General features: G+C 42.7%; 1 protein-coding gene across 1 annotated transcript; it reads right to left on the bottom strand.

The window, feature by feature from the left end:
• Positions 1 to 489: 489 nt before the first annotated feature.
• CCDC7 (coiled-coil domain containing 7) lies at positions 490 to 74,945 on the bottom strand. Its single transcript, XM_075828266.1, has 32 exons — positions 74,804 to 74,945; positions 72,199 to 72,475; positions 70,323 to 70,391; positions 68,730 to 68,810; positions 68,439 to 68,459; positions 68,278 to 68,310; positions 64,430 to 64,608; positions 63,736 to 63,794; positions 61,401 to 61,466; positions 60,619 to 60,694; positions 59,864 to 59,894; positions 59,276 to 59,365; positions 58,766 to 58,872; positions 56,152 to 56,242; positions 50,181 to 50,299; positions 48,760 to 48,793; positions 46,556 to 47,122; positions 39,039 to 39,106; positions 37,687 to 38,380; positions 36,164 to 36,223; positions 34,373 to 34,435; positions 30,214 to 30,288; positions 27,773 to 27,844; positions 25,787 to 25,870; positions 22,873 to 22,923; positions 21,074 to 21,154; positions 19,414 to 19,492; positions 16,167 to 16,253; positions 12,341 to 12,430; positions 2,003 to 2,101; positions 1,114 to 1,148; positions 490 to 540 (listed from the first exon to the last, which is right to left on the bottom strand). The coding sequence occupies exons 2-32, from the start codon at positions 72,460 to 72,462 to the stop codon at positions 490 to 492; spliced, it is 3,576 nt and encodes a 1,191-aa protein (XP_075684381.1). The 5' UTR covers positions 72,463 to 72,475; positions 74,804 to 74,945.
• Between the last annotated feature and the right edge of the window lie 44,999 nt (positions 74,946 to 119,944).

Below are 119,944 nucleotides of genomic sequence, written 5' to 3' on the forward strand. Positions count from 1 at the left end.
TAATGTAGATCTAGCTTCACAGCTGCTCATGTGCGAATATAGATATTCCTTGTGTGGTCACTTCCCCTGCCCCTGTTGCTTTCCCTTATATACATGCACATTCGTCAATAAAACATGTATATATATATATTTTATAAATCTGTATTACATGTGAATACCTAAAACTTTTGAGATTAAGAAATCTGTGAAATTGCATTGCCCCACTCTTTGTTTGGGAGACTGAGGAGTTCCTGAACATTTACTATTGATCTAGTTTAATGCAGTAAATTGGGGATAGAGGGGGGTGCAGCTGCAAATTTACTCTGTGAGATTACGTGCTGTGAGAGGGGAGGGGGAGCACATGTAGGCAGAGATCTGATTGACTCAGAGTGCTAAGCAAAAATGTAGAATCATGTTAGGATTAAGCATCCCACTCAGAAGAGACAGAGAAAAAAATCAAGTATTTTCAAAAGTCATGCAGCAGGATGAATAAATACCCGTAAACACGGGTTAGACACAGAATTTCTGGTCACACTGGATCTCATGTACTTCTACAGATGCCTAAGGAGCAAATGTGAGTTTAATTTTTTGGTACTTTTTAAAGTTATTTCTTTACTTGCGATCTCCTGCTCAAACTTACATCAAGCGTGGAAAGTTGGCGCTAGGACATTGGGAGGCTTGTGCATGCAGGAACCGGATATCGCAAGTAAAGTGATACCCTAAAGTCTTCCATTTTAGTCCGTCTCCTCAAATGGGGCAAAATAGAGCTTCAGGCAATTGCCCTTTTCAATGATACTTTCATGAAGCCAAGATAACCCTACTGCAGCATAGACACAAATTGAAAAAATGAACATCGAAAAAAACAATGCAGAGAAAAAGTCCTTGGCAACCAATGAAATGACGAGTTCAGGAAAGATTTATCAAAATTAGTGCAAGGGATAGTGAGCAGCTGCACATAACAATTAATCAGATGCCATCTCTCATTTTTCAGAGGCTCTATGAAAATATAAGCTGCAACCGCTCCGCTGTCCCGCTAGTTTTGATAAATCTCTATTTCCTCTTGCAGAATTACATCACTTCTATTATATCCAATAGTACAAATCCAATAATATAAATAAAGAGCCATACACTTACCCATTTTCCTGATAGATTGCTTGTAGGCGTCACACCTAGATCATATAAGTGAAACACACGATGATGAGCACCACTCAAAAAGAGCAAAGACCGCAAAATTATTTGCATCCCTACTATGCCAGTGGTCAAAGCTGTTTGCACCGTTGCCCTGTCAAGGCATGAGAAGAATGCCATCAATTGCAACTTTTTCTGTCTGTTATTGTATCACATGCCATCTTGGGCATAACTACCAGGGTAGCTGGCCTGGCATATTAGCTGCTTTGGTGGTCAGCACCTGAGAAGGCCTATTTCCACTAAGAAGCCTCAGAATTGAGAGGAAGGAGATGTGGAAGCATTGTATAATGAGTGAGGATCTTTTATTGTTACTCCCCTCGTATAATGTTCAGTATGGTCATTTAGACACCAATATACATAAAGCTTTTACTTTAAAAAAAACAAACCCACATGAGGACAATACTGGGTGCCTCACACAATACGAGCCAGTGTTAGACTAAAGCATTGTTTAATAGGATCGTGGTTATCCCGAGTCCTCTAGAGAGAGCGCTCACTATCAAAAGGGGACTTTGGTAACTACCAAAAATTGAACAAAAAGTTGCTGCTATCTTTTTTTCTTATAAACAGGTCTTTTATTAATCTGCTAAAACAGTGAATGGGTAGGTAGACTTTGATTTACTTGTCCAGAAGAATAACGGGAAGTTAAGGGTTTCAGTGCAAAAACTATAAAAGGGTCCCCAAATATCACCATCAATGGGGCAGAGTGACCTTTTGAGCCCTCTCAATCCCCAGGGACCAGGTGCGACTGCAACCTGTGCATTTCCTGTCTTGGTCTATTTGTGGTGTCGTGAACCTGGCTCAGATGTCGGGACGTCTTCCTATAAAAATAGTTTACCTCTTCCAATGCTGTTCGCAGTCAAAGTCGGAAGAATGGAATATTCTCTTGGTATAGTTCTGGAAACTCTTTTTCCGTAGATTTGTTGTGTTCTTCTTTCTGCATTGGATAAAAGAAATGTGTCCTACACCAGGTTATTGGCACAAAACTATTTATCTAATCAAGGCTTATTTATTCCAAAGCTATTCTTATTTTAAAATAGTTAAAACTGAAACTGAAAATGCACCTACATGTGAAGTTTCTGGTCATCTCAAATACAAAATAGTAACATTCAGGCCAGAATAAAAGAGATTTAGAGCATTAAAGAGGAACTGTACTACTAGTTATCTCTATATACAACCCTTTTCCTATATACCATATTAGGGCATATGAATGTTATTGAGGGGGTCCCACGCACACGCCCTCTATGAGCCAGAGTACGGAACCACTGAAAAGTTCAGCTCCCACTCCGGTGAACTTAACGTGACCCGGCATTGTATGGTCAACCACTGATTTGTAATACCCCTGACAGTGACATGTTCTAGGGACTGGTGTTTAAGAAGGCAGAATCAGAGGTAAATCATTCTGTTGAGTTTCTGTTATAATTTAAAGGGGATGACTACTTTAAGAAAACTATCAGGAGTGCATTCTATTTTTGTAGTATTTTTGGTAAACGTATTATCTTACTTTATTTGCAGTTCAGCGCCGTATTCCTGGGGTTAAAAGCCTTGCCACCTCGTTATTACAGCTGTATATTCCTTATGCCCGCAGCTCCCATCCATAATATGCCAAGGATGGAGGAGCATGTGAGTAGACACACACTGTGGTACACTAGAGGATGCAGAGTGATGTGTTTACTCACATGTTCCTCCATCCTCGGCCATATTATAGACGAGAGCCATGGGCATAGGAACGATAACTAGGGGCCGTGGCTTATGACCCCGGGAAAACGGCAATGAACTGCATATAAAGTCAAATAATAAAATGCACTCCTGATAGTTTTCCTAAAGGTGCCAACCCTTTTAATCTCCATTTTCAATATAAGGACTTACCAGGTTGGGTAAAGAGTTAGGCGCCACAAGCAAATATCCAGAGCGCCCCAAAATGTAAGTAACACAGCAAAACTTCATATAATCATAATAAACTGAGAGAAAAAGAAGTCATATCGCCACAAAAATGGAATATAAAAATAGCAAGATTTTATTAGGACATACAATACAAAAATATTATTACAGATAAAATTCAAAGATGGATCCGAATAAAAGAAGGGAAAAGCAGTGCGGTAATTTCAAAAATATTGAAGAATTGGGATATAGAGCCCACTATGAATACGCAGAATCTGGTACAAAAACACTTCCTAGTGTGAATCACACGTGACAGCGTCTAGTTGATATATTATCTACACATATAATAGACTAGTAATGACAAGCAGCGGAATTTAGGAATTAAATCATAACACCAAGTCAATACAAATGGCTCTAATGCTTGTTACATTACTCGAGAATAGTGTTTAAGTGTCTATATTTGTTTTGCACTTGGCAGAGGTAGGTAAAAACGATCTAAACCAAAGTGCCAAAGTAAGAATAGAACTGTCAGAGACGCAGTCCAGTGTATTTGGTCCGTGTGAAATCACATTATGTCAAGTGTGAGAAGTATAGTAGTGGGCTTACCCATTAAGATGAGTGTAGTGAAGTCCCGCACTGCAGCCTGAAAGGTGTTGCGCCCCGACGCGCGTTTCGCCGATATGGCTTCCTCAGGGGGTAGTGTATTGTGAGGTACGATGTCGAGCCTTATATGTGGTTCCATTAATCAAAAAGTGTGTAGTTCCGGTGTCGGTCCTCACGTTCTGGTCTATGGCGCATGCGCGGGAACCTAACCAGAGCCGCGAGATCCACGTCCCCTGTTCGTCACGCTCCCACTGCGCCTGCGTGCCCCCGGGGACGCGTGTCCATGGGAACAGAGCAGGCGCAGTGCGAACGTATAGACGACAGAGGAGCGTGGCGAGGCTCCAAGGTTCAACTACGGCATTCGCAAACCCCAGGACGTATGGGAATGTTCAAGTGCGTGTGTGAACATGTGTAATTCTAAGAGAATGTGAGTATGATCGGCAATAAGAAGAAAAGTGAGATGAAAATGTGTTGATGTTTATACCATAGGTATCAGATGAGAAGGTGAATAAGGAAGATACAAAGAATAAAGCATGTGAAACATAAGATAACAATGGTGATGTGATGTGACCAATATAATCGGAATCGATCATTGGGACTGGTGATAGATAAAAGTGCAATTATATATGAGATAGTAGGGTATAATAATACAAAAAATTAGATATTAATAAGATAGTAGATTAATAAGAAAAACAAAAAACGGGGGGGGGGGAGGGGGGGAGGGGGGGGAAGGGGGGGGGAGAGGGGGGGGAAAGAAAAATGAAGGGGACAACTGATACTAGGGAAAACAAAAATAATACACGTGAAAAAAGAAGATCATGAATAACATGAAAATACGACGCATATAATATATATATATTATTGCGAGCAGTGAACAAAGACAACAAGCAACAAACAGTATAATGAATTATTATGACATGATGGATTGTTAAGTGTCAGAAGGTGACAATCAAATGAAATTGCAAAATAAATCTAAATCACATATATAATAAAAAGGTATATGATGTAGTATAAATCAGTGAACAAAAATTGAATAGATGAACAATTCCAATGGATAGGTTCATTGTCCGGAGGGGTTGATTGGTGTATCATAGATATAATTCCATGATGTTTCAGAGGAACAGCGCTCAAAAAATCGCTCGATCTAAACACAATACTGCAGAAAAAGAACAGGCATTAATAACTATTAAAAACACATAAAAACTAAAAAGGAAAGGTTAATGTAAGAGGGATTTGTAGGCAAAGTCATATTGCGTACCAACCAGGTAGCATGAATCTTACAAAAAAGCCGAGAAACTTAAATTTTCATTGAGCCCATATGGGGTCATGGTGCCCAGTGTAATGATCCACCTGCACTCTTTTTGTGCTAGTACTTTTTTGATGTCCCCCCCTCTCACACCACAATGAATACGGTCGATGCCCCTAACTCGAAAGGTTCTAGGGTCACATCCATGTTTAAGTTTAAAATGTTTTGGGATGGTTTTTAAAGTCGTCAGGTCCACTACATCTCTTGCTGCGGATATGTCCCGTACATGTTCCCTTACCCTTAACTTTAGTTGTCTGGAGGTTAGGCCCACATAGACCATAGGGCAGTCGCATGTAGCATAGTATATCACGTGAGTGGTACTACACGAGATATACTGCAAGATTTTAAAACGTCTGTCCGTCTTTACGGAATCAAAGTGTGTGGTCCGCAGGATATTTGGGCATGCTATGCAATCACCACAGGGAAAGCAGCCCTGGGCGGGGCCCCTAGCCGAAAAAGGATTCTGTCGTTTAGGGACATAATGGCTCTGTATAAGGATGTCCCTCAGGTTCCTGCTTCTTCTTGCAGTCATTTGGGGATATGGGGGTAGAGCTGTAGTCAGTGTTGTTTCCAGCTGTAGGATGGGCCAGTGTTTTTCCAGGATTTCTCTCATTAGTTGCCACTGATTATTGTGAGTCGAGATGAATCTGATCACATCAGGTATTTTTTCTTTCTGTTCTGGGGGTGGTGGATAGAGTAATTCTCTCCGTGCCACCCTCCTAGCCCGATTATAGCCCTGTTTAATACAGCGATGGCTATACCCTCTTTCTTTAAACCGTTCCCTTAGATCTTGAGCCTGATTTTCGAAACTGGAGTCCGAGGAGCAGATCCGCCTCATCCTCAGAAACTGACCAACCGGGACAGCTTTGACTGTAGAATAGGTGTGTGCTGATGTAGCATGTAAAAGGGAATTGACCGACGTCTCTTTTCTGTAGACGTCGGTCTGTAATCTTCCCTCTGGATCTGATGTGATGGTTATGTCCAGAAAGTTCACCTTTTGTTTGTCATGGTCAAATGTCAATTTAATATTCCAATTATTAATATTCAAAATCTGCATGAAATTCACAAGTTGTAGTTCAGTTCCCTGCCAGATAATGAACACGTCATCAATGTAACGTAACCAGCACAGCACATGGTTGTCGGCGTAGGCGCCGTCACCATGCACAACCCGCCTCTCCCAGAGGCCCAGAAACAGGTTGGCATATGACGGCGCGCACGCCGCCCCCATGGCCGTGCCTTGTTTTTGAACATAAAAGGAATCTTTGAAGACAAATAGATTATGCGTGAGAATGAATTCCAATAGAACCACTATCAAATCACATAAATGGCTGTCCCGGTTGCTCATGCCAAGGAAGAAGCGGACCGCCTCAATGCCATCATGGTGTCTAATACACGTGTACAGGGATTCCACGTCTGCTGTGACCAGTAGCATATCCTCCTCCAAATATATTCCATCAATTCTTTTAAGTACCTCCGTGGTATCTTTTACGTGTGATGGTAGACACTCCACTAGGGGGGCAAAAAAGCGAGAAACTTAGAGGTAATTAACCTGTCAACACATACTCTTTCTGACACACAATGTGAGATTTTAAATATGGGACTCACATTCTCTCCAAATAATAAGTTTGACTTTTTCACAGCGGTAAAGGACTTGTTCCTTTTCTCACGGAAATTGGTACTGCGGAAATTGCATGGGAGGGGTGCCAGCAATATGGGTCTTGACAGCCCTCTGGAAAAAGAAACGTTATTAGCTTTGGAAGAACTTTTACAGGAACAAATCCCTTTAGAGCAAGGTGGGTTCCCCAATTCTATTGTACCTCGTTCAAAAAGGTTTCCCCCCTTGTCCCTATGCCCACAAGTGGAGATCTTCACAAAACTTGTGATGGAAGACTTTAAAAAGATCCCCACTAACAATAGATACGATAATCTAACAGCGGCACAGCGCGCTGCACTGAAATCCCTTCAATCGCTTGAAGACGTGGTCTTCAAGGCGGCGGATAAGGGGGGTAACATAGTAGTTTGGCCAACCAAACAATATGAGAAAGAAGCATTCCGCCAACTACGGAACAAAGATACTTACTGTAAATTGAGCCACAACCCGATAAACACCTTCTCTTCGGATTTGATGAAAATCCTGAATAGTGCCTTTGAGAAGGGGATCATCCCTAAAAAAACATTAGAGGGTCTAACTGTGGATTTCCCTAAGATCCCAACTTTTTACCTCCTTCCCAAAATCCATAAGGACATTAGGGACCCTCCAGGTCGCCCCATAGTGTCAGGGATTGGCAGTCTATGTGAACCAGTATGCAAATTCATCGACTTCTACTTGAAACCCCTAGTGGAGTGTCTACCATCACACGTAAAAGATACCACGGAGGTACTTAAAAGAATTGATGGAATATATTTGGAGGAGGATATGCTACTGGTCACAGCAGACGTGGAATCCCTGTACACGTGTATTAGACACCATGATGGCATTGAGGCGGTCCGCTTCTTCCTTGGCATGAGCAACCGGGACAGCCATTTATGTGATTTGATAGTGGTTCTATTGGAATTCATTCTCACGCATAATCTATTTGTCTTCAAAGATTCCTTTTATGTTCAAAAACAAGGCACGGCCATGGGGGCGGCGTGCGCGCCGTCATATGCCAACCTGTTTCTGGGCCTCTGGGAGAGGCGGGTTGTGCATGGTGACGGCGCCTACGCCGACAACCATGTGCTGTGCTGGTTACGTTACATTGATGACGTGTTCATTATCTGGCAGGGAACTGAACTACAACTTGTGAATTTCATGCAGATTTTGAATATTAATAATTGGAATATTAAATTGACATTTGACCATGACAAACAAAAGGTGAACTTTCTGGACATAACCATCACATCAGATCCAGAGGGAAGATTACAGACCGACGTCTACAGAAAAGAGACGTCGGTCAATTCCCTTTTACATGCTACATCAGCACACACCTATTCTACAGTCAAAGCTGTCCCGGTTGGTCAGTTTCTGAGGATGAGGCGGATCTGCTCCTCGGACTCCAGTTTCGAAAATCAGGCTCAAGATCTAAGGGAACGGTTTAAAGAAAGAGGGTATAGCCATCGCTGTATTAAACAGGGCTATAATCGGGCTAGGAGGGTGGCACGGAGAGAATTACTCTATCCACCACCCCCAGAACAGAAAGAAAAAATACCTGATGTGATCAGATTCATCTCGACTCACAATAATCAGTGGCAACTAATGAGAGAAATCCTGGAAAAACACTGGCCCATCCTACAGCTGGAAACAACACTGACTACAGCTCTACCCCCATATCCCCAAATGACTGCAAGAAGAAGCAGGAACCTGAGGGACATCCTTATACAGAGCCATTATGTCCCTAAACGACAGAATCCTTTTTCGGCTAGGGGCCCCGCCCAGGGCTGCTTTCCCTGTGGTGATTGCATAGCATGCCCAAATATCCTGCGGACCACACACTTTGATTCCGTAAAGACGGACAGACGTTTTAAAATCTTGCAGTATATCTCGTGTAGTACCACTCACGTGATATACTATGCTACATGCGACTGCCCTATGGTCTATGTGGGCCTAACCTCCAGACAACTAAAGTTAAGGGTAAGGGAACATGTACGGGACATATCCGCAGCAAGAGATGTAGTGGACCTGACGACTTTAAAAACCATCCCAAAACATTTTAAACTTAAACATGGATGTGACCCTAGAACCTTTCGAGTTAGGGGCATCGACCGTATTCATTGTGGTGTGAGAGGGGGGGACATCAAAAAAGTACTAGCACAAAAAGAGTGCAGGTGGATCATTACACTGGGCACCATGACCCCATATGGGCTCAATGAAAATTTAAGTTTCTCGGCTTTTTTGTAAGATTCATGCTACCTGGTTGGTACGCAATATGACTTTGCCTACAAATCCCTCTTACATTAACCTTTCCTTTTTAGTTTTTATGTGTTTTTAATAGTTATTAATGCCTGTTCTTTTTCTGCAGTATTGTGTTTAGATCGAGCGATTTTTTGAGCGCTGTTCCTCTGAAACATCATGGAATTATATCTATGATACACCAATCAACCCCTCCGGACAATGAACCTATCCATTGGAATTGTTCATCTATTCAATTTTTGTTCACTGATTTATACTACATCATATACCTTTTTATTATATATGTGATTTAGATTTATTTTGCAATTTCATTTGATTGTCACCTTCTGACACTTAACAATCCATCATGTCATAATAATTCATTATACTGTTTGTTGCTTGTTGTCTTTGTTCACTGCTCGCAATAATATATATATATTATATGCGTCGTATTTTCATGTTATTCATGATCTTCTTTTTTCACGTGTATTATTTTTGTTTTCCCTAGTATCAGTTGTCCCCTTCATTTTTCTTTCCCCCCCCTCTCCCCCCCCCTTCCCCCCCCCCCCCGTTTTTTGTTTTTCTTATTAATCTACTATCTTATTAATATCTAATTTTTTGTATTATTATACCCTACTATCTCATATATAATTGCACTTTTATCTATCACCAGTCCCAATGATCGATTCCGATTATATTGGTCACATCACATCACCATTGTTATCTTATGTTTCACATGCTTTATTCTTTGTATCTTCCTTATTCACCTTCTCATCTGATACCTATGGTATAAACATCAACACATTTTCATCTCACTTTTCTTCTTATTGCCGATCATACTCACATTCTCTTAGAATTACACATGTTCACACACGCACTTGAACATTCCCATACGTCCTGGGGTTTGCGAATGCCGTAGTTGAACCTTGGAGCCTCGCCACGCTCCTCTGTCGTCTATACGTTCGCACTGCGCCTGCTCTGTTCCCATGGACACGCGTCCCCGGGGGCACGCAGGCGCAGTGGGAGCGTGACGAACAGGGGACGTGGATCTCGCGGCTCTGGTTAGGTTCCCGCGCATGCGCCATAGACCAGAACGTGAGGACCGACACCGGAACTACACACTTTTTGATTAATGGAACCACATATAAGGCTCGACATCGTACCTCACAATACACTACCCCCTGAGGAAGCCATATCGGCGAAACGCGCGTCGGGGCGCAACACCTTTCAGGCTGCAGTGCGGGACTTCACTACACTCATCTTAATGGGTAAGCCCACTACTATACTTCTCACACTTGACATAATGTGATTTCACACGGACCAAATACACTGGACTGCGTCTCTGACAGTTCTATTCTTACTTTGGCACTTTGGTTTAGATCGTTTTTACCTACCTCTGCCAAGTGCAAAACAAATATAGACACTTAAACACTATTCTCGAGTAATGTAACAAGCATTAGAGCCATTTGTATTGACTTGGTGTTATGATTTAATTCCTAAATTCCGCTGCTTGTCATTACTAGTCTATTATATGTGTAGATAATATATCAACTAGACGCTGTCACGTGTGATTCACACTAGGAAGTGTTTTTGTACCAGATTCTGCGTATTCATAGTGGGCTCTATATCCCAATTCTTCAATATTTTTGAAATTACCGCACTGCTTTTCCCTTCTTTTATTCGGATCCATCTTTGAATTTTATCTGTAATAATATTTTTGTATTGTATGTCCTAATAAAATCTTGCTATTTTTATATTCCATTTTTGTGGCGATATGACTTCTTTTTCTCTCAGTTTATTATCCTTTTAATCTCCATATCTAGTGGCACTTTTGTGCCAAACTATTCTTTAATTTGCACAGTACATGTAACAGATTATTCTATAATCTTTTAGAGAAGATTTGTCAATCCTAATAACAGAAAAAGAGGTGATAATAGACGAGGCATCAGGAAATTGCCATGGAGGCCCTGAACTCTGATCCTCTTACGTAGGGTTCTTTGTTGGCATCTTCTCCAGTACCAGCTGAAGTACTGGTACATATGTAGTTTCCATGATACATATGGTTGGCAGTATAATAGGTCTACCGTTTTAAGAATTCACGCTGGTCCAAATGGTATTGTGCGCTCTTCTCTGAATAACGGTATCCAGAAGAACTTAGCCCATATCTGGAATAGGCTTCACAAGTTATAGTATATACAAATACAATACCACCGAAGAAGGGGCACAGACACAGAGTAATGTTCAAAATAAAGCAACGTTGCTGAACAATATGAGATCTGCTGTGTTTGCGTCCCAGGTAATGACCAAGATAACCTTGGTGCATCGATCAACAATAGATGAATCCAACAAAGAAAATGATCGACTGAAGCACAACAAATTGATAGCAAAAAATACAAAATTTTTATTAACATGAAACCATGACAAAGGTTAAAACTGGAACAGGGAATGAGTCACTCAATAAAAAGACATCGAAAACAATCATGCACTAGATGTAGATGTGACATAAATCTATACAAGCTTGTTTATTAGTTGATACAGCAAAAAAGGATAGTGTACGTGCCTATGCAGACCTGTAGCTAGTAAAACCTGGTAAGTGATGGCAAAAAGAAGGTCAACAAGAGATGAAATACATGTATGTGCTGCCTGGATTGCCTCTATGAGAGTATATGTGTGGCAATAATTATGTGCAGATACCTGAATACAGTGATTATCTGCATATGCATGATAGCCTAATATACGCCATAGTGTGTATTACAGGATCAGTGCTACAGGTAACATACAGCAATATGCATAGACGCACACAGAGGTACCAGGCCAATACCAGGCAAGAAAGTCAGTGATAGCTGTACAACATACCAGTGGACATGATGAGGATGTCTGGACCCGACGCGCGTTTCGGCAACTGCCTTCGTCCGGACGAAGGCAGTTGCCGAAACGCGCGTCGGGTCCAGACATCCTCATCATGTCCACTGGTATGTTGTACAGCTATCACTGACTTTCTTGCCTGGTATTGGCCTGGTACCTCTGTGTGCGTCTATGCATATTGCTGTATGTTACCTGTAGCACTGATCCTGTAATACACACTATGGCGTATATTAGGCTATCATGCATATGCAGATAATCACTGTATTCAGGTATCTGCACATAATTATTGCCACACATATACTCTCATAGAGGCAATCCAGGCAGCACATACATGTATTTCATCTCTTGTTGACCTTCTTTTTGCCATCACTTACCAGGTTTTACTAGCTACAGGTCTGCATAGGCACGTACACTATCCTTTTTTGCTGTATCAACTAATAAACAAGCTTGTATAGATTTATGTCACATCTACATCTAGTGCATGATTGTTTTCGATGTCTTTTTATTGAGTGACTCATTCCCTGTTCCAGTTTTAACCTTTGTCATGGTTTCATGTTAATAAAAATTTTGTATTTTTTGCTATCAATTTGTTGTGCTTCAGTCGATCATTTTCTTTGTTGGATTCTTCACAAGTTATAGAACAATGAACTCACTTGCTTCATCCAATGGTAAAAAACTGAAGAGTTGAGTTTTTGTGTCAAACAGTCTCTTGAATGGTTGGGTGGGGTTTCTGTGTCGGATTCCTTTGAAAAGATATAGAAATACATATTTTTAATAATAGCTTTAGAGCTTGGGAAGAAATTCTACTACTAATTTTCCTACTGTAAAAAAACACCATCCTAATTTCAATTGGTCTAAAAATCTTACAAGGTTAATTAAAGTATATGTCAATCCAAAATGTAAAAATAACCACATACTAGTAAACCACAAGTTAAGGCAGTAGCTAAAGTTTGGCGATCAAGTTTCTTTTCTTTACAGATATTGACATTTCTCTCCTCAGTTGTGGTGGCCATTTTGTAAAAGTGACAGCAGGAAGTGCCGCCATATTAATTGCCACTTTTCAATTAGCTTCTCAGAAACTGATGGTAAATCTGTAACATTCTAAAATAAGCGTCACATTCATCAGTTTCAGAAGCTTCAAAGAGACAACTAATATAGCTGCACTTCCTGTTGTCACTTTTGCAAAAATGGCCGCTACAATTGTAGAGAAAAATGTCACTATATCTGTAAGTTAAACAAATCTATAAAACAAACTTTTGGCTACTGATCTCCCTTCTGATTTACTGATATAAGTTCAAGTTTTGTATGGAAATACTCCTCAGGGTATGTGCACACGCTAGCTGCCTTTTACGTCTGAAAAGACAGACTGTTTTCAGGAGAAAACAGCTCCGTCGTTTCAGACGTAAAAGCTCCTCCTCGCATTATGCGAGGCGTCTGTGACGCTCGTAATCTTGAGCTGCTCTTCATTGACTTCAATGAAAAACGGCTCCAATAACGTTTCAAAGAAGTGTCCTGCACTTCTTTGCCGAGGCAGTCAATTTACGCATCGTCGTTTGACAGCTGTCAAACGATGACGCGTAAATGACAGGTCGTCGGCACAGTACGTCGGCAAACCCATTCAAATGAATGGGCAGATGTTTGCCAACGTATTGGAGCCGTATTTTCAGATGTAAAACGAGGCATAAGAAGCCTCGTTTACGTCTGAAAATAGGTCATGTGGACCCAGCCTTACAGGCCACCAGACCACAGAGCAGAATCACATATAAGCTGCACTCAATTGACTTCCATCTTTGGACCAAGAAGACATCTTGCTACTGATCCTCAAGTCGCAATTGTTCCTCAACCATTGCTAAGTATTTTGAGCCATTGATAAATTACCATAGTGAGATCAAAAATTACCTTCAATCCATCTACATAGTTCCTCACCAATGTCCTATTGACATTGAAGGTAACCGTACATATATATATATATATATATATATATATATATATATATATATATATATATATATATATTTATACAGTGAACATTGTGTATTTATATGTGAACTATGTGTATTATGTTTATTTGACACACAGTTTTGTGTGAGTGAGAGGAGGATATCCAGGGAGATATTCTGCTGTATTTTATAGGCACAAACAAACATTTTTAAGCCATACATGATCTAAGGTGTGGCCTACTTAATGGGCGGAGTCTATGGCGCCAGATAATCCGTGCCTACAGATGTAAATCCCATACTGTGTATATATGATGTGTTAGATTTCCTCTTTAAATAACAGTGTTAGGGTATGTTCACACGATTATCAAAAAACTTCTGAAAATACGTAGCTGTTTTCAAGGGAAAACAGCTCCTGATTTTCAGGCGGTTTTTAAGCAACTCGCATCTTTCACTGCGTTTTTTACGGTCGATTTTGGAGCTGTTTTTCTATAGAGTCAATGAAAAACTGCTCCAAAAACATCTCAAGAAGTGACATGCACTTTTCTTTACGGGGCGTCTTTTTATGCGCGGAAGAGAACGCCATTTTTTCCATTGAAATCAATTGGCAGATGTTTGGAGGCGTTCTGCTTCCGAATTTTTCGGCCGTTTTTAAGCCGTGTGAACATACCCTAAGGGAACTATTACACGAAGTGCGCCATATAAACGAGTACCGATCAACGAGACAGTTACTATGATCGCTCGTCCCCATACGTTTTTATCATGACAGCAATGCATCTCCCTGATTACACATAAAAGGGCAGATAAGCCAATGATCGGCTGATCGTTGCCCTTATTACACAGGGAAATGATCGGGAACGAGCGTTCATATAATTGCTCGTTTGCCCGATCATTGACTCGTGTAATAGGGCCATATTTTACTATCTTCAATAATGTACAGTATGTGGACTATAGAATAATGACTTTCCAGATAGTAATAGTACCTATGGGATTACAATGCCTCAATGTGACTATTTTCTAAGCCTTTCACTGGTTTACCTAATGTGTAAAACCTATGACTTATACGGAAAACCCATAATAATGTTCTAAATATTTTATAGGGTTATACAAATGTAAACCTTTCAAATAGTCACAACTACTAACTTGGTTTAGAAATCATTTATAATGTATGAACTCTGAGCACAGTGAAATTGATTCGTCCTTTAATCTCGTATCTGTAGATGAAAGGTTCAAAGTCAGGTGAACTGAGTTTTACTATAAAAGCCTCCCGAGAGTACACCCGCCAGCAGACTCTCAACAGTTGTTTTCCACTGGCGTTTCCATGTCCTTTCTCCAGAGAAATAGAAAAGTTACCATTCAATTTGTAAGGGTATGTACACACACAAAATCAAAAACGTCTAAAAATACGGAGCTATTTTCAAGGGAAAACAGCTCCTGATTTTCAGCCGTTTTTTAATCATACTTGCGTTTTTCACGACCGTTTTTGGAGCTGTTTTACTATAGAGTCAATGAAAAATGACTCCAAAAACGGCTCAAGAAGTGACATGCACTTCTTTTTCCAGGGTGTTTATCTTACACGGTTGTTTTGAAAAACGGCTGCGTAAAAAAACGCTCCGTCGGAACAGAACGCAGTATTTCCCATTGAAATCAATGGGCAGATGAAGTAGGTGTTCTGCTTCCGATTTTTCAGCCGTTTTTCGGGACGCTTATGGCCCGCAAAACGGCAGAAAACACTCCGTGTGAACATACCCTAAGCATTTTACAGCAAAAGATGACCTTCTGCCCTCAAACTGGTCATATCAATTCATAGATTTGACATGCAGGGAATTAGGAATATTGATCTCTTACATGTAAACCTTATAAGCCACACTGTGATTGCTCTGTAGTATTATGAGTTCTTTATTTGATCTTTTATGAACAAAGCGCATGTTAAATTGTAATATTTGTATTTTATATGGATAAAATGGATTCTAAACAGAAGAGGGGTTTAGATCCATAGAGACATCACTAAGTAAACCCCATACATTACATCAGTGCTTCTCATGCTGCGTGGCGGGCTTCACTGGTTTATGCCTCCCCCAGTTGTTGGTATGCCGCTGCCAGGGTAGCGATCATATCTTGCTCAGGCCTTTCTATGGTTGTACCAATCTGAGGTTTAGCAACATAACCAACTTCTTTGCCCACCCCGACAAAGGCGACCCGCACAGAAACCTAATCCCTATACATCCCCTGTCACTTGCTCAAGTATAAATCACTCAAGACAACTAAACCCAATCAATGCCCGGTAGATATGAACAGATCAGAACAAAATGGCAGATCAAAAACCAATTTTATTACTCAAATCCCAGGTTTAACTCTGCATTTGTGATCTTTGGTGTAAGTGACTTCAAAAATAAGAAAGGATCATGCCCTCTCCCAATGGTGACCCCAGATACATCTTTACAGTTACTACAATCATCATGTAGGGATATTGAGAACCCTCTGCATAAAAAAAATTCTGCTTTTATCATAAGTGGAAAAATGATGTGTGTAATGCGCTCACCTGCGATATGTCTGGGGTGAGTTGGGGAAGGTATTCTGGATGAATTCTTCTCAGTAGATAAAGAACGAGTGATCGACATATGACGTCCTAAAATAATAATAGTTATAGTTTATAGGAATTATAAAAAGAAAATGCCCCCCAGGACCCACACACAGTTTTGTGGGCTTTTTACCAGTATTTTCAGCAGTTTTTTGCTGGGTAAATGAGCGGCCGCACTGAACATCTCCCCAAAATAACAGCTGATCCCCGAAGGTTAGAGAAGCTGCGATCAGTCACTTCACTGTAAAGTTGGCCATGCACATCCAATAGCTGTCGGCTGACTTCTAGTTCACCAAAAACATGCATGGTCGGCCGAGTGTGAATGTTTATTTCAATGCTGAGAGGGGAATTAACCGCTGCCAGACATCTCTGGCCACGGCTTGTCTCCAGTGGGAGAAAAGGACTGGGCATGTTGAAATTCAACATGCCCGATCTCCCTTTCCCCCAGGGGACAGTCAGCAGACCCCATACACATGAAATCGTCAGCCCATACCACCACATTGACGGCTTTGAAGAACTTTTCTCTCATGTGTATTGCCAGCTTTAGGCCTCATGCTCGCTGGCATATTTATGATCGGTGTCACAAAAATCCTGAATACAGTGTCATGGCATTGGGACGATGAATACCACCATGTGAAGTCCGCTAAAAAATGGTGTTGCACAGAACAGACAAGCCCCTTAACGTGCACTTGTGGTTAGAGATTCTGTTCAGAAAATATTACCGAGCTGCTACAGTCCAATTCTATAATCCGTTAACTCAATTTCTCCTGGGATTTACATGACCAATGTCTTCACTCTCAGCACTTCTGCACGCTATAGACTATTTTATATTTCTATAGTCTGTAATCTGCAGCCTATTTGCAGTCTGTGAATTGCCTATGTGATCCCGGGGCAAGCGCAGAAATTTACTTTTTCTCCCCTACCCCATATATATTTTTGGATCCGTTCTTCTAGCAGTGGGAACTCTTCCATTAATAACAATACATTAAGGAATTGCTTACAATTGTTTATTCAGTTCCATAATACTCGATGTAAAATCCCCTAAAACTGACGGTACACAGTCATGGAGTGGAAGATCTGGAATATTATATATGCTGTATATTATTCATCATCAGTTTACTGTTATTCAGGGACACAGATCTTCCAGTCATGCTGTTTATGTCTCTATAGTACATTTTGTAACAAGGGAACAATGACTTTTGCAGCCGTCTAAACATTTCAGTGAGTAACCGGCTGTCCTTGCCAAACTGGGTATTCATCATATATCACATTGCCTTCATATGTTGCTGCTTATGCTGGAAAGTGCAGACCAACACTTAACTCTTTCATCTTCTACTATCAGGCAGCAGCTAGCAATCACGCACTGGACACAGCTATTGTGTAAGGCTATGTTCACACGCTTCACAAAAAACGGCTGTAAATAATGGAGCTGTTTTCAAGGGAAAACAGACTCTGATTTTCAGCCGTTTTTTAAGCCTCAAGCGTTTTTTTATGCGTTTTTTACGGTAGTTTTTGGAGCTGTTTCTCTATTGTCCCAAAGAAAAACCGCTCCAAAAACGGCTCAAGAAGTGACATGCACTTATTTTTTAAGGGGCGGTTTTTTACGCGCCATTTTTAAAAACTGCCTCATAAAAAACGCCCCGTGGGAATGGAACGCCGTTTTTTCCATTGAAATCAATGGGCAGATGTTTGGAGGCGTTCAGCCTCTGTATTTTTAGCCGTTTTTTGGGGCGTTTGCGGCCTGAAAAACGGCTGAAAATAGGCCGAGTGAACATACCCTAAGGCTGGATTCACACATCACATATTTTTATACCTATGTTAGTCTATGGGGCCGTGCAGACTGTCAGTGATCTTCACGCAGCGTATGGCCGCTGCGTAAAACTCATGACATGTCCCATCTTTGGCCGTTTTTCCCGTATCACGCACCCATTGAAGTCAATGGGTGCGTGAAAATCACGCGCACCACACGGAAGCACTTCCATGTGACGCTCGTGATTCGCGCAACAGCAGTAAAAACTATGAATGAAAACAGAAAAGCACCACGTGCTTTTCTGCTTACAAACATACAAACACAGTATCATAATGATGGAGGCTGCGCAAAAATCACGCAGCCGCGCACCATATGATGCTGACACACGGAGCTGTTATGTAACTTTTGTGCGTGCAAAACGCAGCGTTTTTTGTGCGCGCAAAACGCACAGGCTCGTGTGAATCCGGCCTTACCAGATTGAAGATTGACCCCATTTAGGGGTCTTTAAGAACCCACCAGCAGCAAGTGCAGTGCATATAAAAGTGTGGGTGCAACAAGGTTCCTGAAACAGAAGGCATTTGAAGAGTTTAAGGTGATCCCCTACTTGTATATTAAAGCAATAACCTCAGATACTCCTACTATAGGAATCTCTCCCTTTATAGAGCAGGCCCCCCCGTGACTACGCTATTTTATTTTAAGTTCAATCCTGCCTATAAGGTTGAACCTGCAGTAACCCCTAACCTTTTTAATATGGAGGAAACCCTGAAAATTTTCCCACACCCTTAAAGGGAGTTATTTAAACAAATAGCCAAATTTGGAGGGATGCAAAGAAAAAAAAAAGCTCCATTACTTACCTCACTAATCTGCATCGTTCCAGCACTGCTGCTCCGTTCCTCCCCGTTTATTGACATAGTAGCGGCGCTGGAACGACGTGGATCCTTGAGGCTTTTTCTTTTTTCATCCCTCCTACCGTGGCCAATTTTTTAAAAAACTCGGAAAACCCCTTTAAGGTTACCCCATTCCTTCTGTAGAAGTCACTTCTATAGTAGAAATGGGGTAACCTGTAGGGTGTGGGAACATTTTCAGGGTTTCCTCCATGGTAAACTATTGTTGTTGCTGTCCTCTAGGGAAAACCTCTTACCAGTTTCCAAGAAGCACAAGGGTTCAACAGAACCCCGGTTGGGAAACACTGATTTATTTTTTCAATAATATGCATATAAAAAGAAACATAAAAACAGGGGTCTCCAGGACTTTAACATTGATGATCTTATTCTCTAGGATCGATCGCTGATCAGCACATCAGGCATAGTAGGTCGTTCATTGTAGTGGCTGTGCCTGGTTCTACAGCTCATCCCATTCAAGTCCGATCAGCTATAAAGTCTCGAAGAACCTCTTTATCTTTTATCATTATATGGTTGTTGTTGTTGTTGTTGTTGTTGTTGTTGTTGTTGTTGTTACCTTGGATGTACAGTTCCGTTCCAAAGCTCCTTGAGAAGGTGTCGTCATATAAAGGAAACTCATTAGCCTGAACCTCCCTCTGAAAAGCACAAAGAGACCAATTATTCTCCTAGAAGATGTGGTTTCCAGGATTTAATCTGAGATTTGTTTTGTAGTCCAACCAAGAAATCTTCTTCTCACCTCCAGGGACATTTATTATGTAGTAGAAACTCTCGGAAAAGCCTAAGTTTCAACTTGTCATTAGTTAATAAGGAACCTTTCAGACTCCAATAATTTTTAGCCAGCGCTGCTTGCTAAGCAGTGACCCATAAAATGTCCTGGCCTTTCCTTAGCAACAGATGTCAGAACAAGCGACACCATGAGTGCAGATCTGGCTTCAAGGTTGAAAATGACTATATACAACCCCCGAAAACATTAGAAATGCTATGAAATATGCAGACTCCTAGGTTTTCATAATCTCAAAAGAAAATATTTTTTAAAGCCTACATAAACCTTCTCACAAAAAAAGTAAAGATGCTTTTACATGACCCGAAACCGGCCGGAAAAACGAGCCCCAATCAACGATACAGCACGTCAATCGGCACTTATTAGCTCCATTCACAAGGAGCAATAATTCTTAATGTGTGGAGATGAACGATCGCTAATATGACCGTTCATCTCTATACATTTGCATCATGTCGGCAGCTGATCTCCCTGTGACGTGCTGCCGATTAGTAACCATTTTTTTGGTAGATGCAATCAGCCGATGAACGAGGATTTGCGCATTAATCAACTGATCGTTGCCCTGTTTACACAGGGGGAATGTTTGGAAAGGAGCATTCGGAGCACTGCTCATTTGCCTGATCATTGGCCCATGTAAAAGGGTCTGAAGGTCAATCATTGAAAATCAAGGGAAAGGCTTATCTCTAGTCCCTCAGTATCTTCCTTTTCTGAGGTCCGTCAATGAAAAAAATCTCAAGGCTTCTCCATTGCTTTTTCCTCTCTCATCATCTGCGCACTTGCGTTATCTGTGTAAATTTAATTAACTATTTCTGCAATTGCTGTAACTATTTCTATTGCTTATACAGCGACGACATATTTTGCAGCGCTGTGCAGATATTGTCATCACTCACACCAGTCCCTGACCCAATGCGGCTTACACTCTAAATGCCCTTTCTCATACACATACACGGACACGTTCCTATAAAGCTAATTAACCTATCAGTATATATTTGGAGTGTGAGAGGACGCTAAGGACTCGGAGCAAACCCACACAGATGTTGCCGTTGGTCGGATTCAAGCCCAGGACCCCAGCTCTGCAAGGCAATGGTGCTGACCACTGAGCCACCGTGCACTAACATAGGGTGTAGTTGGGATCATGACATTATTTGTAGGTACTGAAGGTGTCATATTCTGGTGAAACATGTCAGAAGAGCAACCAAGATCTTCACATTGTGTAGTAAGAAATTTCGATATCATTTTTGGGGGATGTGAGGTTCACATGGATAAATGTCTATAGAGTTAATTCCAGGCTCCTATAGCATGTATTGCCCAACATAAAGTTTATACTTATCTAGCCCTCGACTTACTTAGCGTGTAACATAATGATACAGTATATGTAGTCGATTATAACTACTACTACTACTATTATGCATTCTCCTCCTGTTGCAATAACACTTACTGCTTTGTGTCCTTGTGATGGTATCATAGGCGGATGGAACATCAAGATCTCTTGTGGTCTTACACTTTGCCCCAGTAGCGGCTGCAGAACAATAGGAATTCATACTGATTGTTTATTTCCTCTTTACTCAACTGTGCCAACCGGGTTAGAGCGACAACATCAGGAATGGGAGATTATCCATGTGGGACAATCGGAGTATAACAGCATCAGACAAACTTCTATCAACAATTATTCATGAATGAATCTATTGTTTTCTTCACCATATAAATAGATCATTAAAAAGTCATTAGGGAGTTCTTTCATTATCTTGCCCTGCTGTTTGCTAAGAAGTCCAAATATGTTTGGGTTGTGGCATAACATTGCCAGTCATAAACTGTGGTTGAAAAAGACAGATCACCGCACACTTGAATTCACTTTTTTCTTCCTTTTTTTTCCCTAACATCATAGGCATGTGCACAGGGTATTCATGGTATGCTCACGCACATCCTAATACATGTCTATTTGTTTTTTACTGATGCCGTCGAGCTATGGTGCAGTCTGAACAGATAAAAACAAGGGGACATATATACAAAAACACAGAAAAAGGCCATACTTACAAATGGACACAGCCAGGTCAGAAACGCTGATGAAGGAGAGTGCGCAGGTGGTGCTTTAAATAAATTTAATATGGTGCAGTCTGGCAGCAATCGCTAGTTGCTACACTGATGTATTAGGCTTGTATCTGGTACTTTATCTATGTACTAAGCTGATCAATTCTCTACACTTCTTCTGTTACCACATTTACACGCTTAGCCTATGTATTTAAGAGCTGTGCGGCAGAAATGTTGCGCACCATGCTACACACATCGCACTATCCCACCCACTCACTCACATGTGGCACACCCTCACCAAATGGCCTGCTCACACCTAAGTCTGTTGGGGCTGGAAAAACCAGCAAGGGGTGTCATGCCCCCGTGCCAGAGTTACTATAATCATATATGCTTTAGGCTAGGGCTACATGGTGAGCGGCAGCTGCCTGCATCGCAATAAAGAAAGTTAATGTGGCTGTGTTGCAACCCATAAGTTGCCGTGACACGACAGTAGCAAGTAACCCAGCAGATTTGTATTTTCTATTACTGTCATGTTGGGGTATCGCCAACCTGTGGGTATCAAAGTGGCCACATTCACTTTCTTTACTGCGATGACGGCAGCGCGACACCGTGATCTATGGCAATATGACCTATGTCAAGGCCAAAGTCACCGTGTAGCTCTAACCTAATGGAAACTTAATGAACATGAGCTTACATGTTATCTACACATTCAGTGGATATGTTCTGTGTACACCACATAGACCACTAACATTGCGGCCCGGTATGCACGTTATCAGCATCGGCAATGATCTTTCAGCTACATTGGAGGAGGCTGGACAAAGCATGTGGAAAACTGCAAACACACTATTATTAAAGACCCTCATTAGTCCAGAGAATGAACGTGTCTGGTCTTACACTTACTATTCAGTAATGCTACTAGCTTAAAGGGTGAGGGTTGTGACAACATCTAATTCATACAAGGAACGCTCTGGGCAAAAATAATACACGTTATTATACCTAGATCACGTGTTGAGGGGTGGAGCATGACACATATTTAAGGATCACTAAAGAGAGAATCCCTGTGTCATGCTGCGCCCCCTCCGGCTCTGCACTAGGCATACATATTGTATCAGTTTTCCCCAGAATGTTCCTTTAAGAGCTTGAGTACCTATTTTTCTACACTTAATATTTCAGTTACAAATATATGCAAGACTTCAAAGTTTTCCTTACCGTTAATATTTTCTCTTTTGTTGTAGAACTTATATACTGGCGAGCTCCGAACTACAATTAAAAGATAAAAGAAAAGTAAATGTTCATTTCCTACCAAAACATGGCATTACCTGTCAACATATGGGTCTCGTAATTGAATATATATGACGCAGATTTACAGTTTGAAAATATATTTGTGAGTTTTACAGCCATTACTACAGATGGATGAATTAATTTGCGTCATTAGAGCTTGATAATCGTAAAGCTGGCAAGTTGATTCGCTCGTCTCTAGTTCTGTTGTATTAAAAAGTGAAGTACATAATCAGGTTCTTATATTATTAAAAGTGTTTTTTTGAGGTAATAACTCCCATCGCAAAACCCCAAAACAAGCATTTTATTTTAGGACAGTTGGTAGAGCCATGCAAAAACTTTGTTACCCCTCTGGCCAAGTAGCACAGATACAAACTAGAATGATAGAGCCGTTCAATGGAGTAACTATAGGGGGTTGTGGTCACACATGGGCCCTGGAGTTTGAAGGTTCCTCTGTCCTATATAAGAAGACCAGAACTATAAATTACATGTGATAATGTACGGCCCTGTCTCAGATTTTAGATTGCCCCTCTGGTCAATATTCATTCTACTACAACATAACCATAAGGGTATGTGCACACGACCTCTTTTCAGACGTAATGGAGGCGTTTTACACCTCAAATTATGCCTGAAAAGACGGCTCCAATACGTCGGCAAACATCTGCCCATTGCTTGCAATGGGTCTTACGATGTTCTATGCAGACGAGCTGTCATTTTACGCGTCGCTGTCAAAAGACGGCGCATAAAATGACGTCTCGTCAAAAGAAATGCAGGACACTTCTTGGGACATTTTTGGAGCTGTTTTCTCATAGACTCTATTGAAAACAGGTCCAAAAACAGCCGTGAAAAACGCGAGTTGCTCAAAAAACGTCTGAAAATCAGGGGCTGTTTACCCTTGAAAACAGCTCCATATTTTCAGATGTTTTTGGTTAAGCGTGTGAACATACCCTAAAGTGAATCTCCACTATTATCATGCTGTTTTTAGGTCCAAAATTCTGTGCTGCTTAAAGGCTATGTTCACCTTTGAACGTGGTTTGTTTGTTTGTTTGTTTGTTTATTTTTTTAATAAAAATGTGTATCAGTGTGATTGGTGCAACTTTGTAATTACATTTTATTTTAAAAAAAATTTCTTTTTCAGATACATCTGTTTTGTGTCCTGTATACAGAGCAGCTGTATTTAGCACTGAATCCTGTATCTGTCTGGTCAGCGGCACTGACGGGTCTCTAGCACGCAAAATCTACCTGTTATCCATCACATTTAAGTTATGAACAGAATACAGGTTTCAGCACAAGACACAGCTGCTCTGTATACAGGATACAAAGCAGCTGTATCTCAAAAAGTAAAAACTATTTTTAATAAAAATCACCAATCACACTGATACACATTTTTATATTAAAAAAAATATATATAAAAAAACTTTTTCAGAGGTGTCCATAGCCCTACTTTGTCTGACTAGTTTCTGTATAGGAGACTGTGTTTCTGTAATAATGATAGCAGAGGCGTTGGGCCCCAGCTTCACTTTATAGTAAGGCTGGGTTCACACGACCTTTTTTCAGGCGTAAACTAGACGTTTTACTCCTCGAATTACGCCTGAAAAGACGGCTCCAATACATCGACAAACATCTGCCCATTGCTTTCAATGGGTTTGCCGATGTACTGTGCCGACGACCTTTAATTTTACGCGTCGCTGTCAAAAGACGGCACGTTAAATTACAGCCTCGGCAAAGAAGTGCAGGACACTTCTTGGGACGTAATTTGAGCCGTTTTTCATTGAATCCAATGAAGAACATCTCCAAATTACGCCCATAATTGACGCCTCGCAAAACGCGAGTACGAGCAATTACGTCTGAAATGCAGGAGCTGTTTTCTCCTGAAAACAGCTTCGTAATTTCAGCCGTAATTGTCGATATCGTGTTCACATACCCTTACTGTACCATATACACAGCCAGGAGATTGCTTCAGTCTCTACATTGTCAAGCGCCCACACTGAGCACGAACCAGCCAAGCAGCCATGTGGGCAAATGAGCGATTGGCACAGTATTACGGTTGGCCATCCCCTTCGGGCTGTAATAGGTCATCGACTAAGTTGAGATTCCCTGGGTGCATTTTAAACATTATTTGAGAAGGTTCACAATGTGGGTCTTACATGCTATCACAACGTAGAGAAAGCCTGTGGGTCCTTCTTCCTTTTCCCACACAGGCTGTTTGACAGCTCTTACTATATGAGTTTGAATACAGGAACAACTGTCAATCACTGTGTGTGGGTGGAGGAAGAAGGACTCACAGGCTTTGGCAGTAGTTACACAACTTTTTATATAAACATAATAGTTAAACTTATAGAAAACTGAATATCCCTGAGCTCAGTGTCGCCTACTCTATCCTATGCTGCTCTTAGGGGAGCAGGGAAGACAATAAAAATAGTATGTATCAAATGTGGAAAACAATAACTTCTAATAGTTTGTGGGAAAAGAGTGCAACACGTAAAAGAGTGGCTTGTAGCCTAGAGGCATTGGAATAAATGTCAGACAGTTTGTTCATCCTGTGATTTACATCTGACATATTCATCTAGCACCTCACTGGAAGTGAACTTCACCTTCCCCCTATTGTGAGAAGGAAATGGACAAAACACACACAAGAATGGAGATGAAAACAGTCTGCTACCATTTTTCTAAGAACATTCCAACAATAGGTCCGAATTTTGTCAAGCATTAAATTGGCAACGGAGCTGACATTTCATTAAAAAAAAACTCTGTGTATGCGATCACTAAAACAACTAATGGACTTGTATAGTAACATTATGAGACCAGATTGCACAATCTGATCTTCTGATAATATAACACTCACTTGTACGGCTAGGGTAGCAAGTCGACTTTTAGTTGTGCACCGGTCTCGGTAAATCCACAGTTTACCACAAAAGCCAAACAAACTCTGATAAGGGGAAAAACGCAAAACAATGGCAAGAATTCAGACATGGTAACCTGCGATTGTCATGCGACCAAAATTCATGGTGGAGCTTTAGCCCAAAGGTAGAAAACCCAGAAGAAGAAAGCAGAAAATTAAATGTTAACCCAAAATCTAATAGTATTGGGAAGGAAGTTCCAAACTTCTTTTTCTTAAAGGGGTTTGCCCACAATTCAATATAACATTTCTCTGTTAGATCAGGCAATTATTTTTATAAAATCCTCCAAATATTGCTGTTACATACTTGTAATAGCGCCCCCTGGTGTTCCTGTTATTCTCTCTCAGAACGTGCAGCTAATGTGTCCAGTGGTAGAGGTCACACATGCTCAGTAGCTCAGTCCCACGCCAGGAATTTCTTGTACAGAGGCGGTGGACTGATTCCTGCTATTGTGCCAGCTAATAATAATCGGCGCACTGGTAGCGGCTTCTTCTCATCGGCACTGGACACATTAGGTGAATGTTCCGAGAGGAGATCAAACAAACATTAGGGTTGCGCCATAGCAAATACGTAACAACAACATCTAAACATGGGAATATTTTATTTAAATTATTCCAATAGAGAAATTGTTGTGATTCAAATGATCTAACAGAGAAATATAATATTTAATCATGGGACAACTCCTTTAATCTTGTGATTAAAATTATTTCACAGTTTTAGATTATTTTTAAACAGAGGGCACTATGTTTATGAGTGCGATGTGACTGGCACTCATAAAGGGGCTTTCCAGGATTTGAAAAACATGCCTGCTTTCTTCCAAAAACAGCGCCATACCTGTCCACAGGTTGTGTGTGGTATTGCAGCTCAGCCTCATTCACTTCAATGGAGCTAAGCTGCAATACCAGACACAACCCATGGTAGTTGTGATGCTGTTTCTGGAAGAAAGTAGCCATCTTTTTCTATGGCTCACTTATCATGAACTGCATAAGCACTGTGTGAACCTGGCCTTATGAGTACACAACACTTGCCAGCAACTAAAATATATCATTGTTCATTAGATGGCATAAGGGTTAATGTCTAAGTAGTGTTATATGTAAAAATCTATTATTATCATGAAAGTGCACTGCCTGTAATACATTTATGAAGATGATGCATGACACTTTATAATACTGGCACAACTTGAACTTCCATCTGATGGAGGGGTCACCAGTTGTCCCTTCTAAAGGGGACGCCACCAATGACCTGGTCCGGGGCTTGTGACCACTACAAATCTTAACATTAATTCTATAGCAGTATCATTTAGACATTGTATAGCGCTAATATTGAATGCCCTTATGTATGGAGCCGTTATATGGTCAATGTAAGCTGGCATATTTGAGCAGTGTATGATGGTGTTTACTTTGGCATGGTGTGGCACTGCTCCTTCAAGATTGTATAGTACATTATTTTTGCAGTATAGGGTGGTATTGTATGGGATTGTTATTTAGACAACCGAATAGGAGTGTTATTTGGCCAACATATGACTCTGTTATTTGGGCACCATCCTGTATGTCAGTATATGGCATTGTTATTGGTACACTGTATGTCAGTACATCATATGGGGGACAGGGGACCAACAGAAGGTTCTGGACTTGGCAGCATCCAACATAAGGCCGGCCCTGTAAGTTATGCCAGACTCATGAATGGCATATCCATTGAGCAGTGATTAATCCCCCGCTCCAGTAAAACTTGGCTGGTGGCATTATTGGTTATCCAAAAATGGCTCCATAGAATTTTCACAATTTGACCCTTGAGGACTTGTATTTACTATTGTTGTTTGCATTTCTGGGGCAAATCCTGCTGTAGCTAATGAATTTAGTGACTCAGTCCCCTTCACCCTGCTAAAAGGTAAAACATTGTCTAAGTATATGTATTTTTGTAATTATATGTACCTGTCTTGCTGGCCGTCCATACTGTAGAGCATTTATGTCCTGCAGGTCATCGCCTTCATCTGCCTCAGGTTTCTGATAATAAATCAGATCCAATAATTTCAAAAGAAAACCGAAAAAGTGGGACTTTAAGTCTTTGGTTTGACTATAACTAACCCCAATATTCCAGACTTTCATGTCACACTAACAGAGGTCCAGAAAGCTGAGATATGAGGAGTTGTTTGGTATGGTCCTTACACTGTAGGTTACTTTAGCTGTCCAGGTGCCCGCCATTGACATGGAGATTACTGTCAATCTTCCTTCATTTACTAAGAAAATATTAGCCCTGCGTTATCAAAAATGATCTGCTAGACCCCGGACAGCCACTATTTTGTTACTGAAAGTTCATCACCACCAGTGACCACAGTGTTTCCATTGTATCACAGGGTCCATTGTATCCATTGTATCATAAGGACAGTTCTTCAATGTAAAGACCCATCAAACAGCTGTCTGCATCCCAGCTTCCTGAAACCAGGTTCACATTTTAAGGCCCCATGCACACGACTGTAAAAATTTGGCATAATTGCGGACCATAATACGGTCCGCAATTACAGACCCATTTAGTTCTATTGGCCGCGGATACATTTCCGTATCGCTACGGATGGATGACTGTGCCGTAGACATGTTTCCGAAAATTATGGAACATGTCCTTTCTTTTGCATTTTACGGGCCGTGCTCCCATACTTTGTATAAGAGCACGGCCTGAAAATTACGGACCCATTCAGTTCTATTGGCCGCGGACATCTTTCCGTATCGCTATGGATGGGTGTCTGTGCCGTAGAACTGTGGCGGGAATTATGGAGCATGTCCTATTTTTCGTGTTTTACGGGCCGTGCTCCTATACTTTGTACTGGAGCATGGCCCGAAAATGAGGGTGGCCGTCAGCAGCTGGCTGTGATTATGGGCACGGCCGTGTGCATGGGGCTATGTAAGCCTTTGAAGACTTTTTTTTACTACAACAATGTATTTTATTGTAATTTTGAAAATAGTTTTTTTTTTAAAAAAGTTAACTTTTTCAGATACGGCTTCTATGTATCCAAGATAACATTTTTTAATATAAACAAATTACAAAGTTGCATTAAACACATTAATACACTGTTTTGTTAAAAAAAAAAAAAAAGTGTACAAAGGTTTCCATAGCCTTTAAGATTCTTTCCACTATTGGATAAAGAAAACTCTTTGAAGTGTTTTTTTCTGTAGAACATTTATTACTTAAAAATCAGTTCTAGAAAATGGTCCTAGAACTGGTTTTACAGAAAACTGCAACTGCAATATTGTATGGATTTTTTCTCAAATGCATACATCACCATACCCGGTCCGGGTTTGGAGGTCAACCTGGTAAGTGGAGAACCCTATTATTGGATCTGGAATCCTAAGCACAGTGCCGCCCCATTAAATGTGTTGAATATATATATATATATATATATATATATATATATATATATATATATATATATATAGTTCAAATTAACAACAGCCCTAATATTGTTCCAGCCATGATACCCTCATATAATCTTTTTCCTATACTAGACACCATCATAGCAGGAGGAGGCAGAGATAACTGTGTACAGATTACTTCTACCATGAGATAGCTGTATGGTGCATACGTAGCGCCGTGTATCTCGGTGTAGTTGGCATGCTGTGATGTCAGAATGGACCGATTACACATATATTATTTTTATCCTTGTCAAATGAAAACATTTTTATTACTGCGTATTATATATGTATAATACAAGTCAATAATTTTGTTTCCCCCATCTAACACATGCCACTTATAATAGTGGTGTCTGCTTATGTCGGCCACCTCAGGCACAAAGCCTGGGTGCGAGTGCTGCCACTGCACCCCTGACGGCTACACCCCCGCTTCCTGCAGAAGTTTCTCACCGATCACTTTTGTAGTCAATTCCTTTTCCTGTGCTGACCACTGATTGTCTGACATGTAGAGCTCTGTCAATCTGCGCAAAATAAGTTCTTCAGCAGCGGCAGTGTAAATTATACAGTTTTATGTCCCAGCTGCTGCAGAACATCATAATACAAAACCCACATGGTGCAGAACTTATTTTTGAAAAGGATAAAGGAGAATCTTATCAATCAATGGCGGACAGGGGGTTCTTCGTTATTCTACAAAAAGGGGTTCTGCATTTACTACAATCAATTATAAAGAATATTAGGAGTCACCTCGGAGTTCTGTGACCTGTTTAATTCTCTCAGTGGCCTCCATCTTTTGTATGGTCACATAACTCTGGGGTCATTTTTTATATTCTTATAATAAACAGTAGAGGGACATTATCGCATATATTACGCACAGTTACTGATCAATGTGCGTATATAAAAGTAATTTATTGACAAATTATTGGCTAAAGTCTATAGAAAGGTTGAGAAAGCCTTGACTTGGATGAATGTACCATTTTTACTGTTTGAAGTCCTGGCTCCATGAAATCCACGTTTTCTGTGAAATTTTGTTCATGTGGGTCTTGGGTCTAATGAAACAAACACATAAAACACATAAGTGATGAAAATGTTCTCATCATAAATTATTATTATACTGATATTAAAAACAAGCACTTACATTGTTTCCAGTATAATAGGAAAGTCCATATTTAAAGGGGTTTTCCAGGGAGACACAATTTTTGCGGCGGGCAGCGCTCGAGCACTGAGTTATATGAAGGAACACAAAGAAAATGGGGCGGGCATTGAAGCATAATCAAAGAATAAATGGGGCGGGCATTGAGGAGGCTGTGGACCAATAGGATGCCTCAAACCCCGGGTATACGTCAGAAGTCCCTGATTTGAGGCATCCTATTGGTCCGCAGCCTCCTCAATGTCCACCCCGTTCATTCTCTGCTTTTGCTTCAATGACAGACCTGTGTCGATACTCAGTGATGTATCGACACCGGTCTGTCTGCATAATAACGCTCGTGCACGAACCTGTGTCGAAGCAAAAAAACACATGAATGAAAAGCAGAACTTCCGTCCGGCCAGAGGTAGGGGGAGTAGGAACAAATGCTTTCCGATTTTTGACACAATGCATATTAGGTAGTTTATTTAATTTTGACATAGAGTATTAGTACAAAAATGTTGTATCCCTGGAAAACCCCTTTTCATATCTATATTGTAATTCCCCACACTGGACTAGTTGATGATAAATTAGATATATGTAAAGCTGTGGCCTACAATCATAACTTTATAGACATTTGCATTGTTCATGGTCTTCCAGTTCTCATTGGTTTTTATTGAATTTTCAGACTGCATTGTAATAAATGATACACACACAGTAATCCCCTCCTCCGTGAATAGATGACAAACCTGCTTCAATACTTGTGTGCGGATTTAGTAGGCTATACTACAGGACCTATAAGAAGTATTCACCCCCCTTCGTCTTGGACTTTTGATTAACCTTCTGCATTTTAATGTTTTGGATGGTCCAAGTCCACATCTCAATCCAAATGAGCATCTGTGGTTGAAGACTGGGAATAAAAATCAGCCCTTAGTTACAAATGACAGCAGCCCATGTGTATTTAGTAAGTACATACACACATTCACTATATACATATGTATATGCACACACTACATGTTAAATATATTCAGAAGAATAGCAGAAGGTCTCCCGGCTCATGGTCTCCGGACCCCTAGTACTATGCTGCTCTTGACACTAGAATTGGTGTTGCCCACTTATGCCCCTCTAGCCAAATACTACTTGACAGCATGGTATGAACTACACTGATTCTCCCGAGGTGGACCCATCTTCGCAGCCTCTGACGCTGTCCAATCAGTGCGAGGCCGCTTCAGATTGGGTCTGAAATCTTCGTGGTTTCGTGAGATAAGTTTGTTCTCACGAGATCACGCTGGGCCTAGTCGGTCTGAAGCTACATCGCACTGATTGGAAGCTGGCGGTGAATTTGCATATCGGGCACCAAAACAATGAGGGGCTATATTTCAGGACTGGGGGGCAAGAACAAAAAAAAAAAAATGGCCCCTGGAATCGAGGACAGTGGGATTCAGCCAGGTCAGATATGCAGTTTAGATTTGATGACCTTGAAAAAGTCCTCTTTAAATTCTAGCTCTCAATTTATATAATTTATGACATATCATAAAGACATTGCAGATGTTGTGATTGTAGAAGTCTATGCTCTAGCACAGAGGGGAACTAACTTTATTTTATTCTAGCTTATTGAAGTTCTTAATGCCTGGACTGCACAGATGACATCTTCTTTATGACATATCAGAAGCTGTATCTCCGCTGTGCGTGGTGACAACTTGTCATTATCCATGTGTGATAGGACCTCTGGAATACGTAGCTAGATTTACAGGCTCATTACATTACACATATCTGGCTTTGAAGAATTATTACATTATCCTGATCTACTGTTAAGGGGGTTTTCCACAGGACGACTATCAGGCAGACGAGTGTTAATATAACGCTCGTTGCCGATAATTGCTCTGTGTAAATAGGGGAACAATCAGCAGATGAACGAGCAAAAGCTCAATCATCTGCTGGTCGTATAGCTTTAAAAAAGTTAAATATTATCCTTGTCGGCAGCACACCTCCCTGTATAAACAGGGAGACGCAGTGCCTACATGATAATAATGTATGGGGACGATCAGAGTAACGACCGCTCGTCCCAATTCACTGCTCCCTGTGACAGGAGCAAGCGAGCGCCAATCAACCATGCCTCGTTGATCGGCGCTCGCTGCACCGGTCGCTTATCGGCCGGTGTAAAAGACCCTTTACTCTTGTCCTATATTTTCCTTTTAGGAGTCAGGAAAAACCCTAAGCAAGGGTTAGGCTGCCCATACATATGAGATAAAAGTCAGCCAGCGGCAGACTGCTGTCTGCAAAAATGTGACCTGTCAAGTTGGATTTTTTTCGGCCGTTGTCGGCTGAAAATACAAGTGCCAGGAATGATCAGCCGAATGTGGCCAGTCACTTGCAACTTTGCACAATCCCACTCTGTTGTTTTATATATTTTTTTAATTTAAATTACTTCCATGATCTGCCAGTTTTGTCTAGCATGTTGATATTTGGTTCATTCGTACATACGAACGTTCCGATGTACGATTGATCGGTCAGATTTCGGCTGATACTTATCTTTTTTGTGTGACCAACTTTACTTTTCAGATGAAGGGAGAAGTTTCTAACCTTATCAGTTGTTTATAGGTGTGAAAATACCCCCTGTCCCTGAACTGAAGGCAACATTGGCTGCAGCAGCTTCAGATTCCTGGCAGATTTATGTAACTTTTTGTCTACTTCTATGGATTTGGTTTTGTACAAGAGAAATAAGGATCTATAGAATAGAAAAAAAGATTAAACATCTAGTAAGGGCTGTGGAGAGGAGAAGGAGAATTGGGAACTTGCTTAGTATACTTAAAGTCTATATACACCAGTGTGTTTGGTGCAACTTTATAATTAGTTTTTATTTAAAATAATTTTTACTTTTTGAGATACAGCTGCTTTGTATCCTGTATTGATGGCCCATCCTGAGTATAGGTCATCAATTTTTAGTGGCTGGAAATGCCCTTTAAAGAGTCTCTGTCACCACATTATAAGTGCCCTATATCCTACATAATGTGATTGGGGCTGTAATGTAGATTACAGCAGTGGTTTTTATTTTAGAAAAAGATAAATTTTGACCAAGTTATGACTTATTTTAGATTTATGCTAATTACTTTCTTAATGCTCAACTGGGCGTTTTTTAGCTTTTGACCAAGTGGGCGTTGTAAAGAGAAGTGTAGGACAATGACCAATCAGCCTCATACACTTCTCTCCATTCATTTACTCAGCACTAAGTGATCTTGCAAGATCACGCTATGCTGTAACTTACTCACACATTAACTTTACTGAAGTGTCTTTGGAGTGAATAGACATCGCCGCCAGCCAGGACGCAATGTCTATTCACAATCCCGACACTTCGGTAACGTTTGTGTGGGACTTAATGACAGCAAGCGTGATCTCGCGAGATCACGCTGCAAATGACAGCACAGCGTGATCTCGATGTGCTGTGTGAGTAAGTGACACACAAACATTACTGAAGTGTCGGAATTGTGAATAGACATCGCGTCCTGGCTGGAGGTGATGTCTATTCACTGTCAAGACACTTCAGTAAAGTTAATGTGTGAGTAAGTGACAGCATAGCACGATCTCGCAAGATCGCTATGTGCTGAGTACATGAATGGAGAGAAGTGTATGACGCTGATTGGTCACGGATTGGTCAGCGTCATACACTTCTCTTTACAACGCCCACTTGGTCAAAAGCTAAAAAATGCCCAGTTGGGCATTAAGAAAGTCATTAGCATAAATCTAAAATAGGTCATAACTTGGTCAAAATTTATTGTTTTTCTAAATAAAAAACACTGCTGTAATCTACATTATAGCGCCGATCACATTATGTAGGAGATAGGGCACTTATAATGTGGTGACAGAGCCTCTTTAAGAAATCATACAGCTTAGACTTTCTGGTTTTAAAATATAGGATGGAAGTGAACTGTTCTCCTGTTACTTGTACAACAACCCCCGAGAAAGGAAGCCTTTTACACAAATATGCATTGTTCATGATTGTACAGTACCATCATTGCTGGCTCTAGCTGATTTCCACTTTGTGCCATTTCCTTGTCTGCTTCATCTGGTATCTGATATTTACACAGGAAATATGTGGTTAGCATAAAGTATCTCTTTGGAAAGTTGCCAGAAAAGCTTAAAAACAAACAATAAAATCTTCCAGTCAGTTAAAGGGGTATAGGACTTAAAAAATGTAGCTGATTAGATTTTACATTGCAAAAAGCGACCCTTTTCTGCTGCAATTATATTATGTTTGCTCTGGGGTTGCCATGGTAGCATAAACAAACTCCTGTGCATGCCCTGTGACATCCACTTACAAGAACACATTCATTAGCATGGAGGTCACATGACATGATGCTCATACATATAATACTTAGGCCTCATGCACGCGGCATGTGCACAGACACTGTACAGCGGCACACACTGTTCCTAAGGGTCTATATTACGAACCTGTAAGCATTATGTGTGCCGCTTTATGGTGCCTCCGTGAGAATGCATGAGAAAAAACCCTCTCGGTGCCTCTGTATAAAATCAGAGTTACAGTATGGGCCCTTAGCCGTCTCTGCAATATGGCAGTGTGCAATTTGTTGATACTAACATGAAAACCCTCGCAAATAGGGACCTCCGTCGCAGATCCAGCTGAAAATACCGGTAACATTAGTGCAGCACGCTGCGCTATTGTTTCCATTAAAACCACGGCCGACGGAAACCCAATGGAACCTTTTAAAGTCAATGGGTTCTGTCGGCTGCCGACAACGGAACTGGCGCTTCCAATATTTCTAGTGTTTTGCTCCTCTGATGGAGCAGTACAACGGAAACACCGACGCAAGTGTGAACCCGACCTTAGAGAATATAAGAACAATACATTTCAGACAGTTCTGTTAGTGATAATTTGCCATTCTGGAAATTGTGGTTTTGAGAGATGGTGACATATGACCACTTTATCACGCGGTGCTGGACGTTAACCAACTTTATTACAAGTGCATTATACCAAATGTGATAAGCCAGTTATCTTGTCACTGTCTACACCATGAGTAATTTTTTGGAAACACTACAAGGTAACATTTTTTAAGTATCATATACCCAGAGAACCAGAAAGTGACCATCAGCACTACTCCAAATGATCCAGTGTAGACTTGGCTGAATACACCATCTAATCACATGAACCTAAATAAGAATTCTAGATAATTGGTATAATTGAGGCACTTCCTCACTGTACATCCACATTTGCTATATAGAATATTTTTGCCATTTTGTAAATTCTTTAACTTGCTTCTCATTAAAGGGTAAGGCCCCATGGAGCGGAATTGACGCAACCGCGATGTGGCCAACAGCTGCACCGACACCCTGTTCACCGCGGCTGTCAAATTGCTTGTTAATGGCTGCGCGTTGTTGCAGGTAAAAAGTTGTTTTACCCACAACAACGCACGGTTATTAACGAACGATTTGTTTTAACCGCGCCAAACCGGGTGCCAGCACGGCTTTGGGCCACATTGCGGCCATGTCAATGCTGCTCCGTGGGGCTTTTCCCTGACAGAGATGAGCAAATAAATATGTCCAGTTGGTGATTTGCAATTTGCCTGGTATTGAAGTTCTTTGAGCAAATCCATTTCACATGCTTGAGATTTTCTTTTGGTAAACTAAGGAGATTAATAAATGAATCTGTTCATTCATTGTATTATATGGGAATTTGGGAAGTTGGATCAAACAGAAATGGGAAATTGGTGAATTGGCAATTCAGGGTCAATAACTGATTGAAGTTCCTTGGTACCAGTGAGAAGAGTAAATCATCATTGTACCTCCAGATATTCCAGATGCTGTGAAGTTCCATCTGTTTCAGTCATTTTACTGGCTAAGTTCTGGAAAAAAGATGAAATTAATATCCATATTATGAAATAGTACGAGCAAATCTTATCCAATACTGATATCTGTAGTGCAGCGGTTTCCCCTGGCTTTCTGCATAATATATCTGCTGAAGTTTCCTGGGCCGTACCTGAGCAACAGTCCATGCATTTATAGGGTAACAACAGTAGATCTCCTTGATCCTATGTGATCTGCTGTTGTCTCCCAGAGATCATATGGGCTACGGTACTTTGTGGATAAAGTATGGTGTCTGGGGGTGGAGGAAACAGCATTTGGATGGTGGTTAAAGACTATGTACACCTTTGAAAATGTTTTATTTTTTCTTTTATAAAAATTGTATCAGTGTGTTTGGTGCAATTTTCCAATAATTTTTTATTAAAGATTATTTTTACTTTTTGAGATACAGCTGCTTTGTATCTTGTAGGCAGAGCAGCTGTATCTTGCTCTGAATCCTGTATCCGTCAGGTCCGTGGGACTGACCGGTTCAGTCTCTGACACGCAGGATCGAGCTGTTATCGATCACATCTAGGTTCATAACTTCGGTCTCGTGCACACGACCGTTCAGTATTTACTGACCGTAAATACTGCACGGACAAGCCGCGGCCAGGCAGCGAACTATCACTGTGCTCACATTAAAAAGTATAGAAGCCTAGTCCAAAAATACAAAAAATAGGACATGTCCTATTTTTTGCAGGTAACTTCTACGGCCCGGACACACAACCGTAAATATACGGGAAGGTGTCCGTGGCCGATAAAAATGAATGGATCAGTATTTTATCCGCAATTACGGATCCGTAATTGTGGATAAAAATTACGGTCGTGTGCATGAGGCCTCAGATGTGATCGATTACAGGTGGATCCTGGTGGATACAGGTTTCAGCGCACAATACAGCTGCTCTGTAAACAGGATACAAAGCAGCTGTATCTCAAAAAGTTTAAATAATTTTTAATAAAAAATAATTACAAATTTGCACCAAACACACTGATACACATTTTTATAACTAAAAAAAGTTTTCAAAAGGTGCACATAGCCTTTAATCTGTATTCAGTGCTATATCTTGTATATAGCTAATATGTGCTACAAAATTTCAGATTTATGTACCACTATTGTCTATTGAGAAGAGCTTTCTAAATATAGATTATATAAATTTTCATTTTGCGATCACAAACCTCCACATGCAAGTATTTCAGTTTATTCATCTCACATCTGTTACATCAATGACTATTTCATTCTGAATATCCTTTTTCATTTTAGGGAATTGTTTTCCAGCTTGTTCTACAATATTCTGAATCTATAAAATATGCTTGATTTCACTTTTCTTTACACCCATTTTTTTGCTTTCCAGCCTAATTATTCCCCCTGATTGGATTTTTCTGCTCAGTAATCTTGGCCATAGTTGTGTATAACTGGATAGAGAAATCTAAGCTATAATGGAAAGTATTAAATATGTTACTTAACCTTTTCCAATGAGAGAAATCTTGAACATGTGTCATTGGTGCCCTCCGGATATGGTATCTGGATGTTGTGATGACTTGGTGGGTATGCAATGACGACTGCAGTAGATGGCAGAGACCATTGAGGATCTTTCAGTTGGGCATGGTGACTTTCATCATCTATAGAAAGTTGTTGTACAAGACTTTGTTCTTTAAAGTCTGGAAAATCCATCTTTCCTTTTGTATTAAAGGTTTCTTCAAAGGTATTTGAGGGATCAGTTTGGGTAAATTGAGACATAAAGGAGAGAAGAATCTTCTTTGTATCATCATAAGGTGGGGATATGTCCTTCTCAGCTTGTTGTATTTTACATGAGTCCATATCGCAAGCGTCCTGCGTATCTAAAGCCTCATCAGAGATACTTGAGGGATCGCCCTGGATTAATGCAGAACTTGTAGAGAGAAATGACTTCTGTGAGATGTGATAAGGAGGTAACGTGTCCTCCTGGACTTGTCCAATTTCAGTTGAGTGCATGACTCCAGAATACTGTGTAGGGACAGCGGTCTCTTCAGTACCTGACCTCACATGCTTATCTTGTCTGTCATGCTCTAAAACGTCTTTAGGAAAACTCTCTTGGTCATGACCTGGTGTACTGGAAAGACTGTGTTCAGTAAAACAATCTCTTTTTTCCTCTATGTTGACAACAGACGGTTCCAGGACACTACATTGAATAAATAAGAGCATTTATAAATTATTTTCCATTATTGTGTAATGTAGATTAAGCACTATTTCCATATAAACTAACAGGGACTTTAAAAGTACGTGTTTTGGCCTGAAAATCACCCAATTTTTTCGCTAAGGCACCGTCCAATTTACCTTCATAGTACGTGCACTTAACATGCCACTATTTTGTATTGGAAGCAGCCATTTCTAGCTATCAGCGTGAAAATATAGTTTAGATCAGTGATAGGTAACTAATGGCTTGGGGTCTGCATGTGGCCCTCAGTTGCTCACCATGCGGCCTCTTTCTCCACTCTTTTATCTGTACATAGAGACGTGTTTGTCTGTTTAGTAAAATATATCGGCTTTTCTCTCTATAAAATTTATGTAATGTCAATAGAATCTTCCATAAATCTTTTATTCATGAGAGACCCTCACTGATATCGAGGACATACAGTGCTATTTGCAGCAGAGAGGTGGTCAAACAGACACAATTGAGGCCCCTATAAAGTGGCAGACTAGAACATTGCCAGGATAGTATGCAGGACATGTACTATATGAGCAGCAAACTGAACAAAACCTTAGGAAGGCTAAATTAATTACATGAATAGGGTAGTATCACCAGTGTGAACTAGGTTCGATTTTTTTTAGCTTTTTACCTAACAGCAAGAAGTTTCTTGTCAGCTTTCTGTTCCTCATGCTGATTTTCTGGAAAAACTTTCATTATCTGTTCAAATTAAAAAGAAAAAAACTTACAATGTCTCCATGGTTACAGACTACAAGCAGACCCTGTCTGTAGTCTGATCCACAGCCATGTGTTACTCCACTCCCTCTGCCACCTCTAAACTAAGGACAGTAGGAGAGAGGGCAGATGGACGGGAGTATCACATAGGAGCATGAATCAGTCTGTAAGCATAGAAACATACAAGTCTGTATCGAACTGTATACCCAAAACGGTTGGATATGCTTAATTAAAACTATGATTGTAAAAGTGCACATTGCCTTAAAAAGTTTTCCTATTTCATCCTCGGCAGCACCGAAGGGTTAAACCTCACTTTATCTCCACCCTAGGACCAGCCCACCTAGATACAATAAAACAACAATTAGCATGATTAACTCACCAGGCCACCACAAGAGGACCTCCCTCCTTTACAATCACTGTGGGTGGTTTTTTGTCCTCATTACTTCTCCAAGGAGGCTCACCCTGAAGGGGGTATTTTTGTTTCTTCAATTTATCATGTGTTTTTTAAAACCCTGGTTTCTGCCTGTGGATTCAGGCATAGCAAATGTATGCTCATGCCTTGGGGGTACCTTGGCCTTATGCGCTTTGCCCCAGATTCATATATGTATATATTATATATATATATTCTCAAGCCAGGAGAAGGATCCCAGTAAGTCGGATCGAAACATCGCTGGTGGGGTGAATAAACGCACCTTCCTTTTTTCACTATCTTGGCGTGCTGCCTCAAATCTTTTTTTGTTGTATGCTTAAGGGCTTCTAGCCTGAGCTTTTGAGGAATTGCACCAACTACTGAAGCGGTGCTTCTTTCTTTTTTTCATTTTTAAAATGATACATTCAGCAGATGAATGAGCGTTTGCTCGTTCATCTGCTGATAGCTGAACTGTTTACACAGAGAAATTATCGGCGGCAATGAGCGTTCTATGTTTGCCCAATAATTGGCCCATGTAAAAGGGTCTTCAGACTCTGATGGAGCAATCTCTGAAGATAATTATCTATTTAAGAAAGGGAATGCAGAGAAGCGGATAAAGGATCTAAGAGAATTATGGAAACCAAGAAAACTAGTTCTGTTGAACAAGAAAAAGATAGTCTCTTTTACTTTCCTAAGAAAAAAGCTTGTGTTCTTCCGGGACATTCTGTACTCTCCAGTATTGTACAAAAAGAGTGGAAGCATCCTGTAAAGGGCTTTGATGTAGGCTCCAGATTCAGGACAATTTCTAAACTAGATCCTTCTGTTGCTGAGACCTAGGAAAATCCTGCGAGAGTTGATCCGGTCATTGCAAGACTGTCCAAAAAGGCTTTTTTCCCGGCTGATGATTCCTCATTATTAAAAGATCCTATAGATAGAAAGGCAGATACTATCCGTAAGAAATCACATTGTGGACTTGCTACCCTGAGTAAAGCTGCCGGGGCGACTGTACCTGTATCTCGTGCACTTCGCATCTGGCTCAGCCATCTTGGTAGAGATATAGAATCAGGTATTTTAAGAGATGAATTGTTAGACCAACTCTATTTTCTGAAGCGAGCTGTTAATTTTGTCTGTGACTTTCCTGTGGAAGTCTTAAGAGGAGCAGCCAAGAACATTGCCCTTGCTAATTTTACCAGCAGAGCAATTTGGCTAAGGCCATGGACTGGTGATTTGGGATCAAAACATAATTTTGGTGCCATACCCATGGAACCTGGCAGACTTTTTGGCGAAAAGCTGGATAAGGTGTTGAGGCTCATAAAGAAGGCAAAGAGCACATTTTTCCTCAAGAGAAGAAGCAGTTTTGACCCAGATTTTTTCAAGGCCATAGAAGATTTGACACGTTCTCCAGATCTTGCTTCAGGAGGAGAAATGACTGAGGCAAAACACCCCGAAGATTCAGAGGAATTTTTTCAGATAAGTCCCAGAAGAAGTTGGACGAGCCAGGTCCATCAAAGTAAGAGTTCTGACGCCAGAAGATCAGTAGGCGGTCGGTTGATAACATTCTATCATGTCTGGCCAACTATTGCCTCAGACAAGTGTGTACTACAGATAATAGAACAAGGATACGCTCTCAAGTTCCACCATCAACTGCGAGAAAGATTCCTGATCAACGATCAAGAAGACCCTTGCCTTCTTTCCCTAGTTCAAGAATTTCTGGAGAAAGGGGCTTGGAAGCAGTTCTAGTCCGATAATATGGCTATGGGGTTTATTCAAGAATTTTTCCCGTTCCCAAGCCAGGAGGCAGATGGCAGTTGATTATCGATCTTCGGTTCCTGAACCGTTGTCTGAACAAGATCCACTTCAAAATGGTCAATATAGGATCAGTAATGGCAGTACTTCAACAAGGTGAAGTCATGGCTTCCTTGGACCTGAAGGACGCATATCTGCATGTTCCTATAGCTCCTTCTTCCAGAAGATTCCTGAGATTAGCCATTCGTCATCAAGGGACTGTCAGACTTTTTCAGTTTTGTGCCATGCCCTTTGGTCTCTCCCCGGCACCAAGAATCTTCACAAAGATTATGGTAGTGATTGTTGCCTATCTTCGTCTTCAATCAATTTACATTTTTCCTTATCTAGACTGGCTGATTGTTGCACCCACATCCAGACTTCTGCGGGAACATCTATTTACAACTGTCCAGTTGGTTCAGAATCTGGGATTCATCATAAATTGGGAGAAATCTCATCTGGTGCCTTCACAAACAAGATTGTGTCTAGGCTTTCATATAGATTCAAGCAACCTAATGTTATTTTTACCTCAAGAGAAGGGGACTGCAATTCAAGAAGAGGTCCGTCACCTGATAAAATCTCCATGTCTGACGGTACACAGGATCATGAAATCCCTGGGTCACCTTCCTGCAACCATAGATGCCATTTTTTGGGCCAAGGCTCATATAAGAGTGCTTCAACAGGATATGTTAGCAGCTTGGGATCGAAACCCATACAAACTACACATGAAGGTTTATCTCAGACCACAGACAAAGAAGGATCTGGAATGTGGCTAAAGGGCTCAAACTTGTGCAGAGGATTCAACATCCAATACAAGAATCCAGTAGTCATCACTACAGATGCCTCAGCACAGGGCTGGGAAGCCCATCTCTTGAATACCGGGGTCCAAGGAAGTTGGAACACCAAAGATAGATCCCTTTCTTAAAACTTTCAGGAATTAAGAGCCATCCGTCTTGCTCTATCTACATTTCAAAGATTAGATTACAGGGAGAGCAGTGCTCATACAGTCAGACAATCTTCCATCAGTTTATTATGTGAACAAGCAAGGGGACATGAGAAGCAGGACTCTTCTAGCAGAGTGCAGAAGAATATTTCTTTGGGCACAAGAATTCCAGTTAGAATTGAGAGTGATTCATATAAAAGGATCCTTGAATCTTCAAGCAGAGTCGAACATATCGATTCTTCCTACAGAATGGAAGCAAAATCAGAGGTACTTCCAGTGGATCATCAACAAGTGGGGAGTTCCAAAAATGTATCTAATGGCAACCCGGGCCAATCAGAAGCTGCAGAACTTTGCTTCCCTGAATCGACTGGATCATTCTTCAATAACTGATGCCTTCTCGATCACCTGGAAGGAGAAATTGCTTTACATATTTCCCCCAGTACCAATGATTCAGAAAGTGTTACAGAATATTTTAGTAGATCGCCCCAGAATAATTCTAATAGCCCCGTTCTAGTCTCGTAAGGGCTTGGTTCCCTCTGTTGCTACAGCTCTCAAAGGGAGAGTTCTGGGAGCTACCGCCTCACCGAGACATCCTACTCCAGAAAGGCCTCCATCATCCAGCCTTAGTGAAACTCCATCTTACGGCTTGGCTGCTGAAAGAACCCGATTAATAGAAAGAGGGTTTTCAAGGTCTGTCATATCTACTCTCTTGTCTGCTAGAAAACAATCTACAAACAAGACTTATGAAAGAATATGGAAGAAGTTTTTAGAATGACTGACTGAATCCAGTTTTTCTACTATTGACATCCCTTGCATTCTGCAATTTCTACAGGATGGATTTCAAAAGGGCCTAAAAATTAATATTTTAAAAGTTTATGTCACTGCAATCATCTGTATGACTGAAGGCAAGTTCTCTCATCACCCCTTGATAAAGATTTTTAAGGGCCTTTAAAAATCTTAGACCAGAGATTAGGGCTCCTATTCATATCTTGGACTTGGCTCTTGTCTTAAAGAGTCTTAAAAAATCTCCATTTGAACCTTTGAAGGACACAGACCTTAAATGGCATGCAAAGTTCTCTTTCTTACCGCTATAACTTTAGACAAGAGATTGGGCAAGTTCCAAGCTTTGTCCTCAAGACCTCCTTACCTCAGGTTTCTTCCAGATGGAGTACTACTTAGAACCTTACCATCATACATACCTAATGTGTCTTGAGCATCAATAGAGAAGCCTTTCTTCCAGTCTTTTTTCCTGAGCTATCTGATGAGGAACAACAGCTTCTACATACCTTGGATGTTAAAAGGGCATTTCCGATCTACCTGCAGAAAATTGAGCCCTTTAGAGTTACAGAAAACCTGTTTGTGCTCTTTTCAGGCCCTAGAAAGGGCCAGAAGGCCTCAAAAGATACCTTGGTGAGATGGCTAAAATCAGCTATCTTAGAAGCCTACAAACTTGAAGGTTCCTCTTCTCCATTTCCTATTAAAGCTCATTCCACACGTTCTACAGCTACTTCATGGGTGGAGAATGCTCAAGTGTCTTTGAATGACACCTGCAATGCTGTTTCGTGGTCATCTTCTTCCACCTTCGTAAGGCATTACAGGCTTGACATCAATGCATGGAGTTCAGCCTTTGGCACTGGCGTTCTAAATGCAGCTATGAATTCTTAATACCCCCCTATTCTTGGCAACTTAGATCCCTTCGGTGCTGCCAAGGACGAAATAGAAAAGTGAAATTTGGGGTTACCTGGAATTTTGCTTTCCTTGATTCCGAAGGCAACACATAATACCCTACCCCAAAAATTATTTTGTCGCAGTAATTAGTGTCTATTTATTTCATAGCGATAGTAAAGGAGGGAGGTCCTGTTATAGCCTGGTGAGTTAATCATGATAATTGTTGTTTTATTGTATCGAGGTGGGTTGGTCCTAGAATGGAGTTAAAGTGAGGTATTAACCCTTCAGTGCTGCCTTCGGACTCAAGGAAAGCAAAATTCCAGGTAACCCCAATTTTCACTATATATATATACAGTATATCTATCTATCTATCTATCTATGTATCTATCTATCTATCTATCTATCTATCTATCTATCTATCTATCTATCTATCTATCTATCTATCTATATACAGTGAAGGAAATAAGTATTTGATCCCTTGCTGATTTTGTAAGTTTGCCCACTGTCAAAGACATGAACAGTCTAGAATTTTTAGGCTAGGTTAATTTTACCAGTGAGAGATAGATTATCTAAAAAAAACAAAAAAAAACAGAAAATCACATTGTCAAAATTATATATATTTATTAGCATTGTGCACAGAGAAATAAGTATTTGATCCCATTGGCAAACAAGACAATACTTGGTGGCAAAACCCTTGTTGGCAAGCACAGCAGTCAGACGTTTTAAGTAGTTGATGATGAGGTTTGCACACATGTTAGATGGAATTTTGGCCCACTCCTCTTTGCAGATCATCTGTAAATCATTAAGATTTCGAGGCTGTCGCTTGGCAACTCGGATCTTTAGCTCCCTCCATAAGTTTTCGATGGTATTAAGGTCTGGAGACTGGCTAGGCCACTCCATGACCTTAATGTGCTTCTTTTTGAGCCACTCCTTTGTTGCCTTGGCTGTATGTTTAGGGTCATTGTCGTGCTGGAAGATCCAGCCACGAGCCATTTTTAATGTCCTGGTGGAGGGAAGGAGGTTGTCACTCAGGATTTGATGGTACATGGCTCCATCCATTCTCCCATTGATGCGGTGAAGTAGTCCTGTGCCCTTAGCAGAGAAACACCCCCAAAACATAATGTTTCCACCTCCATGCTTGACAGTGGGGACGGTGTTCTTTGGGTCATAGGCAGAATTTCTCTTCCTCCAAACACGGCGAGTTGAGTTAATGCCAAAGAGCTCAATTTTAGTCTCATCTGACCCCAGCACCTTTTCCCAATCACTCTCAGAATCATCCAGATGTTCATTTGCAAACTTCAGACGGGCCTGTACATGTGCCTTCTTGAGCAGGGGGACCTTGCGGGCACTGCAGGATTTTAATCCATTATGGCGTAATGTGTTACCAATGGTTTTCTTGGTGACTGTGGTCCCAGCTGCCTTGAGATCATTAACAAGTTCCCCCGTGTAGTTTTCGGCTGAGCTCTCACCTTCCTCAGGATCAAGGATACCCCACGAGGTGAGATTTTGCATGGAGCCCCAGATCGATGTCGATTGACAGTCATTTTGTATGTCTTCCGTTTTCTTACTATTGCACCAACAGTTGTCTCCTTCTCACCCAGCGTCTTACTTATGGTTTTGTAGCCCATTCCAGCCTTGTGCAGGTCTATGATCTTGTCCCTGACATCCTTAGAAAGCTCTTTGGTCTTGCCCATGTTGTAGAGGTTAGAGTCAGACTGATTAATGGAGTCTGTGGACAGGAGTCTTTTATACAGGTGACCATGTAAGACAGCTGTCTTTAGTGCAGGCACCAAGTTGATTTGGAGTGTATAACTGGTCTGGAGGAGGCTGAACTCTTAATGGTTGGTAGGGGATCAAATACTTATTTCTCTGTGCACAATGCAAATAAATATATATAATTTTGACTATGTTATTTTCAGGTTTTTTTTTAATATAATCTATCTCTCACTGGTAAAATTAACCTAGCCTAAAAATTCTAGACTGTTCATGACTTTGACAGTGGGCAAACTTACAAAATCAGCAAGGGATCAAATACTTATTTCCTCCACTGTATATATATATACACATATATACTGGCTTACATAGAACAAAGTTACTATATGCCTTGATTAGAGAATGATCACACAGGGATAGATGTCTCATCAACAGGCGAAGAGACGTTTGCATATTATGAAATACCCTATGGCCTCATGCACATGGACGTATTACAGATCTGCGCTGTATGGATCCATAATACTGTACCCATATCTGTTACCTCTGTGTCCGCCTGCTTTTATATTGAGGTTCATGTAATGCTCAGTCTCATATTGTATAATGGGGATATTCTTACCTAGAAGCATAGCTTTGCTGAAGGAGGCACCATACAGCGATACAGTGCCTATGGGTCTAATACGAACCCATAGGTACTCCATGCTTTGCCATACAGGATCTATTCATACAGCAGAGCTCTATGGGTCAATAGCAAGATCTCATAAATCTCACCAGTGGAGCCTAGAGCAGTTAATGACGTCCTTTCTTTTGGAATGAAAAGTTCAGAAATTAGTTATTCCAATTAATTCACGCTGAATAATAAATGTAACACTATGAAACAAAAAGTTGAAAAATGATTGCCACTCAACAATTGTAAACTAACCTGTCGCTTTCCATTAGGATCCATATGTTTCTGTTTATCATAATCTAACTTTTCTTCTTTAGCTAAAGATAGGCGTCTTGATTTGTAACTAATGCTTTGTCGTCTACCTTGCTGTTTTCCTGCAGACTTCAAGGAGTCTGATCCAACCCTCATCTGCTGATCTTGAGGAGCTGCCTCCTTATCCCTATGAGACTGAACGCTAGGCTTAGTGGTCGCTATAATAACTTCTTCATTAAATTTAGCTTTGTCTTTCCCTGAAGATGACAGGGTTCTAGATATCTTGGCTACTGCTTTTCTTTGGTTGGAAGCATTACTGAACATTTCTGGATTTGGTTGACTTGTGTTTTCTGCGAACAATTTACTTTCTGATTTTTGACTTGAAATGAATGTTGTTTTGCTGGATTTTTTACCAGCTTCTTTGGCCAACTTTGTTTTACTAGAAACTGTGCTGGGCCTTCTTCCTCTACTCTTCAGAGACTTCATTTTTGCTTTTTTGTCATTTTCCTCTGTTACATCCTCTTGATTTAGTAAAAACAAAACAGTTTTACTTTCTGGCCTTCCATTTTCCTGTATAACAAAAAAAAATAACTTACTGAGCTGAGAACAGTGACAGAATCATGCTATCAATGCTATTTATTATAATATACGTGGTACAGTATAAACAAGATATAACAATCCTAATCTATACCACCACCCACTTACCTAAACATACATATAAACGTTGCAATACAAACACGCTCAATATTTCTGTCCCACTCCCTCCTAAATATAACTGTCCCTGAACACTACGGGTTAACAAGAGAGGTGGAGGATAAAGGATTACCAGGGGATTATCAGGTAAAGGGTTAACAATGGGAATGTGCAGGCAGGTGGGAAAGGGTTAACCAGGGATGTGTACCGGGGATGTGCAGGTAGGTAAAGGGTTATCTAGGGGATGTGCAGGTACTTAAAGGGTTAACTAGGGCAGGTGATGTGAGGGTTAACTAAGGAACAGGGATTGTGCAGGCAGTTGGGAAAGGGTTAGGGTATGTTCACATGGCTTACTTTCAAACGTTTTTCGGGCCGTAAATGGCCAAAAAACGGGCGAAAAATCGGAAGCAGAATGTCTCCAAACATGATTTCAATGGAAAAAACTGTGTTCTGTTCCAACGGGCCGTTTTTAAAAAAAACAAAAACCTGCGAAAAAGAAGTGCATGTCACTTCTTGAGATGTTTTTGGAGACGTTTTTCATTGACTCTATAGAAAAACCGACACAGGGTTATTTAAACCCTGTCGGTACGCTCGTAAATGGGGGCGAGTGGCGCCCTTAGGCTATGTTCATACACGTAACAAAATACAGCTGAAAATACTGAGCTGTTTTCAAGGGAAAACAGCTCCTGATTTTCCGCTGTTTTTTAATTAACTAGCGTTTTTTTACGGCCGTTTTTGGAGCTGTTTTCTATTAAGTCAATGAAAAACGACTCCCAAAACGGCTCAAGAAGTGGCATGCACTTCTGCTTTTTACTGGGTGTCTTTTTACGTTATTTGAAAATGAGGCAGAAAATAACGCCCCGTCGGAACAGAACGCCATATTTCCCATTGAAATCAATGGGCAGATGTTTGTAGGCGTTCTGCTTTAGTTTTTCAGCCATTTTTCGGGTCGTTTACGGCCCGAAAAATGGCTTAAAATAGCCCGTGTGAACATACCCTTAGGGTTAATGCACATGGCTGTATTACATCTCCAGGCATGAGCCGTATTATTAGTGCCAAGGTGGGGATTGAGTTATATCCTATGTGATCAGGAATGCCTTTGACAAAGCAGGATTTGGAAAAGTCTCTCCTGGACTACCAGAACAGGACTTAATCCCTCCTGATCCAATCCCACCCATGGCTCTAAATATATGACCCATGCACAGACTTGTGAACCCAGACTAAAGGGTTATTGGTTATTGGTCGCGACTTCAGGCAGGGTACAGTTGCCTAAGCAAAAAAACTGCCTGCTAACCCAACCCTGTCTGCCAGTCCCGATCTGGGAAAGACTGGTTGCTAGGGAAGCGTGTATGCCTGTAGCAGTCCATAGCAACAGATTTGTCGCAAATGGCTTTGCAGCTCAAAGCTGGATCGGCACTGGGCTGTCAGCAAAGAAAGAGAAAAAGATTGGCAGAAGACAAGCCATGTCAAGAGTTTTCCACAGATCATTTGTACTTTCTATAGTAACATCTTACCTCGAGTTCTACCACATCAGGATCTTTTGACGTCCTGCAAGTAAAAGATATCCCATACAGATTAAAGTGTCATCATAAGACATTACACCCTTCAAAATCTTAATGCCTATAAAGTGTAAAACTGTGAATTGTATACAGCATTGTAAACATTTTCTGTCATCTAAAATAAAGTGCAGAATAGCAAAATAATAAAGGAGGACTTCTTTTTTGGAAAAAAAATTAGGTTGAATATTAAAGGGGTTTTCCCATGAGGGACATTTATGTTATATCCACAGGATATGTCATACATTTTATATAGATGCGGGACCTCTGGGACCTGCCCCTATCCCTAGAACGGAGACCCCTAAACCTCTAAATGCCGTTCTACCTTTTTCTGCTGCAGCTGCCTCCCGGCTACTTCCTGACTATATGGTTGGGAGTACGAAAACAGGGTAGTTCACTGAGCTATGCAGTTTACGTACTCCCGACCATATAGGCAGGAAGTGGCCGGGAGGCAGCTGCAGCAGAAAACGGTAGAATGGGGTTTATGGGGCCCTGTTCTAGAGATAGGTGAAGGTCCCAGAGGTGGGACCCGCATCTATCTGACATTTATGACATATCCAGTGGATATGTCATAAATGTCCCTGATGGGAAAACCCCTTTAATGCTCGGGTTTATGGGGCCCTGTTCTAGAGATAGGTGAAGGTCCCAGAGGTGGGACCCGCATCTATCTGACATTTATGACATATCCAGTGGATATGTCATAAATGTCCCTGATGGGAAAACCCCTTTAATGCTCGGGTTTATGGGGCCCTGTTCTAGAGATAGGTGAAGGTCCCAGAGGTGGGACCCGCATCTATCTGACATTTATGACATATCCAGTGGATATGTCATAAATGTCCCTGATGGGAAAACCCCTTTAATGCTCAATATTACAAAAGTATCCAAGGATCAGGCAGAGAACTGGGCAATGTTAGAAACCCTTCTTGTGATAAAAAAGAGAATTATTTGATACCTGCTGATACATTTGTCCATATATGCAGCTGTAAACTTCCATAACGATTTTCCACCTTCTCCTTGCCTGATTCAAGGGATAAGCGGTACATTTATAACCATTAGGTAATGCTGAGAGCTACATTATAAAAAAAAAATGCAAGCCTGGTGGACCAAGCCCATCGATGTAAGCAATTGACCTCCATTGCTTATCTGGAGGTACATGCAGAGGAAACAACCATAAAAAGGGAAGCTCGGAAACTGAGGTTTGCTTATAGCAGTGCCCTTCAGGGCTAAACAATAGTGGGCACAAAGAAGTCGTTGAAAGTTAACAACCTATTAAAGAACTGTTGTCGTTTTTTCCTACTCAATTTGTGAGCATGTACAGAACTATTCTACAAAAGCTGCAGCATAGTCAAAAAATCCAATATGGTAGTATACATACTTACCCTGGATCCAAATCATATGTGAAGGAGATCTCAGAAAAATCTGTGTCCCCTTCTTTCTGTATTTTAGCTTTTTTGTGAAGAGTAGATACAGGAAAATCTGCAAGGTGCGCTGCCTCTTCCTTGATAAATCATTATTAAAATAAGATAAAGCAACATACAAAAGCATCTACCTGAGAAAAATAATGAGAACTGACATATACAGCATGGAACATAAATAATAATATTAATAATAATATGAAAATAAGTCATTAGTTATGCATCCTTTAATCGTCAATGTATTACACATTATTATCTGCGAGCAAATTGATGTCCTGGTAACTATATGAATAGTGTTTTTTTCAGAATGGACCACTTTAGGTTTGTCCCCTCTAAAGTGATCCTTAAGAATGTCCAATGCACTTGCATAAGTGCATACTAGAAATTCAGTCAAATCGGTAAAAACCTAAAGCTAGGGCTACAAGGCGACTTTTGCCTTCCATAGAAAATAATTGAGTAGCAGTCCAGTGGCGTAACTGAAATCCCACAGGTCCCGGGGAAATATTTTGCACCTGGGGCCCAATCAAACCCACCCCCTCCCAAATTATTGCTCGGATGTGCGGGCACCAGTGGCATTGCTAGTCTTAGAGACAACAAAGCCATAAGACAATTTTCTATGTATACTAATATACCTCTAAATTATACAGTCATAAAGTTACCAAATAATACCGCCAGCGTATGACCATATAGAGACCTAATAATACAAGAACAAATATCACCATACTGTTACTGAACAAAACCCAGTATACCAGGGCCAATATTACCAGTGATACAACTATACAAGGGACGAATAATATCTCCACATCATGACCACATATTACCACTACATAGTGACTGAATAATACTACCATACTGTTACTAAACAATACGCCACACCATGACCACATATTATTACTACATAGTAATAATACTCCATGAATAATACCAATATTACCAATGATACGTCTTTACAAGGGACAAACAGCATCACCATTACATGACTACATATTACCGCCGACTGAACAATACCATCATAGGCCCTGTTCACACGGAGTTTTTTGACACGTTTTTTGACGCAGAAAACGCGTCGGAAAACGCGCCAAAAACGACCCAAAATGACTCCCATTGATTTCAATGGGAGACGGAGGCGTTTTTTTACCGCGAGTAAAAAAAACGCCTTGCGGCAAAAAGAAGGGACATGACCCTTTTTGATGCGGTTTCCGCGTCCAAAACCGCATTGAAAGCAATGGGGACACGTCAAAAAACACCTCGAACTAGTGAGGTGTTTTCTGACGAGTATATTGCCGAGTGTTTTGGAGGAGTTTCTTGCAGGAGTCGTCTCCTGCTGCTAGTCCAGCCCAGAAAGGGGCTGTCATTTCCTGTCTGCTCGTGGAGCCTGAAAAACATCGTGGACAGAACTCAGGGATACAGAAAACCGAAGTCCTTCATCCAAATCGAATACAAGTAAGTGCAATTGCTCCTATGCTCCATACATGCTATACATGTATGGAGCTGTGAATTTTTTTTTTTAGATTTATTTTTTTCATTTTTTTTTTCAATTTTTTTTTTCACATTTTTTTTTAAATTTTTTTTTCACATTTTTTTTTTATTTGTAATTTTTTAATTTTGTTATGCAGTTGTTCATGTATGTCATCTCTTTTTTATTTATTTTTTAACATTTCAGGAACAGAAATGACGACAGCAGAGGTGTACCACCGAATGGACATTGATGTTGGGAAATTGATTCAAGAAGTAAGTATACTTTTTTTTTTTTTATGTGGGCCTGTTCACATCAGCGTGGTTTCCGCTGAGGGGTTCCGTCGGTGCTTTCAGTCAGGGGAACCCCTCAACGGAAAGGCAAGTGTGAAGTGGTGACAGATCCGTTGCTAATGGTTTCTGTTTGTCCCCGTTGTGCAAAGGGTTCTGTCGTTTCGACGGAACCAATACCGCAGTGTAGGGAATCCCATTAGCAACGGATCCATCAGCATTGAAGTCAATGATGATGCAAACAGAAAACAATGTTTTTTTTAATGTGGGCCTGTTCACATCAGCGTGGTTTCTGCTGAGGGGTTCCGTCGGTGCTTTCAGTCAGGGGAACCCCTCAACGGAAAGGCAAGTGTGAAGTAAGTTCCGTTTGCATCACCATTCATTTCAATGGTGACAGATCCGTTGACAGAAGGATGTCAGGCTGGGTTCACACGACCATGTTACGTCTGTAATGTACGGAACGTATTTCAGCCGGAAGACCCGGACCGAAGACAGTGCAGGGAGCCGGGCTCCTAGCATCATAGTGATGTACGACGCTAGGAGTCCCTGCCTCGCTGCCGGACAACTGTCCCTGTAATCATGTTTTCAGTACGGGACAGTAGTTCCACGCAGAGGCAGGGACTCCTAGCGTCGTACATCACTATGATGCTAGGAGCCCGGCTCCCTGCACTGTGTTCGGTCCGGGTCTTCCGGCCGAAATACGTTCCGTACATTATGGACGTAACATGGTTGTGTGAACCCAGCCTCATGCGTGTGAAAACCTTGGCAAAAACCGCCTGGAAAACTGCCTCAAAAACCACGTCAAAAACCACATCAAACATGAAAACCTCCAGGGTCAGTTTTTACAGGAGGAATTTTCCTCCTGCAAAAAACTCCGTGTGAACAGGGCCATACTGTTACTGAATAAAAACCACTATACAAAAACCAATATTACCACCATACATTGACAATATAGTGGTAGATGCCAGTTCTACACAGTTGCTCTGTAGACCATATAAGTGAATACAGTACAGTTATGTTTCAAATCAAATTATTGAATTACAACAAAACTTGGATATACAATATGCATTTTACACGGGCTACTAGTATGGTGAAACTTCACGCAGGGAGTAAGTAGGCGAAATCCATCAGGGTATATTATTTGAGAAAAACAATAGAAAAATCAAAGAATATAAACATGGTGTAGGTGGTATAAGAAGCATACAGAGAATAAACATATGCATATAAATATATAAATTACATAGATGAACATAGAGACATCCTCGGTGTATGTCAAACCACTAAGTTCTAATGATAAACCAAAGCAAAGAATAAGAATAAGGGCCCGAGCACTCCTCCACCACATAAAGAGGTTACAATATTGCTAAATAATAAGAGACGTTTGGGGCCACCATAGATCGTACCTAAGGAGACGAAATCTTATCAAATTGTGCTACAGTATCATGCCTAAAGCGTTGATCTTTTCGTAAACCAAAATTTTATTCATACGATTTTTTACCGCCGTAAGTGAAAGTAAAGGTCGTCTCCAGTTTGGAGCTATATGTATGCGAGCTGACATCATAAGGAGTTGAAGTAATTTAAAGGTAGGGTAAGAAAGACCGTCTGGTTTAACCCCTAGTAGACAAACCTCAGGAGCTATCTCTATGTGTGTATTCATCACTGAGTAAAGCAAGTGTCACAACGTCCAAAAGCATTTGACTTTATAACAGGTTAACCATGTGTGTAGATGAGTGCCGGGATCCACACAACCTCTAAAGCATGTGTCAGGAATATCAGGATACATGGTGTGTATTCTGGTCGGTACCATATAGATTCTATGTAATAACATAAGGGAAGTCTCCATCAGGGTGACTTGTAAACTTCCTTTGCTAGAAGCAGTGAAATGAAACTCCATTGCTCTCGATCAAGTTGGATCCCCAGCTTTTCCTCCCATTTGATCATGAATGGCAATTTGTCTCCAGGAGGTGGACAATTTAAACTAGTATACATAAAAAATAATGATCCCGGTAAGTTAGCTCTAAAAAGACATAGGGATTCCATAGGTGCGAATTCTAATTTAGGTGAAACAGAGGTGATTTAAAAAAAAAAAATGCAGAATCTGTTGTGCACGGATACAGTATAGTTATATCCAGTGTCTCACAGGTGACGTCTTCCCTGATTGGAGTCGTTCACATTCCCTATCCTTTTCCATCCGGCCCACGCCACCATAACGACTTCTTCCAGCCATGACTCGTCTCTGCAGTCTTTTAAGCACAGACATCTTTGGCTTCTTTATTTTTCACCCCACCTATTCTCCACCTCTACACAAACTCGCCATCCATAGTGACCCAGAGGATAATAATGGCCTTCTTGGTGTCCCACACAGAAATAGTATCCCCTTTTTAGTTACTTTACTATTAAACATTTTTTGGGAAAAATAGACGCAGGTCCAAGTTGCATTAAAGGTGCACCAAATTCGAATGTGTGACTGTGACTGGAAATCATGTGACCAAAGTCGTGGTGTTGCCCGAGCCCTAAAGCTTCTCCAAATTTTACACATTCAAATTATTGTAGCTAACCAAAATGCCCTTTCAACTATTCCACACCTCCCAACTGTATCGGATCCGGTGGGACAATCCCGGATTCCGGGCGTTGTCCCGGGAAGCCAGTGGTATGTCTCTGCTTCTAATGGTAGAGCAGGGAGCCATCAGCTCCCTGCTCCACCATTATCTATGTAATGCAGGATGTGAGCGGCTCGGCACAGACAGGCTCGATGCAGTGACATCATTGTGCCGGTCTGTGCTTAGCCACACACTGCACACACCGGAGGGGCAGAGGGATCTCCCCCACCCGTTGTGGGAATGAGTTATGTGAGTATTTATTTTACATTTTATTATTATGCATGGGTGCATTATACTGGTTATATGGGCATTATACCGTGTTAGGGCAGCTATAAAGGCATTACACTGTGTCTGGGAGGCACTATGGGGTATTATACTGTGTGGGGCAGCTATGGGGCATTATACTTTGTGGTGGCCACTATGGGGGCATTGTACGGTGTGGAGGCCACTGTAGGGACATTATACTGTGTGGGGGCACTATGGGGCATTTTACTGTGGGGGGCTTTATGGGGGCATTATACTGCAGGGAGACAATATGGGAGCATGATACTGAGTGGGCTAAACTAAGTGTGTATGGGTGGGAATTGGGCAGGGTTAGGGGCGTGGCTTAACTGGGAAATATTTGCTGCTTTGCGCCCCGCATCGGTTTTCCCTCTTTGCAATACTTGATAGTTGGGAGGTAAGCTATTCTATTAAACGCTTTCATTATTATGCAGTTATATCTGTTTGCATGACATACGTCTCATAATCCAGACACATAACTGACTAACAGTGGTGGCAGTCAAGCACTTTTTCATTAGTACTATGCTTATTCTGAGGGGAACTGCTAACACGAGAGGAGTATTCATTCTTCACTTCTGTGTGGGAGTAAGTGAATTCTGTGGATGCAACGGCTTATTCAGCAGAAAAATTACTATGAAATGTACCCATTAGATGAAACTGTAATAAAATTGTTGTTTGGTTTTTTTTTTGTCATCCAGAACCATCAACCACATCCCTTCACTCATGAAAAGCCACCAGCTCCATCTTGCGTGCAGTCTTAATCAGCATGTTTTATATTTCGGTTGACCTTTTTATTAACCGTTTTAAATAAGCATAGTTAACAACTCTTTTCAATACACACGGATCCTATAAAAACATATACCACATGGTAAATGGCAGACATCTGCAACTATATGCCTATGTCTGGAACATACATTTGACGACATTCTTCAAACATGAACGCCAAGCGTATACACCCCGAATATGATGTGAACAGAGCCTAGAGGAGTATATCGCCAAAATACTCCATTTCTGTTTTTGCACAAATCATTGTAGAATGATATAATAATTATTGCACTGGGGCCCAGGAGCATAAATTATGTCTCTCTTGTGCTTTATGTATATGGCCCCATTCACAACCGAATGTAAAGTCTGCTCTTACAAAATAGTTTTCTCCATTTAGGGACAAAAAATTGGGAAATGAATGCAGCAAGACCCACACCATTAATAACACACCTCAGGATGCCCAGGTCCTTCTGTCATAAGGAAAACTATAAAACAATTTGAAATGAAGCATCATTCTTATGTAGATATCAGCCGCACATTACCTGTAATTCTGCTTTGTCTTGACTTTTGGATAGTTTTGTAACTTTTTCAACTTCTTCTGATCCGCAGCTAAAAATGGCTTCCCTTTTTAATCTGAAAGTGAAAAGAAACAACCCATTAATGTTGTAACCAATTCCGCAATACTCAGACTGGCAGAATTCCATGTTTTAGGAAATACTTTTTTTCCAAGGCTTTTTATGCATATTTTATATTATTGTAATGGGTGTTTTTTCAGGATAATGTAGCACTGAGGCTGGGTTCACACGACCATGTTACGTCCGTAATGTACGGAACGTATTTCGGCCGGAAGACCCGGACCGAACACAGTGCAGGGAGCCGGGCTCCTAGCATCATAGTGATGTACGACGCTAGGAGTCCCTGCCTCGCTGCAGGACAACTGTCCCGTACTGTAATCATGATTACAGTACGGGACAGTAGTTCCACGCAGAGGCAGGGACTCCTAGCGTTGTACATCACTATGATGCTAGGAGCCCGGCTCCCTGCACTGTGTTCGGTCCGGGTCTTCCGGCCGAAATACGTTCCGTACATTACGGACGTAACATGGTCGTGTGAACCCAGCCTGAGTATATTTTATTACTTTTAATGAAAGGGGTTGTCCACTACTGGACAACTGAAGACCTATCCACAGGATAGGTCATCAGTATATGATCTGTGTGGGTCCAAAACCTGAACGGAGCCTCCGACACAGATGTAAACATAGCTTAACTTACTGACAAACTTTTATTAAAGGAGCACTCCACGTTTTCGTTTTTTGTTTCCCCCTCCATTTGTACATTGGTGTTTCAGTGGGGTGCTGTGTGTAGAAATACTTACTGATCCGCACATCACGTAGTTTTCGAGTCCAGCGCCGCTCACGTGATCTTCCCTCTGACCTGTCTGGAATCACTGTGCGTTTGAGAAAACCAGAACTCAGGATCTCAATGCATTCCTATGGAGCCTCATTCCTGTGTCCATGCCATCCCCTGGATGTACTCCTATGTCCTAATGAGGTCAATAGACCGCAATTGGGACACAATGGTATACTCGTTTGCAGGAAGGTGTCATGAAATTTTTATTTTTTATCATATTGCTTTTAATATGATAATAACATAAATTTTATTTATTTGTGTTCTTGTGTTCTACTTTTTTCTTATTTTTACTTCTCTATGGGGGCTGCCATTTGTTTTTCATCTCTGTATGTGTCGATTAACGACACATACAGAGATGAAATACGGCACATACAACCCCATAGAGAGTGCGAACAGGAGCCGTTCCATTCACTGCAGCGTACGCCGTCTGTGTGGGAACGGCGCAGGCGCCGCTCCCACACAGACCAAAACGAAGCTCGTTCGCAGAGGGAAATCCGGCGCCATTTTCATGTGGATCGGAAGCCGCGACCGGACAGTAAGATGACGACTTCCGGCCGCGGCTTCCGGCCATATGTTCAAGGAAGCGAAGGCGCAAGGAATAGCAGCGGAGGCAGCAGCGGCGGCAGGAGCAGGTAAGTTATGTTCGTGTATGTGATGTGTGTATTATGTTCGTGTATGTTTGTGTTATACTGTCTGCTGATCACTGTATCTAATCCTCCTACACTATGCAGTCGTTCAGAAAATGGCGGCACACAGTGTAGGAGGTTTGAAGACTCAAACCCCTCCTTCTCCTAGCACTAGCCAGAATAAGGGAGGGGGGATTGTGTGAGGACACTAGAGAGAGTGTGTCTACCCCAAATTTGCAGCATAAAGCAATGAGGTTGCTTTACCACATTGACCATGCTGCAATTTTGGGAACTGCTCCCTCTAGTGGCCAGCACATGGCAATGTTATAAATTAGAATCAAATTTATAGTATTTCCTGACTTGTGAAAAAATTAAAAAAATTAAAACAATGTGTAATCACTTAAATAATAATTGTTTAACTAAAAAAAAAAAAAGATTCTAGCGACACATTCCCTTTAAATTAGACAGCATAAAAGTAGAGAAGACTGGCAGAAACTGCGCCAAATTTTATCATAGTGACGCACGCTGTGTGATAGATTTGGTGCATTATTCTAGACATGTTAGACACTTTTATCTTCTTTACGGCACCTTGTGTTTGACTTACTTTACACCAATAAGGTGCATTTTACGACTCTTCAATGCCCCCATTTCCAGACACTTTTCAGAACTGTCTAGCGAGGCACAAAAAGTGTATAAAAAAACATAACAAATCTGGTGCATAGCATGTACGACCATTTTTTGGCACAATTTGAGCCAGAATTCTGGCGCATTTTGCTTAGTAGATCTCCCCTATTGTAGAATGAGTTATTTTTTTAATCACACTTTTTACCACTTTCGTGTTACAATTTTCTTTGTGGACACTGTAGTGTGTGTCACATGAAACTGCAATGTGGATAATACTTTTTGGTCACTGTTATGGGGACACTACAGTATGGCAGAACTTCCTATGTTGAAAAACTGAGCACCGCTGATGACAAGAAAACAGCAGAAGGGTTGGCAGAGGGCCAGGATGTTTTATTAATGTTTTATTATGTGGTTGTCAGGAAGGTCCAGGAGGGACCACTGCATGTCAAAGTGCTAAGTTTTACATCTGTAAAATGGATATTGTTAACACTACTTACTCAGGAGTTATGACGCTAGATGTCAGAGTCGATGGAGTTGGTTCTACATCCGTTTCTAGCCTGTCTTCCAAACTTGGGTTTTCCAAAGAAGAAGACTTCTGGCCTGCCTAAATGACGGCAAAATAAAATTTCAAAGCCAAGTTAGTACTGTAAAAAGATAGTGATAATGAGAGATAGATAGATAGATAGATAGATAGATAGATAGATAGATAGATAGATAGATAGATAGATAGATAGATAGATAGATAGATAGATAGATAGATATGAGATAGATAGATATGAGATAGATAGATATGAGATAGATAGATAGATAGATAGATAGATAGATAGATAGATAGATAGATAGATAGATAGATAGATAGATAGATAGATAGATAGATAGATAGATAGATAGATAGATAAAAGGCAGCAATAATTCTTTCTCTTTTTTTTTTTTCCCTTTTAGCAACAGTTGACAGCAAGCCCAAATTGGATGACAAGTCCCATACGATATACAGGTATAATACTGACCTTCCAATCAAGCAGTTTCTTTAGCTCAATTTCTAAAATCCCTTTCTCCTGCAAGAGAGCTTGGTAGTTTGTTTTTACTTTGACATATTTCTAAAAGAATTAACAAAAATTAGTTCACGATAATAAATAGAGAATCTATACATATAGAAGCCACAATTTACAACAAATTACAGTAATTGTGTTCTTAGGAATCATTAAATGAACGCTTCAGGCAAAACTGATACCCTGTGTAATGCCTAGTGCAATGCCTGAGGGGCGGAGCATGACTTGTCTTTTTGATGTTCTTTGAATATTTGTGTCATGCCCCGCCCCCTCAGGCGCTGCACTGGGCATTACACAGGGTATCAGTTTTGGCCTGGAGTGTTTTATTATAGGGCAATAACAATTTTGTCGCACAGTGATGACACTGTAGCTGCACACCCATATAATTCTATTGGCAGATTAAATATCTATTACCAGCTTATTATTGTACCCAATATGAACATATAGAACGAGAAAAGAAAATCTAGGCTGCTCTGAGAGGTCTTCAAAGGAGAAGATCTTAATATAAACATGAATCATATATCATGACATGGATTTGAGACTTACATTTTCAGTTTCTTCTTGCTCCTTTGCAAGCCTATTTATTAAAAAAAATGGCATACAAGATAAATGCAAGGAGCAACAATGCTGAATGTGCAGGAACAGTAATTTCAGGACAAAAATTGTGCAATTACAAAGTAATCACCCCCTCCCCATTATTGGATATTTGTCATTCTGAGGGGGTTTATCATCTTTGCAATATTAGACAATAGGAGCCTGAGTATTTACATAGCACAGGTATTGAATTATGATGGCATTTATATAAGGGACAGAGTAACACCATATTACCGATGTGACAAAGTAACTGCCCGAAAACGAAGTGCCCAAAATCCCTGTCCTCTGCTTGAGAGCAGAACGAGCATACGCTGTTTTTCTCCATAAATTATCAGAAACAGCCGAGTGAGCGCATTTTGGACTACATAAAGTTATTGGATGGAGGTAACAGACACAAAAGAGAATCATTTTCTGGGCTTAGATGATTTTCAAAATTTTTCCTTTAAGAACTTAAAGAGGTATTCCCATCTTAGGCACAGGATATACCATAAATGCCTGATAGGTGAGGGTCCCACCTCTTGGACCCCCACTGCACGCAAGTGCAGCCACCTCTCCATTAAAGTGTATAGGGAAAGCTGTGGCAGGGAATCGACAAATAGGGGACGGACATTCTCTCAATAGGTGAGATGGTACCTACACCTAATGCCTAAGATCAGAATACCCCTTTAAGAATGACCTGTATCTAATATCTTATTATGCCTACTTACTTCTGTAGTTCTATGGCTTGGGCGTCAAACAGTTGACCAATGTCATGAATGATCTTTTCCAATACTTCTTTTGAACCTAGTGTAGAATCAGAGTCTTTTGCATTACATTGAATATTCACATTAGCAGTGAAGATTTACCAAATAGAGTGCACTAAGTAGTTAAAAAATACACAAAAATAAAATTATTTTTGACAGCAAACCTTGGAAACCGATTCTCTTGACCTCATTTTGCCTGCTGTGCTGAACACTTCTATTAGGCTCTGTTTACATTGGCGTCATGGTTTCCTTTTATGATGGAAGTCATGATGCTGTGCCCAGTCTGTTTTACCACACATCTAAATGGCGACCAAAGGCCCACATTGACTTATAATCGAGTCCATCAAGGTTGCGTCAAGGCTAGGATTGTTTTAGCAGCAAAACTACAGCTGCATGCTGCACCATTCGACGTAAAAAGTAACGGAACCTCCAACGGATCCTTCTAACGCCAATGTAAGATGTTTCTCAGAAAAAACATCAGCTGTCTACAGTATGGACAACAAGCTCATTTCAGCCTGCAAAAAGGTGCCCATCGTGTGGGCAGAGGGGGTCAACACGTCTCAGCCAGGAAATAGCACTGACTGAGAAATACTGAAACTTTGAGAGGTAGAGTTAGTAATAGGGGGAAATATTTAGGGGCTCCCTCATGGTAAGATTGCTGGGAATCCAATTATATTGATTCATTCTACCATAAATCTACCAAATACATTTCCTGTTTAACTAGAATAGCAGAAAACAAAACTTACGGTTATCGGTGTTGGCCATAAGTTCTTGAAGTTCTCTAAGCACACTTTCTGTGTATTGACTGTGGTCTAAAACATCAGGAGTAGTGAGATCTTATTACTGGACATACAGTATATGTGGTGAGGCTATTATCAGAGGACATCCCTCAGTGTATATCTACATACAATCTTACATTTATCCTTGAATACCATTGTGTTTGTTTTTTAAGGTCAATAGGTAATAAATCTGTGCTGATTAATTTCTTACTATATCTTTATAGTGGTCTGAGCTTTGTTTTTCTTTTGTATTTCTGTATAGATCTAGAGTTAACGGATACAGGTGTGGAAAGTTGTCCCTTTCTCGTTGCTGAAACGAAGGTGCAGAAGTTCTCAGTTGAGCGTTTTGCCCCTTCGGCTTGAAGACGGCTTACATAGACGTTCTATGAGAGCCGTCGTCAGCCTGACGATGAGCGATGATCACAGCCGAAGGTGCAAAGAGTTCAGCTGAGAGCCTCTGCACCTTAGTTTCAGCAACGGTTGGGGTCTCAGCACCGTCGGACCCCCACTGATCCAAACTTTTAATTTGTCTCTATGACAAATCAAAAGTTTGCTGAAAATGTAGTTACTCTTTAAAGCTGCAAATATGATGTGTTTGCTTGCTTTAACCCTTTCTTTTTTTCAGCAAAATACTTTATCAATGATGATAACTGTAAGGTTGGGATGCTCTTTATTGCACTGTGTTATATATGGTGCAGGACCTGTGGTCATCTGATCATGCTGTGTGTATACATGACATGTTGTTGTTGTCAGGCTGTGGTGGTTTTCCCTTGGCAGCGGGGAGGTACGGCCCCAGATGCCATTACTAAGGGGGCAGTAATCTTTAAGTTGAACTCTGCAGTTTGTGGAGCGCTGAGGCGTGAGTACGTTCAGGAGTCGACAAAATGGAGTTCACAAAACTAAGTGCCTGTGGCGCCAACGGTTGTTGGGTGTATGAATGCGGTGGGAGGTGGAGATACCTATCAGTGACCAGGTCACCAGTGTCGACGGAGTCACGAGGAGTAGGCTACGACTGACAGGCTGCAGGGGACTACTGTAAGTAACAGAGTGTCAGAGACCCGAGCAGTGTGAGTAAAAGTACTTTTACACTGGCTGGTACAACTAGCGCCGATCAACGAAACAGCTCGTTGATCGGTGATCGTTTGCTCCTTTCGCAAGGAGCTAGTATGTGGACGAGCGACCGTTACTCCGATCGCTTGTCCCCATACATTTCAATTATGTCGGCAGCGCATCTCCCTGTTTACACAAGGAGATGTGCTGCCGACAACTATGATATTTTGGCCATTTAAAACGATACAATTAGTCGATGAATGAGCGTTTGCTCATTCATCAGCTGATTGTTCCCTGTTTACACAGGGGAATTATCTGTGAATGCTCGTTTGCCCGATAGTTGGCCCGTGTAAAAGGGCCCTAAGGGCTCATTCAGACAAGCGTGTATCACGTTCGTGTGATGGCCATTAAAACAACGGCCGTCACACCGACTCATATATTTCATTGGGCCGTTAACACGACTGTTCTTTCAACGGAGCGTGTGAAGGGTCCGTGAAAAAATAGGACATGTCCTATTTTACTGCGTGTCACGCATCCCTCCATAGACTATATAGTCTATGAGGGATCCATGACAACGAGTCCTCCACGGGTGCACCTCAAACGGGATAAATGTCAGTTTTTCACATCCGAGGTTGCCGACGCTCTTCTAAATGTAGCCTAAAGCCCCTATTACACCAAACCAACCGATTTTGGCCGATGCACCGAGCGCCGATCAACGAGACATCGTTGATCCAAACTTGTTTGCTCCTGTCACAAGGAGCTATGGATGGGGACGAGCGGTCATTACTCCGATCGCGTTTGCTCGTTCATCTGCTGATTACACAGGGCAATTATTGGCAACGAGCGTTCTATGAACGATCATTTACCTGATAATCGACCAGTGTAAAACCCCCTTAAAGAGGCTCTGTCACCAGATTTTGCAACCCCTATCTGCTATTGCAGCAGATCGGCGCTGCAATGTAGATTACAGTAACGTTTTTATTTTTAAAAAACGAGCATTTTTGGCCAAGTTATGACCATTTTTGTATTTATGCAAATGAGGCTTGCAAAAGTACAACTGGGCGTGTTTAAAAGTAAAAGTACAACTGGGCGTGTATTATGTGCGTACATCGGGGCGTTTTTACTTCTTTTACTAGCTGGGCGTTCTGACGAGAAGTATCATCCACTTCTTCCACTTGGTTAATATCCTAAGCATCATGCATAAAGAAGGAGCAGTGTATTATTTATTTGTCTTCCATACAAAACATCTTACCGTCCCATCTGGACTTTAAATCTGGTTCATGAATTTGAGCTTTCCTTCCTTTCTTCTCTCTGGCAAAAAAATGTTAAAGTACCTTTGTATACAGTTCAAAGCCTACAATTTTCTCTAATATAATTAAGAACTACAAGAATGATCATTATATGGTCTTGAACTATTCATCTAATTTAGCAATATAAACCAACACATTTTTTGTCTCAATAGATTGTTTAGAAATACAGTGGAGCTTACTGCATACAGGTCTGTATACAGTAAACTCCTAAGCACCCTCTAGTGGTTGCTGTGGGCAGACAACATTTTATCATTTAATTACAATATATGGACACATTCTTATTTTTATCCTGCACCAAACTCCTGTGCAGTAGTCACCAATGTACACACATACGGAATGAAAAACATTTCTGATACCAAATGTGAATCATAATAAAGCCTACAATCCATAACATAACCCATATCACATATACGGCACAGATGAAAGTGATCCAATATATAAAAAATAGTATATCTATAATTCAAGAAAAGCACCCTTCCCCCTTCTAAATGTAATTGCAACTCAATCTACAAATAAGTGTAGAAAAAAAATCTTGTTGCTGCAGGGAAACTGTCAAAAAGTTGCTATTGGCAGATCGGTTATAGTAATTTTTTTTCCAAACTGTGGCAAAACCAGCGGTACATATCTTGAACTTACGTTTTGATAGGAGGTGACACAAGAGGATGTTCAAGGGGATGTGTTTCGGCATGATTTTTAAATGAATGTTTTATTCCTTCCAGCTTGAGGAGGATTTCCATTAATTTAGAAATGAGCGCTGATACTTTGTCGTGACATGCTGGTATATCACTATCTGTTGTAATATCTTCTTCACCTAGCTGCAACACAAGTAATAGGGAGAAGCTTCAGATGAGAATTAATGAGTGTAGACTGGGTTACCACCAGTAATGAGAGATAGATAGATAGATAGATAGATAGATAGATAGATAGATAGATAGATAGATAGATAGATAGATAGATAGATAGATAGATAGATAGATAGATAGATAGATAGATAGATAGATAGATAGATAGATAGATAGATAGAGTGAAGGAAATAAGTATTTGATCCCTTGCTGATTTTGTAAGTTTGCCCACTGTCAAAGACATGAACAGTCTAGAATTTTTAGGCCAGGTTAATTTTACCAGTGAGAGATAGATTCTATAAAAAAATAAATAAAAAAAAAACAGAAAATCACATTGTCAAAATTATATATATTTATTTGCATTGTGCACAGAGAAATAAGTATTTGATCCCTTTGGCAAACAAGACTTAATACTTGGTGGCAAAACCCTTGTTGGCAAGCACAGCAGTGAGACGTTTTTTGTAGTTGATGATGAGGTTTGCACACATGTTAGATGGAATTTTGGCCCACTCCTCTTTGCAGATCATCTGTAAATCATTAAGATTTCGAGGCTGTCGCTTGGCAACTCGGATCTTCAGCTCCCTCCATAAGTTTTCGATGGGATTAAGGTCTGGAGACTGGCTAGGCCACTCCATGACCTTAATGTGCTTCTTTTTGAGCCACTCCTTTGTTGCCTTGGCTGTATGTTTTGGGTCATTGTCGTGCTGGAAGACCCAGCCACGAGCCATTTTTAATGTCCTGGTGGAGGGAAGGAGGTTGTCACTCAGGATTTGACGGTACATGGCTCCATCCATTCTCCAATTGATGCGGTGAAGTAGTCCTATGCCCTTAGCAGAGAAACACCCCCAAAACATAATATTTCCACCTCCATGCTTGACAATGGGGACGGTGTTCTTTGGGTCATAGGCAGCATTTCTCTTCCTCCAAACACGGCGAGTTGAGTTAATGCCAAAGAGCTCAATTTTAGTCTCATCTGACCACAGCACCTTCTCCCAATCACTCTCAGAATCATCCAGATGTTCATTTGCAAACTTCAGACAGGGCTGTACATGTGCCTTCTTGAGCAGGGGGACCTTGCGGGCACTGCAGGATTTCAATCCATTACGGCGTAATGTGTTACCAATGGTTTTCTTGGTGACTGTGGTACCAGCTGCCTTGAGATCATTAACAAGTTCCCCCCGTGTAGTTTTCGGCTGAGCTGTCACCTTCCTCAGGATCAAGGATACCCCACGAGGTGAGATTTTGCATGGAGCCCCAGATCTATGTCGATTGACAGTCATTTTGTATGTCTTCCATTTTCTTACTATTGCACCAACAGTTGTCTCCTTCTCACCCAGCGTCTTACTTATGGTTTTGTAGCCCATTCCAGCCTTGTGTAGGTCTATGATCTTGTCCCTGACATCCTTAGAAAGCTCTTTGGTCTTGCCCATGTTGTAGAGGTTAGAGTCAGACTGATTAATTGAGTCTGTGGACAGGAGACTTTTATACAGGTGACCATGTAAGACAGCTGTCTTTAATGCAGGCACCAAGTTGATTTGGAGCGTGTAACTGGTCTGGAGGAGGCTGAACTCTTAATGGTTGGTAGGGGATCAAATACTTATTTCTCTGTGCACAATGCAAATACATATATATCATTTTGACTATGTGATTTTCTTTTTTTTTATATAATCTATCTCTCACTGGTAAAATTAACCTAGCCTAAAAATTCTAGACTGTTCATGTCTTTGACAGTGGGCAAACTTACAAAATCAGCAAGGGATCAAATACTTATTTCCTTCACTGTAGATAGATAGGATAGGTTCTCTTACTTTCCTCTGCCAAATTATTTTCTTCTTTCTGGTAAAATATTTATAAAGGGAACACAGGAAGGGCCATAAAACCCATGTGTGTATGCATACCTTTTGTTCTGACGCTGGGTGAGCAATAGTGCCAACCTAATAGAGCCGACAGGTTTACTCCGTGATTAGATTGAAACCCAGGACCCCAGAGTAATATCTGCATGAAGTTTGTATATTTTCTCTGAGTTTGAGTGGGTTTCCACTCAAACTCCATAACAAGGAAATAGAGTGTCTCTGAAAATGGTCCTCAGATTTTGGCATTTTTTCATGGACAATAAAAGTTGGGTGTAATAGAATAGGAAAACATTAAAAAAAAATTGCCTTGATGAAAAAGATGTATTCAAATTGACACTACTAGGATATAACGCCGGCTAAAACTGTCATTACACAGACACCGAAAGTATAGAGAAAACCATATATTAGAAATAGGCCTTATGCACAATGCTCCATCGGGTGCAGTATGTGGGACAAAGGTTTCTCGGGGAGAATACCTCGTAATATGGCAAGCAATGGAGCACGCAACAGGTACAGTAGAGTACCGTAGTCTTATAACAGCTCCGTGCAAATCAGAGCCACAATACGGCCATGTGCGTGAGGCTTTAAAGGGAATCTGTCACTCGATTTTAGGGCACTTTACCCTCAGCATGTCATTATACACCTGGGGAAGAGCGTCCTCAACATGCCACTCTCAAAACTGTCCGTTGTATGTAAAATACAAGAGAAGAGTCCTGAGAAGAATCCAGGTGTACTGGCCTCGGCTTCATCTGAGAACTGATCATGTGCAGGATGCCGTTGGACTCATCTAATGACTCTTCACTGATAATTTACATAGAGCGCATCCTGTATTATAACTTCTTATATGTTCAGCATGTTAGGAGCGATATTAGCTTTATGCTAATTAGTTTCTTAATGCCCAAGTGGGCGTGTTTTTACTTTAGACCAAGTGGGCGTTGTACAGAGGAGTGTATGACACCTGACCAATCAGTGACCAATCAGCGTCATGCACTTCTCTCCATTCATTTAGTCAGCGCATAGTGACACTGGGTTGTTCACGATGTGCTGTCTTATACTGACATATTAACGTTACTGAAGTGTTTAGACAGTGAGTAGACATCACCTCCAGCCAGGACGGGATGTCTATTCTCAATCTCGGCACTTCGTTAACGTTTCTGTGGTACTTACAGCAGAGCAAAGCGTAATCTCGCTGTAACCTGTCATTTCAAACGAGATTAAGCTTGCCTTGCTGGAATCTCACAGAAAAGATTCAGAAGTGTCAGGATTCTGAATAAACATCACGTCCAGGCTGGTAGTGATGTATATTCATTATCAGGACACTGTAGTAATGTTAGTGATTGTGTATGTAACTGCACATAACGATATAACTATATCGCTAGTGCAGTGTAAATGAATGGAGAGAAGTGCATGACGCTGATTGGTCAGCGTCATACACTCCTCTGTACAACGCCCACTTGGTCTAACGTAAATACACGCCCACTTGGACATTAAGAAACTCATTAGAATAAAGCTAAAAATCGCTAATAAAGTGGTTTAAAATAGATTGTTTTTCAAAATAAAAAGCATTACTGTCACCTACATTATAGCGCCGATCTTCTTATATAGGAGATAGGGCACTTATAATGTGGTGACAGAGCCTCTTTAAAAAAAAAAGGTTTCAAAAGTGCACATAGATTTTAATAGTCTTTGATGTGATTTTGTAACTATAATAGACCACATGGAGGGTAAGGTTAGTTTGAAGACTACTAAGTGCTATTAACATAAGGGTAAAATAATGGAAATCATTCACCTGTTCTAAAAGTTCTGCTTCTTTCTGGTAACCCTGCAACCGACAGTATTATAAATAGTACACTAGCGCATATACATAAATGATATGTGACTGTTCGCATAAAATGACTTGTCCAATATAAATCTATTATATTAAATATCAATGCATTTTGCAGTACATACCTCATACAAGGACTCCAAGATCTGAATAGGAAATTAAAACATAATTAATTATCAATCCACAGAATTATAATCTATCATATTAAGTCAGTGACATAAAGCAAGAATCATACTGAAGCACAGGGAACAATAGATTATTTCGCAGTTTCATGCAGAAAGCAAATGTCCAACTATAATAATTCATGGTCTGTCGAATGCAAGATTAAAGTGATTTTACATTATATATTACTTTATACTTCCTATAAATTCATAAATCATTTTTAATACATTTCATAAGACCAATATTTTTCTTACTTTATGTTCTACATTGATTGTAGTGTCCAGCTCCCTCGTGGCAGAATCACAGGTTGATACAAAAGAGAAAAACTGTCGTCCCTGATAAAGAAAAGTAAAGTTGTAGCACAATTTTAATTTGAAACTTACTAAACATGACAGCTCCACCCTGTAGACTTGACACTACCCATTTCTATCCATTGACTTAAAGGGAATGTATCACCTATATTATTCTTCTTATTAAAAGCATACTGTTTTTTCTAATCTGTTTTTATTCTATTTACTGTACATGATTATGTAGGCAGCGATCTTTCCTGAGCTGCTGTTAACAGCATTTAGATATATTTGCTTAACAGGAGCCACATGGACCATAGTAACCTGTGAGCAAGAGGGAGCCCACTGATTTCTACGGGGGAGTGTTTTAGGCATTTTCTGTGACATGTGCAAAGGTCATTGTGTAGGGAGGGGAAGAAGGGGAGCTGTGTCCATCACCTACTGTCAATGGTAGATCCAATGTTATCTATATATAGGTGTTACCTGTCAGTGTAATCTTGCCTGTGATGATAATGAGATGACTGCTGAGAAGTGATCTCTACAGAATAGGAAGGGTCAGTCTGTTATGAATAGTGGATTCTATGTTATCTATATATAGTGTTATCTGTCACTAAAATCGTTGCCTGTGATGATAATGACTGCTGAAAGGTGATCTCTACAAAAGAGGAAGGACCAGCCTATTATGAATAGTGGATCCCATGTTATCTATATAGAGAGGTGTTACCTGTGAGGGTATGTGCACACGAGAAGTGGCCTTTACATCTGAAAAGACAGACTGTTTTCAGGAGAAAACAGCTGCCTCGTTTCAGACGTAAAAGCTCCTCCTCGCATTATGCGAGGCATCTGTGACGCTCGTAAGTCTTGAGCTGCTCTTCATTGACTTCAATGAAGAACGGCTCAAATTACGTTGCAAAGAAGTGTCCTGCACTTCTTTGCCGAGGCAGTCAATTTACGCGTCGTCGTTTGACAGCTGTCAAACGACGACGCGTAAATGACAGGTCGTCTGCACAGTACGTCGGCAAACCCATTCAAATGAATGGGCAGATGTTTGCCGACGTATTGGAGCCCTATTTTCAGACGTAAAACGAGGCATAATACGCCTCGTTTACATCTGAAAATAGGTCGTGTGAACCCAGCCTTATTGAAATCCTGCCTGTGATGATAATGAGACGACTGCTGAGAAGTGATCTCTACAGAACAGGAAGGGTCAGTATATTATGAATGGTGGATCCTGTGTTATTTATATATAGGTGTTACATGTCATTGTAATCCTACCTGTGATGATAATGAGATGACTGCTGAGAAGTGATCTCTACAGAACAGGAAGGGTCACTCTATTATAAATGGTGGATACTGTGTTATCTATAAATAGGTGTCACCTGTCAGTGTAATCCTTTCTGTGATGATAATGAGATGACTGCTGAGAAACTATCTCTACAGAACAGGAAGGATCAGTTTATTATGAATGGTGGATCCAGTGTTATCTATATATAGGTGTTAGCAGTCATTGTAATCCTGCTTTAGCAAATTACCAAGAAACACAGTAGATTTTATTCTTACCATTTGTAAAGATTCTGCAGCCATTTCCCCGTTCCTTTTCCCATGTATATTTTCCAAATCTTTGGTGTACTTGAAAGGACCACAAAAAAGAAAATGTGACAATAGTTACCTAAACTACATCTACAGCATGTTTAAATGAACAAATGATGGTGTGCCATATTAACCAATCAAATAGCTGTTTTTATAGTCCAATGAATGTAGTTGAATACACGAGAAAGTATTTTTTATTAAACATCCACAAATTACTGAATATTGTAAAAAAAAAACATCTGTTATAAAGTTTATTGTAAAATCTTGACTGCCTGCTCCCACCACTAGGGGGCCTATCTGTATGCGGCTCCTATTCCAGTTAGCAGGAGACATACACAGCTGTATAGAGATAGCCTCCCTAGTAGCCACTACTTGCAGCTGAGATTTTTCCAAGAATGTGAGTTGAGATATAAGGTATCGGTGATCTGTACTAAAGAAACAGCATTTTAGCTTCAAACCATTTATTCTGCTGGTTTGTTAGAAGATAATATTGTGATTTGCACAAGTGACATTTAATGTGACACCAAGCTGGAAGATGGTAACAGTTTACTAAGTGGTAGTGTTGCTGCTCTCATTTGCAGCCCTACTACTTAGTGTGAATGAGCCTTTATATTCTGTATTTTCAGAAAAGCATCTGCACAATTGTGCGCAAATTACTGAAATACTACAGTTCTGTGAAAATTATTTCCAACATGTACAGAGTTAGACTGTCCCAGACCCCACCTGAAGACCAAAAGATCCTATGGTGGCATAAAGGTTCTTACATGGTAACAAAATCTATTTGGTCCGGCATCAGACGCCCCCATTTAGAGCTGACTGGACTTGTTCACTTATAGGGCATTTCCCACCATAGTAAGTGATGGAATATTGCTAGCATATGCAATAACTTCCTAACTGCCAGGACCCCCACAATCCTTACCATGAAAGGGCTGTAGCACTATGGTAACATCCCACAGTTTTCCTGTAAAATTGGGCTCCCAGACACTTGAATGGTGCGCCTCATTCTTTGCATCGGTAGGGTTCCCAGAGGTCAGACCTAGGGAATTGTCCCAAGGGTCATGGAAAGGGGATGAAGAGGGAAACAAACACAAGACCGCTCTATCCTAAGTGCCCAAAGGTGGCACCATAGTGGGAGCCAATTTTCATCTTTGCTGTGGGGCCCGCTCTCTTCTACAGTACGTATGTCACTGGTTCTCTAAACAATTTTTTTTTAAATTCCACATAGAAAATCATTCACATCATTACAAGGATATTTCTGTGTATGCTCCAGCCAATGTCCTCCTGATGTTGAGAAATTTCGAATTGGGGGCAAATCTTCCCATCTATGGATTGGTGAACATGCATATCAAATCCGACAACTTATCAAATATCTTATTGCATCATATGGAAACTCCCATAGTCAGCTTTAGGCCTGATTTACACGAGCGGCGCAAAAGGCACTTAACAGCTGCGTGTGTCATCAGTGTATGATGCGCAGCCGCCATCATTATGACACTCCGTTTGGATGTTTGTAAACAGAAAAGCACGCGGTGCTTTTCTGTTTACATTCAGAGTTTGACAGCTGTTGCGCGAATCACGCAGTTCGCACGGAAGTGCTTCCGTGCGGCTTGCGTGGTTTTCACGCACCCATTGACTTCAGAGGGTGCGTGATGCGCGAACAGCGCACAAAGATAGGACATGTCGTGAGTTTTGTGCAGCGCACTGTCTGCACTGTCCCATAGACTAATATAGGTGCGTACGACACGCGTGAAAAGCACGCATGTCGCACGCGCATATATTACGCTCGTGTAAATGATGCCTAATACCATTTACTGACATTTTTGGCAAAATATACAAAACCACCTACCTCATCCAGTTTGTTGCAGATCTGCCGCATTTCCTTCATGGAGTCGTCAGAACTACCCACCCGTCCAGAACTAATCAGAGGAATGGCATATTGTTGGGTAGACTCAGTCTGTGGTGAGGGTTGGAGCTCCATGGGGAGATATTCCTCAGTTGTAGTTTTTAACATTTTTCTCTTTGTGGGGTTGTGATGTGTTGTTTTCCTTGTCGTCAATGGTGGTATCAGTCTTAAGGTGTACAGAGTTTTGACATTTTCAGTAGTATTCATGATTGCAGCTGAGCTGAGAACACAAAAGGGAGATAGTGATGAGGAAGAGAAACCACCTCTCGTATCAATGTCTGACAATGTATTTTTTTTTTTTAAATATATATGGGGTTGCATAAGTAGGTATACAGGGGAGATATTTCAAACAGTCTAATTACAATTTTGTGAGTCAATTCTAAAATGAAGAAACACAAGGAGATGGCATTATTAGAAAGATAACTTGGTCTGACGAATCCAACTTCATAGTTTCGGGTGCTGTTTATAGGCACAACTGTGTTTATTACTCAACAGAAAACCCTCTTGCAGCAATTGCAGAACAGTTGAATCCTCCTGGGGTTACAGTTTGGGGGCCCCTTTCATACAAAGGGTAATGGACCTTTCTTCTACAATACAACGGTTACCTCAGACCTGGACCTTAACACGCTCCAAGAAAATGTAATACCACAACTGCAGTTGGAGCATGAGAAGGAAGACTTCTATTTTTGGCAAGATGGAGCCCCCTCCTCACTATGCTTTAGCGGTGCTCAATTTTCTTGACAAAAAAATTACCCAATAGGGGGATAGGTAGACGAGGCCTGGTTGAATGGCCACCATGATCACCAGACTTTACCCCGATGGACTTTTTCTTTTGGGGAGTTATCAAAGATAAGGTATAGTTTAGAAAACCACGCATGATTGACAACATGATCCAGTTCATAAAAGAAGCAGAAAATAAATTAATGCCAATAAAGAACTTTGTGCCAAAGCGTAAAAACTAGATTACAGCAATATGTAAAGAGTGAGGGACGCCAATCTGAGCATATAAGAGATTGTACTTAATTGTTTTGTTATTCTATAAAATACTATTTAAACTGTATACCTATCATTATTATTATTATTATTATTATATTTACCTATTATTTAAACTTTATACCTACTTATGCGTAGCTGCCAACAGTCTCGAATTTGCCAGGACTGTCCCGAATTTACAGAGACAGGCCCGGAAAATTACTGTCCCGGGACGTGTCCCGGTAACTGCCACATTCAATATACAATTGAATACTATGGCAGAGCAGGAAATTATCCACTTCCTGCTCTGCCATTCACTCCCCCTGGAGCGGAATCCCTGGCCAGAGCATCGGTAACGCTCTGGCCAGGGATTCCGGCGCTCCAGGAAGAGCCCCTGACCTCTGTCCATATATGGACAGTGACTTCTTCAGGTGTTCCCTCTATGAGTGTCAGCAACGCTCTGGCCGGGGACTCCGCTCATAGAGGAAACCCCTGACGACGTCACTGTCCATATATGGACAGTGAAGTCAGGGGCTTCTTCTGCAGCGGAATCCCTGGCCAGGGTGTTGCCGAAGGTCTGGCCGGGGGATTCCGCTCGTAGAGGGAACCCCTGAAGACGTCGCTGTCCATATATGGACAGTGAGGTCAAGGGCTCCTCCAGGGCACTGCGTGTGGCACTATCTACGCTCGTTTTTACACTACCAGTAGTAGTCATCACATATCGCCAAGCCCTAGTGAAAAAGTGAGACATCACCTGCCTGTAAACAACTGGATAACCAGAGAGATATACCGGCCACCATAATAGTTGTCAGCCAAACTAATGCAGACATTTTTGTCCGTTTATTGTATGCAGAAATTCTGGAAAGAAAGCCACGCCCCACTAGCCACACCCGCCCGATAAGCCAAGCCCCCATACTACACACCCACCAAAGACGCCACACCCTAAGTGTCCCTGGAAAAAAAATTCTAATGTTAGCAACTATGCTTATGCACCCCCCTGTATTTATATTTTATCCCGAGATGACCTTGCATGTTTTCGGTGAAGTTGGAAGGAATACCTGACAGCCAAATAAGCTGTGTCTAAAGCTATCTAAAATATTTAACCAGCTCGAAATAGGACAACAAGTAATGCAAGGGAACAGTTGATTAGTTGACAAATCAGGTTGCAGCTGTTAAATTGCTAAAGGACCTAGGTACATTGCTAGCATCTGGCACCAGCGGCATGTGCTCTGGGTCTTTTGCCTGGTGCCCGGGTTACTCAGCGCCATTCAATTGTATCTGCGTCCAGAACCCAATGGTTCTCCGGGTATCTTCAGAGTCTACCACCACAGGAAAGACCTCTGAGAAATGAGATCTGGAATCTGATTGGTTGCAATCAACAATTTCTCCACTTTTCCTTAGCATTAGCTTTTATAAATTGCCCCACCAGAAACAGTATAAGAATAAAATGGACTGGAGGTTATTAAAGGGGTTATTCCACTACCATAAATCACTAGGTTAGTGCTGGAATCACCTCTACTATACAATCTAATACAAAATGGTGCAAATTTTTGGTAAAACCCTTACTATTACGCACCTTTAGTTTTCCTATAGGTACCCTTTTACTTCCTTGGACCGGTATTGAAAATGGGGGCGCGCTTTGTGTATACCATGACGTGATCACGCTCCCACAATTCACCAGCTCAGCGTCATCATCACTCAGCACTGAGGTCCTGTGAAGTGGTTGATAACTGTTACTGCACATGCTCAGCTTTATATGGCTTTCTATGGGCTACATTGAAGTCAATGGAGCCCATAGAAGTCTATAGATGTGGCCAATCATGCGCAAAAACTTAAAGAGCGCAAGTGATATTAGAACTGCTGTCTGAGCGGTCATGCTTTAAGGGCAATTAGGTTAAGGGGAAAACTCTTTTAAGGGGATAAAAAATTCTAAGAATGGGAAATAAAATTTATTTTAAAAAAGCATTCAGAAAAAAAACCTTCAAAATAACCTTGGTGAATCCAACCTTATTAGCGCCACGCCACCTCTTTCAATAATACATCATTGTGAGGTGTGAACTATAACATCTGATGGAAGGAATATTGGGCACAGGTATTACTATGAGCTTTATATGTTTGGAGTTTTTAGTTACTGAAAGCAACAAAATTAGATTTTTTTTTTCATGGAATAAATTACAGACCATTTTATAAACCTCAGGTCTTTTCAAGTCTGTTATATTTAAATCAATAGCTAACCACAAAACTACTGTAGATCTAAAGAAACATCTAACTACACGACCACTTCAAAATTTAAGTAGCTATAATGTAGTAAAAGCCACATTTAGAACCATATACTGGTACTTATTATCCTGGCTATGACTCATTCCCAGTGACAGTGATTCAGCATGGATCATTAAAGAGGTTAAGAAAAAAAAATCAGCTTTTGTTTTTCCCCAAACACAGCGCCACTCCTGTCCATGGGCTGTGTCTGGTATTGCAGCATTCAAGTGAATGGAAGTGAGAAGCAATACCAGATGCAGCCCTCGGAAAAGAGTGCCACTGTTTATGGCATTTTAAAAAAAATAATCTAATTCCCTAAAACCCTTTTAAAGGGGGTTGTTCTCTGTGAGTAACTACTTTAAAGAGTAGTTTTATCTGCAATTACTTTATAGTGCATTTTTGCTGTGAAACAAAAATAGGAGGCAGCAGTAGTACTGTATTTATACAGCAGATGGCGATGCTGCTCTTTGTATATTTATCAGAATTTGTAGGTATTCAACTTTTGATATTGCAAAAAGTTCTTACAAAATAGAATTCATACAGTACCAACGTGTTCCTCCAATATTATACAGAAGCATAAGGAGTTGTTTTCTCATGGATTCATACATAATCTTTGAGAGAGAAAAATGTGGCATGTTCCATCACACAACGTATTACGGAGGTATTCTCCTCTAAAAGAATTGTCTCTAGGGGAGAATACGGTTCCTTATGGAGACACCATACGGCAGGACACGGAGCCACCATACAAGGTCCGGTTTACACTATACCAGCACGTTTTATGTTATACCTTTTTTATTTTTTATTATTATAAGTCCATAAAGCCAAATAAATTGGAAACCAGTGTTTTGTTCCATAGCATCATGGTCGTAGAACTTCGTACTGATTTTGGGATCATGAAAAAAGGTATTTAAAAACTTGACTCCAGTGCCACATGTATTGATGGATGTTGAGTGTACCCATGTAGTAGTGATTTATTTATATAGTACTCACGCAAGTAAAAATATTAATTCTATCTGAAACGACCATTGTAAGTCGAATATATTGTAACTTGAGCCCATCACCAAAATGTCAACCAAAAAATAATTTAAAATACTAAGATTAAAGAAAAATAAGCAGATTAAGGGCCTGTTCACATCAGCGTTCAGTTTCCAGTAGACTGTGCTATTCATTCAGTCAAAAAAACAAAAACCTTATGTAACGGAGACAATTGGAAACCATTAGCAATGGAAGCATTACCATTGAAATCAATGGTAATGCCAACGGAAGCTATGGATTTCGTTTGCCTTTCCGTTGATGGGTTCCTCACGAGGGAAAGCTCCAACAGAACCCATCAACGGAAAGCGAACGCTGATGTGAACACAGCCTAAAACAAGTCCTTACATAGAAAGGCTGGGTTCACACGACCTATTTTCAGACGTAAACGAGGCGTATTATGCCTCGTTTTACGTCTGAAAATAGGGCTACAATACGTCGGCAAACATCTGCCCATTCATTTGAATGGCTTTGCCGACGTACTGTGCAGACAAACAGCTGTCAAACGACGACGCGTAAAAATACAGCCTCGTCAAAAGAAGTGCAGGACACTTCTTTCAGACTTAATTTGAGCCGTTCTTCATTGAACTCAATGAAGCACAGCTCAAAATTTACGGCTGTCAGAGAAGCCTCGCAAAATGCGAGGAGGAGCTTTTACGGCTGAAACGAGGCAGCTGTTTTCTCCTGAAAACCGTCTGTCATTTCAGCCGTAAAGGTATGTTCACACGAGGGCGTCCGTAACGGATGAAATTACGGGGATGTTTCAGCCTGAAAACATCCCCGTAATTTCAGCCGTAATGGCATGTGCAGGAGCTTGAACGCCGCGTCCATTACGGATGTAATTGGCGCTGCTATTCATTGGAGTCAATGAATAACGGCTCCAATTACGCCCAAAGAAGTGACAGGTCACTTCTTTGACGCGGGCGTCTATTTACGCGCCGTCATTTGACAGCGGCGCGTAAATTACGCCTCGTGTGAACAGACAAACGTCTGCCCATTGCTTTCAATGGGCAGATGTTTGTCAGCGCTATTGAGGCGCTATTTTCGGATGTAATTCGGGGCAAAAACGCCCGAATTACGTCCGTAAATAGGCCGTGTGAACATACCCTAAAAGCCTCTCATCGTGTGCACATACCCTTACATATAAAAGTCAGAACTAGCTGCTGAACGTTGTAAATCACTTTCTCTGATGAGGACAGGAGCTTCCTCAGAATTCTGCACAATACACCGTCTGCCAGAAAAATAACAGGGCGCCCTCACCCGGTATCCAAAGGAGCAACTCACCCTGGCACAGGACAAGAGCAGTACAGGACATGTAGTACCGTACTATACTGTAGAGAGGCGCTACTAGACAGCCAATCAGTGCGTGCACTTCAGTAATACACGTGTTTTACCAGAGAAATGCCCATGCTGATTGGCTGGATCTTCCAGTCAAGGACACGCCCCGCAGATCCGGACTGTCTGTGGCATTGTGCGCTGAATGTGGTTTTAAGTTAGAATGACCCAGGAAAGACCATTCATTGTATATTGAAAATATTGTAACCTGAGGCCACTGTAACCTGAGGGAGCAGTTTATTCTGTTATATATATAATGCCAGCACCACATTAGTGATGTGTGCAGTTCTTCACTTCCACCAGCAGAGGGTCAGAAAATGACTGATGTAAGTGCTAAGTTCATATGTAAGACCTCATGCACACGACCGTGTTTTTGCGTCCGCAACTCATCCGCAAAAATGTGGATGAATTCCAGACCCATTCATTTCTATGTGTCCATGCACACGACCATGGTTCCCACAGTCCGTGCATTAGTTGGGTGCCCGGACCGCAAAAGAATAGGACAAGTCATTTTACGGTCCGCATTTGCGATCCGGGCTACTAAGTCAATGCACATCTTGTATGTGCATGGTCCGTGATTGCGGACGGCTCACGAATGACACTCCATGACCATCCGTGCCCATAATCACTGCCCGTGCACTTGGCTATGACCGTATGCATGAGGCCTTAGACTTACACCTGATCTGGATTAAACCCCACCAAGGAGGAGAAGAAATCGTCCTCTGGGAACATTGTAATACTCAACGGTAATAAGGCTGAATACCTGAAGGTTGAATTCCTCTGAGGCGAACAGGCAAGAAACAGCAAGTGGCAGACCGTCAGTTAGTGGACAGGCAGGGAACGGGCAGCTGGGCAAGTAGTCAGGGTCGGCCTCAGGATAGATGGCGCCCTGTCCGAAATTATCTTTTGGCGACCCACCCCGATCGTTAAAAAAAAAATGCCCCATAAAAAAATTATAATGCCCCTTTAGTGCCCCCATACAGTATAATAATAATATTTAATATAATATGTCACAACCCCTTCAAAGACACAGTATTTTGTCCTATAATTGTGCCCACAGTATTATGCCCCCTGTAGTACCCCTACACAGTATAATGTCCGCTTAGTGGCCCCCACACAGTATAGTGCCCCCCTGTAGATTTTGCCATACAGCCTCCCTGTAGACAGTGCCATAATCCCCCACCTCCTCCTAGTAGACAGTGCCATACAGCCCCCCACCTCCCCTTGTAGACAGTGCCATACAGACCCCACCTCCCCCTTGTAGACAGTGCCCCCAAACAAATACAAAACTTTTACTCACCTAGGCCCCGTTCCCATGACAAACTGAGCTGCTCCACGACGGGATCTTGTAGCCTGGTACAGAGTTCCCCAACTTTTTCGGACTCGAGGCAGCACTGGAAAAATAAAATTTCCTCACAGCTCCCCTACCAAGAATTGTTTTGAGAAAGACAAAACAGCTAAAAATAAAAAAAGCACTACACTCGTAGGGTATGTTTACGCAGCAATTTTTGTAAGGCAAAAAAAATCTGCCTCAAATTCCTCCAGGAAGTGACAGCGTTGTTTGACCTTTATTTTTGTGTTTTTCTTAAGCCGTTGAAGCTAATGCAAAAGACGCAGGCAAAAAAGCTCCAAACGGGCACCGCAGGTATTTTCTGCCTCCTATTAATTTCAAATGGAGGTCAGAGGCGGAAACCACTTGAAGACCATAAGCCCCCCACTCACAGTAAAATGACCATCAGCCCACCACTCACAGATTCCCCCTGTAGGTAGCGCCACACAGCCCCTTGTAGGTAGCCCCACACAGACCCTTGTAGGTAGCGCCACACAGCCCCCTTGTAGGTAGTGCCAGACAGCCCCCCTGTATGTAGCAACGCACTGCCCCCTTGTAGATAGCACCACACAGCCCCCTTGTAGATAGCGACACAAAGTCCCTTGTAGAGAGTGCTACACAGCCCCCTGAAGAAAGCGCCACACAGCCCCCTGTAGGGAGCGCCACACAGCCCTCTGGTAGGGAGCGCCACACAGCCCCCTGGTTGGGAGTGCCACACAGCCAACAGCCCCCTGGTTGGTAGTGCCACACAGCCCCCTGGTTGGTAGTTCCACACAGCCCCCTGGTTGGTAGTGCCACACAGCCCACAGCCCCCTGATTGGTAGTGCCACACAGCCCTCTGGTTGGTAGTGCCACACAGCCCACAGCCCCCTGGTTGGTAGTGCCACACAGCCCACAGCCCCCTGATTGGTAGTGCCACACAGCCCACAGGTTGGTAGTGCCACACAGCCCACAGCCCCCTGGTAGGTAGTGCCACACAGCCCACAGCCCCCTTGTAGGTAGTGCCACACAGCCCACAGCCCCTTTGTAGATATCAAACCCCCACCCCCCTTCCTGTAGATAGCGCCACTGTAGCTCCCTGAAGGAGCGGAATCCCCGTGTGGCCGGGGATTCCTCTCCTGGAGCGCTCCTTGATGTCTCTGTCCATATATGGACAGTGACATCAGGGGAAACTCCTGCAGCTGCAGCGGTATCCCCGTCCACAGCGTTGCCGACGCTGTGACCAGGGAATCCACTCCAGGAGAAGCTCCTGTCATTTATGGACAATGACGTCATTGGGTTCTCCTGGAGTGGAATCCCCGGTCACAGCGTCTGCAACGCTGTGGATGGGGATTCCGCTGCAGCTGCAGGAGTTTCCCCTGATGTCACTGTCCATATATGGACAGAGACATCAAGGAGCGCTCCAGGAGAGGAATCCCCGGCCACACGGGGATTCCGCTCCTTCAGGGAGCTACAGTGGCGCTATCTACAGGAAGGGGGGTGGGGGTTTGATATCTACAAAGGGGCTGTGGGCTGTGTGGCACTACCTACGTGGGGCCGGGGATTCCGCTCCTTCAGGGAGCTATAGTGGCGCTAGTAGATAGCAGAGCAGGGGGATCCCTCCCTGCTCTGCTATTGTGCCGTCGCTACCACTGTAGCAGCCGCAGCGGCTGCTAGCGGTGCCACCGCCCTCATGGCCGGTGTCGCCGCTAGAAGCCGCTATGGCTGCTACAGCGGGAGTGACGGCACTAAGTGAAGAAGCGCCTGGGCGGAAAGGCGACTGCTGAGTCACCGGGCCAGGGCGCTTCTGAAACACGCAGGGGAAGGGAGCCAGAGCAGCACCCCCTTCCAGCTGCTGGAGTGATGCACCCTGTGCGAAGGCACAGCTCGCACACCTCGAAGGCCGGCCCTGCAAGTAGTGCACAGACAGGAACTGGCAGGTTGCAGACTGGCAGGTAACTGTTCTTAAATTGGCACCTACTTCTATCCTGGTCTGCAGAGTATAAGGTAACCCTGGTCTTTGCCCAAACCCATCACATTGGTTTGGACTTTACTTTGAGGGTATTCTCATGGTTGCGGTCAGTATAGTTTCCAAAAGATGACAGCGAGCAGATGGCAAGAGATAAAATACTCAGATATGGTAGTTACAATGAGTCAGACAAAGGCTAAAGGGGCCTCAGGAACCAATACTAAAATGAGAACCAAGCAATGAGAAAGAGAACATGTCCCCTTTAAAATCATGCATCTGACATTCCACACCAAAACACTGGGACCCTGGGGGCATGTAGGAGGACACAACTCCTGTCACTTGGTGGCAGGGAGGAGAATTAAGGCAACCAGTTGCCTGGATGCAATCAAATTACATGGTTGGATTATTTGCAATGGTTGCAAGGTGATTCGCAACCCTTTTCCCTTAAGTGGTAACATTGAAGTTGCATTGCGAGTTGAGCTAATCCCACAATTTTACTATGAGTAATGGGATACGCTGTGTTACCTTGCAGCCTATGCTTAAGAAATATTGAAGACGATACGGAAGGTCATATTGAATGAGAGATGGAGGGAAACATACTTTAAGTTAATGCATTCAGCAATATATGGCTTTGATATCTTACCTTCTCCATCATTCCTAGGTCATATCACTGCCTGCCTTAAATGTAATACCCCATTGACGAATCTTTGTCATGGGATCTTGGGATGCACTCGTGCTAAACGGTATTGGCTGATGGTCCGCACATACAGTGAAGGAAATAAGTATTTGATCCCTTGCTGATTTTGTACGTTTGCCCTCTGTCAAAGACATGAACAGTCTAGAATTTTTAGGCTAGGTTAATTTTACCAGTGAGAGATAGATTGTATAAAAAATAAAAACCAAAAATCACATAGTCAAAATTATATATATTTATTTGCATTGTGCACAGAGAAATAAGTCTTTGATCCCCTACCAACCATTTAGAGTTCAGCCTCCTCCAGACCAGTTACACGCTCCAAATCAACTTGGTGCCTGCATTAAAGACAGCTGTCTTACATGGTCACCTGTATAAAAGACTCCTGTCCACAGACTCAATTAATCAGTCTGACTCTAACCTCTACAACATGGGCAAGACCAAAGAGCTTTCTAAGGATGTCAGGGACAAGATCATAGACCTGCACAAGGCTGGAATGGGCTACAAACCCATAAGTGGGACGCTGGGTGAGAAGGAGACAACTGTTGGTGCAATAGTAAGAAAATGGAAGACATACAAAATGACTGTCAATTAATCTCACCTTGTGGGGTATCCTTGATCCTGAGGAAGGTGAGAACTCAGCCGAAAACTACACTGGGGGAGCTTGTTAATGATCTCATAGCAGCTGGGACCACAGTCACCAAGAAAACCATTGGTAACATACGCCGTAATGGATTAAAATCCTGCAGTGCCCGCAAGGTCCCCCTGCTCAAGAAGGCACATGTACAGGCCCGTCTGAAGTTTGCAAATGAACATCTGGATGATTCTGAGAGTGATTGGGAGAAGGTGCTGTGGTCAGATGAGACTAAAATTGAGCTCTTTGGCATTAACTCAACTCGCCGTGTTTGGAGGAAGAGAAATACTGCCTATGACCCAAAGAACACCGTCCCCACTGTCAAGCATGGAGGTGGAAACATTATGTTTTGGGGGTGTTTCTCTGCTAAGGGCACAGGACTACTTCACCGCATCAATGGGAGAATGGATGGAGCCATGTACCATCAAATCCTGAGTGACAACCTCCTTCCCTCCACTAAGACATTAAAAATGGCTCGTGGCTGGGTCTTCCAGCACGACAATGACTCGAAACATACAGCCAAGGCAACAAAGGAGTGGCTCAAAAAGAAGCACATTAAGGTCATGGAGTGGCCTAGCCAGTCTCCAGACCTTAATCCCATCGAAAACTTATGGAGGGAGCTGAAGATCCGAGTTGCCAAGCGACAGCCTCGAAACCTTAATGATTTACAGATGATATGCAAAGAGGAGTGGGCCAAAATTCCATCTAACATGTGTGCAAACCTCATCATCAACTACAAAAAACGTCTGACTGCTGTGCTTGCCAACAAGGGTTTTGCCACCAAGTATTAAGTCTTGTTTGCCAAAGGGATCAAATACTTATTTCTCTGTGCACAATGCAAATAAATATATATAATTTTGACTATGTGATTTTCTGTTTGTTTTTTTATATAATCTATCTCTCACTGGTAAAATTAACGTAGCCTAAAAATTCTAGACTGTTCATGTCTTTGACAGTGGGCAAACTTACAAAATCAGCAAGGGATCAAATACTTATTTCCTTCACTGTATATCCTAGATTATTGGAAGACGAATCTTCCTATGACTCCCCAATCACTGTTGTTTCACCAGGCAAGACCACCGGAAAAGAAGAGGATAGTCGGGAGACGAGATCTCCTCCCTCCCTGATACACACAATTTTAATAGAGGCCCTAAGATGTCTTCTCTCTAAATGGCTGGACACCGACACACCGGGTATTGATATGATCGTGTTACAGATGAAAGGGCTATTAGGTTTGGAACGTGTAGAGGTGGAGAGACGGAAAGAATTGGGAGCCGAGAAACTATTTACGAAGTGGAAAATCTTTATTGAATCACATTTTACAGCTGTTGAGATAGCGGAGATTGTTACACCATTTAGACATACCGCCTGGTTCCATAGGGAACTACTGAAAGGCACTCTTGGGGGCCTATGCCTTGATTGGAGACTGCTGGTGGGGATCATTAGTTCTCATTAGTTCTGATTGATTCTATGTGCTGTTTAATTGTATTTGCCGGATGCGTGATCTGGGGTAGGGGGAAGTATTGCTTTTCTTTATGATGTGAAACAGGGTATATGCCATGATCTTTTCTTTTCTTTATGTTGTATTCTACATGTTGCTCAACTATCGCCCACTTGGTCAAAGGTAAAAACACGCCGAGTTGGGCATTAAGAAAGTCATTAGCATAAAGCTAAAATCGCTCATAACTTGGCTAAAATAGATTGTTTTTCTAAATGAAAAACACTACTGACACCTACAGTACAGTGCCGATCAGATTATGTAAGAGATAGCCCACTTATAATGTGGTGACAGAGCCTCTTTAAAGAGGCTCTGTCACCACATTATAAGTGCCCTATCTCCTACATAAGGAGATGGGCGCTATAATGTAGGTGACAGCAGTGCTTTTTATTTAAAAAAACGATCTGTTTTCACCACTTTATTAGCGATTTTAGATTTATGCTAATGAGTTGCTTAATGCCCAAGTGGGCGTGTTTTTACTTTAGACCAAGTGGGCGTTGTACAGAGGAGTGTATGACGCTGACCAATCAGCGTCGTACACTTCTCTCCATTCATTTAGGCAGCACATAGGAATCCTTTTAGATCACTATGTGCTGTCATATACTAACACATTAACGATACTGAAGTGTTTAAACAGTGAATAGACATTCCACAGGATGTCTATTCACAATCTCTGCACTTCGTTACTGTTTCTGTGGTACTTACAGCAGAGCAAAGCGTAATCTCGTTGTAACCTGTCATCTACAGCGTAATCTCACGAGATTACTCTTTGCTCTGCTGTAACTACCACAGAAACAGTAACGAAGTGCAGGGATTGTGAATAGACATCCCGTGGAATGTCTATTCACTGTCTAAACACTTCAGTATCATTAATGTGTTAGTATAAGACAGCACATACTGATCTAAAAGGATCCCTATGCGCTGACTAAATGAATGGGGAGAAGTGTATGACGCTGATTGGTCACTGATTGGTCAGCGTCATACACTCCTCTGCACAACGCCCACTTGGTCTAAAGTAAAAACACGCCCACTTGGCCATTAAGCAACTCATTAGCATAAATCTAAAATCGTTAATAAAGAGGTGAAAAAATATCGTTTTTTAAATAAAAACCACTGCTGTCACCTACATTATAGCGCCGATCTCCTTATATAGGAGATAGGGCACTTATAATGTGGTGACAGAGTCTCTTTAAGTAAAATCAGAAGGTTTGGCTTGACTTGAAAATAGATTTTCAGTCATGATCCACAGGATACTTGACAAAGATTTAGAAAGAAGAATGGGGAAAATGTTGGTATCCATATATGCAAAATGTTAATTTAAACCCACCCAGACGAAGGGATGTAATTCATGCTGTTAGGCCCCATGCACACGACAGCAAAAAACCTCCGTTTTTGCGGACCGCAATCGCGGTCCGCAAAAACGGAGCCATTCACTTTCATTGAACACTGACACCTTTCCGTAGCACTACGGAAGGGTGTCAGTGCCGTGGAAATGTTCCGGGAATTATGGAACATGTCCGCTCTTTCGCATTTTGCGTGCCGTGCTCCCATACTTTGTATGGGAGCACGGCCCGAAAATGCGGCTGTCAGTCAGCCGCCGGCCGTGCCCGCAATCGCGGGTCGTGATTGCGGGCACGGTCGTGTGCATGGGGCCTAAGAGTAATTTCTTTACTAATAGAAGTGGTTGAGGGTCAGGGACTTCCCTGGCCAGGAGACACCTGTAGCATATAACGGAATCTCAGGGAGGTCCCACATTATGTTTATTTAATCTCATTTGATGAGATTTGGGTGCTGACCACCAATCAAAATAACTAAAATATGCAAACATTATTGCAGGAAAGAAGCTAAAATGTTATTTCTATAATTCTGCTAGGGTGCCTGTCCACTGATGACAAACTAACTGAGTTCCAAGGCTATACACATTCTTCTGGCTAAACAAATTATTCTTAACCCTACAAGCATAGATTAATTTTATTGTCACATCCACCAGGGTTGTGAACCCACTGGGCCACTCCGCCTTAACGGAGAGGAAGCTGGTCAGACAAATATAGGACAGTCACTGGTTGGTGGTACCTGGATGGCAGGCTGGTGCCATATAGCTGGAAGCTGGTTTGTGCTGGATTATCGGAAACTGGCTTGTGCTGGATTAGCGTTAGCTGGTTTGTGCTGGATTATCGGAAGCAGAACTGGTCTCAGACACTAGACACAGATACTGGACTTGTCATGGACACTGGACTTGACACAGACACGGATGCTGAAGTCATCGCAGACACTGGAGTTGACACGGACACCAGACATGGATACTGAAGTCGCCATGGACTTGACACGGACACCGGACACGGATACTGAAGTTGTCACAGACACTGAATTTACGGACACGGATACTGAAGTAATCACGGACACTGGACTTGACACGGACACCAGACACAGACACTGAAGTCGTCACGGACGCTGGACTTGACACAGACACTGGAAACGGATACTGAAGTCGTCATGGGCACTGGACTTGACACGAACACCGACACGGATACTGAAGTCGTCCTGGACTTGAAATGGACACCGGACGGTCAGAGGCGGTCAGAGCGCGCGCGCACTAGGGATCCGGCAGCCGTGAGCAGCAGAAGACGGGATGTGCAGAAAAAGGCACGAGACCAGGGGTCAGGGACTGCTGGCAGATACCGGGTCCACCGTCGGCGCTACACTTATGAGTAGAAATGACCAGAAAATGATTTTAAGTCATTGATTACTATTTCAATGACAAAGTTGCCTCCACTCACTACTTACTTGAAGAGAGTGTACAGTTTTGCACTAAATTATCTGTGCAATGCACAAAATAATTTTAGAGCCCCATATAGTTAAATAATTGGGGCCCTCTGTAACATCTCGACTGAGAACTGTGCCTCTTGTCTGCTGTCAACTTTTTTCGAACTTTGAAATTAACTCAATAGGAGCTGTATAAATACTTATTCAGTGAGCCCCCCCTAGTGGCGTCTGTTGGCTGCCATAATTAATATAATGTTGGCTGCCATAATTAATATAATTTTCCTCCAGCTGTGAGGCTGCTTCTCTTGAAACAGGTGGGCCTTCTATTTTGATGGGCTCCTAGCTGCAGTACCACCTGTTTTCACTTTAATATTAAAGAGTATTTTTACATTATTCTTTTTCATAGTGTAAAAAAAAGCTTAAAGAGGCTCTGTCACCACATTATAAGTGCCCTGTCTCCTATATAAGGAGATCGGCGCTGTAATGTAGGTGACAGCAGTGCTTTTTATTTAAAAAAACGATCTTTTTTCACAAAGTTAGGAGCGATTTTGGTTTATGCTAATGAGCTTTCTTAATGCCCAAGTGGGCATACTTTTACTTTCGACCAAGTGGGCGTTGTACAGAGGAGTGCATGACGCTGACCAATCGGCATCATGCACTCCTCTCCATTCATTTACACTGCACTAGCGATATAGATATATCACTATGTGCAGCCTCATACACAAGCCCTAACATTACTACAGTGTCCTGATAATGAATACACATGACCATCCAGCCTGGACGTCATGTGTACTCAGAATCCTGACACTTCTGAATCTTTTTTGTGAGATTCCAGCAACGGATACGTAATCTCGCGAGATCACGGAGCTAAACGAGATTTGGTTTCACTTGCCGGAATCTCACAAAAAAAGAGTCAGAAGTGTCAGGATTCTGAGTACACATGACGTCCAGGCTGGATTTCATGTGTATTCATTATCAGGACACTGTAGTAATGTTAGGGTTTGTGTATGAGGCTGCACATAGCGATATATCTATATCGCTAGTGCAGTGTAAATGAATGGAGAGGAGTGCATGATGCCGATTGGTCAGCGTCATGCACTCCTCTGTACAACGCCCACTTGGTCGAAAGTAAAAGTACGCCCACTTGGGCATTAAGAAAGCTCATTAGCATAAACTTAAATCGCTCCTAACTTTGTGAAAAAAGATCGTTTTTTTAAATAAAAAGCATTACTGTCACCGACATTACAGCGCCGATCTCCTTATATAGGAGACAGGACACTTATAATGTGGTGACAGAGTCTCTTTAACTAAACTCAGTATAATTCAATGTTCCTGTAACACAATACAAGATAAAAAAAGTCCAAATGGGTAGTGGACACTGTTTACTTCCATTCCATTCCAAATATGCCCCAATGTTGTTTTATGTACCATCATCTCATATTTTAAAATGCCATTTTACACCACCACACCAAAGATGTACATTTGTAGAAAATTAAAAAACATTGTGTGTACTTTATTTTTAATGTAGGGGTGTAACTATAAGGGGGTGCAGAGGTTTTGATTGCACCCTAACCTTGGTGCCTAAGAGGGCCCAATTAATTTTCTACTACATAAGAGGACACCAGTATTTTAAATACCACACAATAGTTGGGGGGCCCTAGAACAGATTTTATATTGGAGCCCAAGAGTTTCAGTTTGAATGTAAAAGCTGATGCCCTGCTCAACTATACTCAATATCCCTGTCTGAAACTCATCTAACGCAGTATGGCAGTAGGAGTATTTAAATGGTAATGATGCAACCTCATTCGAGGAACTATGGTGTACGCCTAGGGTTACCACTAGGTCTGTAAATCACCAGCCTAGGCAGTATATTTTTACAGTATTTTTGCGTATTAAAAACCTGCGTGCGTATTCAGGTTACTTACAATTTGGATTGGATATTCCTCCTTTGCCAGGCTGCCAGCCCTAGGAAAGCCAGCAGCTTAAGCACTAGGTCCAGTGTGAGATTGGTGCCGGTACTATCCAGATTTAGCAGCTGAACATCTGCACACAGACGGCCTGCGCAACCCCGAGCATAAAGCGCGGAAGTCGCAGGAGGTACTAACAGAGTTATAGTCATTGTCTGTCTGCGGCTCCCAGACCTAAATGGCAAAAAACACGCCATGGCCCCAAAACCACACCCACATTTTACCCATGTTACGCTATATTTACATGTGTTTGTTTTTTTGTTTTTCACGATATGCGCAAAATAGTGGCAACAAATGCCACAAAACCAGCATCTGTAAGTACACTCTGAACCTGGTTGGTATTTTTTGGTGGAAAATGTGGAAATCTTATGAACGCCTGTAAGGTGCAGCCAAGGTGGTGCATGACCCTCAAAGGGATGTTGTCACAAAAGATGGAATAAAGCGGGAGGTTGGCAGGCAGGTGTGTGTGTATAATAGCTGGCTTGCTGTGATATTGTCGCAAACAGGCCCAAGGGCACCCCTCCCTGGGGTTCATCTGGCAATTCAGACCTAGTAGACTGTAAAATGGTTGATTTCTACTTGCTTTTCATTGGAAGACTCCTGTCCACACTCACCACTACTCACATGATCAAACACACACACACACACACACACATTGGGTAGACTCCTGCATACCACCCACAACTCGCTCTAGGACCTCTGCTACATGCCCAACGATGAGGACATCGCTATCAAGCAAGCGAAGCACCATTGGCCGCACCTGCAAACAATCAAATGTTACAGGGCAACATAATATACACAAGCCGGACTAGTCACATAATCAAACAACCATACATCCCAGTGGCCAGACTGACCACTCTACTGGAGCGCCACCTAGGGGAAAAACAGCAGACTATGGCAGACAATAGCACACAGTCAAAGGGCACAGTGCACAAATCATCGCATCAAATCGGCACAATGCGCCCAAATTACACATAAAGTTCCCTTCAAACTTGGGAATTTATCCCTCACACTTTATACGGAACTAATAGAAAGTGGGATCTTACTAGTTGCTATAGGAAACACTCACTAGTTTCAATGACCACAAAGGTAGCCAGAACTTCTAGTGACTACTTGATAAACAGATTTTAACAAGACAATTTTGAAATAAAATTATGTTTCCTGTTTTTGAAGTAAAACGCTGAGATCTGATATGTTACATTTACTGTGTTTTACCAATGTGATTCACTCTTTTTCCGGAGCATTGTGCAACCCGTGGCCTATATTTCTTTATTGCACATAATTTGTGTTTTAACCATTTTCTTTTTAATGGATCTAATGTACAATCAATTATTTTGATGAAAATAAATAAGAACATAGATTGACTGGGATGACTTTAAGCTGGGATCTCTGCGGTCACACAGATTGCCACAGTCAGCGTTACTATAGGACAGGGGTAGGCAACCTTTTTTGTATGGTGTGCCGTTAAAAAAAAAAAGAAAATCAATGATGAAGACAAATTTACCACAAATTTGACATAAACCAATTAATCAGTTAATTAAACTTACATTTCAGTTTGACCCTTGTGCCTAACACAGCCTTCTTTGATGACGATACAACTCTTCGTCATGTGACCGGCCCCGCTGTACAAGCAGAAGCAGTAGTACATCTATTATATAGAATACAGCGGGGCCGGTCACATGACAAAGAGTCGTATCGTCATAAAGAAGGCTGTGCAACTAGACTTCCGGTCCCCCGGTAGCGCTATAAAGATCTATGAAAATATCCGAATCACCATGACCGGGGATCGGAATGTATATTAGCGAGTGACTCACATACTGCAGTGAGTACAATGCTAATAATTTTCGGTCCTCACATAACCCCTTTAATACGGGAACTGATAGGTGCTGAATTATTACATATTCTGAATTATCGGATGATCATAGAAAAATTTGCTGGTCCAATTGCTAAGACATAGGGCAAGAGTGTCCAATCAGGTGTTAGGCCCCTGATCAAACTGCCTTACCAATAGAGCTATGCCCAGACATAGCAAATTTTGGTGCAAAATCTTGCCAAAGATTGTGATCCGTGTTCTCTGTGGATTTCACTGTATACATCAAAAGGGGGGAAATCCGCGGTGAAAATCCAATGTACACTCATATTTCCATGTGGAATTTTTTTAAGGAGTTTTAAAAACCCCATCCAGATTTATTGTCTGTACCAGAGATCCGCGGCAATGCCATGACGTCTGAACTGACCCTAAGGTTGGGTTTCCACAGTGCAGATTTTACATGTATTTTTTTAAGCCAAAACTAGGAACGGAACCTAAACAGAAACAAATATATAAAGTAAGGCCTTGTGGGTCTGCTATCATGGATCCAATTCTGGTTTTGGCTTACAAAATGTAGGCAAAATCTACAGGAAATCTGGACTGTGGGAACATCGTTGATCGGCGCTCGTTTGCTCCTGTCACACGGAGCTATAGATGGGGACGAGTGGTCGTTACTCCGATCGCTCGTCCCCATCCATCATCATCATGTCGGCAGCGCGTCTCATTGTTTACACAGGGAGATCTGCTGCCGACAACGATAATATTTCACTTTTTTAAAACGATACGACCAGCAGATTATCGAGCATTTGCTCGTTTATCAGATGATCGTTTCCATGTTTACACTGGGCAATTATCGGCAACAAGCGTTATTTGAATGCTCGTCTGCCTGATAATCGTCCTGTGTAAAACGCCCTTTAGTCTACCTCTAAATAAGAGTGTCAGTTACTGTATGTATTTAATACAGAGGAACCTTTATGTTAAATATTGTTTTGTTATAAATGTATATAGAACACTATATAGTACAATTATATTTTCCTTGTGCTAGTTATATAGTGTATATGCAATTACACACTAAGGTAAGTTTTAAGAATATATTGCCTAGAGCCCAACCATTCCAAGACACTAACCCACCCTTAGTGGTCATCTGAGCTGACGAAGAACACAATTTAAGAAATACCAAAGTTCTTCTCAATATGGTTGTTGGCTGGTTGTTAGGCAGATGAATGTTACTATATAGCAACAAGAAACTTAGTGCATAGAGCATCCACATAAAAATCCATAGATAAATTATGTCATACAAGGTTCAAAAAAAATTGTGAATACAGTATCCAGATAAATATTGTATACCTAATCCAGACAAATAATGTCATACAGCTCCCAGATAAATAAGTACATACAGCACCAAAATACATAGAGTTCCTAGATAAATAATGATGTACATCACTTTGGTATGTTGCCCCATACTGTGCCCCCAGCACTGACCTGTAATGTTGAAGGCTGTAGGTGGTGGGCAAGGTCCAGGGTTGATATTCCACAGGAATCTGGGTGACTAAGGATGGTGGTCACAGTCATCACTAAAGAGTTACAGTGGCTAGAACTACACTGAACCATCAATGGTGGGAGACTGTGTTTGTATTGGGAGAAGAATGACTTGAAGGCTTTGTAAACCTATGTAAACTTTTGAACACCCTTTTTTCTAATAAAACCAACTTTTTTATTCTTTTGTATTAAAAAAATAATACTTTTTGAGATACAGCTTCTTTGTATCTTGGATACATAGAAGCTGTATCTCGCGCTGAAACACAATTTCGTCAGGTCAGCGGGACTGACCGCTTAAGTTACAGCGGGTCATGAGTGTCTCTGACATGCAGGATCTACCTGTTGTCAATCACATTTACGTTCACAACCGCTGACCTGATGGATACAGGTTTCAGAGCAAGATACATAGAAGCTGCATCTCAAAGGGTAAGGCTACACGGTGCGTCGTTGACGCGGTTTTGTTGCGTTTGAAAACCGCATGCGGTCAACTGCATGCATTTTTTGTCTCTGTAATGCTGCAGTTCTGTTGCGTTTTTAAAGGAAATAATTGATGGACATAGTTTTCACCCGTGTTGAAGTTTGTTAGGTGCTTCCTGTATATAGTTCATTACAATACATTGCAGAACTGTTAGCAAAAACACAAGCAGTTCAGCAACAACTTTGGCAGCGCGGTCATTAACTGCATGCGTTCAGTCCTTATCAGTGGCGGATTAAGTAGACCATAGGCCCTGGGCTGTTACCCAAAGTTGGGCCCCCCTTCTCCACCACCGCCCTGTAACTATTGTTAAAACTTCCTTTTTGTCCAGACATTAACAATCGGGTGTTACGACTCCCCTTGTCAAAAGGCTGTGTCTCCACATACTGACAGTCTCCAACCATCGCTACAGTATCGCACCGTGTAGGGACATATTCTCCTGACAAGGGGAATAAGTAACACTTATTTGTGTATCAGTCCTGGACTGCACAAAGACTTTTTGTGAAATACAAGGATTTCCTATAATAAACATGTCAGGAGAGATGACAGATTCTCTATAAATCTAGTGACTCACAGGTGACAACGTAGTTTTTTTCCTCTTTTCTACTCCATCCGGTCCAGACTTCATGACAACTTTTCCCAGCCATGACCCATTTCTGCAGAATTTGCCACTCAGATGTCTTTGGCTCCTCACTTTTCCAACATTTCCACACCTATAAACAAAGATAAAATTATCATGGTGCCAAACACTGTGCCCCTAAATATAATAGCACCAAACACTGCGCCCCTGAATAAAATAGTTCCAAACGCTGGGCCCCTAAATATTATAGCACCATAGACTGCGCCCCTGAATATAATTGTGTCAAACACTGTAGAGTAAAGCACCACATACACACAGCCCCTGTAGATAGCAACACACACAACCCCCTGTAGATAGCGCTACACAGAGACCCCTGTAGATAGAGCCACACACAGTCCCTGTAGATAGCGCTACACACTGACCCCTGTAAATAGCGCTACACAGCCCTCCCCCTCTGTAAATAGCATCACATGGCCCTCACCCTCTTGTATATAGTGCTACACAGCAATCCCCCTTAGATATAGTGATACACAGCACTCCCCCTTCTATATAGTGCTATACAGCAATCCCCCTTGTATATAGTGCCACATAGCGCCACCCCCCTTGTATATAGTGCTACACAGCTCCTCCCCCCCTTGGACCTGCAGCTTTTGTAATTGCTCAGTATAATGTCCCCCATAGCTGCCCCCACAGTATATTGCCACCCATAGCTGCCCCATACAGTATAATGCCCCCATAGCTGCTACACAGTATAATGCCCTCCATAGCTGCCTCTACACAGTATAATGCCCTCCATAGCTGTCCTACACAGTATAATGCCCCCATAGCTGCTACACAGCATAATGCCCTCCATAGCTGCCTCTACACAGTATAATGCCCCCATAGCTGCCTCTACACAGTATAATGTTCCCCTTAGCTGTCCTACACAGTATAATGCACCCCATAGCTGCCTCTACACAGTATAATGCCCTCCATAGCTGCCTCTACACAGTATAATGTTCCCCTTAGCTGTCCTACACAGTATAATGCCCCCATAGCTGCTACCCAGTATAATGCCCTCCATAGCTGCCTCTACACAGTATAATGTTCCCCTTAGCTGTCCTACAGTATAATGCCCTCATAGCTGCTACACAGTATAATGCCCTCCATAGCTGCTACACAGTATAATGCCCTCCATAGCTGCCTCTACACAGTATAATTCCCCCATAGCTGCTACACAGTATAATGCACTCCATAGCTGCCTCTACAAAGTATAATGTTCCCCTTAGCTGTCCTACACAGTATAATGCCCCCATAGCTGCTACACAGTATAATGCCCCCATAGCTGCTACACAGTATAATGCACTCCATAGCTGCCTCTACACAGTATAATGCCCTCCATAGCTGCCTCTACACAGTATAATGTTCCCCTTAGCTGTCCTACACAGTATAATGCCCCCATAGCTGCTACACAGTATAATGCCCTCCATAGCTGCCTCTACAAAGTATAATGTTCCCCTTAGCTGTCCTACACAGTATAATGCCCCCATAGCTGCTACACAGTATAATGCCCCCATAGCAGTGCTTATCAACCTGATAAATGGCGGGTGAGAAAACTAAGCTACAGTATGACCCAGCAATATGATTTTTAGTATTTGTTTCATAAAATAATCCAATTCCTGAATGAATAGCTCCTGAAGACAACAATAAATGTTTCATTCACATGTGTGGAAGGATCCTGGTGTCTCCAGAAACTGGAGCCACCAAACCTAACACCGATCCTAATGTCTAGTGCCTTCATAGCTGCTTCTATTCATCTTCTTTCATGTACTTTTTCCAAAATGTGCTGTTTGGCATGGGGACTCGGGGAGATATTAAAATGAACTTCACTTGGCAGATAGTGTGCATTTATGGAAATGTTCTCATTTAAGCTTGTGTCTACATATTATAATCCTCTCTCTGCAAACATTGGAATTTTACTGTACATAAATTCTACATTTAAAATTCGGCTCTAGACCCCTGCCATGGGCTTCTATTGGTCCTGCCACTGTTCACCACCAGGAGTGATTATACCATCATTATAGACAAGACATCACTGTTCGGAGTAGACATTGGAGTGGTGGAACCAATGGAGGTCTTCTTATAGGGGAGGGGGAGGGCATTGATACCTTAAACCATCTTTTAATTCCCTCGGTGCCACTGTTACAACTGCTAGAAAAAAGGGAAGGGTTGGATCCAGCGAGGATGTAGATAAAATGGAAACTCGTTCCAAGTTTAATGGTATAAAGTTAAAACAGGATCTAGTAGAAAGATAATGTCCTGGGGTGTCAGGAGAAATATCGTAGGTATTACAACTGCTACTCTCTTCCCTGATTGATGGCTCTAGCAGCCAATTAGGAAACCGCTAGAGCCGTCACTCAGAGCAGAGGGGCAATGCTGGCAGCATTCTGAGGAGAGCCAACGAGCACTTGCACATCAAGTGCCCGCTTTAGTGGCACTTGCGACCAGGGCCTCTGGGGAATTAAACATTGATTTTTGACAAAAGATATCGTTACAAGGCCCTGCCCCTCCACAATATTGCACTGTCAGCAGTATTGAGGCCTCGAAACTGCTGACAGATTCCGTCGAAGGGTATGTTCCCTCGTGGCATTTGTAATGCATTTTCTGCCCTTCTCTGTTTTGTGTCAATTTCTTTTGCAAATATGAAGGGGAAATATGTTGCCACAAGGCAAAAACTGGAGGGTAAACTTAGCAAAAATACCACGTGGGAACCGGCTGGAGTCACATCCGTTTTTTGTTTTTTTTTTAAATGCAGGAGTGGATCTAAAAGGAAGGAAAGGTATAAATAAACAAAATTCTTCTCCTCGCTTTTGTATCCAGTCCTGTAAGTGGCTTAAAAAAACAGCATCAAAAACTGCATGTGTGAATTTAGTCTAATGGTAACAGAATTTTTAATTGCAAAAAGATCCAACACAATTGTGACATTTCTGTGGCAACGGGTGATTGTTACATGAGGCTCTACCAAGCTGTTACACTTAGAAAACAAGTAGATGACAAATCCACAAAAAGTAATGCTGATGAGTAGAACAACTATGCAGCAGGATGCACCTGTCAATTTATAAATATCAAGAGTGTGTGACAGAAGACAAACCATACGTTACATTACATCTTTCATCTGTACAACATGTCCAACATAAGCACACGACACTTGCCATTGCTCTAAACTAGGGGTGCACAAACTGCAGCTCAGGGAGGGCACTAGTGAGGGGACACTGTGTTGCTGGCTCTGACATGGGGGTCACTGTGTGGCTGGCATTACTTAGGGGGCACTGTGTGGTTAGCACTATTATAGGGGCACATATGTGGTAAACATAACTGGGGGCACAGTGTAGCTGGAATACATGGCCACATTGTCTCCTCCTCTCTGAAGTACTGGAAAGCCAAACGGTAGTGCAGGAGACGCACATTTGAATGAATCAAATGTCTAAGATGGGAGTACACCTTTAAGTTTTATTGTGGCTCTTGCGAGTGGTACATTCTGATAATGTGGCCCTCGAATCAAAGGAAGGTTGTGTAACCAAAGACAAACCATTTTAAAACTAAGGCCAGTCCAGCAAGCAGCTCATCTCTTCAGGTCCAGCCAGGGCCGGCCTTAGGATAGATGACGCCCCATGAGAAATTATCTTTCGACGCCCCACCCCATCATATAAAAATGCCCTTTAAAAGAGTATAGTACCTCCACATAGTATAATGCCCCTTTAGTGCCACACACACACACAGTATAATGCCCCTTTAGTGCCCCCCATACAGTATAATAATATTTAATAATATAATATATTATAACCCCTTCAAGGACACAGTATTTTGTCCTCTAATTGTGCCCACACAGTATTGTGCCCCCTAAGTGCCACACACATTATTTTGCACCATATAGTGCCCCTACACAGTATAATATCCGCTTAGTGGCCCCCACACAGTATAATGCCCCCTCCCCTGGCTGCCACACACAGCCCCCCTTGCAGATAGTGCCTTTCTGTAGACAGTGCCATAATCCCCCACCTCCTGCTTGTAGACAGTGCCATACAGCCCCCACCTCCCCCTTGTAGACAGTGCCATACAGCCCGCACCTCCCCCTTGTAGACAGTGCCATACAGCCCGCACCTCCCACTTGTAGACAGTGCCATACAGCCCCCCCCACATCCCCCTTGTAGACAGTGTCATGCAGCCGCCCACCTCCCTTGTAGACAGTGCCATACGGCCCCCCACCTCCCTCATGTAGACAGTGCCATACAGGTCACCACCTCCCCCTTGTACACAAATTAATATAATAATACAATGCCTAAATATTACCACTATGACTATATAAAACCACCATACTGTGACTAGATAACACGCCATACACTGACTGAATAATACCACCATACAGTGACTAAATAATACCACCATACACTGAATAATATCACCATACTGTGACTAGATAATGTAGCGTCCATGGCCGCGGGCCGTCGGGTTTACTCACCTCCCGACGCCCGCAGCCATGGATCTCTGAGCGCTGGCCTCCGTCTCCCTCCTAGGAGATGCCAGCGCTCACTTCCGCTCCGTTCGGCTGGGTCCCGTAGGGTGCGCGCGCACGCTCGCGCCCGGCCTTAAAGGGCCAGCGCGCGCAATTAGGAAATCGTCATCACCATCAACTGCCACGATTTCCTGGTCTATAAGAAGGCCCCTGGCCTTCTAATCCTTGTCTGAGCGTTGTTAGTCTTTCCCAGTCTGTCTCGCAAATGGTCCCTTAGTGTCTCCCGTTCCAGCTGTTACCCGTGCCCTGTTACCGTTCCTGTATTCCGTATTGTTCCTGTGCCTACCTGCGTTCAAGTGTCTTCTGCCACGTCAAGTGCCATCTGCCACGTCAAGTGCCATCTGCCACATCAAGTGCCATCTGCCACGTCAAGTGTCTTCTGCCACGCCAAGTGCCATCTGCCACGTCAAGTGTCTTCTGCCACGCCAAGTACCATCTGCCACGCCAAGTACCATCTGCCATGTCAAGTGCCATCTGCCACGTCAAGTGCCATCTACCACGTCAAGTGTCTACCGCTTCATCGGATACTGCCCGCCACGTCTGGCGCCACTTGCCGCACCTGCCTCCATCCGTGCTGAAGCCACAGCCACCGCCCGGACTATTTCAGGTACCTAAGCATTACTGTCTGCCATTTACTTCCGCTTAGACTGTGACCTGGTCAGCTGCCTCCCCGCTACGGCGGAGCGGCCTAGTGGGTCCACAAACCCTGTGCTCGTGACAGTACGCTCAGGCCATGGAACCCGCTGGCCAGCCCAAGACCCCAGTACAGAAGATTCAGACAAAGATGCAGGACCTCCGCACACGTCAGGATCAACTCCTTGAGGCGGTGAATTCTATCCTGGTCCGCCTGGATCTACTCGCTGCTCCACCCCCGGTTCTTCCCCCTGAAGCTGTTGCCGTGCCACTGCCTTTTGCTCCCCCTGTTTGTTCCGGATCCTCAGTTCCTCTGCCTCCTCGCTACGACGGTGACCCCAGAGCATGTAGAGGATTTCTTAATCAATGCATGGTGCATTTTAGGCTACGGCCTCATCTCTTCCCCTCCGAGGAGGCCAAAGTGGCGTTTATTATCTCCCTCCTCGCTGGCAAGGCCCTCGCATGGGCGAACCCAATCTTGGAGCAACAAGGACCTGTATCCTCGGACCTAGCCTTGTTCCTGCAGTCCTTTCGTGCCGCGTTCGAGGAGCCGGGTCGAACATCCTCTGCCGCAGCCACTCTGTTGACCCTCAAGCAAGAAGGCTCCACAGTAGGGGAGTATGCTATCTCCTTCCGTACCCTAGCAGCCGAGCTGGCATGGAACAATGAGGCACTGGTGGCGACCTTCTGGCAGGGACTGTCCTCTCACATCAAGGACGAACTAGCAGCCTGCGACCTTCCTTCTACCTTGGATGCCCACATCCTGTTAGCCACCCGGGTTGATATGAGAATCCGGGAGCGCTCTCTAGAGGTTCGTCAGGAGAGCCGGGTCCACAGACCAGCACCATCAGTCCAGAGACCACTATTGTCCACTCCTAGTGCGCTACCTGAAGAACCCATGCAGGTAGACAGAGTCCGGTTATCTGAACAGGAGAAGCAGCACAGACGCTCCTCTGGACTTTGTATGTATTGTGGCCTCAAGGGTCATTTTGTGCGCCAATGCCCACAGAAACCGGGAAACTCCAGTACCTAGGGTTGATTGGAGAGGCAACTCTAGGTGGAACGTCTCCGAACGTTAAAACCTCTTCCAAATTATCGATACCTGTGGCCATCGTCACCGGAGAGACATCACATCCTTCCTCCGCCTATCTTGACTCTGGAGCGGCTGCTAATTTTATCCACCAAGATCTAGTGGATCGGTTTCAACTACCCACAGTCCGTCTGGAGAGACCCCTGGCAGTTGCTTCTGTGAATGGTCTACCGTTGCCTGATCCGATCATGCTCATCACTGAGCCGTTGACACTACGGGTTGGAGCTCTTCACTCAGAACAGATCTCCTTCCTGGTACTACCTAAGGCTATCAATCCTATCCTGCTGGGTCTGCCATGGCTCCGTCTACACGCCCCAACACTCGACTGGAGTTCTGGAGAAGTTCTTCAATGGGGTTCCAGATGCCATAGCCATTGCCTGTCACAGGTCCGTCCTGTTGTGCCCCCTCTGCCTCAGTCACTCTCCGATCTACCTTCTCAGTATGCCAGTTTTGCGGATGTCTTTTGCAAACGAGAGGCTGAGACGTTGCCTCCACATCTGAAATATGACTGTCCCATTGAACTGGTTCCCAATGCTTCTCTTCCCCTGGACGAGTATATCCTCTCTCCTTGCCAGGGACTTTATCAATGTCAGCCTATATCAAGGAGAACTTGGAGAGGGGTTTTATTCGAAAATCTTCCTCCCCGGCCGGGGCAGGCTTCTTCTTCGTTAAAAAGAGAGATGGATCTCTCCGACCCTGCATTGATTACCGTGGTCTCAAGTTAGATCTGCGGGGGGCCTATAATCTAATCCGGATTCGCCGGGGTGACGAATGGAAGACGGCATTTAACACCCGCGATGGGCACTACGAATACCTAGTGATGCCCTTCGGACTGTGTAACGCTCCCGCAGTATTTCAGGAGTTCGTTAATGATATCTTCCGAGATCTCCTCTATATGTGTGTTGTAGTTTATCTCGATGATATTCTAATTTTCTCCCCAGATCTGATGACCCATCAGAGGCATGTTCGTCAAGTTCTCCTGCGACTAAGAGAGAATCGCTTGTATGCCAAGTTAGAAAAATGCACCTTTGAAAAGAGGTCTTTGCCCTTCCTGGGCTATGTCATCTCGGATCAAGGCCTTAAGATGGACCCTGAGAAGTTAAAGTCTGTCCTGGAATGGCCACGTCCTCAAGGCCTAAGGGCCATACAGCGGTTCCTGGGTTTCGCCAATTTCTACGGGCAGTTTATTCCGAACTTTTCTTCTCTGACGGCCCCCATCTCTACCCTTACCAAGAAGGGTGTGAACGCCAAGATGTGGACTCCAGAGGCAGAGTCCGCATTCATTTGCCTCAAGAAAGCCTTCACTTCAGCTTCGATCCTCCATCATCCTGACGTATCTCGGCAGTTCTCACTGGAAGTGGACGCTTCCTCTGTTGGTGCAGGTGCACTTCTGTTCCAGAGGCGCTCCAAAGGAAAGGCAGTTGTATGTGGCTACTACTCAAGACTGTTTTCCTCTGCTGAGCGCAATTACTCCATTGGAGATCGGGAGCTACTGGCTATCAAATTGGCTCTGAAGGAGTGGAGACATCTTCTGGAGGGCGCTGCTCACCCCATCCTGATCTTCACCGACCACAAGAACCTCACTTACCTTCAGTCCGCCCAAAGACTGAATCCTCGTCAAGTCAGGTGGTCACTGTTCTTCACCCGTTTCCAATTTCTGCTCCACTACCGTCCCGCTGACAAGAATGTGAGGGCCGATGCCCTGTCCAGATCATTTGAGACGGAAGACACGGTGGAGTCCCTTCAGACGATCATAGACCCATCCTGCGTTGTCACCGCCAATCCTCTGCAGATTAGAGACATCCCTCCAGGGAGAACTTTTGTTCGGTTGGCAGACAGGAGAAGAATTCTCCGCTGGGGACACAGTTCTAAACTAGCTGGGCACGCCGGTGTCCGTAAAACCCAGGACCTGATTGCTCGTCACTTCTGGTGGCCCACGCTGCCTAAGGATGTTCTGGACTTTGTCTCTGCTTGCACGGTCTGTGCCTCTAATAAAGTGACTCACTCCAAGCCTGCCGGCCTGCTTCAACCCCTGCCTGTACCCAGTGCCCCCTGGCAGCACATCGCAATGGACTTCGTCACAGACCTTCCTCTCTCAGCAGGATGCAACACCATCTGGGTGGTGGTGGACCGGTTCTCTAAGATGGCACATTTTATTCCGCTGACCGGCCTACCCTCTGCTCCCCGACTGGCGAGTCTCTTCATTCAGCACATATTTCGCTTGCATGGCTTGCCTCTTCACATTGTGTCCGGGGGGTTCAGTTTACTTCTAAGTTCTGGAGAGCCCTCTGTAAACTCCTGGATGTGAGATTGGACTTTTCCTCTGCCTATCACCCCCAGTCCAATGGGCAAGTTGAGAGGATCAACCAGATCATGGAAAATTATCTCCGCCACTTCATCTCTTCTCAACACGATAACTGGGTACAGCTTCTTCCATGGGCTGAGTTTTCATATAATAACCACACAAGTGAGTCCACCACTTCCACTCCGTTTCACAGTCAACATCCCAGAGTCCCTCTTCCTGTATCAACTTCATCTCAGGTACCCGCTGCTGACTCTGCATATGGGGACTTCCTGCAAATCTGGCAACAGACCCGGTCCTCTATTTTGCTGGCGGTGGATCGCATGAAGCATAAGGCGGATCCTAGGAGAAGAGAGCCGCCTCAGTATCTTCCGGGGACTAAAGTCTGGCTGTCCTCTCGGAACATTCGCTTGAGGGTGCCTTCATACAAGTTCGCTCCCAGGTTCCTTGGTCCTTTCGAGATCCTGCAACAAATTAACCCTGTCTCCTATAAGCTGCGGCTGCCTCCTACCCTCAGAATCCCTAACTCCTTCCATGTGTCCTGAACCGCTACAGTGGTCCTTCTGATGTATTCGAGGTAAAGGAGATCCTGGACCGCAAGAGGGTAGGAGGAAGGACTTTCTATTTGGTGGACTGGAGAGGGTTTGGTCCTGAGGAGAGGTCCTGGGAGCCAGAAGAGAACCTCAGCGCCCCTACTCTTATTAAAAAGTTACCCTCTCACTCTGGCCCCAAGAAGAGGGGGCGTAAGAGGGGGGATACTGTAGCGTCCATGGCCGCGGGCCGTCGGGTTTACTCACCTCCCAACGCCCGCAGCCATGGATCTGTGAGCGCTGGCATCCGTCTCCCTCCTAGAAGATGCCAGCGCTCACTTCCGCTCCGTTCGGCTGGGTCCCGTAGGGTGCGCGCGCACGCTCGCGCCCGGCCTTAAAGGGCCAGCGCGCGCAATTAGGAAATCGTCATCACCATCAACTGCCACGATTTCCTGGTCTATAAGAAGGCCCCTGGCCTTCTAATCCTTGCCTGAGCGTTGTTAGTCTTTCCCAGTCTGTCTCGCAAATGGTCCCTTAGTGTCTCCCGTTCCCCCTGTTACCCGTGCCCTGTTACCGTTCCTGTATTCCGTATTGTTCCTGTGCCTACCTGCGTTCAAGTGTCTTCTGCCACGTCAAGTGCCATCTGCCACGTCAAGTGCAATCTGCCACGTCAAGTGTCTTCTGCCAGGCCAAGTACCATCTGCCACGCCAATTTGCCATCTGCCACGTCAAGTGCCATCTGCCACGTCAAGTGTCTACCGCTTCATCGGATACTGACCGCCACGTCTGGCGCTACTTGCCGCACCTGCCTCCATCCATGCTGAAGACACAGCCACCGCCTGGACTATTTCAGGTACCCAAGCATTACTGTCTGCCATTTACTTCCGCTTAGACTGTGACCTGGTCAGCGGCCTCCCCGCTATGGCAGAGCGGCCTAGTGGGTCCACAAACCCTGTGCTCGTGACAGATAACACCACCCTACGCTGAATAATACCACCATACTGTGGCTAGATAACACGCCATACACTGACTGAATACCACCATACTGTGACGAAATAATGCCATCATACACTGAATAATACCACCATACTGTGACTAGATAACACGCCATACACTGACTGAATAATACCACCATAATGTGACTAGATAATACCACCAAACACTGAATAATATCACCATACACTGGTGATATTATCTAGTCACAGTATGGTGGTATTATTCAGTCAGTGTATGGCGTGTTATCTAGTCACAGTATGGTGGTATTATTCAGTCAGTGTATGGCGTTTTATCTAGTCACAGTATGGTGGTATTATTCAGTCAGCGTATGGCGTGTTATCTACTCACAGTATGGTGGTATTATTCAGTGTTTGGTGGTATTATCCAGTCACAGTATGGTGGTATTATTCAGTCAGTGTATGGCGTGTTATCTAGTCACAGTATGGTGGTATTATTCAGTTAGTGTATGGCGTGTTATCTAGTCACAGTATGGTGGTATTATTCAGTCAGTGTATGGCGTGTTATCTACTCACAGTATGGTGGTATTATTCAGTGTTTGGTGGTATTATCCAGTCACAGTATGGTGGTATTATTCAGTCAGTGTATGGCGTGTTATCTAGTCACAGTATGGTGGTATTATTCAGTGTTTGGTGGTATTATCCAGTCACAGTATGGTGGTATTATTCAAACACTGAATAACACTCCCATACAATGACTAGATAATACTATGGGAAGAAAAATGTTGTGTGCAACCTTGCGAACATTTAAAAATGTTTGATAGGGAAACATTAAAAATGATGCGCATGTCGTCCTAATGCTGAAATTCTAGCCTTATAGCCAAGTTGTCGTCCCCCACACACAAGCAAACTATAACTAAGCCCTGCTCCGCTACATATTTCGATGCAATTTTCACAAAATTAAATAAAGCTGCAATATGGCTGCAACACGTGAATCTACTCTTAGGGTAGGAATACACGTAGCGTAAACACTGCAGATTCTCCGCAACAGATATTCTCTTCTGAGCACAGCCCGGCCTCCCAGCATGGCGATTCATCCCATGTGACTGCTGCAGCCAATCGAAGGATGCAGCGGTCACATGGACTACAGCGTCATCCCAGGAGGCCGGACTGCGCTCAGAAGAGAATACAAATCGCCATGACTATGGCCGGGAATATTATCTTTTCTTATTTTTATTTCCGCAGCGGACATGCCGCCCAAAAAACTGCAGCAAAATTTGGTGCGTTTTTTTTCAGGTGGAATTCCCTGCGGTTTCCAGGATTGATGTGTAGTTTTACTCAGTGTATCTGCCCTCTGTGATCCTACCCCAATAATAAATTTGCTCTCCTCCAAAAAAAAATATCTCTAAAGAATCCTTTCACCCCCATGCATAACATTTGCAGCCAACTTTCACTCCCCCACATATCATTTATAATAAGCTCCTACACAACAAAATAAACTATACAGAAGTCCCCCTCCCCACAAAATAGATTTGTAAAGAATCCCCCCAAACTCCTATAGCATTTAGACAATGTCCCCTCCCCCACAAAATCGATCTATAAAGAATCCCCATACACAAAGCACCTATAAACAAGTCTCCCCTCCCCCACAATATCGATCTATGCAAAAAAAACAACCATCCTGTTAACCATGATTTGTAGCTCCCTCTTTCCTCCTCCCTCACACAGCACATACATGAAGATGGATTACACTAAAGCTGCTGCTCTTACCAGAGTCCTGAGCTCCGTGGAGGAGTCTTCACTGTGACAGCAGCAGGAGAGCTGCGGGAGGCGCTGAGTCTGTGTGGCTGTGCAGTACAGGCTGTGCTGATTGGTGGAGCAGACAGAGGCCCCTGCTGCTCCACCAATCAGCGCTCACTTCACAATGCAAAGGAGAGGAAGGACCATGTCTCCTCTCTGATGTGCGGCCTGTACGCGAACCCCCTCCCCCGCCCCCTTTTTACTTAGTCCGCCAGGGAGCAAGGAAGGAGGTTGTAAAAAAATAACTCATTTGTCGCCGCCCCCCGCAAGGAGCCGACCTAGCACTGCTGAGTCACCGGCCCGCTGCTTCTGAAACACAAGCTGGGGAAGGGATCCAGCGCAGCGCCCCCTTCCACCTGCTGGAGTGATACGCCCTGTGCAATGGCACAGGTCGCACACCCCTAAGGCCGGCCCTGGGTCCAGCTTCAGAAACCTGCGTGTAGAAAGCATGTATGGTCAACCATGTAATTCATGGATAGAATGGGCCTGCCAGACCGAGGGCAGCTCTTTGTTAGCAGCTCCCCACTCTGGTTCATAGAGGGCGTCTTGAGCAATGCAACCCAGCTCTATGATGTCCATACACCCTAAGAGGACATATGGAAGGGGTTATCGAGATCAGTTAACCCCTTTAATGACAGATTAGGTGAAGTCAAGTGAAAAAGTAAGGACATCTCATGTACATTGTTTTTATTACTATACTTTTTAATAATCTATTAAACACAAAAAATCACAGTTATTTCTGTGAAAGAACATTTATCACTATCTTAAAGACCTAAGATTAAAATAAGGTGCACCACAACAGGTACTAATGGTTAGAACATTGTAAGAGAGGATCTTGGAGGAACATGGGTTACTAGGCAGGTTAATCATTTGAGGTTTAGTCCTCCAAATCTCCAGCACCAGTGCTACCTGTTTATTCACCGGAATCTTATCACTCTAATACGTCACTAGTACCCAATACAAGCAAACATTTGACTTCTTGTCCTCTTTACACTATTTAAGACATAAATTATAGCTATAAGGGGCCATGTATACAGCAAAGTTGTATGCACAGACCCTGCACTGCTGTACACAGAAGCCCTATAGATCGTCCTTAAAGGAACAGTGTCATCACAAATTATTTTTTTATATGTTAAAGATGTTAGTGCTTTATTAAAAACGTTTATATTCATTTGTGTGTTTGTGTTTTACTTTTTCTTATTTTTACACTTTTTCTTTCCTATGGGGGCTGCCATTTTTTGTTCCATTTCTGTCTGTGTCGATTAACGACACATACAGACATGGAATACGGCAGCCACAGTCCCATAGGGACTGCGAACGGCTCCCGTCCCATTGACTTCAGTGTACGGCGTCTGTGTGGGAACTGCGCATGCGCCGCTCCCACACAGTCCAATTCGAAATTGGCGCCGTCCGGCGCCATTTTCCTGTGGACCGGAAGTCGCGGCCGGACAGTAATATTACTAGTTCCGGTCGCGGCTTCCGGATTTGTGCACTTGGACCAGCGGCAGCAAACGGAGCGGACGGGCCGGAGGGAGCCGCGGCGGCAGGAGCAGGTAAGAGATTTCAATGTATGTTCGTGTTTGTGTGTGTTTACTACTGTATGTAAACCTACTACACTGTGTGTTAGCTCAAAAAATGGCGACACACGGTGTAGGAGGTTACACCGTTCAAACCCCTCGTTTATCCCGGCACTAGCCAGGATAAAGGAGGGGGGGATGCTGAGAGCTCACTAGAGCGAGGGCTTTTAACCCAATTTTGCAATGCTGCAATTTTGGGAATAGCTCCATCTAGTGACCAAAAATGGGTAGTATTATAAATTAGAATAAATTTATAATATTTCCTGACTCGTGAAAAAAATAAAAAAAATTTGAACAATGTTTAATCACCCACACACTAAATGTTTAATTTTTTTAAAAAAAACATGTTTTTCTGGCAACACATTCCCTTTAAAGGGGTTGTTCAGTCTAGAGAACCCATTGTCATATATCCTATTAGGGAATGCTGAGTTAATAGACAGGGGTCTTCTGTTCAGGATCCTCATCTCTAGGCCAAAGTGGAGAGTGGTGCAAAGAATAGATAGTTTGAAAATAAAGTCCAGCACTCGATCCAATAAAATCCAAACAGGTTCTTAGTCATAGCTAAGTTCGGATTTATTGGATCGAGTGCTGGACTTTATCTTCAAACTATCTATTAGTTGATCTGCTGCCAACACAGAAATCCTCCTACGTCTACAAGCACCGAGGGAATATACAGCGTGGTGCCGAATTTTTTTCAAATGGTGCAGGGTGAGCGGACCATCTTTTTCCTGTGTTTTTAGCTACATATAAGTGGTGCAAAGAGCATATCTAGCTTTGTTCTATCCTTCATTACACAGACAACCCATTAATAGGAATGGACAAAGTGTAATGCTTAAGTCCCCCTGTGGTGGTGCTGCAGGTAAATTGAACACTTACTGCAAAGTTTCCTATCAGATTACAGCTGATCGCTGGGGGACTCAGCAGGGTTACCCTTTGTGACCAACTTGTTGTCAAGGGACTCTTTTAACGAGTAGAGATTGTCCAAAGCGGAGAACCTCTTTAAGGTACCGTGAGGAACCGTATTCTCCAGTAGAAGCAATGTTTCCAGGCGAGAACACCATCGTATTACAACATGCCACTATAAAACACACAAAGAAACAGTATGTAGCAGTCTATGGGCACTAGGTTACCCATAGTCTCACTTAGCCACATAAGACAGCTAGTTTATTATAAAGAAGTTTGTGCAGTGGCGCAATGACTTTTAAATGCATAAAAAGTATTCATGTAAAACTGAGCAATCTCCCTATACAAATTAATATATTTTATACTGGACAAGATTCTATATAGAATGTCACCAGGACATAAAGTAGATTGTTGAGTCATTTAATTAGGTAAAGGGCCCAAGTAAAGCTTTTCCACTGTGGTCCAATATATTCAGGCCCACTTAACATCTTTTTTTATGGAGACAGAAGCGGTGAACAGCTTCCAAATACCTCCTGTTACTGATTTCAGCAAGAAAACAATAGTAAATCGGACAGCAAAATCCAATCCCACCCAATTTATTTTTCTCCCCAATGGTGTCTGACAGCCCCATTGACCTCAGATTGTCCACACATCCCACTGAAAAAGTGGTCTGCTATGAACCCAAGCAGAGACAGACCCCACATTGCAGAGAGCCCCAGACAAGACTTTACCCATATCTGATCACTTTTTAGATTATTTTTTTTGGGTGCTTTTTGGGAAAGGAAATATGTAAATAGATATTTCTTGTTTTGGAGAAAATAATGTATTTGCAATGCCCCACATGTACTTTTCTCAGACAATATTTAACCCTATAATCATCCACTAACAAAATTTCAGACGCCCGTAATATGATTGAAGACCCAGACCCCACATAGTCCTACCGTACCGAACTTATATCACTAGATGGTTTAATGGTGATCTATGTTCGGTTCTGTAGAACTGTGGGGAGTTTGGATCTGAGACCCGTAATATGGACATTAAAATGCAGCCATATTACAGTTGTCTGAAAACGGCCTTATGCATGTTCTGTCATGGACATTTGGCAGTCATCTGGCCATTTACTATGTATTTTGGCCATTTGTCACAGGGTGCTATTCAGTTCTATTCAGTTCAATCTTCAATGAAAATCTCGACTATTATGATCACATGGCTATTTTTAGATGAAGAGCACAATAATGATCTTGACAGTAGATAGGGTGTCATTATACTTGAGACACAAAGACATCTTGAATATCCTGTTTGAAATGATTCTTTGATGATAGTTACTTATTTTTTTTTAAAAACACAAAAGAACAAGTTAAATTTGTTATTAATTCTAAATGTGTAATGTTGAGCCCAAGATCCACTGAGCACTTTGTGCAAAGCCATGGGGTCACAGTACTTTACAGTATGCAGCCCCTTCATGTAATAGCAGAGGTGTAATGGGACTGGTATCGCCTCCTGACTCCTCGGCATAGGAGAATTTTGCCTAACCCAGACCACATTATAACAGCATTCCTTTTTTTATTTTTTTATTTTCCTTTCATGCAACCTTTAACTAGCTTTATAATAGAGAATAATTCATTTTCTATTCACCATCTTAACTCTAGAAATCATGTGTGCAGGCAGTAGCTCCCATTATTAAATTTCCTATGATGACTTGCCCAGTCATCAATGTGATAGGCTTTGCCAAATCACATCTATTAGATGTTATAGTTATATAACTGATCAACTTGTGAGCAAGGTGGTGGAGAGCCACAGATACAGGCCTAAGGAATCAAAAAAGGCACAGGAGAGGATGCGGCTGTGCCCTGTGCAGCAGCAACCAGCATGTGCCAACTCCAGCTCACTGCAGGAAAGAGCCGAGATGATTGGTTGGCAATAGTGTTACATCATCAACAGGAAACATCAAGGAGGAGATCCAAAAAAAACAACAGAATACTGGGCAAGGCAGATTTGCAGCTGTCACCAGTGCATTTCTGGATTTTTGCTATGTAGTGGCTCATTGCACATTGACATTTTATTATTCAGAAGCCCAAGTGACCGGAACAATGTCAGACATTATGATTACATGTGACAATTTACATGGGGAACTATGGTTTTCACTGGACATCAACAAGTTTAAAGCAAAGGAACATGATATATATGGAAATAATCTTATTGTACATTTGGATAAGCTTACCAGGATTGGTTTCATGCAAAAAGCAGCAAGCAATAGAAAAGGATTGCCCGGAAGATACCCTTCGGTTGTTGAGAGTGAAAGCAGATGGTTGCAGGATTTAAAGGATTTAGACTTGTGTTTTAAAGTGGTGTTTGGTGGCTTAAATCTGTGAATTGAAGTTAGTAGCTCCAAAGAGAAAAACAGGGGACATGGGAGGAAAGGCAATCTAGTGTAGTAGTTGGTGGAATATACTGTAGTGACAGGTGGTAAATTGTTATGGCATTGAACATAATAAGACAAAAGTAAAGCTGAAATAAAATACAGAATCTTGTCTAGTATCCATATAGAGATATGGCCTTGTTCACATCTGCGTTGGGCTCTCGTTCGGACGTTCAAGCAGAGCTTTCCGTCAAAACGGGACCCTGAACAGACACAAACGGACACAAACGGAAACCAGAGGTTTGCGTTTCCATCACGATTGATTTCAATGGTGACGGATCTGGTGCCAATGGTTCCCGTTTGTCTCTGTTGTGCACCATACGCGACGTTTTGCCGGAAGCAATAGTGTAGTCGACTACGCTATTGCTTCGCTATTGCTTCTGACAAAACTACGGGTCCGGTGAACAACAGAGACAAACGGAAACCATGGGCATCGGATCCGTCACCATTGAAATCAATAGTGATGGAAACGGAAACATCTGATTTCCGTTCATGTCTGTTCAGGGTCCCGTTCTGACGGAAAGTTCAGACGGAACGTCAGAACGGGACCCCAACGCAGATGTGAACGAAGCCTAAATGACACATAGTGACGTGCACTTCAAACTGATCATCTCCTTGGCAGACAGCTAAAAAAAAATCTATTAGGGAAGGATAAGGCTAAGTTCACACTTCCGTTGTATAATCCGTTACTCTGATCCGTTTTTAGATAAAAAATAACGGATGCAAACAGATGGTAAATTGTCAGTTTTTATAAAGGATTAGTTTAATGCATCCTTCAAAAACACGGACAAGAAGCATCCGTTTGCATCCATTTTTTCATCCATTTATAACGGATATGTTTTTTGGCCCCCATTTTTGTTCAGTTGATAGTCTGTTGCTAGGCTCTTATCTTAAATTATTTTTTTCCTTGGGGGCCCATAAACGAGTAGTATACATGAGTATGAGTACATTCATCAATTCACACCATTATAACAAAGCTAAAAAAAAAAAAAATTCTCACCAAATTTTAGTTAGATATAGCTCCAAAATGGCAATAGAATGTCTGCTGGGGATCACTTCCAATTTCTTCCTATCACTAGAGGTGTTTTCCTGTCAATAGAGTTTTCATTGATTTGCAAAATGCTGTCTGCAAAAGGGCAGAGCAAAAAAAAAGACTACTTTTAACTGCTGAAAAAACTGATGCAAACTGATTACAATCAGTTTGTATCAGTTTTACATTGAAACCAATGATAACTGATCAGTTAGGCATCGTTCACATCTGCGCTAGGGCTCCATTTAGACGTTCCGTCGGAGCTTTATTCGGAACGGAGCCCTGACAGACAGAAACGGAAACCATAGGTTTTTGTTTCCATCACCATTGATTTCAATGGTGACGGATCCGGTGCCAATGGTCTCCGTTTATCTCAGTTGTGCAAGGGTTTCGTCATCTTGACGGAATTAATAGCGTAGTACGCTTTTTTAGTTGCAGTATACTAGGGGGATCCCCTGTTTATTGAATACATTTGTAAAGCATTACAGTTTGTGTTAAATCACAACTCTTTTCAATTTGATGGTATATGGCATCACCAAAAGGCAGGTACGACGATAGGGACCCCAGTTGCCCCAACATTCGCCAATATATTCCTAGCTGATTTGGAGGAAAAAATTATTTATAATTTATCCAACTCTTATATCGGATAGTTACAGTTATTCTTATGTTACATTGACGACATATTCATTGTGTGGTCTGGGACGTCAGATGAATTTACGGAGTTTGTGCGGTATCTCAACGATAATGATATGAACATGAGCTTCACATATAAGTTTGGAGATCAAGAGATAGAATTTTTGGACGTACATGTAACTATAAAAGAGGGGCAGTTACAGACAAAAGGGTATCGGAAACCCACTGCCACCAAGGCACTGTTAAGGTATGACAGTTATCACTAAGCACGTTATGCCCAATTCTTACGTTTAAGGAGAATAAATAGTGATGATGGGACATTTTTTGAGCAAGCACATGAACTTAGTCAGAGATTAACATTACGAGGGTACCCTCAAGATCTTATTATGGGTGCACTGGAAAAGGCGAGCAAAAGCGACCATTTATCCATAACGCAACATAATAAAAAGAAGAAAAATCAAATGCTAAAGATAATAAACGCTTTGTATTAACATTTGGTCACAGCCCTATGAGTGATGTAATACGTACTAGTATTCGGAGGAATTGGCATCTGGTTGAAAACAATCCGTTGTTAGCGGAATTTGCAAACAGACAATCAATAATATCTTTCTGTAGATGTAAAAATGTAACAGATATTCTTGTTAAAGGTCGTTTTATCTCACAAGAGGAACAAGAAAAAGAGAATTGGTTACTAAAAATCGGACCAAAAGGTAATTATAAATGTGGACAATGCAGATTTTGCAGTTCCATAATATGCAGTAGGAACCTTAATATAGGGGACTGCGTTTCAAATAGAGGAGTTAATAACCTGCAAAACGCAGTATGTAGTATATGTTATTTTTTGCACCAGTGGCAGATTTTACATAGGAAATATTATACGACCTATGTATAAGAGATTTGGTGAACACGTACGGTCACTTAGTATGGGAAAACGTTGTCCTAGATGAATACAATATATGCAAGAAAAACATGGAAACGATGCACGATGCATGCGTTTTACAAGAATAATTCAAGTAAAACAAACAACCTCTGGGGGAGATAGACATAAGACCCAATTACAAAAAGAAGATGCAATCATCCTGAAGACAGAGGCACTAGGACCGCTCGGTCTTAATAAACGGAACGATCTAAGTGCATTGATTTTAACATAATTACTGTGTAGCGTCCACAGCCATGGACGGTCGGGATTACTCACCCCCCAACGGCCGCAGCCATGGATCTGTGACCGGCCCGCATCTACCTCCCTAGGAGACGCCAGCGCTCACTTCCGCTCCATTCTGCTGTGTCCCATAGGGTGCACGCTCGTGCCCAGCCTTAAAGGGCACATGAAATTAATAATCAATTATCCCATGACCACCCTGGACTATAAGAAGGGCCCTGCCCCTTTGATCCATGCCTGAGCGTTTGTAATGGCAGGGGGTAGGGAGACGGACAAGTGAGCCCTAATCTACCCGCCACTCTGTCCCTGCCTACTTGCAACGACCCGCCCTAGGCGACGGGGTACAACTGGGCGGCGGTCCCTGCGCTCAGTAAGTGCACGACAAACACGACAAACATACAAGGAACACAAGCAAGGAAAAGGGGCCGTTGCCCACGGCAACACCGTGAGCAACCAGAGTGGTGAACGAGCCGAGTCAAGCCAGGAGTGTGCGAGGTACAAAACGAAAAGCAGAAGAGTAGTCGGTAAGCCAGGGTCGGTATGGAGCAGGATCAAAAATAGCAGGAGCTGTAGCTGGGCCAGGAACCACAAGGAAAGAAACAAAAGCAATAACAAGCACCGAGGGACAGGAAGTGCAGGCTTAAATAGACCGAGGGCGGGAGCTAGCTGAGTCTGGCCAGGTTACGATAGGCTCTCCCACTCCTAAGCCTGCCAGCCTGAATGGTGGAAGCAGGAGTCAGTCTCAGGGATGTATTCTCAGGTGCTGACTGATTAGTTCTGGGAGTTAACCCCGCTGTGCCTGGCAGATCCTTTACAGTACCCCCCCTTTTATGAGGGGCCACCGGACCCTTTCTAAGTGGACCTGGCTTACTGGGGAAACGCAGGTGGAACCTCCTGACCAATACCCCAGCGTGAACATCCCGGGCGGGTACCCAAGTCCTCTCCTCGGGCCTGTATCCTCTCCAATGGACCAGGTACTGGAGGGAGCCTTGGACCATCTTGCTGTCCACAATCCTGGCCACCTCAAATTCCACCCCCTCCGGGGTGAGGATGGGTACAGGAGGTCTCCTCGAGGGAGCCAAGGACGGGGAGCAGCGTTTAAGGAGGGAGGCATGAAACACGTTGTGTATACGAAAAGACGGGGGTAACTCCAGCCGGAAGGAGACAGGATTGAGGACCTCAATGACCTTATACGGCCCAATAAACCGGGGAGCAAACTTCTTGGACGGAACCTTGAGACGCAAGTTCCTAGACGACAACCACACCAGATCCCCGACCATAAACAGGGGGTTAGCAGAACGTTTTTTATCAGCCTGAGTTTTTTGTACGCTCTGGGACACCTCTAGGTTTTTCTGAACCTGGGCCCAGACTGTGCACAGTTCCCGATGAACGACCTCTACCTCAGGATTGTTGGAACTACCAGGTGAAACGGAGGAGAACCGTGGATTAAACCCAAAATTACAAAAAAAAGGAGAGACCCCTGACGAGTTACTGACCCGGTTATTAAGGGAAAATTCGGCGAGGGGAATGAAAGAGACCCAATCAAATTGACAGTCAGAGACAAAACACCTTAAGTATTGTTCTAGAGACTGATTAGTCCTCTCCGTTTGGCCATTGGTTTCAGGATGGAAGGCAGAGGAGAAGGACAGATCAATCCCCAACTTCATACAGAAGGCTCTCCAAAACAATGAAACAAATTGTACCCCTCTGTCCGAAACAATATTGACAGGGACCCCATGGAGACGCAGGATGTGTTTGACAAACAAGGTAGCCAACGTTTTGGCGTTGGGTAGTTTCTTGAGGGGCACAAAGTGGCACATCTTACTGAAGCGGTCCACCACCACCCACACCACCGACTTGCCTTGGGATGGAGGCAAATCGGTGATAAAATCCATGGAGATATGTGTCCAAGGTCTCTGGGGAATGGGCAACGAACGCAGTAAGCCCGCTGGTCGGGACCTGGGAGTCTTGGACCTAGCACAAACCTCACAAGCGTCGACGTAGGCCTTAACGTCTTTAGGCAACCCAGGCCACCAATAATTTCTGGTAATGAGGTGTTTGGTACCCAGGATGCCTGGATGGCCAGATAGTGCGGAGTCATGATTTTCCCTAAGTACCCTTAGCCGGAATTGCAGGGGAACAAACAGCTTGTTCTCAGGAAGGTTCCCGGGAGCTGCACCTTGATCAGCAGCAATTTCAGAGACTAAATCAGAATCGATCGAGGAAATGATTATACCTGGAGGCAAAATACAAGCAGGATCTTCCTCCGAAGGAGGGCTGGCCATGAAGCTACGCGACAGTGCATCAGCCTTAATATTTTTAGACCCAGCCCTATAGGTAACCAAAAAATTGAATCTGGTAAAAAATAACGCCCATCGAGCTTGTCTCGGGTTTAGCCTCCGGGCAGATTCTAGGAAAACCAGATTCTTGTGGTCGGTAAGGACCGTTACCTGGTGCCTAGCCCCCTCCAGGAAGTGGCGCCACTCTTCAAATGCCCATTTAATGGCTAAGAGTTCGCGGTTGCCAATATCATAGTTACTTTCAGTTGGCGAAAACTTCCTGGAGAAGTAGGCACAGGGGCGGAGATGGGTGAGGGACCTGGTACCCTGGGACAAGACAGCCCCCACTCCCACCTCAGATGCGTCAACTTCCACGATAAATGGCTCCATTTGGTTGGGCTGAACCAGCACCGGGGCCGAGACAAAGCACTTCTTAAGGACCTCAAAAGCCTGGACAGCCTCAGGAGGCCAGTGGAGGAGATCAGCACCTTTGCGAGTGAGGTCCGTAAGGGGCTTAGAGATGACCGAGAAGTTAGCAATAAATCTCCTGTAATAATTAGCAAACCCCAAAAAACACTGTAACGCCTTCAGGGAGGCAGGTTGGACCCATTCCGCCACAGCCTGAACCTTGGCGGGGTCCATGCGGAATTCATGAGGAGTGAGGATTTGACCCAAAAATGGAATCTCCTGTACCCCAAACACACATTTTTCGGTTTTGGCAAACAGTTTATTTTCCCGAAGGACCTGGAGCACCTTCCTGACATGCTCCACGTGGGAGGACCAGTCCTTGGAAAACACCAGTATGTCATCAAGGTACACTACCAGAAAAATCCCCAGGTAATTTCTCAAAATCTCATTTATGAAATTCTGGAAGACCGCAGGGGCATTACACAACCCAAAGGGCATGACGAGGTATTCGAAATGGCCTTCGGGCGTGTTAAACGCAGTCTTCCACTCATCCCCCTCTTTGATGCGAATAAGGTTATACGCCCCCCGTAGATCCAATTTAGAAAACCATTGGGCCCCCTGATCCTGATTAAAGAGATCAGGAATCAAAGGAAGGGGATACTGGTTCCTTACCGTGACCTTATTCAGGCTACGGTAGTCAATGCATGGCCTAAGACCACCATCCTTCTTCCCCACGAAGAAGAAGCCAGCACCTACCGGAGAAGAAGAGGGACGAATGTAACCCTTGGCCAGGGATTCCTGGATATACACTCTCATAGCTTCACGTTCGGGACAAGAAAGATTAAATATCCTACCCTTAGGAAGCTTAGCTCCTGGTACCAATTCGATAGCGCAATCGTATTCTCTATGAGGAGGTAACACTTCGGAGGCCTCCCTAGAGAAAACATCAGCGAAGTCCTGAACAAACTCGGGTAGCGTATTCGCCTCCTTAGGGGGAGAAATAGAATTAACAGAAAAACATGACGTACAACATTCATTACCCCATTTGGTTAGCTCCCCAGAATTCCAGTCAAACGTAGGATTATGCAACTGCAACCAGGGAAGACCTAGAACCAAATCGTACGATAATCCCTGCATCAACAGTACAGAGCATTGCTCCAAATGCATGGAGCCAACAAGGAGTTCAAAAACAGGGGTATGCTGTGTAAAATAACCATTAGCAAGAGGAGTGGCGTCGATACCCACTACCGGGACAGGTTTAGGCAAATCAATAAGAGGCATAGCAAGGGACATAGCAAATTCCACAGACATTATATTAGTAGAGGACCCTGAATCCACGAAAGCACTGCCGGTAGCAGACCTACCACCAAAAGAGACCTGAAAGGGAAGCAAGATCTTAGTACGTTTCATATTTACGGGAAATACCTGTGCGCCCAAGTGACCTCCCCGATGATCACTTAGACGCGGAAGTTCTCTGGCTGCAACCTTACGCTTAGGACAGTTGTTCACTTGATGCTTGTCGTCCCCACAGTAGAAGCAGAGACCATTCTTCCTGCGGAATTCTCTACGTTGTTGGGGGGACACGGAGGCCCCGAGTTGCATAGGTATCTCTGAATCTTTCGGGGAGGAACGAAGCAACGGAGCTTCGGGAGGCATCATGGGGGAGTCGGAGGAGAAAACACATAAACGTTCACGTTGTCGTTCCCTGAGACGTCGGTCAAGTCGTATCGCTAAAGCCATAACCTGGTCTAGGGAGTCAGAAGAGGGATAGCTAACTAGCAGGTCTTTCAGGGCATTCGACAGACCCAACCTAAACTGGCACCTTAAGGCAGGGTCATTCCACAGAGAAGCTACGCACCACTTCCGAAAGTCAGAGCAATACTCCTCAACAGGTCTCTTACCCTGACGTAAGGTCACCAGCTGACTCTCGGCAAAGGCAGTCCTGTCAGTCTCGTCATAAATAAGTCCGAGAGCAGAAAAGAAACAATCAACGGAGGAAAGTTCAGGGGCGTCAGGAGCCAAGGAGAAGGCCCACTCTTGGGGCCCTTCCTGGAGCCGGGACATAATTATACCCACCCGCTGGCTCTCAGAACCTGAGGAATGAGGCTTTAAACGAAAGTAAAGCCTACAACTCTCCCGAAAGGAGAGAAAAGTCCTCCGGTCCCCTGAGAACCGGTCGGGCAACTTGAGGTGGGGTTCAAGAGGTGCGGTGCGGGGAACTACCAGGGTAGCATCAGGCTGGTTGACCCTCTGAGCCAGGGCCTGGACCTGTAGGGAGAGACCCTGCATTTGCTGAGCCAGGGTCTCACGGGGATCCATAGTGGTGTCAGGGACCAGGGTAGACTAGGTATGGGCTTGTTATTATGTAATGGCAGGGGGTAGGGAGATGGACAAGTGAGCCCTAATCTACCCGCCACTCTGTCCCTGCCTACTTGCAACGACCCGCCCTAGGCGACGGGGTACAACTGGGCGGCGGTCCCTGCGCTCAGTAAGTGCACGACAAACACGACAAACATACAAGGAACACAAGCAAGGAAAAGGGACCGTTGCCCACGGCAACACCGTGAGCAACCAGAGTGGTGAACGAGCCGAGTCAAGCCAGGAGTGTGCGAGGTACAAAACGAAAAGCAGAAGAGTAGTCGGTAAGCCAGGGTCGGTATGGAGCAGGATCAAAAATAGCAGGAGCTGTAGCTGGGCCAGGAACCACAAGGAAAGAAACAAAAGCAATAACAAGCACCGAGGGACAGGAAGTGCAGGCTTAAATAGACCGAGGGCGGGAGCTAGCTGAGTCTGGCCAGGTTACGATAGGCTCTCCCACTCCTAAGCCTGCCAGCCTGAATGGTGGAAGCAGGAGTCAGTCTCAGGGATGTATTCTCAGGTGCTGACTGATTAGTTCTGGGAGTTAACCCCGCTGTGCCTGGCAGATCCTTTACAGCGTTGTTGTGTTTACCCGTGTTAGTCTTGCAAATGGTCCGTTAATGTTATTCTGTTCCCAGTGTTGCCGTACCTGCTACCTGTATCCAGGTCCCATCCGAGCCTAGCCATTACTGCTGTCTGAACTGCTACAGGTACCTGTCACGATCACAGGGTATGTGGACCCACTAGGCCGCTCCGCTGTAGCGGAGAAGCAGCTGGCCTAGTCACAGTCTGTACAAAAGTCTATAGCAGTTCGTAACACACGGGTAGCTGAACTAGTCCAGACAGTGGCTGTGGCTTTAGCATGGATAGAGGTAGGTGCAGCAGGTTGCGCCAGACGTGGCAGACAGTACTAGACGTGGCAGATGACACTGGATGTGGCAGAAGACACTGGATGTGGCAAACGACAGCAGGTGCAGTAGGACACGACTCCAACACTAAGAGGCTCAGAAACGAGAACACAGCACAGTATACAGGATATGGGTAACAGGGCATGGGTAACAACTGGAACGGGAAAACACTAAGGGACCATTTGCAAGACAGACTTGGGATATGCTAACAACGCTCAGGCAAGGATCAGAAGGGCAGGGCCCTTCTTTTAGTCTAGGAATCATGTGTAGTTGATGATGATGATTGTTCACATGTGCACGTGCTGGCCCTTTAAGACCGGGCACGAGCGTGCACGCGCACCCTGCGGGACACAGCGGACCGGAGCGGAAGTGAGCGCTGGCGTCTCCCAGGAAGGAGATGCGAGCCAGCGCTCACTGATCCATGGCTGCGGGCGTCGGGAGGTGAGTAAACCCAACGACCCCCGGCCATGGACGCTACAGTACCCTTGTGCTTGGGCTATATATACACATTGACTTGGTACACTGTTTGGCCAGCTGCTACCCCCCTACGGCGTTACAGCCCAGTGGGTCCACATACCCACAGATCGTGACATACTGTATTGTTATTGTATGTTATATATTGACTATTTTGTATTTTTTATATTTTTGTATGTTGATATTACATGTTGTGCACTTTTCTGCTTTTTGATGTATATGTTTGTTACATAAATACTCACTGCGAGATGGATATAAAATGAGCAGAGAAGGAAGTGACGTCAGGGCCTTGAAAAAGCATGTGTGTACGTGAAACGGCCAAAGCTTCACTCCACATCGAATAGACCATATGATCGAATAAAAGGAAACTATTGCCAAGTCAGTGAGTGCCTGGATTTCTTCTATACTTTTATAGCGATTTTTACTTTATAGCGTGTGAACATACCCTTAAAGTAAACCTTTGGCATGGCCCTTTTATGCCTCATTCTCACATGGGAGCAAGTGATGAATTTCTTTATATTTACTATCATAACAAAGAAGAAAAAAGTCCAACAAAACCAGTATATTTTGTGTGTAAGGATCCTGGAGGGTGGTAAACAAAGTTTCCACGGGTCGGTATTATGCATCCATAGAAACTCTATGTGTAGCATAACTTAATAATACATCGTAAAGCATGCCACAATTTTGTGTCCTTATGGAAAATCCTTGGTGTGCCTCCGCATAAAGCGCGGTAGTGTATGGGCTCATAGCATGCTATGGCGCGTGCTGTAATATGGATTCGCACCACACAGATCCGTAATATGGTCGCGTGCTTATTGCATACTGTGCATGGAGGCACCTTGGCT

This window comes from Rhinoderma darwinii, chromosome 5 (genome assembly GCF_050947455.1).
Source record: "Rhinoderma darwinii isolate aRhiDar2 chromosome 5, aRhiDar2.hap1, whole genome shotgun sequence".
Lineage (NCBI taxonomy): Eukaryota > Metazoa > Chordata > Amphibia > Anura > Rhinodermatidae > Rhinoderma > Rhinoderma darwinii.

Bases quoted from the DNA above. Each gene is read 5' to 3' on its own strand.
- CCDC7 (XM_075828266.1), bottom strand. From the start codon at position 72,462: ATGAATACTACTGAAAATGTCAAAACTCTGTACACCTTAAGACTGATA. The intron at 58,873-59,275 runs GTCAGTATTATA...GCCGTCATTTAG, and splicing joins AGAAACTGCTTGATTGGAAG to GCAGGCCAGAAGTCTTCTTC. The intron at 56,243-58,765 runs GTAAGTAGTGTT...TTTCACTTTCAG, and splicing joins TCTAGCGTCATAACTCCTGA to ATTAAAAAGGGAAGCCATTT.